General features: G+C 49.2%; 4 protein-coding genes across 9 annotated transcripts; all 4 read left to right on the top strand.

The window, feature by feature from the left end:
- The first annotated feature begins 10,447 nt into the window (after positions 1 to 10,447).
- On the top strand, positions 10,448 to 12,999 carry LOC125499714. 2 transcript variants are annotated; one of them, XM_048648861.1, is made up of 5 exons: positions 10,448 to 11,231; positions 11,350 to 11,466; positions 11,568 to 11,847; positions 11,907 to 12,135; positions 12,215 to 12,999. In XM_048648861.1, exons 1-4 carry the CDS (start codon positions 11,178 to 11,180, stop codon positions 12,110 to 12,112), a joined length of 657 nt encoding a protein of 218 aa, XP_048504818.1. In that variant the 5' UTR covers positions 10,448 to 11,177; the 3' UTR covers positions 12,113 to 12,135; positions 12,215 to 12,999. The 2 variants fall into 2 exon arrangements, with proteins under 2 accessions (XP_048504818.1, XP_048504820.1); XM_048648863.1 differs by having other exon boundaries at positions 11,568 to 11,823.
- Positions 12,899 to 17,536, top strand: LOC105683812 (venom carboxylesterase-6-like). Its single transcript, XM_012396716.3, has 8 exons — positions 12,899 to 13,352; positions 13,635 to 13,939; positions 14,356 to 14,555; positions 14,640 to 14,836; positions 16,223 to 16,388; positions 16,454 to 16,644; positions 16,725 to 17,011; positions 17,124 to 17,536. Exons 1-8 carry the CDS (start codon positions 13,149 to 13,151, stop codon positions 17,335 to 17,337), a joined length of 1,764 nt encoding a protein of 587 aa, XP_012252139.2. The 5' UTR covers positions 12,899 to 13,148; the 3' UTR covers positions 17,338 to 17,536.
- Positions 17,537 to 19,150: 1,614 nt separating this feature from the next.
- LOC105683809 (ras-associated and pleckstrin homology domains-containing protein 1) lies at positions 19,151 to 85,227 on the top strand. Of its 5 annotated transcripts, XM_012396710.3 has the most exons (10): positions 19,151 to 19,518; positions 40,436 to 40,634; positions 70,474 to 70,573; positions 78,423 to 78,593; positions 78,706 to 78,861; positions 78,946 to 79,179; positions 79,255 to 79,484; positions 79,563 to 80,150; positions 80,245 to 80,619; positions 80,708 to 85,227. In XM_012396710.3, the coding sequence occupies exons 2-10, from the start codon at positions 40,533 to 40,535 to the stop codon at positions 82,076 to 82,078; spliced, it is 3,327 nt and encodes a 1,108-aa protein (XP_012252133.2). In that variant the 5' UTR covers positions 19,151 to 19,518; positions 40,436 to 40,532; the 3' UTR covers positions 82,079 to 85,227. The 5 variants fall into 5 exon arrangements, with proteins under 5 accessions (XP_012252133.2, XP_048504855.1, XP_048504856.1 ...); XM_048648898.1 differs by lacking the exons at positions 19,151 to 19,518; positions 40,436 to 40,634 and adding an exon at positions 50,326 to 51,271; XM_048648899.1 differs by lacking the exons at positions 19,151 to 19,518; positions 40,436 to 40,634 and adding an exon at positions 54,577 to 55,299.
- Positions 85,228 to 104,484: 19,257 nt separating this feature from the next.
- Positions 104,485 to 113,393, top strand: LOC110116862. The gene is made up of 4 exons (XM_020851045.2): positions 104,485 to 105,173; positions 109,264 to 109,562; positions 111,035 to 111,375; positions 111,489 to 113,393. Exons 1-4 carry the CDS (start codon positions 105,171 to 105,173, stop codon positions 111,953 to 111,955), a joined length of 1,110 nt encoding a protein of 369 aa, XP_020706704.2. The 5' UTR covers positions 104,485 to 105,170; the 3' UTR covers positions 111,956 to 113,393.
- Positions 113,394 to 144,179: the final 30,786 nt, after the last annotated feature.

The following is a 144,179-nucleotide window of genomic DNA, read 5'->3' on the forward strand; positions in this document are numbered from 1 at the left end:
AATCGCGAATCTCTCAGACGAATTGCGATCCGCCATAGATGCGGCGAGCTTCCACATGTACGGTTGCTTGTACATATATACACACGTATACGAATAACACGATTGCGGCACGTATGGGTATGTACCCATATTGTGCATAGCGTTGGGAGGCAGGTATTCGAAGCCTGCTGCTCGCAAAAGGACAGCGTACAAATGGCGACGCAGCGTAAGGTTTGAACGGTAGGGATATACGTACGCAGCGCGCCCGAGCGCTGCACTTCGCCATCGCGGTTCCGATATAATTCGCGATAGCGACTACCTACTTCGATTTCGCGAACCACGCGATAAGCCTTTTCCGCGCAATATTTTCCACATGTCCGTTGGGTTCCCGCGGTGATAACGTCGCGGCGAACGATTCAAAGGAAATACCGAGCAGTGGTAGGCTCTCGCCGATCACCGATTTTTGCCGATCGAATTTTAAGCGATTCGCAGAGAATCGGTTTAGAATATTTTCCATAGTACATCGCGATTCTGTGTCCTTTTTCTAATGCTAAGGAATACGTTTACGAAAATCGCTGGAAATTACTGCCGTGCAGCGGACGCGTTGAGAGTCGGGGTCCCGACCGATCCAATTTTCCTGATGCCGCTCGCCAACTGGCGACTTCGATCATCGCTAGACAAATAGGTATTAGTTGTAAGGTATCATTCGGGACCGGGTTTGTGTATTCGTTCGGGTTACGCGCGTACGTCTGTAGATTATTGTTCCCGCATACCGATATCGCATAACACGTAATACAGTGTACGTACAGGTATATGCGCAACAACGTTAAACACACGTTGTATAACCGTTGGGTTATTTATCCGGAGTATAACGGATTATTGACTTACGGTATTTCGGATATTCCGCTCAAATCGATCGCCAGTCATTAGTCCTACGCCGTCATAAGGCGTATCGTATACCTACGCTCGTTCGGAGTATAACAATAAAACGGACAGAATTTATACAATTGTTTCGCGGCTGTAGGAATTATTAATTCTCCGTAAAACGAGGCGTTTCACTTGAATTCATCGATACACCGGTACAGGTATATCTACCAGTTTCCTTCGAGCTCCGCTTTAACGAAAGTCTAATAATAACACGGGTATAATTATATCGATAAAATTGCTCGTGTATTCGGTGCTCGCTAATCTTTCCGATTGCGCGAAAGTATACTGTATATTTATACGATGAAAAATTAAATGAAATTCATTTCCCGAGTGACGACAACGGCAAATATTAATTTTCACTCTCCGCATAAGAGGGAACCTTCGACTCTAGTCTCCAGTCAGCGCCAAAGCGCTACGGAGATACGAAACGAAGTCGACTGCGACGTTCGCCTTATCGCGACGCCTTTACCGTCTACGTAACCGCGGAATCGTCTACTTCGCCAATATAAAGCGCGCGAGTTAATTCCGCGTGAATCGAACGTCGTTCTTACGTACCATATCTAGGTACGGTACGGTAATACGCGTTTGCTCTAACACGAGCGCGATACAACGCGTTACGTGCATCGGTGGTACCGGATTCGTAGGGACGGTTTTGAATTTTTCCTAGAGCGTTGGTTGCCAGAGTGTGCGGACAAAGGGCGAGGGATGGCAACCCCCGGTACGCCTATATAGCCGCCTATTTTTGGAGAACGGTTGCACACACGTATTTCCCGGGGTGCACCCTACCGCTCGGGATCTCGTACGCTCTCCGTCTTTTTCCGTTTCGATTTCACGAGCACGGTCGGTTGCAGGCGTACCCTCCCCTGCGCGGCGCATACAACGCCTCGGTTGCATCGCTTGCCACGGTGTTCCTATAGCTGCTGCGTTGCAAACGAGCCTCGGGTGTTTATGATTGGTCGCTCCGCGGATGCAACTCGCGGTGGGGATGACCACCGGTCGCTGCAATTTCCCCGCCACGTAACGTGTATTCCGTCCATCCGTAGGATATACACGCACCTTCCCTATTAACGGTGTGTGTGTTACTTCTACCCGCATCTGTACGCGGGGATATCGTGGCGAGTGTCGCCTGCGTTGGGGGCGAGTCGCGTCCAAATTTCGTTATCGTACAGGAGGACTGCGTACGACGACGGGGGGGGGGGGGGGGGGGGGACTGCAGGGGTAACAACAACGCGTCTTTGAGGAATTACGCAGACCGTACGAGTCAATGGGACGGCGAGAGGTGTGGAAAGGGGAGGGGAACGATGCACGCTGCACTTCGTTCGGCGTATACTTGCATGTTTACCGCGCGCATCCGACATTTGTACGCCACGTGGTGGAGTTGGCGTTCAGTCGCTGACGATGTCGATGATCCTGGTGTTGGTAGTGTTATATGTATATGGATCTCGTGACGATGACTCTGGCTTCGGTCTCGTACGAATCTTACTTCGCTCATGTTTATATTCCGAAGCTATGCAGGGTATCATTTTTTTCATTTACGGACTCCTGTTCCTTTTTTTTTCTCTTTTTTTTTTCTTTCTTTCATTTTAGTTTTTTCTTCGTTATACGGAGACGATCTGCAGTTTTCCCGGAAAAAGGGTCAACCGTAATTCAATCACTCCAATGCAACGTCCACGCAGTGTTATGGAAACACCGATTCGATTCGTTCGAGTATACATATATTTTGTTGTATCTTGCGCGTATATCGCGGTGCAGCGACCGAATGTATTTCGTTATCGCTACGAGACAAAGTGTCGAATTCAATATCTCCACCGATTAGACTACCGGCTCCGAGTGAACGAGAAAAGTGAAAACTTCGAACTTTGCTGACGACGATGAACGAAAAAAATGAAAAGTCGAGTTACGAATTCTGACACGGCGTGCGGTGGATCCGAATTTTCGAAAAAAGAAACTTATCGGGCTGTACTCGGAGGTTTTCTACGGACACATCCAGCAGGGTGATGTAGGTATAGATTCTCCCGAAGTCGTCGAGGCCCCGTTCGAGTTTGGGTCCGTTACCACGAGAGCTGCCCGAGGAATGCGCGGCGGGGTCTCTGATATTTTTCAATGAAGGCCTCTTCACTAACATCCACTTACGCGTCGCCTCGTAAACACAGGTTTCCCCGAGGAGCCTCGAAGACCGCCATGCATCATTTATCATATTCAAGGCAGCGCTCCGCCGGCGTATATATATACCTATATATATCTGCCTCCAAGAATGAATTTTTACAAGCGTCCGTATATACGTACGTACACGTGTGCAACGGGTGTGGGTATACAAGTAAGTATATCCACGTACGCGAGCACTTCGTACACCGGGTGTACACCCCCGATTACCCGAAATATCATCGGCGAACGTGCATGTGTATCAACGCTATACGCAATACGATCGGCTTTGCGTTTGATATATCGTCGCGCACGATGCGATGGCGTAACAGCTAAAGAGCGTGCGTCTCTTTTCCACGTGTTTCGGGTATTCGTCGCATACATGTGCACGTATGTATCTGTACGTGAACAGCTATAACGAATCATCGACCGATCCATTTCGTCGCCCGTATTGTATCGCTTTTGAATAGCCGCCGATCATCCTCATTGTTTTCCCAGGAAAACTATATGTACAGATGCATACCTACAAGAGGTGCATAACGCTACGGGTGAAAAATTATGTCAATGGGACAATTTATATCGGATACTTGACAATGTCAGCTATAGCTGGTCTGCCGCAACGGTATCAAATTTTTGTTGTTGTCATGATTACATTACGATTAATTTGAATGGATTGAACGACGTCTTCTATACATAATTGGTTGTTTGGTAAATTGCGGCGTCACACATTGCGTAACGTACAGTGCCGGAGCACCTATGGGGCAGAACTATACTAATTGGTGGATACGGCGATTGGCGTACTAAAGATTCGAAGCATTGTTGTCAATGGGGTATTTTCCCTCGAATCTCATTTACCGTACACTATAGATGTACATCATTCAACCAGATTTCGATTTTCACAGCCCTTTCTCCGCAACCGCCCAAACGAAATATCCATTAACCGCACACAATAATTTTCTGTATAGTGAAAAGTACAATACAGTCAAATCTATCGGATTTCTGACATCGTATCTTTCAAGGGTTCACATCGCTTGGATCTCGGGACGTGAAAATTCGGAATTCGGAATGCCTAGGGGGAGAGCAGAGGGCCGCTGCTTCGAGGGTTTTGTTACTCGGGTTCCAAGACGAAGGAAACTCGAAACAGCATTTGGGATGGCCCGCTGCGGCGTGGGCGCGATATCTTCGAAGGGCGGGCGGGCTTTCCTTACGCCGGTGCCAGGTGCGCATCCGATGCCACGAAATGAAGACAAACTGCACACCGTGTAATTTCAAGGAGGCCATGCATCGCGGAAATACAATTATTCAGTCGAAGCGACGATTGACGCGTTGCAGCTCTGCTCCGACGCAAGTTCGATCATTTCTATCGATACTATCGGAGGCGTGTATCTGGTAATCGGGTGAACACCTTCGGATGAGCTTGTTTCGACGTTCGGAACCGGAGTCCGATCGAAAGCTCGGCGAAACGTCGTGGCGCGTGATTACTCCACCGAAAGACGGTGAGACCATGTAATTTCCAGTATGGTGGAAAATCCGATCCGCCATGTTGCGTCGCTCTCGTATACGTGCCAGCCGAAGGGACTCCGGAAAACTGTGGAATTACGGAGAAGGAATAGAGGACCTCCGAGGCGGTCCGCCTAGGAGGATGCCTGTGGTCTTGAGAGGAAACCTCGCAGCGGTCTCTCGCACACGGACGTACTTACACGAATTTCCATCCTCCCGTCTACCTACAGGCACGCACACCGACTCGTGTCCCGCACCTCTCTACACACGAAAGTACAGCGGCATGTTGCGACGGTGTATACGTTCTACGTGTATATACATACATATATATATATATATATATATATATATTTACTCACGTATACACGGGTATGGACTTTTATTGTGTATAGTCGAGAGAGCGTTCTTTTTGGCAGGGGTGAGTCACCCCTCGGAACCTCAACCGGAACACGCCCCCAGCAAAGATGGCTGCCAGACTAGCGACCAATTAGGCTCTGCGTCGAAGGGCGCGCGGGAAAACATAGGGCGAAACGATGGGCGAAGGACGACGGCCGATGCCATCCCTTCCCCTGCACCCGTGCCGGGTGAAAATTCGGAGTAGAGTTTTCCCCTCCGTTTCACAACTTCCTCACCGCTACACCCTTCCACCTCCTCACATCCCTCGTACTCAACCCTGGCCGAGGTCCGCCGAGGCCCTGGGCCACGAACGCTCCTAGATGCAGCGGAGGGGTGGATCTATTTATTTTTCACTCGTGGGTCAAATTTTTCATCCACTCGAAAAGAATGAGCCGACTACTTTCGAGCGTACGAGCGATGCAGTGGTAACATTTTGGTAGCCGTGTCTCTCCAAGCGTTTACGGTGTGTTTACGTAGCATTTGTAAATATCGAACGGCGACGAAGTACGCCGTAGCAACAGGTCACTTTGAACTTTCAACGGAAAACGAATTTTCTTTCAAAGTCAGAGGTCAACGTGAGCCGTTACATCCGTCCTCGAGTGGTCTGGAATAGCGAAGTTAGACACGGAACAGTCTTCGACCTCGATCGACCTTCCGCTTGTTCGAGACGAACGAATCGTAGGAAATTCGTTGTTCGAGATCCTCGTCTCGTTGGCATCCCTCCGGCTCATCCGGCGTTCTTCTTGAGAATTGATAACGACACTCGAGGGTTTGTACGTCCTATCTGCAGTCGACGAATTCCTGGTTTCGAGATATACGCTACCCTCGATCAATTCTACCCACGTATGTCCGCTTTTGGGTGCAGTGTACGCGCACTTGTGCGAATAAGGGGCGGGGGAAATTCGCTGCAGTTTCGAATTGGGACTCGAATATATATATGTATATCCGACCGATAATTCGCTTTCAGAATTCCCGGTGGTCCGGTGTTCGGGTGCTTTCTACGCCCATGGACTCCTAGAATCGAGTCGGCTGGCCAGCCGCGGTACGTCACAGGGTGACGGGATTTACGCGCGTCTCCGGTAGTCGGCTGTTGACCGTTTTTCCCCGGGGTTACCCCGTACGAGGCGACCGGCCTGTGCCCTGGACTCGACGATATCGAGGGCAGGGTACCGGGGTAAACACGGAGAAATTATCTCCCTCGTTCTTCTTTTTTTTTTTTGCTTCCATCCCCGTCACTCTTCGCCCATCCGATTTCTCTCTCTCCCTCGTTTTCTCCGCATCTGCATCTTCCCTTCTTTCTTCGTTACGCACACTTGAAATTTTTACTCATTGTCAGCCGGAAGTCCCCGCGGCGAGGCGTATGCTGCCAGCATCTCCGAATCGTGCTTAGCTTCATAAACGACCACGTTATACACGCCGCTATACGTCTCCGGTATGCCTCTGGCTGCAGGGTATTTCAACGCTTCATCCCTCGCTCTCCCTTCTTATACATCGATACACTTCGTTCACCGGATAGATAAAATTTACCACACGTGTATACGTTCGTCGAACATCGAGCGATGCGAGAATTCTTGATACTTTTTTTTACCAAGAACTAACGTCGCGAGCACATTGCTGTTTTGGTATACTCATTTTTGAATAAAGATCGAAATGGATCTCCACGCGCGACAACTCGTCTTGTACATGGATACGTCATCGTAGTTTCGATACCGCATAGGGCTGATGGCCCATTCGTGATATTCGGGAATAAAGTCTTGAGGTGCGCAACGTCCAACGATGACGATGACGTAGTATTCGAATGCACTCCGTTCGTGCGGAGAGTGCGAATAGGGCGTTGTAAACACATTGCGATATTCCACCGGATCGGAATATCTTATTTCATCCTTGTGCGACCTTCTCTCCGTTCGATGCATTTTTCATACTCCCGATATCCTCTGTATAGAATGAACCCCTCCATCGCGTCCACCTTGTGGGACGTTATACGTAATCGCTCGGGACCGTGTGAGAGCACTTCGAAGAGAGGACGGTCAACGGATTTTCTCATTCGGCAACTGCTTTTCAAGGGGTTCCTCCTAGAAATTATAATACGCACGATCTCGATTCTCTTCTACAATTCTAATTCTTATTTCTATTCTGATTCTAATTCTCAATGTCCTTTCTCTAGTTTTTCCCGGTCGCGATTCCCCTTTTCCGATCCGCCCTTTTCCGCCCCTAACTTCTCGCCCCGCCGCAAAGCTTTGGTACAGGGGTCGTTACCCCTTTTCATCCGATGAATCCGTACGCGGAAAATAGTGTGCGACTGCACACACGTACACGCCGACAATTTTTTGCAGCTAGAGATTCTCGAAGGAAATCTGCAGCGGGATTTTTCCATCGCAGCCGCGTATACCTCCCTTCGGCGTTCCACTTTTCGCCGTTCGCTTCGTTCGTCTTTGTCGGTCACTCGGACACGGTTACCACGTTCAAGACGATGTCGCAAAGTCGACGCGAGAGCGGAGATATCCTCGGAAACGGAAGTGAATATCCTACTTACTCAGTTCTGTGTTTGACTTTGTTTCTTGTTCGGGGAATAACTCCCTGATACATATATACCTAAGATTCTCGCTGGGCGTCGGTTACGCTCAGAATTATGCAATCTTTCTCGAATTATTCTAATGACGATATCGGCGTAGCAGGTTTCACGGTCACTTCGCGTTCTCGCCTTTAATCGACTAATGGCGCCGATTTAAAACGACGAGCTGAATTAAGATCGCGGGAGTCCCGTCGAATTTCGGTGGCGAGTTCGTCGTCTGACCTCGCCCTCCGACCTCCGCCAAGTCACCCCGGCCCCACCCTCGCCGCTCTCCTTCGCGTACTTCTCTTCCCTTTCCCCCCCCCCGTAGAGCGGCCCCGTTTCGGGGTTCTGTCGTTGGGGTGATATCGATCGGGCTGCATTTTCTCGCCGCGTGGTCAACGACCTCTGGAAAACGCTACCCTCCACCGACACCGAACGACCCTGAACGGAAACTCGGCCGTGATCTGCTACTGTAGTATACGTACTTTACTCTATACGGTAATTCCCGCACCCCGCTGAACACTCGCTGGCCTCACAGCACTTTGACGAGCGCAACTACCTACGCGCAGTATAGGTAGGTGTAGGTATAACCCGCAAGACGAATATATATGTATATCCGTGAACTTGGGAGTGGAAAATGTTACACCGAAGTGTATACGACTGTAGGCAATTGAATGTTTTGCAACCCCCGCACAGCTTGAAGGGCATTGAAGGTAGCGCATTTCAATGTATCTATTTATTCGTATTTATTTATTTTTAGTATAAACGTAGAAGGTTGCGGCCGACTAGCTAAGACGGTGGTGATTGTGGAGGAAAAGGAGCAGGGCATTAAAGGCTAACCAATTCGGGAATTTCCCCTCGAGTTCCCGCGCGCTTTTCTCGGAGAAGACGGTAAGGCGTTGCCTAGGGCGACCGATCTAGCTGCGGCTATACGAGGCATGACGCCGCTACTGCTGCCGCTGCCGCTGCTGCTTAAACGTGTCAGGAATTTTTCTCGAGCTTTCGAAACCTTTCGGAGGATGGTTGGACACCGACGGTGATTGCCGTCGAATATGGAAGACTCTTTTTTTTTTAAGGCGAGCACACGAATCTCGTTTTCAGATAATGCGGAAATATTGGTCACTAGTTGCAGCGTTTGGCGTGTGAAATCGATTCGATTTTCAGCTGTACTCCGGTAATTTTATGCAATTTACGAGAAATTCGTAACGAGGCGATGGAAAAAGATGGAAAGGGTAGAAAATTGAGCAAGATGGAAGCGATGCGAAATCGGTAAAATTGTTCATCGGCTGAATCAAGAATTCAATTGATCCGATCGAGCTGCTCGAGATTTTGTAAAATTAAAAATAACTAGGCTGCTTTTCTCATTTCAAGTTTCGATTGCTCGTAACGCGATACCATTTTTTACAATTGAGTTCAATTTTTGAATCTTATCGCGACAGAGATCCCTCTTTATCGGATGGTGAATCAGATCTAATTCGAGAGTCAAAAGCGACGACGACGGATAATTCCCGTGTATTTTTTTCGCGGATCGCAGTTCGCGTGGCGAACGGTCATCTTCCGTTATCGAGGAACGAAGAAATTGCGCATTTGCTTGAGCATGTGGCGCACGTTTTTGCTTCGTAGAAAAACACGAGTCATGCTGCCGAATGAAAATGGCGGCAAGATAGAGGCTGATTATCACGAGGTATGCCTCGTGGATACCCGGTGAAGCTGTAGACGGCGCCACCGGTTGGAATATTCGGCTTGGCTAGTTCAAATCTATTTTGGGAAAGCTCGAATAATATTTCGCCAACTGCTACCAAGTGAATTTCACGTGGCTTCGTGGCTTTTAAAAAAATTTCGCAAACGTCGAGGGATTCGTATATCTTCCTACAGGTCATCTTTACCACCCTTTTTTCCCCAAAAATTTATACACCAATCGGAGCGGCTGATCGTAACGATCGAAATTGCACCCCTTCGTTGGATCGCAATTGAATATCTTCGTTATGTAATTCTTGGCTATACGCCGTTTGATTTGTAGGGGAGACCGGGGCAAGTTGGAGGCTGGGGCAAGATGACGAATTGATTGTTTTTAGAATATTTTGACAGATAGCGCCGGGTAAGTTATCAAAAAGTGTTAAACACTCTTCTACGCAATAATATTTGCGATATAGCTAGCGTGGCAAGGTCATCCGGCTTTTTTACGGAGGCATTGTGGTTTCAGACGTGTGCGAAGTAATATCTGGAGCTCAAGAAAATAGTTGTACGCAACTACAGATAAGCAAGATCGGACTTGTGAATTAATACTTTATTTCTATACGCATATAGATCCTAGAGATCATAGAATCTCCGAATTTTCACCAATGTACTTTTTGTGGGGTTCTTTTTTTGCAAATAGTGGCAAATGGGGCAAGATGGTGGGGGCAAGTTGACGGATCGTCCTTATCGAGATCTTTGCATGTTGTTCAGTTAATTGATATTTAGGCTACATACGATTGTGCAGCTCATTGAATAATTCGATAAATAAATAAATGAATAAATTTATTCACGATTCAATGTTGGCATGTTCTAATGTCGAAGGAGCAGCTCAGTTCGTTTGCGACCAGTGTTAATTGTATATCTAAGCTAAACTACATAAACTATGCGTATTTGTATTTTCATATCTTTTATGGATTTGAATAAACTGAAGTATATTTTGACGAAAAAAGTATTTTTTTAGGCCCATTAAACCAAAATCTAATATTCGTCAACTTGCCCCGTGGTCGGGGCAAGATGACGAATTTGCAGAATTTCGGAAAAATGGAAATTACATAGTTTGTGAATGATCGAATTCAATGTCAATTTTTTTTTTAATAGCTAACATCTCATACTTTTGAAAAATACCAACAGATTTTGAAATTCGCTTACAATCGATTAAAAAACCGCACTTGAAGCTTAACGTCTCCAACTTGCCCCGGTCTCCCCTATTCCACTTTCTCTGGATTATAATGCTCCGCAATTCGGTGTTGCATCACTGATCGGAAAACGTGATCATTATTATTTTGGACTAATTCATCGCGTTCCCCCGCGCTCTGTGCGGTTGAAATTCATCAATAGAAAATCGCACGTCGTTCGATTGGCATCGTTGTTTCAAAAATTTCTCAGATACGGAGAACAACGATCGTTGCGTTCATTTATGATGCGCTTAAATTTCGAATTATAATCACGAATTGTACAGAAATTCTCATCGACGTGTACGACCCCCATTGCGAAATTCACGGCAAATCGAAAGTTTGCAAAATGGCGGCACACCGTGGTGCACATGCATCGGCCGGAGGGTGAATCGCCCCGTTTCCATCCCCGAAATGCTGCCCTTCTCCCCCGATACTGGCAGAGTGGGTTCCCCTGCCCGAACGCCGGGATGGAAGGAACCCCTCGACCCTCCAATGGCCGAATGCAGTTGCATCGTGAGAAAAACAGCCCGGAAAAGCGAAAGAAAATTCTCAGGGAGCGCTCGGGGCGCAGTCGTCTCATGGATTGCGGAGTGTCGAGTGGTATCTTGAGCGGGTAGAGTCGAGCACGATCTCCTCTCTCCCGATTCGTTTTTTAGAGCTCTCGAGAGATACCGTTACGCTGTGAATGGATCTCTGCTTGATCGGTCACACCGAGTTTTCGTCCTGGTTCTCTGGATCATCGTAACCGACGCGAAGCGCTGCGAGGTATGGAGGGATTTTCGAAAAAAAAGAAAAATTCCGCACCACCTACACCGATTCAGGTAGCTGTATCTTGTGGAGACACGTCATTCGTTGTGGTTCATTTTTGCCAGGCGGTACACATTTTTTGACAGTTTTGGCACCACTTTTGCGATACTGCCAATTTCTCTCGCCTGGCAGTTCGCGATCTTTCAGAATCTGCTGCTGCTTATCCCGCACCATGTCACTTTTGATGCTTCGATGTACCTCGAAAAATTCGGCAGTTCGAAAACCGATCACGAGAGACAAGATTTCCAGGTGAGTTACACACTCGTGATGTACACCACTCGATCGAGTCTGGTTTGAAAAATATTCATTTCTCTTCTTATCCATTTTCACGACCCGCCCGGGTGATCCAGCGAACCAACGACGGAACTCGCCAGTTACGCAGTAATTCAACAGATGAAATATTCGCAATCGGGATATCCGAACTTAAGGTGAAAGCCACGAGAAGGTCCGCCGCGTATCTAGCGCGAGATCGAAGGTCGAAAAAGACAAAAGACAGCAAGGTGGCGCGGTTTATTATTCATAATGTAGCGCCAGACACGGAGGATAACGTGACCGAATTCCTGTCGAAATATTTCCTCGAGGAAGAAGAGACGCGTCTCGCCATCGGTGAGCCTAGGATATTACGAATCGGTAACCATGTCTGATCCATGCGATTATCGACATCAATATACGAAGTCTACGTTTTTCAGGTACAGCGGACGATCCCCGAGTGGAAGTAGATGCGCGAAATTACTGGAAAGAAAAGATGATCGACCATAGACTGTTGGCGAACTCTGACCCCGAGCAAGCGAAACTCGTTATCACCGGTGTCAATATCCCAACCTTGGCTACAGAACCGAACGAAGCCTTGTCTCGCAGTCAGCTGGAACAGGTTCAAGGCTGCTGTCGAGGATAATAGAATGCCGCCAACCAATTAAGGTTGAGTTTATAGCTATATCGTCTTGCCGATCACCTATCGTTCTTGATATGGACTTTGAAAAGGCCGTTTGGTTTTCAGTTCGAATCGGAGCGTGATATTTCAGAAGAAACACGAAGTTGATGTGCCGAACAAATATGGGCTCATTTGGCCTAGTCGTTCATCCTTCGTATAACCGAATTCATGGCCCAGGAGATGAAATTCTCAAAGTCGGGTGGGTGGCGCGGATCAATTATACTTTTTTTTTTTCACATCGTCCGTTCGTGCCGCACGGATACCCGATGTGAATTTATCCATTAACGTTAGAACGTGCCTTTCACTCGTGGACGCTCCTTCTGAATTCGAGTGACGACACCGGGCGCTCGTACCGAATTCCACTCAGCCAGGCGATGTTCTCCACGGAGGCATCTCGGATCTCAGCTACCTATGCCCGGGGCTTCGAAAACTTTACAGTTCGCTAGGGAATATCTTCGATTTCCGGATCTCGAAGGGCGACTCGCCTTCAGCCAGAGGTCAGCGAGGAAATTCGTTCGGATCGAGCCTCTTCTCTTTCTCGTGATCGTGAATTTCACGGGCGTCGGTGATACACGGTGGCAACCGAATAGTCTGAGATTTGTCGAAGAGACTTACGCAATTCCATAATCCTTCCACCTATTAGCTCTCTCTCCCACTTGTCGTAGTCGGGTGTTCCACCACTCCCTGTACACTGTACAATCGAGAGGTGTCTGCCCAGTCGCTGCCTCGTGTTTATTCAATCGCGGCGTATCTCTCCGTAGACGAAACCGTCTTCTCTCCTCTAAAGTAAACGGAGGCGCATCATAGGATTACGATATTCTCACTCTCTACGAATACAGAACAATAGTTACGATAACACTCCGAACCCGATAAACGTTGCTTGTTTCACGCATTCGCGTGTCAGTCTTGAACAGGCGCGCGTGCAGGATAGCGTCACATAGTCGGGGCTATATCGTAGCAAAGAGACAAACCAAACAAGTCTCGCAAGCCCGTAGCTGAAATGAAAGTCACATACGCCGCGCTGTGCGTAGCGTGTTTCTACGTACTCTCGTTCGACTTGAACTCGGCTAATGGCGAACTGGTGGTGAACGTGAAAAACGGCACTCTCGAAGGCATCTTTCTGAAGACCAGGAAAGGTAGAGAGTACGCCGCCTTCAGGGGCATACCGTACGCGCTACCACCCGTTGGAGAACTCAGGTTTCAGGTGAGAAAGTTTCAAAGCATGAAATTAACCAGGCGGTGTAGTTAGGATACCGTAATTCATATCTAACGCCGAGCCGTGAGGTGATACATATTGACGCGGCGTTCAAGGCCAGAAGATCGTCATTGACAATGACACAGAAGAATCCACCTGAGTCGGTGATTCGTTGATCTCACCACGGCTTCGAGGTGTAAGCAATGGGGTTGTCGAATCAGCTATTCGACAACCCTGATCCTGTCGTCCGAATCATTGATCGTTTTTTCATTTCCTAATGATCATCGACAGCCGCCGAAGCCTTCCGCGAGTTGGACGGGCGTTCGATCGGCCAAGGAAGACGCCGGTATCTGCGTCCAACGGAACATCTACACTTATCAGGAGGAGATCGTAGGAGTCGAGGACTGTCTCTACCTCAATGTCTACACACCGAAGCTGCCCACCTCCCCTTCCGGTCTGGACAACCCTCATTCGGCCCTTCCCGTTCTCGTCTGGTTCCACGGGGGCGGTTGGGTCACGGGTGCCGGTCACTCCGACTTCTACAATGCGAAGTTCCTTCTCGATCACGACGTAATCCTGGTCACCTTGAACTTCAGGTGAGTCTCGATACTTTGAAAGGCAATCTGTTTTTTCATCATCGTCATCATCATCATCATCACAGAACTTAATTTATGCATTCCTTCGAGTGGTTCGCGATGTGTTTAGCTGAATAGACGCTTGACTTAATCCGGAGAATATCTATGTATATCAGGCGGATTCACTGTCAATCTCAAGGCTCGTATTACATTGCATAATTACACAATGATTGCGTAAGCGCGTCGGCAGCTCGAAAACAATTAGTCATTGTTACGGTGTTATCAAATCGTTTTTCGTTCAATCGGAGTAAATCTGTTCGCAATCGATGTTCCTTGATCTCGATGCCTCTTTTTTTTTAACTCTCCTCTCGTAGTTTTAGCACAGCTCGTAAAATTCAATTGCAAATTTCATGCGAACTGCACCGAATCATTTACAGATTGGGCCCGTTGGGCTTCTTGAGTACCGAGGATCTCGTCTCTCCCGGCAATCAGGGAATGAAGGATCAGTCTCAAGCACTGCGGTGGGTTCAGGAGAACATCTACGCGTTCGGCGGTGATCCCAACAGGGTGACGATATTCGGAGAGAGTGCTGGTGGCGCTAGCGTAAATTACCACATGATGAGCCCCCTTTCTCGCGGTACGTATAATAGCGAGCGCCTGTACGGCTACGACGCTTCGTCGGATGTTAATCGAACGGTTGATTTATTTGAATATTTTTAAGGCCTGTTTCAACGCGGCATATCGGAAAGCGGTACGGGCTTATGTCCTTGGGCTCTAACGAGACCTGGGCTGGGTATCAATCAGGCGCGGCGCCTCGGGCAACTGTTGGGCTGTGTCGAGGAAGACACGAGCAAACTACTCGAATGCCTCCGCACGAAAGATGCCGTCGACATCATAGGTACGGATCGCGACTTCCAGGTGAGCGTATGTTTCGTTACTTCACCTATGCATGGTTGCTGTACACCGGAGAGGGGATACGATTCGACGTGCCGCGGATTTATACACGCGCGAAACGAACGGACACGAGACTTCCAGATAACGTCAATTACAATACTACACTTGGTCGGTAACGCAACTCGTATTCTACGTGTAATCGAGGATGGATAGATACATCGCCTCGAACCGGTATGTCGTAATCCTCGTGGACGATTAAAATATTCCATGTTCTTTGGCGAAATGCAAGCATTCGGTGATTGCGAATTTCGATCAGTAATCTTGAAAATTACAATAACGATAAAGGTCATCGGTAATTATATTTCGAGCAACTGGAAAAAATTATCGATAGAGTCGTTCACCGCGTTCGGGAATGAACAGGTGTACGGTTCGTTAACTTTAATCGGTGTCTAGGATCGTAAAATTTAATAATCGATCAGGAATAATTGTAATTGACGTAGCGAGGGAACGTTCCACATACTTCGCAATTCCTCAGATGCTGAAAAAACTTGTCTCAATAATCACTGGGACCCATTTGGGTGGAAGCGAAGTTGGCAAATTTAGCACTTTGAAAATCCAACGCTATAGAATGTCGTCGACGGTATTCCCGGGATATCGCTAGAGAAAATCCTACGGGAGAGGGATAACGAGTTAGCGCGATGGAGATTATTCGCAATTGCCTTGCGGATTGTGAAAAGCCCACGCATTTTAAATAAACTCAACCGCATAATCAGCTGTACACCCAAGTATTCAGGGAGCGGGACCGCCGCCTGTATTAATCGTGATTGCTAAAACTGATTAGCAACTACTGAAGTGCAGTAATTGTTGACCTGTTTGCATCACGCTCTCTAAGGTTTATAAGTCGACGCGGTTGATACGTTAGAATTTAATCGCTTATCCGTAAGTCACATACCTCAGTATCGCGAAGCTCACCGAGTACAACGTGTTGGCCGCAATGTTTGTTTTTTTTTTTTTCATCGAACGAGGCGTCGATCACTCGGACCCGTACTACGTACGCCACCCGACTGGACATCGATACGCTGCTTTTTTTCCTCATGCCTAGAGAATTATTGCGCGATGTCGCGTGACAGCGATGCTGTTATTAAATATCGGATTATTTATAAACGCACGTTCTGATTAACTGCAACATTTATTCGTGCCGTAAGTTTTCCAGGCGACGTATCCGCGACACGATATATTTCCACAGACTGGTTAACGATATTCCTTAGACGTTGAGATCGGCCGTACATTACCAGGTCTGGTTATCTGCTATCCCTATAACTCAAGGCTTGTTCGATTCGACTTTCTCGACAATTTTCTGACGGTAATATCCGCAGCGTGATGCCATTCTTGTTCTCGCGTTATCCACAGAAATTCGGCTACTGTCCCATGATTCCGTTCCGACCAATCGTCGAACCGAATCATCCGGGGGCTTTTCTTACGGAAGATCCGGCGGAGGCTTTGAAGGCCGGTCGCATCGCTGACATCCCTTGGATGTCCGGTATCACCTCTCACGAGGGCACGCTCAAGGTCGCTGGTGAGTGGTGCAACGCTGCTGCTCGAGGGTTGAACGAACAAAAAATATTGGCTCTATTTCCGCAGGAATTTACGGATTGAACGACGGCGAGGACGTTAAACGGCTCGACGACGATTTTCAAAAGATCGCTCCCGTGACACTACTCTACGACAATTATTGCACGGAGGATCATCGGTCGGAGGTGACCAAGAGAATACGAGAATTTTATTTCGGTGACTCGCCGATCGACAATTCGACGAAGTGGAACCTCATCGACGTGAGTATTGGATTCGAATCGACGAGTTTCGTCCCTCGTCCGAATGACTATAATGGTATGACCTACACCCTTTCGCACAGCTCTACTCGGACGCTTGGTTCAACGTCGCCGCGGACAACGCGATCAGGGATTTCTTCGACTTCCAGTCATCGCCGGTATTCTACTATTACTTTGCTTACCAAGGTGAGGTTTCGTTCAGCACTATATTCGGTGATCCGAAGGGAGATTACGGAGTTTCGCACGCCGACGAACTACAGTATCTATTCCCGGTCGGCGAGCAGCTCTTCAAAGATAAAACTCTCGGCGACGAAAGCTTGAAGGTCGTCGACATCATGACAACCTTGTGGGCAAACTTTGCAAAGTCTGGGTAAGTCTCACGTCGACGTTACGATCGACGACAGATGTCCGAATCCCTCGAGAAAGAGAGAGAGAGAGAGAGAGCCGGGTAATGTTTGAGCTTCCATTGATCGAATTAACAGAAACCCAACACCCGAGATAACGGATGCCGTTCCGGTCAAGTGGCAGCCAGTTCGGACGCACAATTTGGAGTATCTACACATAGGGGGGTCCGAGAACCTGTTCATGGGTTATAATCTGCTACGGGATAGAATGCAGTTCTGGGCAAGTCTTCCGCTTCGGGGACTCTCTTTCGCGGAGGGAGGTGAAACGCCTCGTTCCAAAGATGAATTGTAAATATAATATCCGTGTTGCTATCGCGCAAACGGTGATCGATGGTTTAGACGGAGCCGGTGGCGTATAGCGAACTGATTATCGAAAGCTCTGACTAGAACCAGGTTGGAAATGTACATTATGCTTTTTAAATTGTGTTCTCGGACACTGCCGATGTGAATATTTTGGCGGGGTCGAATAAAAAAATTCCGTCGCAAAACGAGGCGATCGTTTCAACCGGACCGTTTCCTTCACCGATGTCGTCGACTCGCAACCTCCTGTACATCACAGTCAATGAAATTTCTATGTATCATTTTGCTGGCGAAGCCACCGCGATCTGATGCTATTTCGATCTTCGTGAAGTCGGGCGTGTCAGTTTGGATCCAGACATCGGAACGATATTGTGCGGTATTTTCGAAATTAAGGCTAACCGATTTTCGGAATGAGTATAAATTGAAAGTTTCCATTGCTATTGCGTGTAACGTGGGCACCTCGATCCCGACATAGCTGTACTAGAATTGAATAGAAATGGAAGACGATGACCTGCGTCAAGATGAAGCCATGATGGAAGCAAGGGCTAGAATGTTTGGGCCATTGATTTGGGAAACTAATCCAGACTTCGAGATTCGGAGTTTGAAGGATACGCGGTACGACGAAGCGATCAACCTGATCAAAGTTCAGTCGCTACGTATCGTCAGCTAATCGAAAACCTGATATAAATCCGACTCGTACCTAGGTTGGGAATATACGATTGAGATTCTGATACGTATCGTATTTCCGCAGCATCATTTCGTCAAAGAAGATCCTATGTGCGCTTCGATCGATTTCAGCGAGGACCGTAGCTCTTTGACGAGGTTTTTCGAAATCTTAGTTACCCGCATGAAGGATTCTATCAGCATCTGCGCTCTGAGCTCTCGTTCCGCTCGATTGGTGGGAGTCGCGGTCATGAGAGTGAACGCTCTGGTCGACAAGGCAGAGACCTACGATCGTGTTCAGGTAAAACACCTCCTGTCCATAATCTCGCACCGCCACCTCAGCAAATCCCCCGCTCGCGATACAACTTGCCGAATAATTTAGTTGCTGAAGGGCGAAGCGTTGCCCAAGATAATGGAATTGGAGAACGCGTTGGTCAAACGAGCGAAGATACACGACGCCCTTGACGCAGCGAATTACCTCAGAATCTACAATCTGACCGTCCACCCTTCGTACGAGTCGAAGGGGGTCAGATCCGCCCTTATCGAGGCCGCGATATCGGTGGGTAGATCATTGAAGTCGCCGTACGTTTTCGGAATATTTACATCGAGAGCGGATCAAGACGTGGCGCGGAGTTTGAATTTCGCAATTATCTCGGAGATCCAGTACAGTCGATGGATCGTCGACGACGAGGTCGTGTTCGCCGATCCAGGTATCGGTAACTATTCCGCGGCTCTGATGGGCATCTCCGTACCCGAAGATCAACCGTACGAGCGAATCAAGAATCCGAGGATCGAAAAACGTACGAAAAAACGCAAAAACCCCTGCCGTCGTTACGGGGAGTAAATCGACACCCGATATCCACTAAGTGCGGTTATTGATTTCGTTGTACAATCGCGAGACTCGCGCTAACGATACACGAGCTACCAAAGGTACCGAACCGCTGTTGAATACGATAGGTGAACGGTCGCTGGTAAATGACCGGTGAGGCTAGCTACGAACGGTACACGAGTGCGATGGCTGGTACCCACCCGGCTTGTGGATTATCTTTTCAGGAAGAACTTGCTTTGCCGGATTCTCGGTAGCGTTCTGTCGGTTGATACCACGCGCTCGATGAAAGCATGCGCGAGCTCTCGACGTCGAAGCTCGACGTTCGGGCTCAGTGCATGGCGGCCCGGAGCCCTACTTCGTGCTCCGAACTCGCCTCCTACACTCGAGCGTGGTTTCGCAGTGTATCCGACCGTCGGGGACCCTCTCACGTCAAAGTAGTAACAGTAGCGAGTGCGCGGTGGTGATAAGTACTCGTCGATGTTGTTGTTTTGTTTATTATTTTTTTTTTTCTCAACAAGATTTTTCATTTAATTTTTACGTTCGTTGGCTCGATCGGTACTCGCACCGGTGATTGAAATCGTGCGGACATAGTTGTTGTACAGTTCTGAGTGTGGATAGTGTACACCCTGAAAAAAGGAAACATCGCAGGAGTTGAGAGAAGAAGGCTGGAAAAGTGTTCTCGTGAGTAACGATATACTCCACTCGTAAATTATCGCAACTTCGCTTATCGAACAATCGTTACAACGACGTAACGGATAAAGCTCTCCGCCGGAGAGATAGATAGCGGATTTTGCGGGATGCAGCCGGGGTGCTGCACATCTAGGCGTTGCACCTCGACACTCGCGGTATATGTACATATACGTATATGTATACCTACCTAGGCGCGGGCACATCTCGGCTGCGCCAAGATGATGATACATCGATATTTATAGTGTTCTATGTTATTTTGTTGTCGCGATTTGTCACCGGGCATTCGACACTGACGATCGGCGTATCGTGTCCCCCCGAGTAAAACTGGATATTGCGAACGAACAATAATCAATACCGACACCTTTGAGCGATTTCGTATCGTGGGCTCGAGGGCGGAATGTTCTCAACCGACAGCACCTGTACGGATTGCCGAGATCTTTGATCTCCGAATCAGCTTTCGATTTCCGAGTTGGTACCGGTTTATTTATCTTTCGACTACCGCGTAACGGGGTGGGTATGTATACCTACCACCGTCGTCCTCCGTCGATCGAAGATCGGAGATAAATGGAAACGGGAAACGCGGAAGACACGCGCGTGCACATCTATCTCGTTGTTTTTTTGTTTTTTTTTTTTTCGTTATATCGCGTTGGGGTATCGGGTGTTGCACAATAATATTCTCGCACAATGCTGAGAGAAAAGCGACGAGAGTGAGTGACGGAGGAGGGGAAAACGGGTACGTCTCTTGTGCATTATCGATACCACGCCGCCGACCTCACAGTCGCCGAGCCAAAGTGCTGGCGCACCAAGACCGAGAGTCACTCGTTCACAAAGAAGGTAATATCGGCCGCTCGCTATTCTGATTACGGCCGCGTCAAGCGCTATACATATATCAATCACTCGGCGGCCGCGACCAAGTTCGATCTCAAGCGGCGAGATAAATGTGAGACAGATGATATTTTCAGATATCGTTGTACTTTTCCGCGACTCGTACGATTTCTGTTCTTTACAGAAATTCGAATTACCGGACACGCAATTGGTACGGCGCCGTCGTATCGCGTTATTCGTCTATCTTTATCGAATGTTTTTTTCTTTTTTTTTCTATCCGCTTTTTATCTCACCTGGGGGAAAGCAACGGTTATCGCAGTCGTTGGACGGACGATAATCGCATGAGCAGGATGTCGGTAGATTACGTCGTCGATTGCAATTACCTGTAGGAATGTCGGGGCGCGATGTTCGATCGATGAAAGAAAACATAGCGAAGTGGTTCAATCGGTTATGAAAACAATGATTGCCAATCTCTGTTCGGCGCCTAAATAGCTGCGGACTGCGATAATTCTTATAATTTAACGAATCGCGGACGCTCATTGTGAGAGTCAAGATGAGATAACGAGAAAAACGCGTTGCTTATCTCATTGCGTTTCGGTATCCGCTTTAAATTTAGAAACGAGAACTCGAATATACACGTTTGTACCGCGAGCGAAAAGTGAAACGAATAAAAATGAAAGGAACAAAAAAAAAAGAACAACACACGTGTTCCCGCCACGCCGATTGTCGAAAGTCCCTCCGGGGGCTCCGGGGCAATAAGAACAGGAGTACGCGAGACCCCGAGTCCCAAAAAATATCTGGTATTTCTATTAATAGCTCTTGGAGGCGGACGAGACCGAGACGCCCGAGAGAAGGAAACAGAGCAAAGTGTCGGGATACCGAGGAGGAGGCGCACCCCTTTTTCACGCTCCGGAGCCGGCGCGCTGCAGACGGAAAAAACATACCCAATAGAAGTAACGTACCGAAGTGGTTTCTCAGGAGAGAACTAACGGGGGGTGGGTCGACGGGCTGCAGCCCAACGCCCTGATAACTCGTCGCTACCCAACCGTTCCTGAATCTCATTACCCTCCCGTTCACGTCGTCCTGTGCCGACGACGATTCTGGTTACCCGTCCGTCTCCGCACCGAGTTTTCATATTTTACAGAATGTCCGTCCCAGAGATTCAGGTTCGTCGATCGAAAACATTCCGTCCACGTCAATTACTCGATCTTGACGGACGTCTGACGACGCTGTACATAAATTTCAAACTCGGATTATAAATCATTCGCAAGACGACGAGAGGGTGGAATCGGTCGAACGATAAAAATGATCAAATCTTCGTCGATCGGTGCTTACGATCGCAGGTCGCCAACCGACTCGATTTCACGTCTACGCAGTAGTCTACTCTGCGGTTCAAAGGGCCACTCGAGGCGGAACAGGGTCGTCCTCGGATCGACTCGACGTGTCCAAAGAGAAAAGGGCGAGAGACGCGTTTGCCTGAGGTCGCGGTTACACGCATTGCAAATGTTTACGGGTTATACGTGTACACCAGGTACCTCGGCGCAACCCGCTACTTAATTGCGCCCCATCAAACGCGCGATGCGTGTACCGTACCGTACGTGCGTGTTTGCATTCCGTGCATGCGACGCGCCACCCGTGTGTAGGTACGCGGGAGTCGAGGCACTTTAAGGGTTGCAGAAAAGAAGTGCCTTCCGTTATGACAGGGACACGTGCCTCGAGTTTAACAAGTGCGTGCGATGCGGCGCACCGTTCTACGAGGTGTACAATGCCTGCTAAAATTAAACACCCCGTCCACAAGTTTGTTACGATAAGCCGATTCTCACGATAGAATTCGTTCCGAACCCCGTCGCCCTTTCGAATCCGGAACTATTCGTTATACTCGTATAACGCGACGTATAGCCGCAATAAATGTGGCTTGTAAATTTTATTCATTTTTGTAGCTGACGTTTGGTAGTCGTGAATGGAAACGAGCGATCTGCACCCCGCAATTGTATCTGCGGTTATTGAACGGGATTCAGCGTCAATTTATTTTCATGAGAATCTGAAATTCACCGAGTAGGTGGAAAAATTTTAGCGACTACTGTACCGCAGGCGCATGCCTTCGTACGCGTACACAGAGTTCACACCTTGCTTCACTTTGCATGTCTTTATAGGGCGCGTGTATTACAACCATAAGTATCTGGCATACAATCGGAACCCTTCATTTTTATGCTCGCACGTACCCGCTACGCATCTGACTAGGCGTAAATTTCCGAATAAATGTTGTCTCCTAAACGAGATTCAACAGACGTAAGAAAACTCGGAGGATCTCAATTTACCGGCCCTACACGTTCTACGGAGATCTATATTTACCCTTGTTTCAGACATTCGTTTTCTCGTTGCCCATTCCGGGGAGCATCGCGGAAGTTCGGTACCCCTAACTTACTGCGAAGGCCTCACGGGCTATTATTAGAAAAACGAGCTTTTTACAATGTGTGTAATTTGACAGTTGCCCGTCCATCGATCGATTCCGATAATAACGACAAGGGAACGAAGTATTCGATGTCGTTTCGATCGGGGAAAGTAAAGGGATCCGCGATGTCCTCGGTCACCTATCGCGACGAGAACGTTTCGACGATATCGCGTTCGCCCGTAGCGTTGCAGCGGCAGCGGTTTCCGAATACGAACTTCCTCGGCGACCGGAAATTCACTCCCTTCTCGCCCAGCCCCGCTCTCGACGCCCACAACTCCACTCCTCGACACTCGGATTCTCCGACTCTCCGCTCCTCCGCTTCTCCGCCGTCGAAATGTAGACGTTGTATTATTACTGCACGGGAGAAAGGCGAAGCCCGAACGAACTTGAGAACCGCGCGGTGGCGCGGTGAAAATAAAAAAAAAGGAAAAAAAGAAAGAAAAAAAAACAAACAAACACGGCTGACCGTATACGTAGTATGCATGCACATCCACGCGGCCGCGTCGTTTATGTACATGCACAATATGAGCGATCACGAGGCGCGCAGCGGTGCTCAAAATTAAATATACCTCGTTTTATTTATTTTCTTATCTGTTTCACGTACCCGCAGCTCCGAGCACGTCCGTTACGGAGCGTGTATAAATCATTCGTTCGATCGATTGACCGTGTCGTATTAGATTCTCGAATTTCAATAACGGACGACTAATACCCGACGTATTATATTCCTACGGCGCGCACGGTGCACACACTCGATCGGAATTGTCAGCGTCGTTCGTACGGCGTATACCGTATCCGTGAAGGTGGAGCGTCGGAGGACCTCTCTCTAACCCCAGGGGGGGGGGGGTGGGGGGGCAGACGCGGAGCGATACCCGTTCTCCGGGTGCATCGGTTGTTCTCCTCGCTGCCGCATAGCTTTTGAAGGGAAAGGGGGCGCGGAGCTCCACCGAGATAATCCACGACGTGAATATAAAAGATTACTTTATGGAAATTGGTCCAAGTCCAACCACCGAGCGGTGTTTCACCATTTTCTATTCCGGTGCCCTGTACGCCGTAACGCGGCGCTACGCCGACCCCGCTCTCTCTCTCTCTCTCTCTCGCCTTCATCCTTTCAACTTCGACTCCGGTTCTTACATACCTAACTAGCTGCACGCCTACCCGCAACTCTGCATAAATTTTATCCGGTATACCGATGAAAAAAAATATTATATCACGCGTAGGTACTTGTAATACTACGGCGTCGTAAACCATCTACCGTGCTACGATAACATCTGTGGGATTCGTATTCGCGAGGCCGTCGGTATGCACCGGAAGTCACTCCGCGGTGTCATGAATTCGAGTATACCTGTGCGATTCGCTGCAATCCCGCTGCTCCGGAGTAAAATTTATCAGATCGCGACGCGCCGTTTGGTGCCCACACCGTGTGGGTTCAATTAGTCGAAATTTTTTCGCCGAGTTCAAAGGCGTACAAGGGTATTTCGGATAAGGTAGCCGCGGTTCCGACACCCGCGCCATATATCTTTCCCTCGTTCGTTGCGGTCGCTGTTTATCGTAACTTTCTTTGTTTTAATTAGATCGAGGATTTGCGCTGCAGCGGAACAGCGTCATACGCGTAGAGTATAAAAGTTTCCGCAGCCTTGGCACGGAGGACAAAGCCGAGCGATATATCGTATCTAACAAGTGCTCTGCGGTGTGTTTGCGAACGGACAACGGAATTACCGCGAACGAAGACCGGCTCGCGATCGCAACGCACTCCGGAGACGCATATCTTGCATAATTTTTTTGTCATCGCCGTTATCGTACGTATCGCGTTCGCGATTGTCCACCAGTGTGGATCGATATGACGTCATCCTCATGTGTCAGTGTCGCGTTTCCTCGAAGCGAATGCAAACATTCGGAGATGTAAAAGTGCACCGCCTGTCAAATTGTATATCGGCACGAAAAACGTTGGCTCTGTCGAGAGAAAAAAAAAGTGGAATCAAAAAAGGCCTATGTACCTATATCTCCGACTCACAATTGGACGCAGACACTTTCAACTCCGACTCTCGTAACGAGTGTCGGCTCTGCTCGCGTACGTACGTTTGCGTACAGTATACATATTTTCACAAGCGTGTATTCGCCTCGAGAGGGTGCATATGCCCTATATATAGCCATGCTCCGAAGCGAGCGCACGAACCCTGAACGGCTACGCAGCGCCGTATTTCTCTCGTTTACTTTTTCCGTATTTCTCTTTTCCGAGTCCCGTTTCAGTACGAATTACGTGCGCGTAAAATGCATTTCGTCGTGCTACGACTTACACCTGAGCGAAAGATACCTGTGAGTCGAACAGAAGCTCACGATATTCCACGTAGCGTTTCAGACCTCCGAAAGAATCCTCTGCTCCGTTTTGTTTTGTTTCATCGTTAAATTTGATACGACGAGTAAGCCCGCCGACTCACCTTATTACGATCCTACTCGATTTCACGAGAGAAAATTTTATTTATGGTCTGTACACGAGCTCAACGCGCCAGAGATACCTGCAGGTACCGAATCCACCATATATTGTCTCTCGGTGAGCCTCGTGGGAAGCCTGACGAAACCTTCGTTTATTTGGTATAGGTGTTATCAAAAGGGATGCCCGTGGTTGGAAAAGTGGCTGTTATACACCTTTTCGATTCGTTCGTTCGATCGTATCTTAGGGATTACGCGATTGACTCCGGGGGAGGTTGTTCCCGGGGCTTTTTCCGGGCTCTGGATGTCGAAGCGATCGTGGCGCGAGAGGGGGGGGGGGGGGGGCAAAACCATAATGGGAAATTCCGTCAGGTCGCGGAGGGTCTGCCATTACTCTATATACGCGTTTAAGTGTATATCCCGTTTCGCTGCGACATCCCCTCGATCGATATTACCAGCTGAATTAGGTGCTATCAATCGACGGGAGCCGCCGTATTTTTATCGTTATATATATATAATGGAATTATGCTAATGCGATAATCCGTCGCTAATTACATTCCGGCAGCTGAACTCGCGGTATACCGCCTGAATACGGAGCACGTCGGAGTAACGAAATGGAAAAGGAGCTGCTACCGACGCACGCTATATTATACCTACATCCTCAACGTATCCGGACATAAAATTCTGTAAAAAGATGTAATATACGTTCAACACGCGGAATAAAAGTGCAGGTATGTCATTCGGCGCGCTTGAGACACGCCGTAAAATCATTGTCAGATACGATATAGTATACGACTTTGAGATTTTCGTTCACTGAAAAGAACACGCGGGTACCTATAACAAACTTATCTATCGTTCGGTTTTACGTCGTAACGGTTTCAGTTCTCGGTAGCTCGTTTTCCAGTATTCTTACCACCCCCGTTTTTTTCCCTCCCCCCCCCCCTCTTCGTCTTTGGCCACGAGATAAGTTATCGATATACACCTACAGATGCGAACGCGACGAGCATGCTCACTTACGGACTCTATCGAACGCTTCTCATATATATATATTCACGTGTTTTCGTGTGCATGCGTATCCGTACACCCAGATGTATATTTTTTTTTTTCTTTTTCATTTTCAACCGGGGTAAACACGTGCACGAATACGAGAAGCGATACGGTGTAATACCTGAGCTTAGCTGAGGCATGTGTAGCATTTATATACATCGGGTGTAGATATATATACGCGTGTAACGTACATACAAAAGGTATAAAATCAAACACTCCGCGGAGTGAATCGCAACCGAGTTTCACGTTACAGTCGAGACGCAGATGCAGCGATAAGAAATCCGCTGAAAAACACGTACAAAAGAATATTTACTGCATGTACGTATGAGATTAGAAAAAAAAAAAAAAAAAAAAAAAAACAAGGTACACGACGTGTCATCTACTTCGCGTATCGCAACTTGTGCTACGTGTACCCCGTATAACCGCGGTATGCACGCGCCGTGTGTCTCGAATCGCTCAAAATTACGTGCATGCCGAAGTGTAGAAAAATAACGAGGGTTGCGCCACGTAAGTCGAATGTTTCGTAACATTTCGAGCGTCGTACGGGCGTTGAAATCGATGAAAATCCACGAAACGGAGTGTATGAATGATTTTTATTCGTTGCTCTATTTATCGCACGTATCGTTTGATCGGATTCGCTGAAATTGGCGCACGGCTCGTGTCGTCGGTAAATTTGGTCGTACCAATTTTTTTTGTTCAGAGCGAACCGACTCCGTGATCACCGTTAAATTCACGCGGTAGTACGTGTATCAACGAGCTAACCAATTTACGGCGGCCCACACCGAGTTTCAATTCGTCAGTCGGGAAGCTTCCAGTTGCCGGGATATGCCGAATCGTATAGCTATCGCGCCACACACGTTCGAGTAACGACGCGAATTACGTTAAATGTTATTCAATTGGAGATCGCTGTGAACGGCGGTACGGACGGACGGTAATAAGTCCGCTGTCATCGGTGACGAAAACTCGTTATTCGAGAGGAAGAAGAAGAATAAGAATAAGAAGAAGAAGAAGAAAGAAGAAGATTGGCTCAAACTGAAGCAATTGATTATTATCGGTCGTGTATCGAGATCGATAGAAAAAAAGAGACACGTGCTTCAGATTCGGAATCAAAATTCCCACTAGATTCTCCAGGGATTGAACGTCGGTCGTAGTTCATTGCCAATTCTCTAGACGAGTAGCGAGCGAGTGGTCGATGACGAAAATTCCGGGTCGTTAGAACTACGTTATTTTATTCGAGTCGACTACCTAGCCGATCAATTGACCCGAATTATTCGTCTCGTCGTCGAACAGATGTTTTATCTTCTTCGTTCTCAATTGACCGTATAGGAACGGCAATCGGTCGCACGGGCTTATTCAGATCTGTAACACGAGACAGATTCGGAAGACCTTCGAGTTTACCGGGCGACGATCGGGTGGGTGAAAGTCCTTCGCATCCGACGCGACACGCTCGTCCCGTTCGTCCGTGAATACGAAATCGCGACTAATGACTCGGCGGATGATTAAAAAAGTAAAAGTATAACCGAAAGACGTTCAAAAAAAAACTTAAAAAATTTGTAAGTCGTCTAGCTGGAGGGCAGATCGACCCGCGCTGGTGTCTATCTATTATCGTGCCGTACACAGCGGAGCTTGATTCGTGGCGCTCGAGTCGGTCGCAGCTGCAACGGCACGCAATACGAGGGGGCAACCCCGTTTGGGAGCGCAAACTAAAAGCTGGGAGAAAAGTTGGAATCACGCAGCCCCCGAAGTGAGTGGACGAAAAACGATCAAACTTCGCGACTTCGAGTATCGCTTAAACTCCTTCCTTTCGTCGACTTCGCATTTTATAATTTCGGCCCCAGAAAGACAGCTTTTGCAGACTTCGGGTCTCTTTCGTGTTTTTTTTAAGAAAGGGATTACCGGTTCGAAAATTTCGCAACGAGGGCGGAATTCGACTCGCCGAGAGATATACGGAAGGCCGAGATCCGCGCTTAATTACAAAAATTAACCCTCGAGTGGTTTAATACCTCGGAGAGCCAGTTAACGCTGATGATATATATACCTCGTATATATCGCGTACGAGCGAGAGTACCTACTCGGGAATCTGAAGAGGGAAGCGCGTGAAGTGAACGTGTATTTGGGCCGGAGGACGAAGAAAACCAATACTCGCTCCGTTTCTCTGATTTTTTTTTTTTTTTTTACTTTTTTTTTATTTTTTTTTCTCCTTTTCGAGAATTTCATGTTTCATATTTCAAGGAGGCAACCGGTAGACGAGCGAGACTTTAACCATCAGCCCTCTGTTAGCGGTGCAAGCGATGGGAAGCTAATTACCGCGCGCACCTTTCACGCTCGCGGTATTTCACCTCGAAAGCTAATAAGCCGTGACGGGCTCGTCGACGACGTAGTTTACGGGGATGGTTCGTTCGATCCCGAGCCACCCGGGCCATCGAGCGCGATGAATGAGTCAAATTTCCTTCCGTGTGTAACCCGAGTTCGGTTAATTACTACGAACTAACGAACAACTTGTCCAAGTCCACTTTGATCTACCTGTACGAAATTCTCTCCCTAATCCGTTGCAACAATTGACTTTAGATGAAAAAAAAAAAAGAAAAAGAAATTTTTCTTTCCCCCTTCGGAAATTACGGCACATTATATCCGTGGTCGGTTTTTAGTTGGAGAGGGTCGTTTCTCGGTTTATCGTCAGCTCGATCACGGAGTCCCTTGGGATTACAGGTGTGAGCCGTGGGAGGGTTATTTATTATCGCGACGATCGTGTAGCGGGGGGGTTGGAAATGTGGGAGATCGACAACGAGGGTCGCGCGACCCGGTCGAGCGATTCGAAGGAACGTGCTAGCGGGGACAACGCGAGACGTACGTAGTCGTGGACGAAATTGGGTCAACGATATTTCGACCACTCGGCGAACGGTGGAAAATAATTACAACGAAAGATCCCGCGGGAGCCGAGACGCAGTCCGCGCGGTGACTCGGTGACGTACAGCGCGTAACCTCGAACGAGCGAATCAAACGAGTCGTAAAGAGAGATAGCGGAGTTTTTATGATTACTGCAGTTCCTCTTATCTCCATTGCGCTTATCTCGCGTCCGACCGCGGGCGTTGGAATGTCGTCGGATTCACCGATCGTGCGAATTACGCAACATTTTTTTTACGCCGCCACGGGTAAGGTATAGGTCGCCTACGCCGCACGTCGAGACGATCACATCACCGAGATTGAAGAATTCGTTTCGGGATAATAAACGACTCGGACGACGACCGACGACTAGTCGTTTCGAGTCTTTTCATTCAAATTGAAGTGTCGCAACACCCGAAAGACTCGGCTGATTTATCGATAATGTACCAAAGTCTCGCCGTATAATATAATACGCTCGTCGATCGGATGGATAAGAGTTCATCGGACTTCGTCATGGCTGGTTAATTGCATTCTTCGCTCTTTCGTCTGGATTAATATATTTATACTAATTGCTAATTATCTCCGTAGTTTAATTACACCTCTCGGTCGACGGGGTTGATGAAAAGTAAAAAAAGAAAACTCTGAACTATCGCGCGTATTGTATGCGACGACTGCTTCGTATACACGTATATACGTATTATAAAACGCCGATGTACAGCTGACGGGAGATCGCCGAGATCGAGACACCTCCTTAGATGGTCGGATCGCTATTGACGATACGTTGTTTAACAAAGTGGTCGGTCACTCCTTCACTCCTCACAGAGGCGTGCAGGCGAGTTTTATGTCCATTTTTTAACGTCGCACCGCCGCCTCGAAACAACGTCGTTCTACCTTCTCATATATGTATACTCACAAGAGGCTGCGGAAGAAGGACAACGGGTAATAATTTTTATTATACATACCCACCGGAATATTATCTCCGATACGTACACGTCGTATAAACCTACGGCTATATCCGCGTCCGTCGGGCGTACGGCGAACGCGGTTTTGTAACCCGACCGGTCGATTCGTCTCTCACGGGATGTGCAGCCCTCGAGGATCGAGCGTCGACGATTTTTTTCTGTCTCACCTGATTTTCGTGGCCCGAAAATTGCTTTCCGGTCAACGGGGGACCCCGTCGAGCTTTCGAACTCGCGGCAGCGTATCGCCGATTCGTCGCCCACTCGCGATATTAAGCCGAGTTGCGTCGGGTGCGCGCGAACGTACGTATAGGTAGGTGAGTCGCGCTTTATTCGGTGAAACGGAGTAGTGGAAACGCACGGGTTACACACCACGAGGCCCTAATGCCCCGGCGCGAGAGGAAACGAACGTAGCCCTCGAGCACGTGGTTCGCGAGTCCATATATGGCTCGGAATGCGTTGAATTACGATCGAGTGAAAAAAGCCCATTCGTCCGCGTCCGTTTGCCCTTCGCTTCGCGGCTTTGGCGCCCGCGTCAAAGAGTACAAGCCCCCCTCCCCCCCCCGACGACGAAACCGCTCGCCTTTCTTCGATGTAACGTTCGATTTTTATCGCTATAGCTAGACAAACATATCGCTCTTTATATCCCTGGATATAAAATACCACCGATAACCAGACGGAGGATTTTTTCCTTTTTTTCTTTTTTCTTTTTTTTCTCATTCTCTTTCTCCTACCGGTTTACCAACTGCCCTCCTGGATCTCAACTGTGACGTGGGCGAAGACCACCGCGTTACATACGCCATTTGTCCCGAAAGAATTCGTTTCTTACCATTTTATAAACGAGTTTCGAAGTTTCGAACCGCTTCGTCGATGACCCTTTCATTCTCGCTGTAAACGAATACCCACTGAGATCTTACGGGTAAATCTACCGATGCGGAGACAATTCTACCCGCCTTAACGGAGAGTAGAAAGTACAAGTCGTACGCGCACGCCCTTCCATCGCACCGTCGGACCTCGAAAAGCTAGTTCGAATCGTGGAGTTCCAGCGATACTCCGGATGACGACGCTTCTGGTATACATATGCGGGTCTTCGCGCCCCCACGGCGTAATCGATTAATCGTACGTTGGGTTCCGTGAGTAGCGTACGACAATGCGATAGTTGAAGTCATCGAGGGGGGCGGGGGGAGGCCCCCCTATCCCCTATGCCTCGATAATTGCCGTTGATTCGAATTATCAATTCGAAGACGGAAAAGTGACGGATGCTCCGTACTAATTGTAAACGAAAATTATACAACCGACGCTTCGTTGTACACCCGCATAATAAGCGGACGAAACTCGTCTTTCACCCGGATCGAGGATATCGTCGGCTCCACTGTTTCCGTAGAATCGTGAAATTTTTAGAAAATTATTCACGGAAATCGAAGGAAGACCCCGTCATCCGAGTGATCCGTTTTCCGCCCTTGTGAAACATTCGTTTTTTGTTTAAACGAAGGAGACGGCGGCGAGGGGGGAGGGGGGAAAGAAACGTCGAGTAGAAGGTAGAACCGGCTCCGTACCACTCGGTACGTATGCGCGACTGTTTAATGAGTTTACGCGAAACACGTTGCGTGCTACGCAGGCCGCAAACTCTGCCCGCGATGTATAAGGTGCAGGTATGCGTTACAGCGAGTTGACGTGTTGTAATATAGCCGGTCGCATGGGGTAGGGTTGGGCAAAATACTGCCCTGCGTAGGACTATCCGCGTTGAATAATCAGCGAAAACCGGCTCGCAGCTCCCGTCGAGTTATACGTACGTATACGTATACGTACGTATCGCCACGGGAAAATATTGAATCGACGATTCTCCTCACGGTTTTCTGTCCCAGAGTCGCATTATCCTAACGCCGTACGGATATATGTATATGAATACGGTAAAGGGGCGTTCACGTTACAGGGCTTTTGGAAATCTCGGATATCATTCAATTACGATATTAATTAATAAATCGGAGCGTAATTTGTTACCAGCCTCGTGTTTACCTCGATACACCCTAAAAGCTCTATACGTATGTACAGCGCAAGGGTGTAACTTACGATTCGGTACTCGCATGCGACTATAGGAGGAGGAAACTTACAGTTTTCCAAGTCAACTTCTGCATGAATTCGATAATACTTCATCGCTTCATCGTAGATATAAGCTGAGAATTACAAGTTGCTCACGTCACCTAGCTTGTGTAATATCGGAATACCGTTTCCCATATCGACTCGTCTCATCGTCAAGGTTGAACTTCTAACGTCTCACGAATATTTTAATCGTCGATGATTTTCTATTCTCCGTTACCGCGTCGACCGATCGCGGTAATCCTTCGTCAGGATGTACAATTTTTTCGACGAGAAGGACGAATCGAGAGACGAGAGTCGAATGATTCGGCGCTGCGATGCGATCGCTGAGCGTTTCGTCGTCCGCTCGACTCGCCGTATTAGCGATAAAACTTCGTTCGTCGAATGAAATAAATAAAACTGGGAGGAAAAACTATTCGGAGAAAGACGCGCGTAGACCGCGGTGTGCGAAGAAGGGAGATATTGTGACGAAATTAAACGACGCGTCACGACACCCGTGACGTAGTAAAACCTAGCAGCAGATCGCATCGAAGGGCGGAGAGATGTTGCTTCATAGATCACGTCGCGTCCGTAGAAACACACTGAGCGGCATTCAAAGGCGCTAGTGTACAACTCTGATCGTTGATATACGCTTTAATAATAATAAGAAAAAAAAAGAAAGAAAAAAAGAAAAATAAATAAAACAACTTTGGATCGCGAGTGAGTTACGTTGGGAATGAAACATCGCCGTCGCCTCGTCGCGACGGCGATTGCTTCTCGTAAAACCAACGGCTAAGCGACCTGCGGAACCATCCGATATACATTTGTCTTCCGTTCGTCTGTATTAAAGTATATCCAGTGGGTGGTCAACGCCGAATTCGGAGTTGCGTAAGTCTCCGAAAATAGAAGATTGAGTTCTATATCGTAAGATACGGTCATCATGAAATTTTCCTACACCGGAAATAGCGAATATTCGCTCATCGGATCATCGTGCAAAACGGATAGACGCGGAAGAGCCTCGTCACGGTGCAAAGGTTGTACAACTACCGAGTAATGGAAAACGGCGTTCGCAAAGCCGCAATAGCGTCGACAACGATGACCGAAACGATATTTATTTTACGATTCCCGCGTTCGGTTCGGGGGTACTGAACCGGCAACGAGTCAGCCCCGCCAATTAACAATCGACGATTAACATCATCGATCGATCGCCATAACGAAGCGCGTTACGTTTCGTCAGCGGACGCGTGTGCGTTGAAATCAAAATATGTATATACAATAAATCGAAACGGAAATCGACATCTGCCCGCTCGGCAACGTGTCCGGTGGGTTCAGGTGTGCCCGAACCTTTCGAGCTCGATAAACGCGAAGGAGACGGAAAGTCGGTGGTGTACACGTCCCACGCTTGTACCAACTCGGCCGATTCGCGGGGACTTTATCGTACGTATGGTTATAAGATCCGTACGTGCGCCGTGCACATGCACGCCTCGCGGATCGGCATATTTATTTATGCGTATATCGGGCTCGGTGAGCCACGCGACTGGTCGCGAGGTATATTTATATGAGAGTGGGTTCGATATATCCACGGTTGTATATATAATACGGTCGGTATATAGGTATACATACATACGTATAGAACGTACGCCGTTACATGTTACCGCGACGAGGAGAGTTTCGTGTGGGACGGGACGCGGGCCGCGATCCCGGGTCGGTGACTCCGGCCGAGCTTATGAATGAAAATATGGTTTGCCTCTTCGAAACTTGGCGCACCAGAAGCCGCGGTTTTATTTTATGCCCCGTGCGAGCCCGCCGCCGTCGCCGCCGGAGCGAAGATAGAGTCGAGCGGGAGCGGCGAGCAAAGATTTCGTATCGACAATGGCGCCCACGTTTATCGCTGTTATATTATACGCGCGACACGCGTTCACACAACTTTCCGCCAGCACGGATTTACCACGGATATAGATACGCGCGTACATGTGATTATGGTCTTTCCGCGATGCGTGTGTATATACATACACGGCTCGAGCATAGGGTTGTAAAATAATCAGGCAAATTGTTTGCGCCGACTGCTTCGCAATAACGAGAATTGAGACGGAGACGCGAAGTTAATCAAAACGAGCTCCTCATCAATCAAAGTCCCCACCAGGAATCCGATCGGTTCGATGCAACCGGGAGCGGTGAAAAATGAACAACGCGCGATGCGCGCTACCGCGGTAAGGCGGCGGACGACCGGAGCAGCGTTCGTCAAGGCTCTCGTTTAACAGACGCAAAAGATTCGGGACTGGAAAAAATCGAGTCGCGGAGCTTCGGAGGACTTTGGCATCGAGTTTATCGTCCGCGGTCACAATGAAAGAGAAGCGCGGATCGAACGTGTATTTCGGTTGATCGACGCGTCGCCTCTACTTCCCTCGCTTCGTTCCAATTACAATATCAAATTTCTCGTTAATAATAAATTCCATCGACGTTATCGCCGCGGACGGCTCCTCTGATCCGCAATTATATCTATACGTTCGATTGAATTACAACTCTCACTTGGCAGAGCGAATCGGCCCCACCGACTCGCGCGATCAATCGATGGCTGGCTATTTATTTCCACTGATTAATTATTCGCTCCGATGGAAAATGGAATTCGAATGAGAAAAGTCGATTCCCTCTCGACTCCGTACGTCTCCTTTGCTCGAACGAACGTCGGGCCGTACACGAGACGGCGGCCCGCGTATAACGGGACGTGAATCAGGTTCGACGCCGGCGTCAGCTATTTATCTTAACTTGCCGCGATCGCGGAGGGTTGCCAGCGGATTTCAGATCGTCGAGGGAAAGTTTCGCATGACTCAGAATCCACGAGGAGTCACTGCCCTTACCCCCCCCACCCCGCGTCTGAGAACTTTTGGGAAACCTTAGCTCACAGCTCCTCGTGCGTCGGCAAGGTTAACGTTGCATAAGGAAGACGCACCGTATCGCAGCTATTCCATAGCTCCGTAGATCTCGTCGCCGCGTCTTCGCCCCGCGCCATCGACGTCTCCTATATGTATCGGCGGTTGGGTATACGTATGTATGTACGTATACATAGATATCGCGTCGTTACGACTCTCGTAGACCGCGAGGAGATCCTCTCTACCGGGAGATGAGTACTCTCGGGGCGCCGAATCAGACGACCCTCTGTACGACGATAGCCAGGAGTTTGATCGGGGTCAACGACCACGTTGCGAAACATTTCTCTTTTACTATTCATTACGTTCGTTAACGATTTCCACGAATTTTTTCTTCATCTCCCGTCTAATTACAAACCCTCCGGAGATGCTCGAGGCCCTCTTTCACGAAATTCGAACGATCCGAACCCCGACTCCGAACGTGTATGAAACGAACGACTGCGGTGCTGGGACTATCGGCGTCGTCACCACCGTGGCAGTTGAATCGGGAAAATAGTCGACTCGCGGGACACCTGTATAGCGGGTAACAGGATACGGCTGCACGGCCGTTCCCTCCTCCCCTACAAAAAGGTTTCGCAGTTTCTCGGCTGTGTAACGGAGTAAGTAGCCGGGTTGTCGAGTGTACCCGGGTACAGGTGAGCCGTCCCCGGCTCCCTCTTCATTCCTCCGTTCGCTATGCGCGACACGGATATGATCCAAGCTCGACGAAATCCTCCGCCTGCATCTTTTCAATGATTGGCAACCTTTCTTTGTGGCGTGGAAAATTTTATCGTCATTGCGGCAAGGTGTACGCGGTTGGTAGGGTTCGCAGCGGAACCGCGAGGTGCGTGTAACCCGATGTACATTCGTAATGTGCGGATGCGCGGTATTCCGTTAGTTGCATTATTCAACGGTACGTAGCTACCTACGTGAAAGGAAGGGGGCGAGTAGGGGATGATCGGAACCGCCAGGTAAATCGGACCACCGTATATAGGAAGTACACGCATCGCTCGCCGCGGTACGTGTAAGTATACTTTCCCGTGGAACGGTCCAACGTACCCACGATGGTCCAACAACTATCCCTGGTTCACCCCGTGCGTATCGATCGCTCGCGGCTGCCGTTCCTCGCTTATCTTTCCCTTTATTCCGACTGCCGCGACGCAAAGCTATACGAGGTTAGCTGCTACGCGACGTCGCCGCGACTAAGAAACGACACCCGTGCTACTCGAGGGTGAATCTCGCCTCCACCTGTTCGCCGTAAGAATGCACGGCAGGCAAAAATATCGGAGCGATACGCGATTCGGTCGCGATATTCGCGCTGGAATTATATTCCCCGTTATTCGTGTTGTTGTTGTTTTTGTTGTTGTTGTCGTCTTCGCTGTGAAACGAAATCCGAACGTCTCAGCGTGGTGTTGGAGAGCGTTGTTTGGGAGGGGGATGTCAAAGGGCACGCGGTACGCTCTTGACTCGAGATCAGAATTCTAGATCGGCAGGGCCGATGCTAGAGAATCCGTTCTACGGACCAACGACCTATGCAGATTCGTATTAGAATACACATCGGATCGTTACCGATAACGTGCATGAGAAAACGGTCCTCTGTTCGATCTTCGGAGCCAAGGTGTTGTCTATTTTTGATCCGGCGAAATAGAGTACGGGTATATTCGATTCAACCTTTTCTCCGTTTTGATCTGATCGTTTTCTACGTCGCCTCGGTTTTCGTAAAATCATTCGGCATCGGGTGGAAAAAAAATCGCAGTTCAGCTTCCACCGTTCGAATGAAATTAAAAATTCCTTTCCTCTCATTTCAATTCACGATCTTTCCGCTCCCCCTTAACTCTCCATGGTACCGGCCCCTTGCCGCTTTTTGTACCGCCTCGCCGTTGAATCGCGACGAGGGAAAACGTAAAGCTTTTGATCCGTTGCTCATATTTTTTCTCCATGTTATCCAGAGGCGTTGACGCTAACGACGGGCATCGTTCGTTGGCACATTTCACGTACAAAAGTCTTAGATTCCCTCGGGCTCAGATTTACCGCTCATCTATTCGAATGATCGTGCAATTCGGACAACTACAGAGACTCGAACCGCCGATTTCGCATCCGCAAAGGAAAGGTTGTTTTTCACTTTTCGTCCGATCGAAAAACAATTAAGCAGTCGCGGTGCGGTGCGGTGCGGAAATGTTTTGCCGATTCAATTTGAAATGAGAAATTCAATCAACTTCCGATGAGTCAGCCGATCCTTGTACACAGAAAAACGAAGAGCGCTAGATTTCGAAGCGAGTTAATTCTATTATCCGGTCGTCGACCGAACTCGCCGCCGAGATTTATACTCCGGGGTGCTATACGAATGGGATTCTTTTACCTGTTATCAATTTTCCCTTTTGTTCCGGCAACGGAAGGAAAGGAAGGAATTAAAGAAAGAGACCTTCCAAGATTTATTGGAAACACTTGGTTAGCGGATATTTATAATTAATGATCGGCACGCAAACTTCGTACATATATATATCCATAGGAGGCGGTGGGGCGTAGCGCGGGATGAGACGATAATCGATCCCCGGGGGTTGTTTCTAGCAACAATAAGTTTCGCCAGCGCGGTAATGCCCGCGGTATCCCGAGCGGCGGCAACACCGAATAATAGCGAATGGGGGGGTGGTCGATCGTCGCGTGCGTTCGCCGAGTGTCGCGTGTGTCGCGTGTGCGAGGAGACGACGAATATATATGGATACGTCGAGCCAGCGCGCGGTTCCCTTTCCCCGTCGGTGCGTTGCACGCGTACGGTGCGGCGGCGATCCTCCAGGAAAGAAGAGGAACGAATCGTCGCCGGTCGAGGCTCCGACGATTCGATTTATCGATCTTACGAATAACCATAAACTCAACGGCTTACATTATTTCGCTTCCACTCTAACGCGTTCGTCGTTATATCCTCCGTGTATAGTGTAAGTCAATTTAAGCGTAGGTATATGTATACATATATACGACGCTGGGCGACCCTACCTACTTTGCTCCACTTCACTCCACTCCACTCCGCTCTACCGAAGATAATTCAACCGTAGGATAATGGGCCTTGGAGAATTAAGGTCTGATCTCAACTTGTTTCGAGGTCATTGCAGCGCCCATTCATGGCTTATCGCAACGAACGCGGATATCTGACTCTGTATACGACGTGGAAATGCAATTCCCTAGCCTTGTATCTCCGACATCTGTATCTGCAATTGTACCGTTCAATTCCACTCGATTCTATCGAATTTGACACGGCGTGCGACGTAGCATATTTTTCTTCTGCCCTGTACGAAATTGTAACCAAGGAGCGTTCGTTCGAGAATCAAGATTATTTCGTAACTCCGTTCGCGTCCTCGCGTCATCTCCACGTTAGAGAAAGTCGAGTAGGTAACTCGAGTCTCGGGTCGGCCGAAAACATATTCCGACATTCGACGTTACGCGCTTATGAGTCGAAATGTTTTCAGAGTTGTTGTAAGTGCCATTTTTCGGTATCCGCCTCGCCCGTGTCTCGCTGCTTCGAAACGGAATATTCGAAACGTCGTCGCGTTCACCGCTCGGCGATCGCGACAAATTTTGATAACCTAGCCCAACCTCGAGCTGTCCTCCCATCGCCCGCAAAGATCGTCATGCAAATGGAGTGACGTCAGCCGAACGAACGAACGAATGACTCGGATCAACCGGCGAGCAAGGACCACCGAGAGGAGAGCGAGCGAGGGACGAGGGAGTGGACGCGGAAAACGGGTTATACGATCTACGAAAAAAAACAAAAAACAAAAAAAAAAAATAAACCTCACCAGATGAACGAATAAAGAGAAAAAAAAAATAAAACCGTATGTAAATAAAAATGTACGCACTGACACAGTCTGAAAAATTAGTCATCGCCTTACGTGGCCCCCGCAACGCGACTAGCGGTCAACCCGACGCACGGCATGCGGTATCCACACCGACACGCTACTCGCGATGCTTTTCAGCGATTCGTTGCCGCGGTTGTATCTAAATCCCTTCGCGGACGAGAGGTGATCGGTTATACGGAAAATGAGCTTCGGCGAGAAACGCCGTGTTCGGTGTCGATTAATGGCTCATCACTTCTCACAGTCGTATCTCGCTACTTCCGGCGTTCGTGTTTCCGAACATTCAATGGAACGTTATTCAGTTGGCGCGATCGGCTTGTAACCCGCCCCCGGAGTCGTGGACCATTAAATACAACGCCGTCGACCATTATAAGCATTTACGCTTCACCCATTACCTCGTAACCGACCGTGTTGCACCGGCGATATATACAACACACGTCACACATACGTATATAAGTGTGCAATTCGCTTTTGTTTTCTCATCGACAAAGGAACACTTTTCCCTTTCACGCCGTTGTAATACACGGCGGCGGCAACGATCGTCATTGATTCGCAGGTGCAACGACGCGGTGCGATCCGATATACCCACGTATCCCGATCCAGCTATTTACGCGAGCGCCTCCGATACATTTCAGTATACGTACGTACGTACGTACGTACGTAGGTATATACGTATGAACCTATAAACGCATTTCCTGTTTCCTGCCGCGGCGCAATTATACTCTTACGATATTACTACGGTATACCTACGTGTATAATTGATAATATCCCGACGCCGTCCATCGGACAATAAAGGTCGAGCCCACCTAACGTCCTACGTCGGGCGTCGAGTCCTCGACGCTCGTTATAATGATCGGTTGCATCGCGTACCGTTGACCGCTCGAATAGAGCTACCTCCGTGTTCGCACCGGCTTCGCGATCCGCACGATCCCCACGATAGTTTTAACTTCGAATCTGCACGATGTACGCCGCCTCATCTTCCATACCCGACCCGTACGAGTAATTATCCGCTTCATTGAATTCCGACTACGGAGAGTCCCCCGGCTTATATACCGCAGGTTCATCGCCGTCGACGTGTGTCCCACCCCCCCACCCCCTGGATCTTTTCGTCCCTAGAAATTCCTCGAAGACGTGGTTTCTCGACCGATTTTCGCCAATTCCGTCTCTTTTTTAGATCGCGGATCCACGTGTCGCTGGGAAAAGTTGCGGGTGGCGAAGAATAAACGATTATTATATATGCGACGACGAGGAACGTGGCGATGAATAAATATTAACGTACGCGTACCTGGTTATATCACACGATAATGTAACCTCGGGTAAGGAAGTTGTCGCACGTCCGTGAATTCTTAATCATTTTTTACGTTCGGTATAATCGACGCGCGCGATTCGCGTTGCTGCCGCTATATATACATTTACTACATCACGCTCATAGTACATAGGAATAAATGATCGGTTGTAACCGAAGCTGGGGTTTCATTGTTGCAGGGCAACGGTACTCCGGCTGTCCGTCGAAGCTCGGGGCGATTGACGACGGTTGGTGGTTGGTTGGTTGGTTCAGGTGGACTGAAACGCGATAAATAAAATGGAACGATACGAGGAAGAAGGCGGTGAGGACAGCGACAACGAAACAGACCCGGAACAACTGCTCAACGAATGGCTAGGAGAACTGGATAATCTGACTGTGGTGAGTTACAAATTATGTTTTTATAAAAAAGTCGCCGCTCCCGCGGAAGACCGCGCTTCAATCGCACTCGGTCGAATCGTGCGGGAAGATCGGAGCCTCGTACAGATCGATCGGAATCCAGATGATATAGAAGAAGCCGAAGCGCGGTAGCTGCAGTCCCGCCGATGGAGCGCTCGCAGATGTCCACGATTTCGAGCCACCGCGCGTTGTTACACGCCGTTCAATTGGTGTCAATTGACTCGCGGTCCGAATGTATTTCGCTATCCGTCGTCGTCGACGGAGGCTTGATTTATTAATCGAGCCGTACGATGTCAACAGGCTTCTATTACCGTTCGTGCGCACGACGATAGGAATTCGTCTATCTTCCACATTCATTTTGTCGACTCTTCGTTGCGTTTATACGCAAAGCGATTCTCGGATCGCTCCGGCGAGAAAGGGATGGATGTCAGCGTTTCAAGGACCACGAGCTAACGGTAATTCGCATTCGCGCGGAAGGTTCAAAGTCTCGGGGATATATTCGGAGTCTACGTTTCGTCGACGTTTCTCGGCCGCTTCATCGCGCGTTCGAGGATCGACAACAAGAACAACTCTACGCCGCGAACGGTGTTCAATTGATTGAGTAACGAGTCCACCGCGAGGTACGAGGACAAGGTCTCGGTATTCTCGTATACCTCGTGTCCGCGAGTACCGAGCGGGTACCCGATCGGAATTCGGCGTTCGATAAAAAACGAACGTTTCTCATCCCGCGATGCGGGCGTTTCAAGTTTTCAGGGCGGAAGTGCGGGCAACGCCTGCACTTGCACTTGCTGCACCGGAGGTCGGTCAAGGCGTAGAGTCGTAGAGTGCGGATCGATAACCCTCTAGTCAGAAATGGGAAACGCGTGCTATTACTGTACGTAACGGTCGTCGTCTCGGTCGTCGTCGCGTTCCTCGTCATCGTCGTTTCGTTGACCCCGCCTCGAACACCGTCTCCGAGGAGCGCGGCGGCGTATCTTCCTCTCCTTTCCATTCCGTTCCTATCTCGATCCTTGCGAGAATACCTCGGCGAATCGTGGAATTATTTCTGGTATTTTGAAGCACCGGGTTCAAATTCTGCACCTTCGGACGACGCGTCTCGATACCAATACCGGGACATCGTCATCCGTCTCATTCCGTGCGGTTGTTGCGAGCGCTCCTCGAAACCGCGGGACATCTGGCGGTGGAACTCGGTGCGACCGACGTAGCCTTCGGTCGTACCTCCGGATCGTACGTCGGTACGTAGGCCACCACGAGGTACAGGCCGCTGTTTTATTACAGGGATCCTTTCCGAGGAGCTTCACCTCCGAACTCCTCTTCGCTGCGGGGGCTTCCCGCCCTTGCATTTTGAAATACGGGTCTGGAATATTTTCATGTACGACAGAATCCAGTCGAGGCGTACCCGTTTTTTGAAAATTTCCAAACGCCTCACTACCGTTACGCGATATCACGTTTCTAATAAGCGTATAATGAACCGCTAAGGATTTCCGGCTTGGATTAGTATGCTGGCTCCGCTACATCCGCACCCGAAGACCCGGAGGCCTTCGCGGCATCCTAATCGCGATGGCCGAACGATAAACTAGGAAATCTCGATGTTGTTTCATTTGGTTATTCTTCTTTTGTCCGTCACCATCCAAACGTCACGATGTAATTTTTCGAATCTTTTTAGAGGACCGTCGACTTAATTAGGCTGACTAAAATTGATCGAGATATCTCAACTCTTCTTTGTTGAAATTGGTGTTCAAAAATGTATGGACATCTGATCACGTTAATTGGTCGCAATACATCTACGGTCGCACGCTACGAAACCTTCCAGTGGATTCAATTAGGCACGGTATACCGACACCGAAATACGAAGCTCTCGGGGCGCGATGCCTACACTGGGGGGAATCAGACCTGATTCTTTGTGGGACGAAAATTGGGACGCGAAATTAAATTTTCTACGGATGTATCGCTTCGCGGCAGCAGAATTTGCAGCCAAACACAAACCGTCTGTATCAAGTCTGTCCTAGATTCTTCATAAATCGTTATTTTGTGTTCGTATATATTTTGTGAAACTATAGAATGAACCAGGTACAGTGTACACATGTATATGTATATCTTTTGGGACTCTGCAGACGCACCCATGGACAGCTGCGTCTTGACGGTGCGGAGCCACTCGCCGCCCTCGTCTTTATGGCATCTTCGTCCCGTTTGTCGTTGCCCTTGTAAACCGATAGGCACTTCCGCATAATAATCTTCAAACCTTCGCATTTTGTTCCCTTATTTTCTCAATTTGCCGTTATTTGATTTGCAGATTTTAATTGTCGTCCGCTCGAAATAAATTATGAGCGGAATATAATAATAATTCCCTTTATCGTACCGAAAGGGGGATCGAACATGACAGACTCGCTTGTCATCGATTCCGTTACGCCGCCATATCTTTGAAGCGAACCGACCCGATCAAATTTCCACTTAGGATATCAGGAGATCGAGGTGAACAGCGAACCATGATCTTAGATGAAAAACAAGCAAAACCCGACGAGAAGTAGCTCGATCACGATTTCGAACTTTCTTACAGCTAAAGTCAGTGAGCATTTTGGATGGAGAAAACAATCCGCAGGGCCGGGAACGACCTAAAGTCGACTCCGGGACTCCATACGTTTCACCCTATCGATCGAAGCGAGAGTCCCGGGTGTCCGATACGCCCGATTTTCTCCGTCGGGGCGAAGTCCCGAGGATATTTCATCTCCGGGTGGTGCCACGGGCAATTCGCCCCTGTAAGCCAGGACTATTCAAAGACGCCACGCGCATCGCTTGCCATCTGTTGCACCCCCGTGACCCCAAGAGGAAGCTGCTCTCCCATTTCGTCCCAACCTACCTCAACTGCACCAAAGAAACATAGTATAATATCCGTAGCCCGAAGGCTCCGAGGCGTGTGCCGAGACGGGGGTTTTTTAAACGACTTTCCGAACTCTTTACGTAGTCATTACGTTATCGGGCGTACGACGAACGTCTGGTAATTAGAAAAGGTTTTAGAAATACTTAATTTTTAACCCAAAAATTAGAAGAAGTCAAAGGAGTACCCCTTTGTATTTTTTTCGATTCTTGGGCCAAAAATTAACATTTTCTTTTGTTACAGGGGTTCACAGTCTAATCGCATGTAGTTTGATCTCAGAAACACGAAGCAGTCGATTGAATTAAGCTAAAATTAGAACCAATCGGGATATCTCGATTCAGGTATTCATTCTGAAAATAAAAGTTGGCCATAGCCTAATCATTTTATCACAAAGATATAATTTGGATATTAGTAATTAGAATTATATATTGATATTAACAATTTATTTGAACATTAACGAGCTCAGAAATTACTCAAGAAATTGTCCGTCTTTCTACCATAATGTATAACAACGCGATGTAGGGAAAATTTTTTTTTTTTTTTTTCTGTACACCCGGTGCCTCTAATTCTGAACTAGAGGCTTATGCTTTAGTATAGCAGATTGAGGCAGAATTGATCTCCCTGGGTGTACCATTTCCATATGAACTGAACCATTTCAATATGTACTGAATTTACACATATTTACTTCCCTCAGACGGTTTGCGGTTACATAAAATTCGCAGACATACCGGAGAGGAATGCCGCCGATCAGGTGGATCAAAGGGGAATTTCAATTACGAGGTGTGAACAAGATCTTTTATCAGGCGATGACAGCTCGTCTGACACCTGCTCACAATAGGAGCGAGTAAATATCAGGAAAGAAATTTCACACCTCGTAGTCTATTTAAAAGCTATAAATTATGTTTAAATTGCGGCACGTGCCGGCTGTCGGAAAGCCCGACGCACGTGTAAAAATTGGGTGTCGCGAGAAGCGACCTGTGTTCGCCTTGCGACGATTGAGCCGGAGCTCTTTACCGACTGATCTACCGACTGCATTTGGGTGAATCTTTTTAGAAAGGGATTCCGTTGCGAGAAACCTTAACGGGGCGTGAGCACGGCGCAAAGAGACGAGACGCGGCGGTACGCCGGGGCGCGGTACACCGCGCCGCGGTAGAAATACGAACGAGATCGAGAGCGCTCGAGCTCGGAACGAATGATCGGAATTTAAAAATGAAATTGACATTTTCATAGCGAGTTTTTGTTGGAATGCATCTAACATGGAAAGTCCCACACACAAATTCTATCTAAAGTGAAAAAATGTAATTAACTGTTACAATTTCGTGGATGAGAGCTCGTAGAATTGAGCGCCGACTTCGATTCTGGTCTTGAAAATTTCGTCTATTCTAGCACATTTTTTAGACACAATCATAGTCCGAATCAAAGTTGCAGTTCTTTTGAAAATTTATTCTTTTTATTATTTATCGATGTAACGTCGAATTCGTTGACGCCTAAAATGCAATGATTTCTTCTCTGGCAAGTTTGTCTCAAACTGAACATTTTATGTCAAAATACATTGAAAAAATCTTCTTCAATCGATTTCGAGAAAACTTAATTTTTGACCAAAGAATTAATTTTTTTTCTCACATGTTATTCTTACGTATTTGAATCTCAGTAATTTGAATTCGGGAGTTAAATTGATCTACCTACAGAATTGAACGAGTTATTGCCAATATATCGATCCAAAACGTGGAAAATCGAAGATATCTTGATGGGAAAAATTCCTAGCTCAATTTGGCCAACAGATTCGTGTTCCTGAGACCCCTTTGGATTTTTTTCAAATTTGAGCAAAAATTTTTATTCATTAATACTGATCGTATGGCACTTTTCTGACGTATTTTGACCTCAGAAATCCAAATCTGGAAGAAAAATTGATCTATCGCGGAAATTGACCGAGTTATCGCCAATTTTTCGTTTTTTCAGGTCGAAAATGAAAAATTGATTTTTAAGTCTATCTCAATGTAGTTTGAGCTCAGGAATCCGAATCGGGAAGAAAAATTGATCTATCTGCAAAAATGACCGAGTTATCCTCATTTTTTCGCGATTTTTGGCATAAATTTGAGGATATCTCGAAGGGAAAAAATCGTAGCTCAATTTGGACAACGGATTCGTGTTCCTGGGGTCAAAATACATAAGAAAAGTACCATACGATCAATTTGAAAAAATAAAAATTTTTAGTCGAAATTTGAGATTTTGCCAAGGGGTACCCCTTACGATTTTTTCAAATTTTGATCAAAAATTTTTATTTTTTCAAATTGATCGTGTGGCACTTTTCTTATGTATTTCGACCTCAGAAACACAAATCCGTTGTCCAAATTGAGCTACGATTTTTTCCCTTCGAGTTATCGCCATTTTTATGCTGAAAAATGCGACAAAATAGAGATAACTCGGTCATTTTTGGAGATAGATCAATTTTTCTTTCGGATTCGGATTCCTGAGCTCGAATTACAATAGAATAGCCCAAAAAATCAATTTTTTATTTTTGATCCCGAAAAGCTGAAAATTGGCGATCACTCGGTCAATTTCGGAGATAGATCAATTTACCTTCCAGAATCGGATTTCTGAGGTCAAAATACATCAGGAAAGTGTCATACGATCAATTCGCGAGAAAAAAAAAAATTTGGCCCAAAAATCCCCAAAGGGATTTGAACCCGTGCAAATTTATCGATTTTTGGGTCGAAAATCAACATTCTTTTTTCTTGGGTTTCCCATGCTATTCTCATGTATTTCGGTCTCAGAAATTCGAATCTGAGAGCCAAATCAATCTATCTCTAAAATTAACCGAGTTATCACCTTTTTTTCGCATTTTTTGGTACAAATTTGAGGATATCTCGAAGAGAAAAAATCTTAGCTCAATTTGGACAACAGATTCGTGTTCCTGAGGTCAAAATACATAAGAAAAGTGCCATACTTATTCTCTCAGATTCAAATTCCTGGGTACGAACTACATTAAAATAGACGATAAAATGAATTTTTTAGTCTTGATCCCGAAAGGCTGAAAATTGGCGATCACTCGGTCAATTTCGGAGATAGATCAATTTACCTTTCAGAATCGGATTCCTGAGGTCAAAATACATCAGAAAAGTGCCATACGATCAATTTTAATGAATAAAAAATTTTGGCTTAAATTTGAAAAAATCCAAAGGGGTCTCGGGAACACGAATCCGTTGGCCAAATTGAACTAGGAATTTTTCCCATCGAGATATCTCAATTTTTCTGTTCCGAAAAGTGAAAAAATTGCGATAACTCGATCAATTTGATAGATAGACTAATTTAACTTGTGAATTCGGATTCCTGAGATCAAAAATTATTTAGTATTCGATAAAAAGTACAGTTAGCTTCTGCCCGCACGTAAACTAAGGTATAATGGGGGGCCCATAAATTGTGGCACGAGCAGAGCCATCGACTAGATTATTCAGAGCATCGATCCACCGATTAAATCTCATTGAATCATCCGATTTTTTTCGTTAATCTCTACGATCACGCTTCGGGTCTTCGGAGTCGGAAATTTCCCACTCTATACAAAATAATTCTTTTGGCGCGAAATCTTTGTCCGACGGATCCTCCGATGCGTCCGAGGGCTGCAGAGTTCGGGATATCGTGATCCGGCTGCAGCTGCTCCTCGAAGGTTCGCCGCACGTGTTTCTTCGAGGCAGGTGGTTGCCGTCCCGGTGAAGAGATCCAGGGGGTGACGAGGGAATGGGGGAGTAAAGGGGGCGGGGGGGAGGGAGGGAGAAGAAGGCATCGCGCGGGCAGTGATTTTAAGAACACTCCTCAAAAGAGGCTGCTGCTCCCGGATAACCGAAGACGGAAGATACCGAGTCCTAAAAGAAAGAGAGGGTAAGACGCGCAATTTACGTTGCCGCGCGTCGTTCGATTGCCTAGGGATCTGCAGCGGAGGACGAGGGCAGGTGGTCGAAATCTACTCACAGTCGTACTAAACGAGGGACTGCCGCAGTTTATGACCGATTGATAAACTGTGTCCCAACATCGACGCACCTCCTCAAATTACGCCGATGCGGATCACCGTGTTTTTTTTTTTTTCTATTTTCCGGTTTTCTCTTCAACCTCCTCACCTAGTATATTCCGTTCGATCGTGACCCGCGTTATTACGTGTAAATCTGAAATTTCACTTCGACGGATTGGCTCGTATCAATACCACGCTTGAAACGTCGAAGATGATTGATGTTCGTGGCGTAAAGTATCCGGTGCGAAACTCGTACCTATTGGGGTATCATCGAACGTTTATATGCCGCGTACGAAGGTGAAGACCACGCGATCGGGTTGGCAGGTGGCAACTGAGCAACCGATTTATTGATCCCCCTCGCCGGCGCACGGGCCGATCTTATCGCATCTCGGAAACCGTTTCAAGATATTTAGCCTTCGGGTGTCGGCCGACGGCGAGAGAGGCGTAGAAAAGATATCGCGCGAACGACGACGGTGTACGATACATCGCAATTTATTCAGCTGCGCGAGATAATTTCGCCGAGATTACGATGATTAATTTTTTTTTCCCTCCAACTTTTTTTTTCGCCGATATATCCCCTTGTTAGTCGAATATCGTTTTATGTTCATTGTGCGGTATTATTTTCGTGCGATGGGCTAACGCGGCAGCTCGAGTCATATAAATGCGAGTCTTCCCGAAAATCGTTTTCGGAAAAAAAGAGAGGGAGGATCGGAGAGGTTTTTCTTCCTTTTGTAAATAGATGCAGCTTCGGCAACAGCAACAGTTGGCGAAGAGAAAACATCTGCCGGTCGCGACGCATGCGTGCAACGGTGCGGACGTCTATATTACACATCTTACCTGCCGGGATACGCAGAGATTCTCAACGCAATTTTCCCTCCAATTTTTCGAATGGGCTACCCGGTAGATAAAATGTGTGGAGCGCGCGGCCGATTGGGAGTTTTGAGCGATTAGCTACGTCGAGTAATTACGGCGAGGCGCTCGTCGGTCTTCGAGATGATCCGGGCTTCAACTAGAGAAAAATGTAAATCATACGCAAAAGCTATAGAACCACTACAGCGAAGAGAGTCGGTATTTCGACAGTTGTACACATTAATTACAATGAGAAAAAAAGTAGCCGGAACCTATAACCCTGAGGGCAAAGGTTTTGTATATTTATCAAACTCCTCCTTTCATAACTACTCGAGCGCAGTGTTTGTCCGTAGCGACTATACCAAGCCGTTCGAACTAATTTCGTTTCGTTGTGCAACGAAAATTGATGCAACTCGTAACCGAAAACCGAGTCTTATCTATTCGGACCGCGGACGGAATTTGATAGTAAAATGAAAGTCAATGTGGGAATTCGTAACTCGCCACATCCACGTTCGAATCGTCGGTTTCGAGTCGCCCTCGCCACTGTGAGTCACTCGATATTGTTACATTTGTTTTATTGACGTAGGGCAGTGCGCGCACGGGGGTGGCACCCCCACTCGTGCGACCTGCACTACACCGTTCACGTATGACGCAATTCTGATGCAAATTTAACCCTTTCGTCGTCGGAGGTGGTCAACCTGGCATTTGTGGAAATAAACCGATCGCATGACGATCGTGCTCCCGGAGAAACCGTAAGTCGTACGAAGCGCTGGGAATCGTTTACAAACGGTTCACCTTGGGTTATCTCGACCGCAAGCCGCAAGTCGAGTTTATAGTCCTTGTTCGTTACGTGACCCAGTTCTGAGTCCTTTAAAGTCTCGGATCCTCGTACGTCGTCGTTAGCCAAGATTTCTGTTAGCGCGTCGCGCGTATATAACGCGTAACGTTGTCGCCACCGTACGTACGTACGTACATGCGGAGACGTTTGCCACAACGTGGACACACAGATGGAAAGTTGAATGAACCCAATTAGATCGGCGGTCTGCCTCGCGTCCTCTGGCGTATCGCTGTCACATCCGAACCGGTGTTACGTTGAATCTCCTCCGCTACACGAGTATATACTTCGAAAGGGTCCTTGTCCGATTCTCCGATCTCCTTTGAAAATCAACTACCAAAATCGGAACGGTGACGAAGAAGTGACGAGTACGCACTCGGACGCCGCGCAATTAATTACACCAACCATTACGGGTTTTACCCTTCCGACGAGGACGGCGGCTAGCGGACGGACTTTGACTCGGCTTCGATCGGCTCTATGCCCGATCCTACGATGGAGCGATAAATGGTAAATAAGGAAAATAAGGAAAAAAGCGTGAAAGCGTCGGAGAGTCGTCCGATGTGGTAATAACATATATTCGTTCGAGCGGCATAGCGTACCTTGAGAGACACTGCATCGCAGCGATCGGGCGAGTATCTTTCTTTGGCGCCACGCGACCAGGTCGTTCGCATGATGCCGGGAGCTGTTGAAATCGACTACGGTGGTGGGGCTCGGAAACCTCTCTATATCCAGCTCTCTTGTGCCCTCAGTCGACTCCCGACTCTCACCGAGTGAGTTCAACACGAGATTCTATTAATTAGTCTTATATCCGTTGTTTGTTTGTTTGTTCATTATCCGCGGTGTAACAGAGCCGTACGGAATACTCGATACGGACATTTTTCGCAGCCTACAGAGTGATCGGTGCGCAGGATGTAGATCGGTGACTTTGCACGGTGTTCGGTGTCGAGCTGGTAACTCGATCGTCGCGTTGTGATTTCCTCGATGACACTCTTCGACAAATATGCCAACCTCGTGTTCGCGCGACGTCGATCAAACGTCCTGAAGATTTACCCGAATCCGAGTTACCTGGGGGATCCCACCAACACGTTGCAACGTAGAGGAATGACCGTCCAGGATTATCACCGGAAGCGCTGACGGCCTAGTTTTTCAAGCGGGAAGATATAAAATATTTCGCCCTTCGAGAGGAGCTGAGCGTTTCGTCTTTTATTCGTCGTTCGTCGCTCTTTCATCTTTCCGTCGATTGCATTCCCGCCGACGCGTACAGAGGGAACGCGAGGAGTGCTCAAGAACGTTGGAATATTCGACGGATCATCGAAGCTTCGTTATTATTCGATCCGATAATGAGTTCGATTAGTTTGATCGGGTGATCGAACCTCCGTCGGTTGCTCAATCGTACCTCTGGAGTTCGATCGTGCATGGGGATCGATCGAGTTTTAACCATTGATTAATAATAAAGGGTCCGACGCCCTATTTGAGTAAGATATAGCCGGGACTCCGGGGCCGCGGGATAAAAAGTTAAGATATTCACCGAGTCGAGTGAGGCGGCGAGAAGGCGGAACAAAATACAACGAAAGAAGGTAGCAGCGGGAGAAAAAGGTGAAAGACAACGCACAAAGGAATCTCTGCCCGGCGCCACGGCCAAACGAGATAAAAGCATCGTGAAATAAGAAGACCGCGCGCTCGCTCGCTCGCTCTCGAGAAACACCTCCCATCTACAACGTTCTCTGGGAACGAGCTTACACGTATATATATATCTCTCCTACGTATATACCCAACGATCAGCCTTCGTTCTTCTCACCGTCTTCGTTGAAACGATCCGATCCGATCGGGGGGAAAAAAAAAAAAAAAATTCGCCACCTCGTTCCACCGGCTCTAATTTCGGGACGATGTTGTGCGGTACTTTTAACAAAAAGAAACGCAAGTACACCGGCGAAGAGTATCGGCTGGTCGTCAGGTCCACGGCCCTCCCGAGAGTGACGCCGGTCAAAGAGATCGCGGGAAATGGCGTTCGCAGGAACAAAAACAGGAATCTCGTCGTCAAGGACCTCCTGAATTCGGTAAGCCAACACATTCCTCAAATTATCGAGGGGTCGGTCGATCGATCGGCGCAATCGTCATCCGCCTCGACGTAACAATTGGAGCAAAGTACGCACGAGAGGTTGACGTTGCAACGGTGCGTCGAAAAAACGATGACCGACCGGTCGAAATAACGCGGTTCAAATATTCATTATTCTTTCGCGTCAGAATCCGATGGGCCGGTACGGTTGCGAGGCGAAGGAACCGTCGCGGCTTGGCATGCAGACGCGACTGTACCGCGGCGCCGCTGCAGCGCGGGCACCGGTGGTTTAGCGTCAAGGCTGTGTGTCGTATCTTCACCTTATAAGGCGTCGCTCGGGATGACCACCGTCTATTAGAAGCCCTTTGTTGGGTCGTTCATCTCTTTCTACCGCGAAACGGCGACCCTTCGTTTGATTCTCTTGTGTGTGCTCGCGTCCGTTTTTCCTTCTTCTTTTTTCTGTTCCGTTCACATGGTCCTTGTACGATCTCTTCTCGCGCCGCTAGGGATCCTCGAAGGTATCCGTACGCCGATGTTTACAGTTATACCGACCGACCGACTGATCGACCACAGTGGGCAAAAAATAGGCACGAAAATGTTCCGGATGATCGGTGAAACCGTATTCGCCGTATTCGCCGCCAGTTCCCGATATTCTCGAGTTCGCAAATTATCGCCGTTTCGCTCTCGAAACGTAACGTCCGTAACTACGGTGCGACGCGAACGGCTTTCATTGCTTTGATAAAAATGCCCCAGATATCTGGGATTACGTACAAAGTGGCTGAAAAGAGGGCTTTTATCTCCGCCAATTCGCGTGTTCGCGAGTGCTACGGGTATACGTATATAGATGATGTCGATATGCACGCTGCCACAATGCGTATACCTATACATATGTATATATCTATACGAATATCCCGGCGAGCATGTGGGCCCGCGCCGCACGCTCTCCGATCCCCCGTGGGGCTCCTCTTTGTTCGCTCAACTTTTGCTTTGAATGATCCCTTCGCCGCGATATTAGCGCGGACAGTCGCCGGATTTCGTTTCTTCTCCCCCACGCAACCTGCAGAAATATCCAGACGAACTTGGCGCGCGGTGGAATTCCGCGTCCTTCTGCCGCTTCTGGTCTCGCGAGGATGCGGAGAATAACGTCGGAGCTGCTTTCTTCGCTTACGCGACCAAGACGGCGAGAAATATAATCGCTCCGAAGGTTTTGAAAAAGCCTACCGGACCAGTCGGCATTCCGACCATCAACAATTCGTTTCAATCAAATGATCGGCGCCGCTTTGTCCGCTCGGTGTTCTCCTAATTACGGCTAAGTGAACTTAATCGCAACTATGCTCCTCTCCTACGGTTTCTCGGTGCTGCTTGGATATACAGTGGTGTATAGTCATAACGAAAAGACTAAACTAAGGATTAACTAATCTAGCGTACGATCTGAACCGCGGTCATACGAAACGGACTTTTACCGTATATTACGTTGTCCGGGTACACAGCTGTGATGGAACTATATGTATACGGAGAAAGTAATAATCGAAACGGTCGACCGGGGGGTCCCGAGGGTTTACGTTGCGGTCGCGGCGATTAGATTCCTATCTCTCCAGACCCAGTGAACTTGGTTGACCCACACCGCTAAAGGCTACAACCGCAATTTTAAAGGGCCTTTCGAAAAGCGGCACCGCGGTTCCTTTCGATTCCTCGAATCGCGAAAATTTTCGTCGACAGTCAGCACCGCTTCGTCGAACGAATTTTTTTTTTTATTTCCGAGGCCGCACTTCATGCGGGCGAAGGGAACTCGGAATCGGAAGGACAAAGAATACCCATTTCGCCCGGACGAATTGGGTTCGAAACTTAACCCGTAATTATCCCGCCTTTTACTACACGAAATCCGTTGGGTCGCAGCGCAGCTTTTTTGCCCACCCCGTTCGAACCTTTCCAACTTTTAGAGCCGTAGGCATTCGCAGGCAACTGGCGTTCCGGTCTGGGAAACACCGCGCGAATATATCACCGCGTTATAAATTATAATTCCTAGTAGCTACGAGTCCGCGTTATCCGATCGATCTAACGAAATATGAAATCGCGCTTTGCGGCGTGGTGAGAATATTTCCGAATTCCTAAGAGGCTGCAAACGTCGAATCCTCGACTCGCCGATATCCAGAGCGATGTTTCCGTACAAGTTAGCGAACGCGTACCCTCTACACACGCGTATGTATAATATTAATCCACGTCTACGCGATGCACACGGTGCGTCGAATTAACGATGACGAAGAGGACGGACGCTGCATCCCGAGGGTGTAGGGTACAGCGGCGGGGGTGATGGAAAGCGAGCGAGGGGTGCTTTGATCGAGTCGCAACATTTTGTGCGTGCCGGTAAAATCAATTATATACCACGTACTCGCGTGGCGTGGCGTGGCGTGGCGATATACGAATGTGTTTCGTTCGCGAACACTTGTACGCAGCTTCTCTATACTCCAGATATATTGACAATTCGTTCGTGTGCGTATCGCACACGGAGAGCGAGTGGATGTAATACACATTCGAAGGGTACGAGGTAGGTACGAGGTTTCCCCCCCCTGGCGTCCTTCGCCCTTCGCCCTTCGCTACGTAGCGGGCTCCACGTTGCACCCGCGTTCGACTCTGCGTCGTTGCCAGGGGCAACCCCAGCGTTTTACCGGCACCACCGACGACCAGCCCGGTCCGCGCCTCCGCACCTCCGTCCCTCGCCTTGCGCTTCCCTTCCGTGGGCTTCCCCTCCTTCGCTCCGCTTCCCCTCCTTCCTTTCACACCCCTCTTCCCTTCTTCGTCCCTTCTTGTACTCCCACTCGCGGCGGGACATTTTACCGCTATCTCGTTCCCTCGAACGTTCGACGTCGATTCCTTGTCGATCGTTGAAGAAAAATCCGTTCGCCTAACTCCGCCACCGTAACGTAGGGATGAGTTTTGAAAATTTCGTGAATTTTTTTTTCCCTCGCCAACTTCCTACGTTCGTCCACGATCGTCCGTTACCTCGTTAGACTCGTACTTGCGGATGTTCGGGCACCGGAACGCCACGGTACCCGGTGCGAGGATCGTCCCTGAGTGCGGAGCGAGAAAGAGGAGGAGGAGATACGCGACCGGCGAGCGAGAGGGACCGGGAAGAGGATGGAGCAGACGAGGAAGAGAAAGAGAAAGGAGACGACGAGGGATAGAGAGAGAGAGAGAGGAAAGTCCACCCCCGCCAATCTCCTCGGGGTAGGGACTCTCGGGAGCTCGGGAGGCCGGCATTGTGCCAGACGAACGCGCGCACATACGGTTCAGAGTCCTCGCGCCGCGCCACGAGATACCGACTCTCGGTGATCGTTCGTCGTGTGCACACACACTCCTTGTTCATCGCGAGTATACAGTGTTAACGAGCGTCTGAATAATCGTGCATTCCGGCAATCGGTTTCTTCGTACGATTCCAAAGTCGGATTCGTTACACGGACCATCCGCGATCCCCTCGATTGTTCGAATTAAGTTTCGCGCTCGAATTTCCCCCGACGATACGGATAATCGAGCGAATTTCGCTAAAAATCCGGCGATTCGACGTTATATCTCTTACGGATATACGCGCGCTCACAGAGCTATTTCGAGTGAATTCGAGTGAACTGCGAGTGAAGAATCTGTACAACCCTCGGGTCTGACGAGAGGCTGTTTTTTTTTTTTTTTTTTTTGCTGGGAAACGACCTCATGTCGAGAGAGCTGAGAGTCCAAATGAATCGTGGAAACAATCGTGGAATACCGACCCGAGTAACTTGGGGATAAAAAAACTTTAACGAGGATAGAAAAAAAAAAGCGGAAAGGGGGGGAGACCGAAAGCGAACAGATTCATCACTCGAACACCGAAGCCAGATCCAATTGAAAAAAAACATGGACTGGCTCAGGAGACAAGATAACAACAGCAAGGAGGTGGAGATAAATTCGTTAGAAATTAGCAAGGAGTCGATGATCGTTTCGCCGGATGAAAACACCGAGGACTGTTACTTCGAGGAGGACGCATCGGTCGACGAAGGAATGGTACGTGACTCATCTCGACTCGTAGTTACCTTCGGCGATAACGTTTCGGTCGGGATCGCATGGCGACTAGGTCTGCCCAACCGGACGTCGTTCCTACGTTAGTCCTCGTCGCGTACACCGCGTTAATTTATAACATCGAAAGGAAACAACAAACGGTCGACTCAATTTGAGGGTAATCGTCGATCGGAACGCTACTTAGGCAGGGCTACCTCCGTGGTCTCGCGCCATTCGGTACGGGGCTTCGCATCGGGGTACCGACGCAAAATAAGAATAGGGAACACGTGTTCGTCCCATCGTGCGCTACTCATACCATACGGTGCACACCTATAGGGGCGAACCTTTCTCTTACTCCGTTGTAACCTCCGAAACCCTCCGCTCCTTCGCCCCTCGCCCTCGCTACCTTAGCTCCCCGTAGTCACGCGCTCGCAGGGGACTTTGTGTCACGGGTTACCTGAGATGCGTTTTCGAGGCGATCGTTGCGGGCAAAGCTGAAGGGCCTCCGCTAATGGGTAATGGCCGTTTCCCGATGGCTAATGGCCACCGCGACGCGTTCGCGTCGTTTATTAAATTCGGGGCACCGAGTAGGTGGGGGGGGGGGGGGGGGGGGGGGTTCGTTTGTAACCCGACGGGGTTCAATCGGCGGTCCGGATCGAGATCGGATCGGTAAAAAGTTTTCGCCGCGGAAGGGACGCGGTGGAAATCGGTGGGATCGTTGAGCCGAGAATTTCCTTGAAGATTCCGTCGCCCGTTCGGGTGCAAGATTTATGGGTAGGTGAGCTTTGTCTCCGCGGACCGTTCGGGGACCCCCGGTGTCTTCCTCGGTCGAGGTACGGGGCCCTACGGGAGGAAGGTGGCTGCATCGGAGGCGCGTGCAACGAACGAGGCAAAGAGAAAACTTGACAACGTTGCCGGTAACACTGGGTACGCCATCGTGGCCCTCCGGCGGATGAATCACCACCCGCCGACTCTACGCCGTAGTCGGAGTACGATGGGAGTCGCAGGAATTCCTACTCGCTCAGGGTCATTTCCCCGAATCCCCCCCCCCCCCCCCCCCCCGGTATATCTGGATTTTCAATGGTTTTCGGAAACACGTGGATCGATCGCGGGACCGATTAGAGAGACGAGATTCGGTGATCGGGAGACGGAGTAACGTTGCTCGCGTTACACGTGACCCACATACAAGCGGCTCCCTCATATTCCTGGAGTTCGGGAAATTCGACTAGGTGGAAGTAGCGATATCTCGGGGGGTAAGGAGGAAGGGCCGCGAGAGACGGAAAAGTATAATTTCAATCACGGGGTCCGCAGGGCGTACGTCTGCAGACGAAGGGGACGCTTACCGAGCCAGTCAGCCAGTCACCCGGCACAACCGGGTCTCGGTCTCCTCACCCCCTGCGGGGGATGAAGCATGACTCACCGGCCGAAAGCTGAAAGCCCCTCGTTTTCGTCCCCCGCTCTCTTCGCCACCCCTCATCGTCGCTCCGCTTCCTCGCCCGCCGACTCATTTCGTTCCGAGATCTGGCTGGCCAGAAAAATTATCATAATTCTTCGTCGCGACGTGAACGTCCGCCCGTCGGGGTACTCCGCACACGTAGGTGGATAGAAGGATACGGATGACCGAGGAAGGGATATTGTACCTACGAGGACCCTCCTTAATCCTCGTCCTTAATCAGATCGCATTTTGAAAAGCTTTCCTTCCACACGCGTCGCAAGGGTGATCAAACTTACCGTTCATTTCCGATGAAATTATGGCGTTGTCGTTTCTCTTTCGTCCAACGATCGCGACTCGTTACATAACGCGATCGTTTTTTTTTCTCACAACGAAATTACTCAACCGGCGTTGGTGGATTACACCGGGGAGTAACGCGAGGTGGTGGCCTGTGCGAGTTGCGCGAGTATAAGAGCGCGGGTGGCGGACAAATTACTCTCATTATTTTTACGTACATATATTTTTTACCATTTCTTTTTTTCACCATCGCTGTGTTCGGCGGTGAGTAGAATCACATCTGGTGAGTCGTAGGTTTGCGCCACCGGTTCGCAGCCTACCACCGGCGAATAACGAGAGTAAAGGGAACGATGGAAAAATGAGATTGCCACGCGCGGTTTTCGGGGAGCCCGCGGATCCTCAGTAATCGTTATAACTTATAACTTTGGAAAAGATCAACGTGGGACGCGTACAAGGGTGAGCAGGGCGCGCGGGGCAGACCTACGGGCGTCTTTCTTTCCATCGGTATACACGAATATGTGCCGAGGCGCGCACGTACGAAGGCATAGGAGCGGATGGATGTCTTCCGCGGGCGAACCGTGAAATGCCTTCTAAATAACAAACGAGCGTTGCGGCGAACGGCGAGAGGTGGAGAGGACGAGATATTGCCGCCTATTTTTCTAAAAACTCGGTATTATACATCCGTCCGTATCGTTTCTCTATATACGTTCATCTCGCACCTCGGCTTGCCGCTTTCGTTCGCCTGCACGGTGTGGAGATCGTACGAATCGCCCGTTACGCGGTTTAAGGGAGGAGCGAGAACTACGCCGCGGGATAGTGAACGATAAACAACGAGAAGTGGAACGTTCGTTGTTGCACGGATGCATCAGCGGCGAAAAAAGCGCATCTCGAAGTAACCGCGAGCTTTAAATATATAACGGTGTATGTAATTCTCCCAGCTCTCTCTTTTTTTTTTTTTTCTCGTCGAACCCCCGCTATTTTCCAGTAGTGTAATTGCCGCTCGTCTTCTAAAACAATTCGGCAACCGAAACGAAAGAAAACGAATGCCCGTCCTCGCGCCACCGCGGCGGGATCGGTAGAAAATAAATCACGAATTTATCGGTTTCCCTCGTTCTCTCTCGACGCCTGCCCGCGGTCACGATGTAAACGCGTTCTACAGCCTTTTATCGGCATCGTTTTATATATGTGTATATATATGTATATATATATATATACAGCGAGTAGGGCCCTGGAGTTGGAAGGGCCCGACTACATCGGCGGCACGCCGTAGCTCGGTGTATTTTTAGAACGACGTCTGGAAGGTTCGATATCGTTGCCGTCACGACGCGACGCCTCCTCCTCGCCTTGTAATTCACCGTCCCGATTCCCGATGGCCTCATGTCCCTCGTATTTGTATTTTCATAGTGTGTCCCTACGGACGCGTGTACCGACCTCCATACCGAGGCGACGTCCGCGGTGCGTGGGTACGAACATCTCGTAGACGCGGCGAAAGAGAGAGGAACGGGAAGATGAATACGAATAGAAAAGAGGACCACGAAGCTAGGCGGTTGTGCCGCTCGTTCCTTTAAGGCCCCTCGAGTTACACGGGGCCTCACGGGCCCTCGACTCTCCTGATTAGGGCGCCGTGTGCCTCGGAATGCTATTAATCAAGAGAGTCCGACCCGAGACTCGCCGTGGGTGTAACTCGGAAAATGGGCGACCGACACGAACCACGAAAGCTTAAACGCCGTTGTACGCGGTAGCGGGCGGAAATCTCGCCGGTAAATTGGGGCGAGATCGCCGTCCATTAATTATTTTTCTCCCTCTTTCGTCTATTCGTCTTCTCGCAGCTACTCCGCGCTTTTCCACCTCGGTCGACTCATCGTCCAGCTGGAATCACCTCGATACGATTCGCCTGTTCGATTCGACGCTCGAAGGGGTACGATTAGCGGGGCAACGGATCGCGCGGATCCAGCAGACCCGCGTATGTTTCAAATTACCGCGGGGGTAATTGAACCGCTCGTTTCGGAATGCCGCAGTGACGTCGCACCTTTTTTTTGCAACGACGTTTTGCGGTTAAACAATTACCATTCCCCGCTGCAGCGCGCTAATGATATCTGCTTGATTATACGTAGTGCGGAGATAATTCTCAGCGACGTCGGGTCGCGGACGCGCTGCTTTTTCATACTCGGATGAAAAAAATACTGGAAATAGTTTGTGAGAAAAAAAAAGCACGCTTCGCGAATCACGGCTTTCGCTGCATCGAACTTTGCTGTAACCGACCCCCCCCCCCCCCCCCCCCCCTCTCTACGAGCTGCTCTTTTTTCTTCGCGTTCAGCTCATCCTAACGCAATATGTAATTCAGTCGCAATTTCGCTCTCCCTCCCGCTGTACGCACCCCTGAAACTACGGAGTCCTCCTTTTTTTTTCTCCAGGCGTTAATCCGCCACAACTGCCCTCTCAAAGCGAGGGAGAGAATAAAAGTTCTGCACGCTCGTTGATGGACACCCGCGCACCCCACTTGTATCTCCGCTCTGAATACGCCCCTCTCTTTCGTACAAGGCACACTTTGCGATCCTCCGTAAGCCTTCCGATTCTCACGTCAGTCGCTCGTATCGTCAACTTTTTCATCAGCGAGCTTTCTTCGAATATCGCGGTTTTGACTCGCTGGATTTTTTTTCTTTTCTTCTCAAATCCTTCGCATTCAAATTTGGCTCATAAAGTGTATTCGAAAGTTTTATCCCAGTTCGTATGGATCGGTCCAATTTACGAGGGGTTCATCTCACGCGACAATTATAATCGAAAGCTGTCCTTTTTTGGTATATTTAATTTTTTTTTTGCTTTCTTTTGATCGGAGTGACGAGGGTACGCGATGGGGTCCCGATAGCGTTCGATTCCACCCGGTTAATTAAAATTCCCGAGGTCCTCTAACGACACGTGGCACGTAGCAGTGTCTCCGAGGTTATAAAGGAGATTCGTAACCTCGTCGTCGACCAAATTTCGAATCTCCGAAGGTCCCCGGGGTCACGGTCGTATCCACCCTCTGCACTATTTTCTCTATCGTCGATAACCCCCCCTACCCCGCGCGCGGATCTCCGCGTCATCGCCATAGTTTTGCGCGATACTCATTTCCTGTGTTTACAAACTACACGAATTATTGTACACACGCGATGTGAGTCAGCGCAGTTTTTCGGGCATTTGTGTCGCCGTGGCTGGCCGGCTTATAATTAGATGAAGCCCGAGGAAAAAAAACGGGAAGAAAATAAATTAAAATTTAATCGTTACGATCAGGTTCTGGCGACTGCACCGGGGCGTCTCTTCTCCGCTTTCGAACTCTAGCTGCAAACCATCTGAAAAATGGATCGTAGAGCAATGATTCGGAGTAACGTTTATCTCATTTACACCGATCTAGTCGCTCCGCTTGGGCATAAAGTGACGATTGAAGCGCGTAGATGGACGCGAATCGTTGATATCGTTATTCGTTTCGACGAATACGAGTGACGCGTGGTGCCCGGCTACCGTTCGGTGTAACGTAAACTTGCGGTCCACAGCTATTGCAGTCTTTGAAAAATCAACGGAAGAGAAAGTACAGCGTGCCGGGGCGAAGGAGAGACCGCTGTATTCGGTCGAAAGGTTATCGGGCGCTCCGTAAAAGCTTCCTAGGACGGCCCTTATTCCGGACTTTATCGCGTTCGCTTTTGGAACTTCTGCACTCTCCGCTATTTATACTCGACGTAAAAAGACGTTGGGGTGATTATTTTTAGTACGAGCGGGTATCAACCGGCAACGTGCAGCCCTCGGTGACACATCTTACGCCAAAGTCTTACACGTTGTTGGTATAATTTTATTCGACGCACCGCGCTCTCCGTTGGCACGCGATTACAAAAATAATAAGACTCTGGGTCGACGAAAGTTGGTGCTTTTTTTGGTTTTCTTTTCTTTTCTTTTTTTTCCATTTTTCTCTTGGTTTTCTTTTATCTTCTAATTCTGCAGCGCGAAGCTCGCCGCACGGTCGAATATAGCGCAAGCCGTCCGACGCGGTGATCGAAATAAAGCATCGCGGCGTCACCCGCAGATGTCTCACAGCTGTTCTTTGGATTCGGTAAATTTTATTCCTCTCCGCCATCCGCTTATCCGCACTGCCGCCATTTTCATCGTCTTCGCTAATCCTCGCCTCGCGATACTCATTTGTCCGCTTCAGTTTTATACGTATAGCAGGCAACTAGGTCCCACAAGAGAGCAGATGTCGCGCGACAGTTCATATCCCCACTGGCCGCATCTGCTCGCCCAAATGATTATTTATTGCATAACTGACCACGAAGGGGACTCGCCCTTTGATCCAACTGTATCCGCACCGATCGATATGCTCTTTATCAATTTGTGATCAGTTGTCACGGCTCAATGTCGACCGATTCCGTATGCAGGAAGTGGAATGTGAAAATCGATAAATGGAAAAGGGGATGAAACATAGTGAAACATAATTTTTTTATTCACGGATGCTCAATGCGGAGAGAAACGTTTGATCGATCTTGTATCGAGCCGCACTAACAATTCGCGAGGTGTAGAAGAAGTCGGGAGTAAAAAAGTTACGGTCTACGACGACGTCAAGGTGGAAGAAGGGTCAAAAAACAGCTGTCCCGAGGCATTTATTCCGCCTGCGGTGGGTAGAGAGACTCGCGGCCGATGAGATCGAGCGGCTGAGTCTCTTCCCCGACGAGTGTGCGAATTATGCGTATCCACGTGGCTTGCCGTAACGCATAATAAACCGGTGGAAGACTTTTCAAAGTTCATTCTCCGACGCCAAAGGAGTCGAGCACGGTCAATTGAGTTATACCCAGAAGTGGAAAAACGCGGAGGTATTTTCAGTCGCGGGGTACACCGTCGTGTTTCACGGAATTTCAACGAAGAAGTTTCAATTTCTTCCAAATAACAATTTTATTTTTCTTCGCAGCATTCGTACCGAGGAACACCGAGGACTGTCAATCTCTGCTTCGTCAGAGTTTTGATCTCGTTTTTCGGGAGTTTGTCAATTTCTTTAAGGACGTTGATATTTCCGTGGCTCCGCAGGGCTCGCGCCGGCGACACCTATTTCACGCTTTTTTATTTCCACCATCATTATTTCCACTATAGCCGTGTTTATTTACGGGTGTTATTTCGGTTTGAGGGGGTAAAAAAAAGCAGGTAGATCTCGGAGGTCTACCGCGGCACGAGGGTCTAATCGGAGAGCCGGGTCGTCGTCTGAGGTGGCCACCCGCACTTTCGTTAACAAGGCTTTGTTGGTCGACTATGCATCGGGTGGCCATTTGGCTCCGGACGGCTATCACTGACGACTCACTCGGCGTTATTTCGTCAATCTTTTTATTACACGGCGACCCTCTCGGCCCGAGGAGGTTGTCCTCCCCATTGTGGGGATAAGTTTCACTCGAAAATCCTTGGAAACGTTCAGGAGAGAGATATTCTCGAAGCCGCGCTCGTGATAATGGACCTTTTTTATAACGTCTCGGAATCGGGCCGGGGTTTTCGTTCTATGGAATTTCGGATGACCCGCTCTTTTGTCGAAATATCGTTGGACCGGCGTTACCGAGCAAAGGATTCGGTAACTCCGCCGCTACAATGGGGTCAGTGCCTCGCGCGTGTCCTCGGATGCGATGAATCACCGTACGAATTAATCGGAGAAAAATACTCGGCGATAACGGTCGGATTTCTCCGAGATTCGTTATCGGCATCTCCCCGTGCACAAAAGCAGTTCTCATTCCTCTAATGCCGGGACGTTATCGGAACGCCGGAGTTTCATTTAACCCCAATATCGGCCGTGACTCCGAACCGTGTGATGTACGCTTGCAGGAATTTAACTTCCGTTTCACCCCTCGCATATTTTTATACAAGTTGAGAAATTCACCTCTGTTTCAAAAGAGAGAAGTAGCGAGGCGAAAGGGGGGGAAGGAAAGAAGAAGGAAAAATAAAAGTGAGGCGCCTCTCCGCGTTCGGTGGCTCGAGTCTGAATGGTACAAGACTCTGCACTTGAATCACGCTGCCAAAAATATCTCTTCGGTGCCGACAGTATTATGCACCGTGGGGACGAGTTTCGGAGGTGGAACTCCGTGTAAATATAGAGGCGACGTGATCAGCGTCGTCTTTTTTTTTTTTTTTTCAATCCAAAGGAGAAAACGTGGGATATACGCACAACGACGGTCGAAGTTCGCGGCGACGTATTTTCGCCCCCTTCGCCGTTCATTGATATCGGGTTCGGCGTTCGATTGAACGGAAAACTTTCCCCGAATCATCGCGTTCGGAGAATCCGAGTTCTTTTTCCATCCGCTTCCTCCCACTCGAGATCAGAGATGATAGGTGAAACCCTCGCACACCGGCCGACGCGTATTCGCTCAAAAATAGAAACCTGTCTCGCGCAGCTCCGCGCTACCCCGTAGCAAAGAAAATACGTCAAACTTGACGCGACGACTCGCACTCTCCGTTCTACGCGTCGAACATCGCTCGTTTACTAATCCTCGGTATCGACTACCGTACGTTCGACGCCGATATCTTCTCTCTATGAATTATTCATCACTTTTCCAACGGCGTTCTCCGAATCTTTCCAACGGACAATTCCGGTTGATTACGGTAGTTTGCGATTAAGCCGTCAAAAATCTCAACGCCTCCTGCATCGCTCGGATCCTTTTCGATGTACCGACAAGGCAGCGCACGCGACCAGAACATAAAAGAATCGAAGCTCGCCCGGAAGAGTGAAATGAAAAGGGTTAGAGAGCAACGATGTTGGAGAGTCTACACGGACACCTGCGCTTCACCGTGACTACAATTATATGATTGAGATGTAGAAGGGAACGAAGGGTGAAAAGGTTGGGCGGTATGAGCGATGAAGGGAGAATTGTACTCGTACGTGCCCGGTTGAACCAACAACCGGAAGCAGGCTGCAGCTGTACTCCCGGCTTATTAATATTTTAGCGTGGCTGCGGTCGAAAATTAGAAACAACGCAGGTACCGGACTCATCCGAAAACGAATGAAATTCTCAGAAGTCGAAAGAAATCGGAAAAACGGTCGAAGTTACTCTGCTGGGTGTCGAGGGTTTTTTTTTTTATTCTATATGTGGTGAAAGAATCTAAACAAACGCTTTAATTTATCGGGATATACCGATATCCGTTGTTTGTTTCATTCGTAGCTGCGAAGGTCCACTTATCCGAAGGATATAATACCCATAGCTACACGTAGGCTGTGAAAAACGGTCTATTCTTTTTTTCACCGCTCTATAATTATTATCGGTGCGCCGATACTTAGCTCTTCTATTCGGTCATTTCGTTGTTAACCAGAGTTTTACCGAACGACCGTTATTAGCCCCCCTTTTCCTCTCAATCATCATCTCAGCGGTCGGAGAGAAACCGGCCTCGCACAAGTGTAAACGACGCGATGAAGAATTTTTTTTTTTTTTTTTTTCAAATCTCGCGTAAATCGCGTTCAATTAATTATAATACACGCTCATCGTCTTCCAGACCGAAAGATAAAGTATGCGAAATTTCGGCAAATATTTCGCTCGATTAATTTTCCGTCCAAATTATTGGACACCTTTGAGATATGGGATATTTTACTCGAATAGTTTGGACCTCGGTTTGCACGAAAGGAGTGCAGGAGTGGACTACAATTGACGGGCAACGGGTAGTGGAAACGACAAATCGCTTCAAGAAGTATCTTCGTGCTTTCGGCAACTCGCGAGCTTTTTTGTAACGATCCTCTCTATTTATAGCTCGACCGTTCCTGAAAATTCAATATCTCGGGGTGGAGTGCATTTGATCGCGGGCAAAAGTGGTCGGTCTCATTTGTGTATCGTTGGAGATTCGATTTATCCGTTCCGACCGTGGTATAACCCGATGTACGCGAGAAAGTTTTATCGATACCGTAGCCCTCGTGAAAAAGACAGCCGATGGCTCACTGCCAGACGCAACGCTGATTTCGTACATCGAATTTCTAATCAGCGGATGGAAAAATGAAATTAAACCGTAAACACCACACAAGTAATTGGCTGTCCGCCAGTCAAAACGGTCGTCATCCTTCCTTTCGATCTCCACCTAAAGAAGAGAGGTGCGCCCCGCCAAATTCGAGTCTCCGATCGTTAGTCACTTCCTGCGAGGTAGCGGCTGATTCGCGGACACTTCGAGTCGTGTACTCGCGTGTTTTAAAATTAACGAACCGGTCGAAGTTTTTCGATAGAAAATATCGAGACGCTCCGAGTTTTCCGGAAGGGGGTGGGCGGAGCGCGAAGACCTTCGAGAAATTCACGGAACCACTCGATTCTCCGTCCTCTCGAAAAACTGGAGTAGAGCTCCTCTCCCCGAAGAAATTGGAAAACTTTTTTCAACAGATCCATCCATCCGGTTATTACTTCGGATTGTCGGAATTTCACGATTTCGGGTCAAAACGGATCACATCGTCGAATTCCGGCGCATTCTCTCTGATCCGACGGCTCCGCGGCGCCGGCGATAAATCCTCCGCAGAGGCTTTCGCGGCGTATAGAGGTCACGAAATTCACAATTTGCCGTCGATCATATCTCGTACAACGTGATTCAGGCAGGCAGGCGGGCGTTCCAGCCAATTTGTTGGGGAAGCACTCGAGGTATCCGAGGACTTTTGGGAGGAATAATATCCGACGATCGGATCGTGCGAGGACAAGCGAGTCTCGAGCATCGAACCGCACCTCGCGTACACGCTCAGTTTGTACCTCGTGCGAAAAGTCGAGAGGGTGTACGGCGATAAATACGCGAGGTACGTACCCACGCCGAAGGTGGACGCCCCCTGCCGCACCACGATTTCGATCTTATCGGGGCGTCCGGTGGTTTGAACGCGAGAAACGCGCGTTCCGGATCATAGAGCGTGATCCTGGCGTTGCGAGATGTGGATAGGAAACCCTACCACGCATCGGATGCGTGTTCGCGGATCGGCGAAGAGACGAATATAATTGGATTCGACGAATTCCAGTTCGCGCACGAATTCCTCGGCATCTGCGGGCCCTACAACTCGCGAAGGTCCGGATGACGGAGTGGCGACCTTGAGTTTATGCGGCGCCAAGGGTTCCTCTCTGCCCGGGACGCGAAGTTCGATCGTGTCCCCGTTCTCTCGGTGGCATTTCAGGGGGGGGGGGGGTCCCTCTGTCCCACCGACACCGACGTGCGTAGAACTTCGGACCTCGTTTCGCCCAGCGAATACGCAGGCCTCGGATAAACACGCCGCGAAAGGTTACGCAGGTACGTAGCCTACAGTGGCACGGGCGATAAATGAGATTCGCGTAGACGGGTGACGTGGCTGCTAGATAACCCGGCTAGCTACGTACCTCGTTCGCAACCGCGAAAAACAATTTGCATCTAAATGAACTTCACCTGAACGGGATGGAAAATCGGCTGATATCCATATTCGTCGTAGAATCGTAATTTGGGTATCGTGGGAGGTGGGCGAATTACTCCTAGTTGGAAAAATACGAATCGGATCCGCAGGTGAGATTACGATCCACCGGGTTCGCTGGCGCTGTCTATATACCCAACGAATTAGGGATAAATCTTTGAAACTGCGCGGAGGTCTGGTCGAGGGTCGAAATTAGCGTTTCGAGGCCCAATGAACGGTGAAAAAGTGGGCACTTATTTCTCTCAATAGCGGTGCAACTTGTTGACACAGCCAGAGCTCCCTTCGCGAGTAATCTCAGGCTGGAGACACTCGAAAGCGGGGGTTGGTTGCGCCCCGCAGGAATCGTCGCGTGAAGCCGGTGACGCAATAAAATGCAAAATACTACGTGCGTATTCCATATCCGCGGAATAGGACGAAGGGAGTCCTCAGCTCCGCGGGGAAGTGCCATTGACTCCCGGAACCGGTGCAGAGAACGTCGTGCACGTAATCCACTTTCTTTCGATACCCCCCCACCCCCCCCCCACCGAGAATCTCGGTGGGTACAGCCGCAGTCTCCTCGGTTTCCGGAATCCATGCACAACCTCGGTCGGGTTGACCCGGTTGACCGGGGGCATTCTTCGCTTGCCGCACGGCGGATCGCGATATAGAATCCGCCGGTGTACGGACGGCGGTGGTTCACCGTGTCGCGCGAGGACGAGAGTTCCCGTTCGCTCGCCAGTCCTCCGGCAGTAGAGAGAGGAATCGATAGCGGCACATGCGCCCTGTTCGTCGCTCCTCGGAGCCGGCGAGGTTGTAGGTTGTACCTCGTAGTGTGCGTAGGCGTGCGGCAGTGCGTCCGTATCCCCTCGTGTGTGGGTGTGCTGCTTGCTCCACGCTGCATCCTCGAGGCTCACCTAAGCTCCAGTGTCGCCTGCTTCTCCGACGGGCTAGCTGGTCGCACCTAAACGGGGAGTACGAAACGTACTTCCTCTACGCTCCGATCCGATCCGATAATAAGTTTCAATCGGTATGCGAGGGAGAGCCGACGGTCAGTCGGAAGCTCGAGTTTAATTTCCTCTGGATATCACGAGTGCGGTCGCCGGACAGCGGGGATACCGCGTCCCGGCTCACCGAGACTTCGAAAGATCACTTCGTACGGATGGAGATTTGAGTCCGAAGATTGGTTTGCTACGGCGGTCGGGGCGACGACCGATGTGATCGAGTGTGTCGCATTATAGAGCAGCGATTCGACGAGTGTCCGAGGTGCGAATCGCGGCACTCGGTAAAATGAGATCGGAACAGGATCGAGTCGTAAATTGTTGGTTGCGGAGCGTCGGACGCTATTAATTACCGATATCGAGGTGAAATCGTCGAGGAAAACTGGAAAATGATACGCGAACCGTCGCGAGGCGTACGCCGACGATCGACTGCAGTTACACGCAGTTGAGACGCCGATCGAAAAGTTGCTCACCTAAAGTTGAACGCGTGTTTTTTTTTTTATTTCTAAGCGATAAAAAGGAGTCGTCCGATTTTTCAATTTCTATCGAACGTCGATTGTTATACCCAATCGTTGGAACCTTCGTCAATTAAATTTCGAAGTACAATCCGTCCGGATGAACGGATAGCGGAAGAAAATAATCAAAATCTATTCTAGAGCTGATCGTTAAATAATTATTATCGTTGACGCATCATTTAGCGTTTTTTTCGCTCGAGAAACTACACCGCGAGGTATACTGATCTAAGATCTCCGCGAAGGGAGGACGTCGCATTATGAGATAGAAGGGGAACTTGAAAAACATCGTTGACTTTCGGTGACTTCCGGAGTCGTTGTAGACCACCAAATGGATAAGTTATTCCGATGGAAGAGCCACAAGACCCACGAAAACGTGAGTACATATAGTACGTTCGCGCTAGTGGGTGGATTGTACATAGGGTAAATTCACATTCAATTATGCAAAGCGTGTTTAGCGCTTAGCAATTTATAAATTCGACCCCATCGCGGCGCGTTATACGTAAGAGCCGAGTGGCTCAAAGATTGTATAAGTTAAGCTCGGCGGTGGCAGATTGCCGCTGGCTCGGCAAAAATCTGTGAAAAATTCAAATATGGAAATTTCCTTCGTCCGTTTGCACTTTGTGTAAAATTTTATTTCCGCACACCCATTCCGATTACGAGCGGATAATCAATTAGATCCCAACGTTTCGTTCCCCTTTGCTATGCGGGTATCGCCATATTTTTTCGCATCGAGGAGTTAATTTGATTTTATCGAGGGACCGATACCTACTCCGTACCGAGGTAGATATAAACGTCCCGCAAGACAGCAACGGCGGAGATCCATCCGAATAAATGAAAAATCGAAGCTTTTTTCCGTTTCGCTACGGAGGCACGACGAGGAGCCAACTCCGCGGATGCCGCGGTAGCGGTAAGCGAGCGAAGGCGAAGCCTATGGAGCCGGGGCATTCCCCGATCGATTTCTAGGAGCGCTGAGTGAATCCATCTCTTATTCAAAGTCACGAGTGAAAGGGCGGTGTATCGTCCGTCGTTTGTATTTTTTGGGGGCTCGCGACGAGCTTTCCGTGTCGGCAGTACGAGTCGTAGAACGGCGGTACCGTATATCTCCGGAGCGTAATTCACAGAATCATCGCAGAGTTTTAGCGGAGCAACAAAAGGGGGTGAATGGGTCCCCCGCGCCTCCGAGGACGAACGAACGAACCCGGCACAAAGGACAATCTGCTCCATTGTCTAGGTCCGAATTGACCGAACGCATCGCGGCCGATATCTCTCTCTCTCTCTCGGCAGCTTCGGTCGCCTGTGTAAATTGAGATAAGTATTATACGGCCGGCCGAACCGTGAAAGCTGACGTCGAGCTCCGCCGCTGGCAAGAGGAACTCCGGCATCCTAAATCTTGGATTTGAGCTGCGGTTGCAATTGAAATGTTTAAAACACATTCGCTCAACGCGGACGTTGCAACGCCGCGGACGAATACTTGCGATCTACCTGCTGTGTGCCTCGGATGCGGTTGTGTCCGTGGACGGTGGAGAGTGGAGAGAGAGAGAGAACGGGAGAGCTGAAGGAAAGTGGCGGCGAGAGGCAAAGGATAAAGTTGAACGATGAACGGTGAACACCGAACACTGCTCGATTAACTGCTTGGGTTCGCGCTCCGGCGCGTCCGCCTGCGATTGAACGCGTCGCATGTCTGAGGGCGTCCGAGCACGTCTATGGTCGCGTTACGTTATACGTACTTACGGTCAGCTTCGACGATCACGTTATGCACGGCTAACTGAGTTCGGAAACGCGGAAGCTCATCTCCGGAGAATACCGCGGAATATCCTGGTCTCCCCGGACTTTTTGCCCTTTCCCTACCCCCCCCTACCCCCCACACCCATTGTATACGCTTTTTCTTTGTCGCCATTTTCTGCTTCGTTTTCTTCCGCAGGGCTTATTTTTTTTTTTTTTTCACACACCCGATCGGCCGTTATGCAGGACCTCGGAGAATTCCCGACGATTCGAATTCGCTCCACCTCGACGTCTCGTGTTCCATTATTCTCCTCTTCGATGTATGTAAAAATTCACAAGACAGCGAGACTGCGGTATATCTGAGGGAAAGAAGGAAGAAAGAAAAAAAAAACAACTTGCCCGACACATGCCACAGGTTGTCGTATTCGGGTTCGAAAAAACTCGTGGATTTCGTCGGGCCATTCATTTATGGGGATACGTCGAGCGCTATACGCGTATAATTCGATCGGTATTGACTCGGTTCATTCGATTGCAAGAATATATCGCCGAACTAACTCACCTCCTCCGGACGAATTCGCGGCAGCCGGCGACGCCGCTATGGGAAAATCGTCCCCACAGCCGTGCGGCGGCAATAATCCACCCTCGTACTCCCTCAGAAATTGAGTGTGCGGCATTCCGAAATCTTTCGGTACAAATTGACTACTCGAGGGGCTCCTCGCGCGTTAAGATCTGCGGGGTTCGGAGCGCACTTGAGACCACGCGAATGAATCTCGCTGTATTGATGATAAATTTTTCTTGACAATAAAAATCGTGGAAAATTGAAGAATTTTATTTTATTCTCTTGTCATTTTTCAGGGTCTGGAAAACGTCAGCTCGGCAACGCTGAGACCGTTCAACTCGGACATCAACACCCCGAGGATCGACAGCTACAGATTTTCTATGGCCAATCTGGAGGGTGAGTCGATTGTGGTATTCCAAATCGTCATTCGCTGCGTCTGTTATGGAGAGAGTAACCGTCGAGTGTCGTGGAACTTTGAATGGCGCCATTTTCCGAACTTATCGCTATCTCATTCCGCGGTCTCCCGCGATGCGGGGGGAAACAGATATGACAATAATAAAAAGGGGGTAAAAAAATCGACCCCAGTGATGGGAAGTTTCCCTTAACGCGCACATTCGCGGCATCCTATATGCGTGGACATTCGAGACTACCTACCGTCGAAATTGTCTCGACTCCTCATCGTTAAAAAAGTGATGGGAGATACAATAACACGGCATACCCGTACATACGTAGATTTGGCTGCATGTGTGTATACATATGTATAACGTACGTACATATAGGGCGACTTTTGTTACCGAGCTTTTATCGACTTTTCAAAAAAAAAACCTTTCGCATACATAAGCCGATTGCGAGTTCTTCCCTTTACCTCACTCCATTTTCTTTTGTGTATCGAAAAGCTCGGAGCCCTTTTTTCGTTCGGACGCAAGTTCCAGCGGCGTCCGGGAACGAAACGTACCGGCGATTGTATTTGACCCGCGGCTTCCGCTTTGACCATCCCTCCTTTATTTTGAGTTCCTACTTCGGCCCACGTCCCTCGGCCCTCGAGTCCTCGGCAATCAATACCCCCGCAGTTTACCCGCCTCGACGTTTATTCCGCCTACGTTAATACCGAACAATTTTGAGCCTCCGCCAGGTACCGTCTCGTATTTATATTCACGTGCCGTGCGCGCATCCCTCCTCACCGATTCCTTCGTAACTCCCTCAATTCGTTACGTCGTTCTACTCCGCGTCGTCGCACGGAGGATTTGAATGTATATGAAAACTGATCGTCGTTATTCCCGCAAGAGGTTTCAACCTTTCGTTACAATTGAAAGTAATTTTGTTCGTGAATTACCACCGCGCGATATCCGTTCATCCGTATCGACGACGAGATAAAGAATAAGTGGAATAATAAATTGATCGTTGTTTACGACGTGATGTAAAAGTAATACGCTGCGAAACTTTTGGAAAAACTTCTCCTTCCGTATGAATTTTTCAACGATTTGGTCCGTTAATCATGAGCTTCTGTCGCGGAATTATCGCGGTTCACGCGGTATACGCGGTGTAACGGTAACAAAGGAACTTTACCAAGGAGACAATAAAATCGAGCTGCCGGCTGTAGCTGATCCGCTTTCTAATTCGCTCTTTAAATCACGTCGTCGAGATATCCCCATACGCGACCGTTGTACTCTGGGGCGTGTATTTCATCGAAGATCACGATCTCTTCGAAGGTAACTCCTTCGCGATCCCGAATCGATCGTCGTCGTCCGGATCTTCGCCCAGGTGAAAATCTAAATGAATTTTTCATCTCGGGGATAAATGTACCGTGAACGATGATTATTTTCGCCAAGTGCCCTTGCGCTCGTTATTTCTTGCCGGCCGAATTACCCCCGCACAACTTATAACGAGTTGACGAATACTTTCGGAGGCCGCATCGCGACGAGGAACGATGCGTTTATCGCGGGGCAGTCGCCGGGCTCTTTCCTCGGTCGCGTTACATAGGGTCTTTGTTCGTTAAATTCCGGGGAAGGAAAATGAAGCTTCCCCTGTTAACGTTTCGCGGCAAACGGAGGCTCCTCTCACTTTCTGAAACCCGGCAAAGAGCGACCTAATTATTCTTCGGAATACACATCTCATTTGACGCGGTGGGCAAACCCGACGTTGGCACGGGGTATCCCGCCTGTCTTCGTTTCCCAACCCCCGTAGCCACGGTTCGCGGACGACGAGAGAGAATTTTCATCCCCATTTTTCATACGGCTGCAGCTTCGCCGACGACCCAGTTTCGCGGGAGAGTCGCCTCGGCTTTCACCCTCGGGGCGTCGCTATAGACGACTTACGAAATATCTCGAGAATTGCAAAACCTTCTTCTTCTACTCGCTCCCTTCGCTCTCAAACAATGGATATAACAAAAGTCGCTGTACGGTGGTAGGCGAACGCGCAATGGCTCGTGTACCCGCTGGCGTTATACTCGGATGATAATTGTTAACTAACTTCCTCTTGGTCCGGGGGCTTATCATTACCCGCCTACTGTCACAGATTCGACCACGCCGACTTTGCGACCTTTCGTTATTATATCCCCCGTCGAGAGCCGGGGCCTACAACGGGGGCTCGTGCAGCGCTGGGTCGTTCGCGCGACGTTAGGTAACGAAACATAGATGGCGAAAGTGACGTGACGCTACTGGGACGGTGACGTTCGCCGGTGAATGCTTCGTCGTAATTACGTTGCACACCGTTACAAACGGTTGCTCTCCACTCTACGGTTTCTTAATCGTTCGTTGATGGGTACGCTTTCACGCCGGATTTATACGTTGCCAAAATAATCGTCGATTCATTCGATGCCCGCTCCGACGAGCCAGAGAACGTTCCTTCATTTTTTAAACTCGAGAGTCAACTCGCAATCAAAGGTCACGCGGTCTCGGAACGAGCGTTCACTCCAGAAACGATTTTGACGACGACAATCAAAAGAACTTTGCAGTCGCAGCATCCTGACCTTTACCGAATGAATTGTACGTCGTGATCGTAAACGAGAACCTTCTGCGATAGAACTATAGATAAAGAGACCCTCACCCCTGCGGAAGGATCTGGACTCGATGCTTTGTGTATCGGAGGATGATTCCGACGGGGTGTCCAAAGATATGCGGAATAATTTTTTTCTCTCGATGCGCATCGGTCGATTCGTATATTTTCTCTATTCCCGGGGTGACGAAGAAGAATGGAGCTTCGTCGATATGGGCGAGGAGGTCGAGGCAGACGCGGGCATAAAGCGTACACTTATCACGGAGTATATTATAACAACATATGCGTAAGGGTCAGCGCGTGATCCAGGGCGGGGCTCGTTAGTTAATTGAACGAATCGACCACGTTGTAACGCACGGTACGTGTATCGCTGCTTCACGGAATTCGGTAGTCGTCCTATAGCCGCGTGAAATTAAATATACACGTACACGCTCAGAGCGTAGGCAGTCCGTTGCGATTTTCCCGCTTTCAAGGTGAACGGCGACAATTGCTTCTGCAATGTTCTTACCGACTACTCGTCGAAACGGCGATTTTTTTATTCGCTATTGTCTTCGGCAAAAAAATATCATTTCGTAGCCTCCGGTGGGCTACTCAAGCGACGTAAGCTCGCCTACGAAACCGATATACATACATATATATCTTACGGCGAGTCATCGACATCCGCAAAGGTTCCCTACAAGTGAAACGGAGGTACGACGGGGTTTAGCTCGTGCTGATCCAAAAATTCGATTTTTCCTCTCGAATGACGCAAGAAATTTTTTTTTTTTCATCAGGAATCTCCGATTCACAACGGGTGCGTAAGGGTAACTAATTATTTCTCACGCCCGTAGAACAGTGTAGACGTCCACCGATCGGACGGCGAACGTCAATAAGAATATATATATATATATATATGAACCGACCGTGTGTCGAAACGACGACTGGTGTTAGCGCTTAATTGATCGCGCTGCCGTATGCCTCTGCTTCGATATATGTATACGCGGCGATGCGAGCGGGCGCGAGGTGATCGTCCTCGTGGGAAGATACGAATCACCTGCGAATAAACTTCGGAGACACACAGAGAGAGAGAGAACCGACTCCGCTCCGATCTTGCTCTTGCTTCGTATCGTCGTACGTTACGTCGAAGCGTAATCTTGACGGCGATCGAAACCGTCGAGCTTTCGATCGAACACGGCGCACTTCCAATGGGTTACAAGTCCCGCGGACGGATCGAGCTTACGACAATGCCGCGAGATGACCGGTGCGATCGCGTCACGCACACGTTTATACTGCACGGTGCGCCTCTGCACAGAATGCACGCGCGCGTTCCTCCTCGCCCGTTCGGCGACGCATGTCGCCCGAGCAGAACGAGAACGAGAACGAGAATGAAAGGAAAGGACAAGTGGAGAGGAGGAAGAGAAAATAGAAGAGGAAAACGCGTAATGCGAGGTGGTGTTGGTCGCGTGGTGGCGCATGACGATGTGTTAAACCGGGCAAAGCAAAGTCATACGCGGGGCCAGCGCGGCCCGACGCACGCTTGTGAGGCGTAACGTAACGTGGGTATACGTGCCTCGGTACCACCAACACATCCTCCTCAAGACCCCGGCCGCGGAGCGAAGCAGGGGAACGAACGGCCGGGCGACTCGCCGCTAGTTACTCGCTATCGCACGTGCACGTCGCACCGCCAGGTTGTGTAGATGGTACACGGCCTGCGTTACATTCGGTTACCTGGGGAAAAAACCAAATTTCGCTTGGTTCGCGTAGCGAGTAACGCGCGTTAGCTTTGTAATTTTTTCGCGTAGCGTGACGTACCCTCCCCGCCTCCCGCCTCTTCATATTTTCATTACCTTCCCTGCTCCTCTTCCCTCCTCGTCGACGACATGCGACGCCGCGTTTCGCGCTACGCAAGCAAAATATTTGTGGCCTCTGCAGTTTCATCCCTTCGTCTCGGTGCCGTTGGTTGGCTCGCGTCGTAGCCGTGTCGCTGCGAGTAGCCGTATACCTAGGCGGTGGTGGTGGTGGTGGTTATACGTCGCGAGTGAAAACGCCTGCGAAAGTGAAAGAACGTTAAATTAGCCGGAGGTAAAATCGCGACGGCGACGCTGTGCTACGGAATTTCATATACGTAATTAATAAATTCACCGATACGAAGAGGGAAACTGATCGGGGGAACCGTCGCGTACCCGTTCGATCAGCTCGCCTTTTTATTTCCTCCTCGGAATTACCTAATCTCGATTCGGTCGAAAGTTCTTTCTCGGTGAATTCCGTGATTCCGGAGAGCGAAAAACTGACGTGAAAAAGAGCATGTGCGCGCTCACCGTAACGCGTGGATATCCTCTTTCCTGATATCCTCCGCACGCTTTCCTTTTCATCGTCGATCGAACTTATGAGCGATACTCCGTATATCGGATGATCGGTGATTAAAAAAAAAAAAAAAAAAAAAAAAAAAATGCCAGGGGAACGATTAGTGCACAGGTGCAGTGCTTCGATGTCCGCGTCAACGTTGGAGTTTTCGGGCGGTCCGCAGGAGAGAAAAAGTCACCGTTCTTCGTTTCGCTGCGCTTTTTTTCATCGCGAATATTAATCAATCGCTCCATTAATTATAACCCCGCCTGCGAGTATCTCGCGTCTCCAGCGCTCCGTGGAGAAGGGAGGGCCGGTGAATTTGAAAAGCGAATTACTTCTATTAAAAATGCTCGTTTATCCTGGAAGCAACGAGAGCATTCTGGGATATTTCACCATCAAAGGTAATTTTCCCTCACGGACAAAGCCATCTCGCTTTACTCTCCACATTTTTACCTTTTCCCTCTCTAATTCCCCTCTTTTTCAGTCTCTGCTTTACTTTGCTCTCGCCTCTCCTCTCCGCGAGTCCGTTCGCTGCACTCCTCGCCTCCGTGTTAACCCAAACGCTGAACGTCGGCGCGGCGCGTACAGGGTCTCGGTTTCCCTATACGTATGTACGTATCCAGCGTATGAACTCACTTTACTCTATTCCCCATTTTCTTTTCTTCGCCTGGATCTTTGACAGGCCCCTTTTGTTTGAGGCATCTTTTCAAAGGTCTTAGTTACATGTGACCGGAATACGCATTCCCATTCAACGTCCCGTTGTCCCCAAGTGCCCGACTCGCACCCTGCCGCATACCGTACATGTGTGCGGTGTACGCTCTTGGCGTACAAATTCATTCGTTGATCGGGCGCGTGATCAGGATTTTTCCCCGAAAGATGAAATATCGGACTAGTGAACCCTGTAACGCGCGTCGACGAATCGAGCATGAGATCACGATTATACTCGACGGAGAGAAAAGGTGCTTTCGAAGTCCGGAGCGCCTCATTATCGCGTTATCTGTTAAATAAGGTGATATCACTGTCGGTGGACGTACCTAGAAATATATACGTCGCTGCTTTTCATTGTAGGGGTACGATAACCGACGATGAATAAAATACACACGAAGACGAAGAGACGGCGAGTCAAAAATCCCACGCGCCCTGAATTGTAGCGTGTGCTACCGTGTGACGCGCGTGCGCCACACGTTATACATATGTATACACGATGGAATGTTACGCCTTCACGTCCACTTGAATCACTTGAATCGCCCGAATTACGCTCAACGAGTCGTACTCGACCGGTTTGAAAATGAGAATGAAGGAGAAAAAAATAAAAAAAAATAAAAAACTGTAACAAGATTGAATCGAAAATTAAAACCTCTGCAGGTTTTTTTTTTTTTTTTTCTCTTACCACGCCGCACAAGAGCCCGAGCACTGTGGGGGTCCCTCGTATCCAGTTTTCTCCACGCGATGTTATGTGTCGCGAATGCATATCGCGTCGGCATTTTAATGTTATCGAATTACATTATAAGCGCGAAACAATACGAGTTCATAGCGTGGTCGGTTAGAGCGTTGAATGTATCTGCATATATGCACCGCGTACTCGTGGAATCTTTACTATTACCTACGGTATGGGTATTCGTAGCTTTTGATCGGTGTCCTCAATAACGAACGTGCGGTTATTGCCCACCTCGCGTTTTCTATGTGGATCGTAAAAAGTGCAGGCTACGCTGAAGAGTTTCATAAAATGCGAAGCACTCTTACGTCGTCGTTTCGTCGAGGAGTCGCCGAACCTGATATACATTAATGCGGTATAATTACCCTAATTAGCGTTCCGAGTAGATATGAACGAAGAAACGAACTGAACGAACAATAAGGGCGAGGGAGTCTATGATCTACGTATACAATATAATGGGGAGGACGATTTATTTACGCAAGGGACATCTCGTAGCTGCCCCGCGCTGCGGTTTAACTGTACACACCGACCCTTCATTCCCGAAAACGAACGAATGTAAAAATTCTCGTGATCGCGAAGGGTTTTACGGACACGCGATGTCTGCTATGCAGAGAACGCAGGTGAAATAGAATTAGCGGTGACCGTTGCACGGAACATGAAATGCGCGATTAGTTGATGAGTTTAAATGGAAGTTGTAACTAGAAATAAAAACAAAACTTCCACGCATTAACTCGCTGGAGTAATTACTCACGTTGATAAGACACCGGAGTCAACGGCGCAGGCCTATAAACTTCGTATAGTATACTCGTTGCCTGTACGGAGTTCGCGTATATCGAGCGTATACCCACTGTGTTTTCGATCAAGACCCGGGATAAGGCGAAGGATTGCAAATAAATCCCATTTCATCGTTACACTCTTCTGCTGCAGTCAATGCGTTGGAAGAGGATATCCGCGACGGCCTTGAAACTCTGGGGTATACCGCAGTCGTACGGAATTCCAGGTTTTTACATTCGAGAGGTGTACGTATAGGTATACGTTGTACCTCTCGCGGGGCAAAAAGTGACATCCGCCCTCGGTGTGCCGAGTGTACATTTCTAGCCACGCAATCCTCGGAGATGCCGTGCTCGCGAGATAGGCGCGGTAAAGGGTGTAACGAAGAGAGAAAGAAGAAATATCCTTAAGTTGCGGCCGGCAATTAGTGTAAAACTGGTTTTCTTGATAAATTAGCTGCAGCCGTGGGTTGCGCCATTTCGCACCGAGCTGCAAGTATAGAATAAGCCGCACGTAATCGGCAGCGGCGCAAGTCGGACGTTTATCGGTTCCCGTTCCACCGCGGCGCGCTTGCAAAAGAACTGTTCGAATTATATACCAGGGAATAATACGTATACGCGCGCGCGGGAACTTAGGGCGAAGATAATAGTTGAGACGGCGCGTAGAATTTCTCGTCCGGCTTAGCCGGCCACCACCTGATTCCACGCTGTGCATTTCCAGACTCGCAAGATGTCGACTTGGACGCTATACTCGGCGAACTCTGCGCACTCGAGAGGAGATGCGACGGCGATATCGCGGCGACGCCGGCACCCGATTCCCAGAGACAGGGGAGACCGAACAGCGCCAGAATCAACACCGCAGAGAATACGGACATCGGGAAAAATGACGGAGGTAAAAAAAAAAAAAAAATCACCCTCTCGCGCGTTCGTCCTAGAGATCCGTCGATATCCGAGTCCGCCGGAGTCGAATACTGGAGAGCCCGATTTTTTTTTCTCACCCACAGGAATGCGGACCGACAGTCCTGACAACGACAGCGCTTTTTCCGACACCGTCTCCATGCTATCGAGCGAGAGTTCCGCCAGCAGCAGCGGATCTGGACACAAACCACCTCAGAACACGATGCACACGGTTCCCCAGCAGCAGCCGCATCACCTCATGGGTAAGTTTGTTGCAACACCGTAGATCTTACGGCGTGTCCAACCGGATCGCGTGGCTAATAGAAGTCTTCTCGGTCATCGCGTAGACGCTGCGGGGCGAGCCAAAGCGGAAAAAATTCGTTTGGCGCTCGAGAAAATTCGCGAGGCCAGCGTGCAAAAACTTTTCATCAAAGCCTTCACTCTGGACGGTAGCGGAAAAAGTCTCCTCGTCGACGAAGGGATGAGCGTTGCACACGTCTGCAGACTCCTAGCTGACAAAAACCACGTCCCGATGGATCCGAAGTGGGCGGTGGTCGAACACCTCCCCGATCTGTTCATGGGTACGATTTTTTGGGACTCCATCCACTCGCCAGAATTCAACAAAGCGCTAATTACTTAACTTTTCTTATCCGCAGAAAGAGTTTACGAGGACCACGAACTTTTGGTGGAGAATCTTCTCCTGTGGACGAGAGACTCCAAGAACAAATTGCTCTTCATGGAACGTCCCGACAAAACTCATCTCTTCCTCACACCGGAAAAATTCCTGCTCGGTCCGTCCGACAGAAGTAGCGCCGAGTACGACGACCATTCGCGTAACATACTACTCGAAGAATTTTTTTCCAGCAGCAACGTCGGGGTACCTGAGGTAAGGGGGTATTCCGCACCCGTTCCGCATCGCCGGGATTTCCGCCGATCACTACTGAGACTGATCCAATGATTGCAGGTCGAAGGTCCGCTTTACCTGAAATCCGACAGTAAGAAAGGGTGGAAGCGGTACCATTTCATTCTGCGAGCGTCGGGTCTTTACTACTGGCCGAAGGAGAAGGCAAGAAACGCGAGGGACTTGGTATGCCTGGCAACGTTCGACGTCAACCAAGTTTACTACGGGGTGGGATGGAAAAAGAAGTACAAGGCGCCCACCGACTTCTGTTTCGCGGTTAAACACCCTCGTCTTCAGCAGCCAAAATCGACCAAGTACATAAAGTTTTTGTGCGCCGAAGACAGCGCCGCTCTCGAACGATGGATGATCGGAATTCGGATAGCGAAGTACGGAAGACAACTTATGGAAAATTACAGAACCCTCGTAGACGAATTGGCGCAAGAAGATCTCGATCTTTTGGCTCATGCGCGTTCATGCTCCGTTAGCTCAATCGCTACGCCTCCCAATCAGACTCAGTACAATACCACCAACGATAACGCCAGACAATTCACGGAGAATTCCAGGCACGTCGTTAACGAGGGCAGACTCAGCAGGGCTAGTAGCTCGAGTTCGTCGGGCTGCATGTCCGACGGAGCTCCCAGCAGTTGCGAGGTAAATTGACAACGTTTTCATCGGATGTCCCGTTCACTGTGGGATTCCACTTCGCTAGGTTTTTTCTGGTGTCTGATCGCGTTTTCTGATTCAGGTGGCGTTCGAGTGCGGCGAATTTCCTACGGGTACGATAAAGCGAAAGCCATCGATGAACCCGAAGCTACCGTTGACCTCCATAACGCGGCAGCTCAAAGAAGTCGGCGAGACCGTCCGCGACGAACCCGACAGTTGTCCGAGTCCGACGAGTTCGGGATCGGGAACTCTGACCAGGAGGCACAGCCGGCGGAGAAGTGGAACCGACTCGGATGGCTCGGGAACTCTGAAAAGGCATCATAGGTCGGGAAACGCCACCCCCGTCAGTCCCGTGCCACCCGGTACTCCGGTCAGGGAGAGAAATAGCCCCATAATTTACTCCAGGACGGAAAATATCGAGCCCAAAACTCCGACTAGTCCAATCCAGCAGTGTATGGTAAGTCTGATGTGAATTGCGAGCAGAATTTTCCGATTCACGATGAATTGGCTGATCGGTTCGCTAATTCGCCGCGATTCTTTTACAGATGGATTCAATAACGTCGCTTCCTCCGCCCCCGTCGCCACCGAGGGGCACCGACGACGCGGAATTCGACGGTGAACCGCTTCCTCCGCCACCCCCGGAAATGTTCCGTTCGAACCTCTCCCTGGACAGTCTCCCTCCTCCTCCCGCTCCCGGTGAAATTCCGACCTGCCACAGTCCCGACTTGACCGGCTCCTCGCTGAGCCTCGCGTCGCTCCCTCCGCCGCCGAGTCCTCTCGTCGGGGAAACTGGTACGATAAGACGCGCCAGGCCCAAGCAATCGACCCCAACAAATTCGCTTTCCCCCGACGTTACGCCCACGCGCTCGCCCAGACCCGGAATTCAGATTTACGCGTCGCAAAACAACGGGCAAATTTATCCCGGTAGCCCCACGCTCCACGGCTCCAACGGCACCGGCAGCTCGAACGGATCGAACTGCTCGACTCCGACGAATTCCTACACGACGACGATGGCACCGACATCGCCTACCACTCCGAGTACGCCCACGTACGGGAATCCGGGGTCTCCTTGCTTCGCCGCGGTTCCTCCCCCCTTCGTTCCACCCCCGGCTTACGGGACGCAGCATAATTCCATTCCATCTAGGCAAAACTCTAAAAACGAATCCATCTACGGAGGGTCCCTTCAAATGAGTGGTAGCCAACCGATCAGGCCGAATCCGAACATGGACACCGTACGCAGGAGCGCTCTCAAGCAGGGGAGCGGCCATTACGCAGCCCCGCCGTACCTCGCCGAGCTTAAAGCCGCGTCGAGTCCTCAGCCGCAGAGGAGGGTCACGATCCAAGAACCTCCGACGTCTCCCAAGGCGAAAACTGGTACCGGGAAGAAGATATCCTTCAATTTACCCCCGCAGCAGGAACCCGGGAGTCCGGCGCTCCCTCAGAGGAAACCGATGCCCCCGAGGAGGTCGGACAGCACGAAATTAACGTCACCGAAGAAACTCGCGGCATCCGACCAAGCGCCGCCCGGGGACTTCCTCAAAGACCTCCAGAGGGTGATGAGGAAAAAGTGGCAGGTGGCGCAGAAGTGCAAACTCGACACAACCACAACGCCCCACGAAGTTCTCGGATTTCGGGATCCTCCGCCCGCCATTGCCGACTACAGGGAGACAAACGTATCGAATTGGGTCCAGGAACACTACGGGGCTGACAATCTTTACGAAAATGTCTACGCGACGGACCCGAACGCCCCGGTAGAGTACGCGAACAGTCCCACGAGGCACGCGGGTGGCGTCAGGTTCGCGGACGAAGTCAATACGAACAATATCGCGAACGCGATCGCTGGCAAGAGGCGCCCACCCCCACCTCCTCCCAAGAGGGCCGACACCACTCACCTCACGACGAGGGCCATGCACTGACAATAGCCAACGATCGAATCTCGCTTAGAAGAAGAAACGCCGGGGGAAGATCGTGTCCGTCAATGGTGGAGATGCTGTCTCTGCACCTCGTGGAAACATTGATCCGATTTCGCCGGTTCACCGGTGCTCGTTTCAGGGCTCGTGATAATTATCACTGCCATGTGCCACTTGTAGGAGTACACGAGTCTTGATTCGAGCGACGATCGAAGCCCCCTGGAAACATTGGACTTGCCGTAGAAAATTTGTAAATGGCAAAGCGCGCAATCTTCTTCCTGTAAGCGAGAGAACAGATCGACGGGAAGGACGAGGTGATTACAGGATTTCGGTACTCTCGACGCAGAGATACCTTTGTATACTTCATCTAACACGTAGAACATCAAGTTTTTTTTTTTTTTTTTTTCTAATCAAGGTGCTTTACAAACGTTATATAGTTACACTCTTATACACTGTGACTCTTCATACAAAATTATTCGTATAAGAAAAAAAAAACAGACAAACAAACACAAAATAGAAGAAAACGAAAAAAAGAAACTCATACGTTGATAATTTGACGCAACATCGCACAACCGTTCTGTGGAGCTACAAAGTGTTCCGGAATTTCATTCATTAGTCGTTCGTATCGGTGTAGAAGAAAAATGCAAAAAATTCTGGGTATTCCAGCGTTGACTATCAACCGGTGCCAAAACAGGTAGTGAGGAATGCCTCTAGTCTCTGGGAGCGCGATATTTCCGTTGGATTAATTTTTATTACAGAGAGTAATAATTTCGGTTGATTACATTATTTTCCGGACCACATTCTACCATCGAGGAGACGCACGATTGCATCATGCGCGATATTTACCGCCGTTTACGACACCCTAGAGTCCGAATGATTAACGGATTATGGATATGATAGGCTAGATGAATATAGGTGGACTTCGATGTGTCGTTTATAAGTTTGTACGCGTCGCGTCCGTACGTTGGGTAGTTTTCGCGTCGCATTTGCTGAACTCCGTTAACGAGTATACCTACTACGCGTTTAATATACCATAATATACGATTACTATCGGACAGTTTTTACAACCAAGATCTCGTTTATGCCATTTTTTGATAACGATATACATAAATATCTAGTTAGAGAAAATACCGAATAACCAATATGCATCGTGAATAAATTCGGAATACGTAAGTTAGTAAAGCGGATAAAAAAAAAAATATATATATATATAATTATATAAAATAACGTAAAGATAAAGGATAAACCCAACCGTACCTACCTACCTACTCGTAAAACTCGTATACCTACCTACAACTACATATTGTATGTGTAGTATGTCCACAAATTTTTTTATACGCGTATCGTATATTCCCCTATGCTGGATATACGTGTATTCGTATAATTATTTGTGCGTATGTGCCGTGCGCCTGTTTAATTAACAGAGGAGGAATTCGAGGGAATAATTTACGTACACACACATACCTATATATAGTTGTAATAGTAAATGTGCTGCTCTGCTGATTGTTCGAATGTCATAGGTAAATGACCGTATTGCAACTGTAAAACTATCCATATTATATTCAGTATCGATCAAGGACTATAATTGCATGTAATTCAGAGACGCTCGGTGATTTGATATTAAATTTGATGTACGTGCAATTGTACGTGCCCTTCGAATTTCGCAAATGATGAAAAAAAAATGGAATTTCTACTGTACGAAAGGAAAAAATCTTTCAACGGTGAGATGGTTCTTTTCGAAAATGTTAGAGCGTACACGTTCTATTTACGGCCAAAGTACTTTTCGCGCCTTGCATGATAAAAATTATGTCGGGGATGCATCAGGAGGAAAATTAACGAATTCCGAATTCCGAATTTCAGTTTTACGTTTCAAGTTATCTCGTACACTACAAAAAAGGTACATAATATTAATAAATAATGACGAAGAACCGACGATTTGCTGATAATAATTAACAGATACCGTGCACTCGCGTAAAGGTGGAAACGACCTGCGTGTCGTAGGTTTTGATTAATTTACCCGCATACATAATAAATACATAATTAACGCGTAATTAGGAAAATGCGAAAAAAAAAATAACGATATTTAACATGAAAATAAACTCTATTTATTAGCCAACGACCACAGTAATGAGATTTTTTTATGTGTCGATCGATGAGATAACTCGACACGATTATTATACGTATGATGTAATGTATAGACCGCCGAATTGTGAGCTCACTTTCATTACCTTTGTACGAATATAAATTTCGACGCAGTCCATTTATTCATTCACTTATCGTCATCCTCGTGGTTGCTTCGCTACCTTTCATTCGATGCCGGTCTGACGATATCTTTTTGAAAATTTTTTCAAATCTCATAAGGTAAGGTAATCGGGGTCGATTGAAATTTTCTTTTCGTAAACTTTTTTAGGCGAAAATTCCTCTAGGTAAAATTTCAGCTTCACGAAGCGTGGCGTCTCGCAACCTGTCCAAGGAATGAATCCGCTTCCGCGATCTAGACAAATAATGTTCCCTAAGATTTGAATAAATTACTAAAGAGAAATATCGAATTATTGAAATTGATAGCGAATGAAAATTTTAAATGAATTGCTCGTTGGCGAGCACATAGTGCAATTGGCAGACATTGTTTGAATTCTGAATTATATTATTGTAAACGAAATTTTTTATTACATATATCGTATCTTTTTAAATTATAATTAAGTTGTACGTATGTTTTTGTAAATATTGTAACGAATGGTACTACGAGAAAAATTTTTATTGAAAATATTATAATTGATTAATATAAACACACTATTTATGAATGAGAGAAAAAATAACAAAAAAAAAAAAAATAACAAAAAAATCGTACACATCAAAAATATCGTTTGTCACAATTTAAAAAATTGTTTTCACAAGACGTTTGACCATTACATACCATCCATTACGAGCTACACCTCATTTGTGCTTTCGAATTACCTTGTAATGCTTTTTCGAGCCTAAAGGCAAACGGTAATAATTTCGCCACATTTTTATTTTTATAATTGTGACAATACTTTTATTTTGATATTCAGCGCCCATTATTATATGAGTACGAATACAGAAAAAATGCGCGGCAGTTAAAATATTGTAGGTATTATATTCATGTTTTTATGTAAATAAATTTTTCGTATATTTCAGACAAATCTTTACCTACTCATCCTAGAAAAAAACAAAAAAAAAAAACAGTCGGTTCGAAAAAGGTCAAACTCTTTCGATCGAAGATCAAAAACTCCCAGACATCTTCCCAGATTCCTCGATCAATAAAAATCTCGTACCGGCTCTGCGAGTGGTAAACGTTCGAGGAATGGTTGGTTACTCTCTGGGCGCTGCACGTGCCGCTGTCGGCTACTGAGCTTTTTAACAACGCCTTTGGCGATCGGTAAGCGGTAACTTTATCGCTACGAAAATTCCCAACACCAGGTATACGATGGCACCGACAGATGCGGGTCGCACGATATTTTTGTATCATTCCAGGATACTCGACGACAAATTTGGCGGTTGATTCCAGTCGTGGGAAACGACACCGTTTTTTTTTTTTTTTTTTAGTTTCGACATCGCTGCAACGAGTATAGGTGAGGGAAAACTTCCGTCGACGAAGTTTGTAAAATACGTAAAACGGTCGGGAATATTCTTAGAAATTTTCGACACCCGCGTGCGTAATTGCAGGGAACAATACATAATCATCCTCTCCCAATCTGCAACCATCTGGAATAATGAAATTTCCCTCTCCCCCCCGAGCAAAAGTCCAAGTGGCTCCTGAAACTTTGAATATGCCTAAAAGCGAAGGCATTTACCTCATGCACCATTTACCTCTCTCATTCCCGTTAGTGCGGCAGCAATCGAAAGCTTTTCGGGCTCCCAGCTATTACACCGTTTTGACGACAAGAAGAATCTCCTCAATTATACATAAGCCTTTATCCATTCATGCGGAATTGTGGTTCGCTATTTTCGCTCTCGTATTTAACCGCATATTTAGTAGCGCGGCGGGCGCCCTTCCGATCGGAAAAGCTTCGCTCCTGCGCGTGGATCGCCCACGGAGCACTAAAGTACACGGCGCAGACGAATATGTTCCTAGAAAGTAGATTCGCATATGAGACGAGAGCGAATATATGCCCCCGGCATTTGGTCATAAACCGCCTTAATAAAATGCGTTCGCTTCTAATACCACCCCCCAACCTGTAACCCTATTTCGCCCTCCGTCGACACCCTTCTCGGGGGCGGGGGGGGGGGGGGGGCCCGGTTCATCCCCGTATGCGAGCTGCCTGCCGCACATAAAGTTTTACTAGATTGAATTTTCTAGCAGCAGTCAAAAGCGGGGCGTATGGGCGAACCTGCGTGAGTCGAGATGTATACCAGGGCGACGTCGATCCGCGGATACTGACACCGAGGCGCGTCGGGAGATAAAAATTCGGGGGGTGAAACTCCCCAAGTTTTATGAATACACGCTCGCGTCTATGCGCTCCTCGCCGCAGACCGAAACTTTCGCGATCCTAGATCGCAATGTTTCGAGACCCGCGGCTCGTTTTCATTTCACGTCGACGTCCCTCCGCCCACTGGTTGAATTTCCTATTTCTACAATTTTCTAAAACTTTCTGCTTCCGTTGCTTCGATAATTTTAACAGCGAATTTACGCCGGAAGGTGTTCGAGGTCCGCGAAATGTTTACTACCCGTTTAATCGGTCGCGCGTGACCACTTTTATGACCGTTTGATCGCGATCTCGTGCGAAGTGATAGAAACTTGGGGGTGTACAGCTGTCAGCTGTCCACGTGCACATCCTAAATTCAGAAACTTAATGGGGAATAAAAGTTTAGAATAGCGTCGCCCGAATTTCGTTGAATCATTCGCGGCAGACGCACCTAGCGTTTTATTCCGACATCGTGACATCGCGCGATAGATTCCCGGTCAGTCGGGGTAATATCGTAGTTTACAAGACGCGTGTACGCGAGCGTAACGTAACGAGAGTAAATAAATATTCGTCCGCGAGCAGGGTAGAGCCGCGCGCGGTGCGTTACAAAGGATAAATTAAATCCTGCCGCGGGTACGGAAAGTGAAGAGCAAATTTGTCGGACTGTACATGGGTAAGGTAGACCGGAACTCGGTTCCCTCGACAAAATTTTGCGGCGCCTTGGAAAGACCGTTCGCAAAGACAAAAGGCGAAAGAGAACTGCACGTGCAGGAGGTGGTTTCGTAGGCACAAAGAACGGAGTCGGAGCAAGAGAGCGCGGACTTTGCCCACCCTCTCGCCCCGCGTGTAAAGAGGGAAGGAAAAGCAAAAGGGAGAAAGGAAAAGAGTGGAGGGAAAAGGAAAATGAAGAGAGAGGCTTTGCGCGCGGGGGGAGGGGGAGGGGCAGGGGGAGGGAGAGGGAGAGAGCGAGAGAGTAAAGAGGGCAATTTGGAATTTGGACGTCGACCACCGACGCTCGGTCGATCGCGTCGAGTTTAGCACCGGCGGACCAACGGGAACTCTAGCTCCAAGGGAATCGAAACTGCTTTGACCCCCTCTCGCTCACCCTCGCCACTCCTCCCCCACCCCACCCCACCCCCGCCCCGCGTAGCTACGGAGTCTTACGGCGAACTGGTTAGTACAGTCCGACGGAGCGGCGGAGAGCGGAGAGGGAGGAGGAGGCAAGGAGAGGAGAGAGAGAGAGAGAGAGAGAGAGGACGCCGGCGAAATTGGTACGCGAGTAGGCGGTGGCAGGTCGGGGTGCGAGAAGGTGGTACAGGGGGGAAAACGGGCCCTTAGTTTTACAGTTTCGTTTTACGACTCGCGGGTGTCGTGTGCTCGCCATAGTAGGGTTTACGCTCCTCCCGCGCCTCGCGGTGCCTCCACCTCGGTCCGCCACTATTCCTTACTCTATGCTCCTCTTCGCCCCCCCCCCCCCCCCCCCCTCTCTGTAACATCCCGCCCCCATCACCTTGCCCTCTATCATTTCTCCCTGTTGCCGAGGTTCGCCGCCTATACCTATCCGCTGTACATGTACCTTATATTCGTGCTGTAGATAGCTCTCGCTTTTCCGGAAACTGAAAGTACGGGAGCATCTCGCCCGCACTACGTCGGCCTAGGTACTCAAATCGAACGTCAGGTTTTACCTTCAGTCTTATCGAAGATCGACCCGTGTACCGTACAATTTTTTTTTCGTAAATTCGCCGTAATATTCAGCTAGCCGGATTTATAATTTTCATTAGAGGAGCAGCGAGTTCGGTACAGGCATTTTAATCAGGCGTATACAGTCCCGTCGACGAGATCGAAGATACGCGATGGCCTCGAAAGTCGATGACTTATAGGACGGCCGTCGGATCATTTCAACGCGAGAATCGGATCTCCCAACTCTACGAATTTTACGACGTATAAAGCTCGCGAATATTCAGCGGCGTTCAAACAAAGAATAATTCACAATGATCTCAGGGTCTCGCGGCGTTCGCCGATTTCGCGAAAATAATAATTACTCTTAAAGGTCAGTCGCCGTCGACCGACCGTGAAGCGAACTCTGTATTCCTCGTTCGCGCGGTTCTTCGCGTCGTTCCTTATATTCTACTGTTTACCGTCCGCTTGGTCTCCTTTCCAGGAACACGTGCGTAAATCACAATTTTATTACGGATAATTTTACGAGGCGAACGCTCCGCGACCGGTGCGTCTGATGGCGACTACCTTAAACCGAGTTAAACCGTCTCAAACTGGGCGAAATCGTCCCAGAAACCGAGTCGAACTACGCGCTGGGCTGGCTTTACCGTACGCGACGCGAGAGCGGAGCTTCCAGCTTGCAATCGAAGGCCTCGCCGCGAATTTACGGGCATTCGCGCCAAGCGGAGTCTCGTTAGCGAGTTAGCAGCTGACGCGAACCCGGAGACCCTCGGGGCTTCGATATGTTGTACTCGAAACAATCGAGATAACGGGAAAATGAGGCGGAGGCCGCTGAGACTCTTACGAATCTCTTATTCCCTTATTTCGATGAGATCGATGTCATTCTCCCGAACGTTTGTCGCACATTTTCACGTCATAACAGCCCTTCCATTTTCAACCGCCAACGGGAAACACCCGACGGGGTCGCGGATACTCTGGTGTTATTTCCGAAGACCGCGAGAATGACCGCGTTTCATTTTGTCGGTGAATTCCGAGCACGTTTCCGGTATCTTTGCTCTTGCATTAGAAGAACCGTCGCCTCGTCCTTCCCGCTTATATTTTGGTTCTCCTGCAATTTGATTTCTATCCATTCGCGCTCTTCTATTTTCACTCATTCGTTCTTCCTTTTTTTTTTTTTTTTTTTTGTTTTCTCTCTCTCTCTCTGCAATTCGGAGGTCGTGTCACGATCATAAATTTTCTCTTCGGACCTCCACGGAATTACGTGTACGCAGCGTCATATCGTCGGCTGATATTCAACATCGAAATGAGAATATACCAATAACCTATGCAGTAACGAAAAAATTTGGAATCCTCAAGGCTAGATGGAGGCGCAAAAATGTTGGCAAAAGATATACCGAATCAACACTTTCATTTCGTTGCTTATTTTATAATTCAACGCAATCGACCTGTGAGAAGTTTTGAAATTTGAAATGTTTTTTTTTTACTAGACCGGAAAGCGGGGTGAGAAAGTGATCCATCGGGAAACAGCGGTAGTATAAATGTAAAGGAGAGTGTAGAAGCGAGACAGTTTGTTGCCCTCCGTTGGCTCCGTCGGGTACGGAAGAGTCGAGGGTAGGAATTGAGGAAACTGCGTTCGATTTAACGAGACCCACCGCAAACGTGAGATAATAACAATCTAAAGACCGTCGCGATGAGAGCGACCGCATCGTCTGCGGTTTTCGCAGGAAGAAGCTGACGTTAGAAAAAAGGATCTGACGTGGCTCGACGGCGACTATTAATTACCATCGGTCTAGTTTTCTCCCCGTCGGCGTATAGATGGAATCCACCTATACACGCTTCACGGGCAACTTAGTAAGCTGATGGGGGCGAACCCTTACCCCTCATACAGTTACACCGGCCGTACACATTTATATATAACCCCCCACAATTTATAAAAACCGTCATTTCCGCGAAGTTCTCGCCACCTTCGGATTTCCATCGCTTTGTTAAACAGCCGCAACCGTGCCACTTCTGTATACCTATACGTATACCTGGAATAAGATTATTTCACGCAGCGGGAGACCCCGTACCCGCGAATATCGTGTCTGCAGCTCGGAGATGCGTTGTAAAACAAACACTTTCCCTCTCATATACACGGGCGCCTATCTCCTCGCTTCTCTCCGTATAATCTCCTCTCTCTCTTGACTCGTGTCGGTGATTTTTAATCTCACGCCGCTTGTATATACACGACGGGTATAGGTGGCCGTCGGGGCGTCCGCGGCAAACGGGCATTCCTCGCCACCGCAAAAATGTCGGTCAGTGTGCGAGATTGTCCGTCCTATCCCACCACCCTCTGTTCTAAGCAGGAGAGTCCCGCGTTGTTCGCGGTCAATATTTCGACGCGTTGCGTCCCCGATAATTCTCAATTTCCTCTCGCATCCAATTTCCTTTTTTTCTCTCTCCGTACCGGGGCGCGGGATTCTCTTGCAGTTGGACGCGCGTCGCCTTCTTCAAGGACGTTGTAAACCGGACGTTTGGCGAAACGATAACACGGGGATGAAAAAAACCTCCCCCTATTTCCGCCGGCGGTCTCACGAATTGTTTTGTTATTGGCCCTTGCGGTGTACGACCTCGCGTTATACGGTGGCTAGGAAATCGGCGGGATCTTTGGTTTTTTAATTTGAAGAAAAACGAGAGAAAAAAAAAGAAGAAATTCAGAACCACGATTGCCGAAGAACGAAAAATTCTTTCGAAGGTTTAGCTGGAAGGTATTGCGGCATCGTGTCGCAACTGCACGTATGCGTATAGGTATATGGAGAGATATGCGTGCTCGGACGCACCAGTAATAAAGTCTCCCGATCGGTGAGTTACAACGACCGAGCGGTCGTTGAAATTTCGTCGAATCTTTCCGCAGCTCGAGTATAGTTCTCACGGAGTGTCGGCGACTTTGTTGTCAAAAAAACAAGATGCTAATTCAATTCACTCGATTTATTTGTGATATATTCAACGATTCCCAGGACCGCGGATTCGTAACGCGTCGCCTTGCGTAACGCGTAAAATATTAAAATAATGAAAAAAAAAAAAACAAACCTTTCGCACATAGTTTAAATAAAGTCGGTTTTGACATCGGCAATAATATACGAAATTATATATCACTTCCCAGAAACCAACGAACGAGCTACAAAATGCCTAATTAATTGACCACCCATACACCACACGCGTATCCGTATACTCGGGCGTCTTGATTTTTTAGCATAATGTTTTACACGTGCCGCCCGCGAGACCACCCACCGATGTCCAGCGCGGGGGTCCCGCGGGACGTCCATTTATTATTATATTACATTTATATATATATATATATAAGAACCGATATCACTCGAAGCGTGTGCAAATATTTGACGTAGACGGAAACGCTGGATATATACATTACGGGGGATAAAGAGGGGGGGGGGGGGGAGGGTAGCCCTCGACGATATCTTTGGGATGGCGCGAAAGCGTGGGCAAAATGCGCGGTTAAGAGCGTCTTAAAGCAGATGTATGGGATTAAGATAATAGTCTCGGTATACGGAAAGCGGCGGCGGTCGTAAATTGTATTACTCTGTATAGATACAGGTATAGATATGGATATAAATATACCATAGAGAGGGAGAGAGAGAGGGAGAAGCGTGCGGGCGTGGGTATAAAGAGGAGGCAGGAAGCCGCGAGTAGAGTCTATAGCACGGGGTAGCAAAAACGACTGATATGATGTGGGTCAAAGTCTCGAAGACTGGGGCACCGAGTCGCTCGGGTTCGACGCGGTCTTCCCGAGACGGAGGCAGAGGCAGGATCGAGCGGCTCGTCAGAGGGATGGGAATCCTTGCACCGCGTGGAATGGGGCCAAACATTTTTCAATGCGGACAATAAGGCGGGTGTCGGAAAATTTTTCTTCGGGAAACTCATCCTCGCATCCAACGCTAGCCGAGATAAACAAATTTTCTCGGGGTATACGGTTCAAACAAAGTTTGCGGAAAAGCTGCCCCGTATACACATACACACGTTGAATTTTCTCCTCTCCTTATTCGCGAAAATAATTTTAAGCAGCGTCTCTTTAAAAATTCGCGAAGAGCATTTTCAATTCTGACATTCGTGGGGAACCAGGGGGGACGATTTGGCAGGCGAAAAGTTCTCGTCGTCACTTTCGCGGTCGCGGTGTGTATATATTCGCGAGTATCCGCGGTTGAAAGGAGAGCGCGCGAGGTGACGGGGATAGAAGCGACGAGCTAGGCGAAAGATCGCTTTATATGATGACTGATGGACCGTGGGGTAGGTTCTTGGCTTTCTTTCATTTTTCTTCCGTACCGCCCGCCTCGTCCTACTCGGCTTCGCGAACTTTTCCCCCCCCGGCGTATCCCGACGTCGGACGTTCACCCCGTCACTTTGAGGGAACCCCGACCGCCGTAATAAGATAACGATAAGGACGAGAGCGAGCCTCCTTATCGCCGCGGATCTTAATCTCGCGTCCCAACGACGCTGAGCTCGACGCCGCGCCGGCTCGAGGTCCATGGACCACACGTCCGTCCCTCTCGGTTGCGCTTTCTTCGCAGCCGCCTCTCCCCACTCTTTCTTTTACCCCCCCACCCCCCACCCCCCGTCACTCGTCTCTCCTTCGCTCTCTCGCGGTCCGTGGACACTGGCCCGGAAAATTGGGATGTAGATCTAATTACGCCGGTGGAAATGGAAAATGTTCCGGCATCGCGACGCTCCGCCAGCTCGACTCTAGGCACGTGAATTTCCTTTGACGTCACGATACGCGGCGTTACTGGCCCCCCTAAACCGCCCCCCCCCTTCAACCCCCTCAACCCCCCCTGAGCAGCAGCACGGGTGATCGTTATCGTTGGCTTCATTTTAATTTTCTCACTCAATGAGTCACGCCTCGCTCACCTGCCCCGCGATATTTTCTCATTGATAAAAGATGTTGCTCGCCTGGAAATTTTCATTGGTCGATAGTCCGGCTACACTGAGACTTTTTGTCCTAATGAAGGGTATACCCATACCATAGCAGCGTTCGATAGTAGGTGAGACGGCGGAAAAAGAGGTAATTAGTAAATTTTCTATAAAATTATGTCAACAACAAGCACGGTGAGAGTCAATATTAACGAGCCGGTCATTTGCAAAAGATAGTAGAAGCAATAATAGCAATAAATAATTTTACCCATCAACGTGCACCGTATGCATTTTTAGGACATACTCCCGGACTTCGATCCCCGCTATCGAACGCCACCGTGCCGTCGTTTATTAGGACAAAAAGTATCTCGTCGTAAGAGAGAAAGAGAGAGAGAGAAAGAGAGGGTGGTTCGGTGGCGCGGGTGGTGAGCGCGTTGCAAGAATGAACGGGAACAACTTGGCGGTGCTCGCGAGCTAGTGAGCTCGGGGCTATGGGGCAGCTTCGCAGGCCGGACCTCGCGCAGCGTATACGTATACGTATACGTATACGTATATATATACGTATACGGTGCGGCCTCTTGGCCCCCGGTAACACGTAGGGGTTGTTCGCCAAAGGTGGAGGAGGCGAAGGTGGAGCTCGGGGGAGAAGTGAAAGTGGTGGTCGAGGGGAGAAGGCGTACGGGGAGGCGGAAACGTGGGGGGAAAGTCGGCGGTAGAAAGGCTAGATCAATACCGGGATCTCCGCTAGCTGGACCAGGCTGGACATTCGCGGCGTGCCTGAGCCCGAGGTGTGGCGAGGCAATCTCTACGAAATTTACATGCGCGCGCGCGTCCCGCCGATCCCCAACGACGTTTTAATTATATTATTCTGAAGGGGGTCCGTAAGGTGGCCGTGTGGAAATGAATTTAGGTGTAATATGCGTCACGTCCGGGACGATACGGTAACGTTTGCTGCACACGGCTATCTCTTTAACGGACCTGCATAAAGGTATATTATATATATATATATATATATATATTATGCACGCACGTATGTCATCGTATGCAGGGAGTGCAACCTGTGTGTGTGGAATGAGAGGGACGCGGGACGAGGATCCTCGCCGGACCTGGATCAAAGTATAATTCGGAGGGAATTCCTGAAGCGAGGCTCGGGTTAGAAAATTAGAAATACGTTTTTAGACGTTTTGGCCGCGCCCAATTCCAAAGTTAGCAACTCAATTAGACTAGCGGCTTGACAAAAACAAAAAGAAGCGTCTTCGAACGGTCAAACTTTTCGGATTACCCGATGATCGATTTCGGACCCGCTGACTCGGTAGCGTCGTTGCAACGACCCTTTCGAACGAGCGAACCGGATCGGGAATTCCAGTCTTGTGGAGGCGGTTGTAGATATTTCTATAATTGTCAGAAGATACGTGTTCGACGGATGAAAATCAGAGGTGACCAAATTCCGCGTTGCAGCGACGACGAAGCTAATGGCCTCTCGTGAGATCCGAGGGAAGTCGCGGGGAAGGGTGCGTCGAGAACAAGAGGGTGAAATCGTAATCTCACCCCTGTGGAAAACCTACTTCATCAGCGGGACTCTCGTTATTTGCTGACCGCGCAAAACTATAATATACCGGCGCAGAATTCGTGAAAATCGAGACGACAGGAGTCCGCCGTTTTCGCTCTCGCAATATCTATCTATTACCGGGTTCCTATATTTTGAGAAATTTACCGATTACGCTCTAACTAAATCGATTAACTCATCTGGCGTCATTTTTCGCTACGGAGGGCCAGAAATTTCAGTCGCACTCATCTTTTTGGTATTTTAAGACATGCGTTTGTTGTTACATCGACTCAACGAACGCGAGGAGCATTCGAAGCGGGCATTTTTTTTTTTTGTCACGATAATGTGAAAGGTGTACAGAGGAGGTGTATCGGGTGCTTCTTCGTAGCGCGATGAGAACCGCTGACCTCTGGCCACCGGGTACTGGTCAATTTCCCCTTAGACTCGGACCTCCGTCCGCTCCTCGCCGTGCCTTGCGCCAAGGGTCCACGACGACGAGCGCCTCCGCGAATACGCTTCTATGTCCCCCCGTGAACGAAAATACAGAGGAATGTATACCTATGTGGGTTGGTGCGTGTGCGATGTGTACGTAGGTAATATACATACACACTCGTAGACGGGAGTCCGTGCAGGCCCACGAATACCGTGGCACACATGCGCGCGTGTTGGGAAAACTGGACTCTCGACTCCGGACTGCAGGACGCCCCATTTGCATGCCTTTCCTTTTTTCATTCTCTCGCCCTACCTCTTCTCGCACCCCCCATGGCCTTTCTCATTCCTGCGCGTTCTCGCTCTCCAATTCCTCCTCCTCCTCCTCCTCCTCCACCTCCTTCACCTTCTCCTCCTCCTCCTCCTCCTCCTCCTCGCCACCTCATCTTTCTCTCTCTCCTCCTTTTCCCTCCCGCGAGGCCCTTGGCGCCGTGCCGCTCCGAGGAACGGTAGACTACATCCGGAGCCGTAGGTATTCCAAGTTCCCTTTAAAGTTTGCGTTTTTAAATCCGCAACCTCCGAAGCTGGACTATTTTTCATTGGGGCGAGTTGTACGGGTACGTTGAAAAGTGCACCTCTGACACGCCGCTTGGCTTTGATGTGACGAGAGTTTTGAAACGTAAGACAAATGGAAAATATCTGTGAGTTAGAGAGTAGAGGGGAAAAATAAAAACAGAAGTTCCGGAACTCGATATTAGCGCAGATATATACGTTAGCACACCGGCTACGAGACAGCCTTAATATCGCACGGGGTCAAAGACGAGGTCAGAGACGGGGGTTGCGCACACTTCCCGACGAGTTTCTTAAAGGAGATCTCCTCCTTCCTGTTCCGCGCCTCCACCCGAGAGTTCTTCTTTCGTTTTTCTTTGAGCTCTAATAGGGTCGCCTTATTGTCTTCTTCTTTTCTTGTTTTCTGACGTTGGCCCGGTTCCGGAATTTCGGCGTCTCTGTGCTCCGGGGGGGTGACGAGGGAGGATTTATCGAGAGGCATTTCTCTCTATCAGTTTTTTCCTGTGTTCTTTTTTCGCTTTATTTTTACTTTATTTTATATCTCTCGTCTTCTTTTTTACTCTCCCTCACATATATATATACAGTATATAAGTATATCCTGTGTATTTTTTTTCATTCCGTACACGACTTCTGCTTGTCCAGCATCGTTGTCGGTCACCGTCGCATTGTCCACATCAAAGTACAGATATTTCGGACCCTCGCTCTTCGTCGCTGAAATTAATCAACCCCGACGGCAACGGTAAAGACGAAACAAAAAACAACTCTTTCTCATCCTTCCTCGTTTTTTTAGGCGCCTATAATATCAGAGTCGAACGTGCGGTCGTATTTTTCGAAATTTTAATCACCCGCTCGGTGAGATGCGACGATCGATCTCGCTGCAATCCACGTACCCTGTATACGTATACCTTGGCGTAGGGAGATTTGCCGCCTTGATCATGGACGGCCGTATACGGAGAGGTGAGGAAAAGTGCGTGCCCGCTCAAGTTCTCGAGCTGAGGCAAATATTTGAACGACCTAGCGAGAATCTTCACCCCCAACCAAAGTGTAACGAATACAGTATTCTTTCGCACGGGCTTCCGTGCATATTTGCATCCGAATGATTTCGATCGAGTCTGGAAAAAAAACACGCAATCAGCTTTCCTTTACTACCCCCGAACTCTAACTTTCACTCTTCCTCTCCACCTCTCCTCTCTACCGTCCTTTTTTCTCTTCCCTTTTTTCCTCCTCGTTCTCATCCTTCTTCTCCGTACGGCCATTGCACGACGGGGATGTCGGACGCGAGCACATGGAAACGCGTGGCTGCCGCTGAGTTTAAAGCAGCGGCGCGAGAGAGAGTAAGAGAGAAAAGGAGAGAGAGAGAGAGGGAGAGAGTGATGGTATGGCATCGCATGGTCGCGGTATTACTAATCAATATCCAAGCATGTAAGGCTCGCTCTTCCTCTCCTTCTCGCTCTCGCTCTCTTCGTCCGGCACCCTCGCATCCCTTTCACTAGCCAACCCCCTTAGTGGCCTGCTGCCTGAGCTCCCCGTCGTTCGCGCAGTACCTACGCACCGTACCCACGCATGTATAAGGTGTATGTGTTCTCCAACACGTGTCGCGAAGGCCGTCGTCCTTTTCCTCCTCTTCGTCGTAGTGGTCGTCGTCGTCGTCGTAGTCGTCGTCGTCGTCGTCGTCGTAGGGCGACGAAGGGCATCGCGGAGGAAAACTCTTATCCGTAGAGCGTATAGAGATGGAACCTCTGCAGCACTTGATTCTTCGACAAACATGTTTGCCAAAGAAAATCAAAAACTTTAATCCGCCGGTGGTTTACCCGCGTGAGCGGCTGTCCCTCCGTCAGTCAAGGACCGGGCGAGGGGATTAACCGAACGAGGGGTAACTCCGCTGCTCGAGTGCTTTTTTATTAGAAAATAAAGCGAGACGAAAATTTTTACTCCAAGAAACTAGGTATCCCGCTTATGCAAATCAATGTGTCCGCAATGTTTTATGACGCATCTTCGGAAAATGTGACTCGGAAAAATAATTCGCCAAAGAGTTGTATCGCGCCCGGCGAAAAGCAGCGACGATGGTAAAAGAACAAACAGATGTTTCCACGGAGTCGTAATTTTACAATACCGACGGATATTAGCGTACGAGGGATGCGGCGTACTTGAAGAGAGACGTCAAAAATCGAAGGTCGAAGAGTTGCGAGGTGAGGTGAGGTTGGGACACTGTTTGGATACGTGTCCGTAGTACCTGGAGGAGATGCGGGTAAAAGATATCTATGCTTATACATACGGATACATACCGTGTACATAAGCTATGGGTATAAGTTACACGTACCCACACTCCGGTGCGTACGTACGTACATACGTACCGTACATACGCGTGCACTCCAGCTACGCGTTACACGGATGCCCGGGGTTGGCTACCACTGTCCACTTTCTCTCTCGACGGAGAGGAGAACCCTTTTGGCGTCTCATACCCTCCTTCCTTCTCCCCGGCCCCCTCCACCTTAGCTCTCCGCGGAGCGACGCTCACCCTCACCCTCCGCGGCTTTCGCTCTTGGTCTCTCCTCCCCGCCACCTCAACCCCGTCTTCCGTCCCGCTCTTCCCTCTTCCACCCCATCTCTTCGCTCTTTCACCCTTCGTCCTTCGTCCTTCTCCACCTCAACCTCCGGCGATCCACCAGCCTTCCAGCCTTCCTTCCATCCCCCCCCCCCACACCCTTCGCCCCCTTCGCCCCCCTTCGCCCCCCCCCCCTGCCCTCCCACGCGCGCACCAAGTAAGAGTGGACCTTGGGTCCAGCGCTGCTGCATCGACCTGTCTTTCCCCCGGCATCTTCGCCCCCCTCGCCTACAACACCCTTCATCGCCGCACCCTAATCCTCATCTCCGAATACGTCTACTCTCACACGTCGTATCGATTGGCGAACGGACCACCAGAGTGCGCTACTAGGTTCCGAGTTGACCGGAACACGGTAGAGAGTGCCAAGGGCTACCGAATAATGTCTATGATCGCGGGGGATGCCGCGCGATTTTGAGGTCCTTCACCGATCACCCCTGCTTTCCCTTATTCCTCGACGTAGAATATCTTTGTCTCGCTCGGACACCTCCTCCGATCGAGTTTGGGAAGACGTACCCTAGATTTAACGTCCGAATCCCAACTCTGATGGAAGATGATCGAAAGAGTCGTTATTTTTCGGGTGGTCTAGTGAGGGGTGGATTTGACGGGTGATCGGAATTTGGTAGGAATGCGCTTAATTTTTTCAAAATCCATTCGTCTGATTTTCTCATCGTCTTCTGAAAATCTCGATATTATTGCAGTTTCATTCATTCATTTTCGTTCATTTGACGGAGGAGGACACAGGTGCCGAGTGACATACGAACGAGGTGGAACCGGTCCCTTTCCGAATAAACTTTAACGCGCGCGTATACTGTATGTAAATTAGTAGGTACAGCACCCTAAGCACATCGGTTGTGTATCATACACGAGAATTTACAGCGAATGTGTGGCGTTAATACGTTATATGCAAAAGTGTTATATCCGCAACGATGCGGATCCTGCTTTTGGTATTGTTCGGTGTACACAATGCGAAACGACCTCGTCGTCGCGTACGGAAGAGGATTAAAAAAAATTTCAAAACACGCCGAGAATCAGCTCGGCGAAAGTGGAGCCCTATAAAAAAGCAATTAGCGGGGAACATGTATAATCGGGAAGGGATTGCGACTGCTCGTCATAAACGCGGAGCGAAACGTCGGTGATCCTGTACTCTTCCTCCGACGCGGTCTCCTCCTCCTCGTCCACCTCCTCCACCACGAGACCCCGTGCCTCGTTTCCTCCTTCGCCGGCCGTCTAACGGCTTCCCAATTTAACACGCAATAAAGTTTATCCGACGGTACCGTCGCCCGCGGGGATTTTCAGAATTAGCGGCCCATTGACGGGAAACAAAAACGTTATGACAAATTAGGCCGTCCGCCCTCACCGGCAACCCTCGCGAACTGCGCCCCCGTTGACGTTGCCACCCTCGACGGGGAGGGCTCACCCTCGTCAGCGGAAAAAAGTGCGGAACCTACCCCAACCATAAATATGTTTAGCGGTCGTTAGCCCCCCCACCCCACCCTCCCCCCGCCGCCCATTCCTTTTTTTTCTCGCCCTCTCTCACTCGTTCGCTCTTCTCTTTTCCGTACCTCCCGCCCCCGTTCGACCCGTCACAAGCGAAAGCAACCCAACCAACAACTCTTCGATCTTGTTTTATATCCCGCAATCACCTCGGATATTTCCTTCTTCCTTTCCCGCTTCTTTTCTTATTTCGCGAGATTGTGTCATCCTTTTCTTTCAATTTTTACCGTGTAAATTCATTTATTTATTTTTTGTGTCACACCAGCGTTGTATGAGAGCGCTTGACGTGTGCCACAATCAATTTCATTCGTCGTTTACACTCTTTGGTTCGCTAATTTGGTGATAATTCAACCAATTTTATAGATAGATCAATTTAAGTTGTAAATTCGGATTCCTGAGGTCAAAATACATGAGAATAGCATAGAAAACCCGAATTAAAAAAATGTTGATTTTTGACCCCAAAATTGAAAAAACTCCAAGGGGTACCCCTTTGGATTTTTTCAAATTTTGGGCCAAAAATGAAGTATTTTTAAAATCGATTGTAGGGCACTTTTCTTACGTATTTTGACCTCAGGAACACGAATCCGCTGTCCAAATTGAGCTAGGAATTTTTCCGATTGAGATATCTCAATTTTTCTGCTCCAAAAAGCACAAAAATGGCGATAACTCGATCAATTTCACAGATAGATCAATTTAACTTGTGAATTCGGATTCCTGAGACCAAAATACACAAGAATAGCATATAAAATGAAATATTTTTTTTTGACCCAAAATCGACAAAATTCCAAGGGGTACCCCTTTGGATTTTTTCGATTTTTGGGCCAAAAATAAAGTATTTTTAAAATTGATTGTAGGGCACTTTTCTGACCTTATTTGACCTGAGGAACACGAATCCATTGAGCAAATTGAGCTACGAATTTTTCCCATCGAGATATCCTTGATTTTCCACGTTTTCAATTAGCGATAACTCGGTCAATTCTATAGATGGATTAATTTAGTTTTTGTCAACTTCTCAGAATGAGATCCATCTCTGATCTTTCGCATTTGTGAATAATTTTTCACTTTTAGAAACGTTGTACGTTCTGCTGTGGTCTTCGGAAGGCTCTGGCTCCGGGTCAAATACAGCCACCCCTCTTTCTCTCGTTTTCTTTCCTCGCCTGTTTTTTGCACCCCGTTGTTCCAATTTTTATTCACCAGTTACCTATTATCTCAGCGTCTTTATTTTGGCATTCCTTCCGTCCTTCCCCTCCTTCTCGAATAAGGTAACGGAATTTCCCTCTCGTGATAATCGTCGAACGCTCCGAGTCCCCCGTTCCCCCCGCAACCCAAGAATTACTCACCACGGTGTGTGAGTCGATTCCGGATTCCCGATTCCCGTCTGTCCCAGTGCCCTACCTATAACATCCATCCTCCCTTCTCGGCACTTTCTCACCCCTGTATTCATTAGACAAGTATATTATGTTGTCCCGGTTGTAGATGATCTTCCGAGGACAGGATTAGCTGTAGTTTCATCCTTGATATACGTGTCAAGCGTTCGCGCCACGTCTGATACTTAATCAAGATTTGATCAACGGGGGCGCGCTTCTACACGCACCTATTAATTATTGAGTTCTACCCTTTTTCCTTTTACGTTTCGGTGATTCGCGTTATTTCTCCGGCCGATTTCTAAAATCATCAAAGGCGCGAGGGCCAGCGAAAAGTTCGAATCGCATCGAATCGTACGTTCGCAGCCGTAGCTAACTAGAAGCAATTAGGAGTACCGGCTTCGTCGCGGTCCCCCAATCGAAGTCGTTGATTTAATTCGCGATTTTGAAATTCAACGAATCAATCGAATTCAGATCGTCGATTGGCATTTGGCTCACGATTCGGCGTCGCGCGTGGTGTCGGAGAAAGGGATTCGCTTGATAATTCCCCTTTTGTAACCGAGCGAGCTTACACCCTTTACGCTAGTTAACTTTTCTGTTTTTTCACCGTCCCTCGAGGAAAAGATCAAAGCTACGGCTCCTCCTCTCCGGACTTTTTTGTTCCACCACTCGATGATCCGCGACGGGCATCGCGTTCTCCTTTTTTCCCGAAGCTTGTTTCTCACCGGATAAAAGTGGGTCTCAAAGACTCGGGAGTCAATCCTCAAGGATTCCCCATAATTCGCGAATTATCCTCCCCGCAACTGACCGTCGGAAATCCAGTAAGGGTTAGACAGACGATAGCTCGGTAGCCGGCAAAGTTTGACCGCTTCCCAAGTGCGATTAGACAACGAGGGCGTCAGCTCCTGACGTCCGAGTCCTCGGGCGTAACCGGCCGGTCCTGTCCGACACCTGTCCGACTGTTGTTGTTGCGCGTTTGAAAATTCCGCCGGATCGATTCGACCGGTTCCAACGTCGAAATTTTACGGAGTGGGCGGTTACGCGTTCCATTTATAGATTATTCGGAGCAGAGGTGTACGTCGTCTCGATTCTGAGATGAGCAATTTACTCGCACCTAATTTCGCAGTCCTTGGGAATTTCAAAGTGTCAAAGCCTTGAGCGGAATCGGTGAACGGCAGCTGACATGGTCGAGTTACCGTACGTAGCGACCGAACGCACGATGGCTTTGAGAATAAACCCCCTCCCCCCCTTTTCGGAGATGCCCGGGCTGTTTGTTCTCTCTTCCTTCCGCTTCCCAGGCTCCTTCCTCCCTCTTCTCTTCTCCTCTCCGTCCGAGGACACACGTACGTGTGCGCCGACACGAAAAGGGGCCAAAGAACGGAGGCGTGTGCGTTATTGGAGAACCCAGCGAGACACGGGGGTGGCTCTCCGCGATAACAAGACTCGGGCGATCACGTGACTCCAATACGTAGTAGGTGGCCCCTGGGTGGCGAACCTGCGTGGGATGGAAAAAGGGGGGAACGAGGAAGAGAGAATGAGGGGTGGCTGGAGAAGTCGGTGTATCGATACCACTACCGGACGGAACACACTTTTCAATTGGGGAGAAATAGTTGGACGTCGCGCGTTCGGATATACGAGAAACTCGCCCCCCCTCCGCCACCCGCCCCACGGGGTCGGTATAAGCGGCTCAAAGAACGACGTCAAATACCTCGCGACGACTCCGTCGACTCAGTCAGTGGGTTACCCTCGACGTTTCTAACAAAAATTTCTCTCACTCCTCCCCCACCCCGCCGCGGCACGCTCGTCCGCAACGGTATTCCACTTTCATCGGTCAATTAGCCACCCGCATTTTTCTCTTTCGTCCGAAGAGTCGCTGCGTCCGCGTAGTGATGGATTTTCGTCCTTCTCGCGTTCTACGAACGCCGGGAATCGATATAGGGGGTGAAATCGATCGATCGACTACGATTTTCAAAAACGTATTCGCTTTCCCCGGGGGGGTGGCGATGAGGAATTTACCTAGTTTCCTCTGTTGCCTCGACGCTTCGCGTGGAAGTTGATACAAGGACGCCGTTCGTACCAGGCTCTGGTTTGGCCACAGAATTGTCAGTAAAGCGAGTAACCTCTTTGAATGGGAGAAGCCAGCGACGACGTAGAGAGACACAATGGCAGTCAATAATAATTATATTACGTTAATGTATTTTCCCGACGTAGTTGAGCCGGTCCTTCCAACTTTTCAGAAGGTAGATCAGTTCCAGAAAAAACAAAAAAAAAAACATCCACATTGTCTCGACGGGCATAAATATTTTCGATCAACGTTTCGCGCGATGGGAGAAAATTATTTAGAGACGTAATTCGAGTTTTTCCAAAGGTTTTATTTTATTTTATTTTATTTTCATTTCATTCATTTACGTCCAACCTTTTCCGGCGTACAGTCGCGAAACATAGCCGACGTGGCGGGGGATGTTTTGAGAAGCTCGTAAGAAGTTGGCGGTAGGTATTATACGTTAGGCACGGGGGGGCAGGTAGCAAAGCGATATAATAGTTCTGCCGGATGATGCGGGAACAATGTTCGGAAGCAGGTAGGTTGAGAGTAGAACAGTTATCCAGTTGTTCCGCGAGGAATTATACGGAAGTACGTTTCATTTCCTGAGAATAGTTACCGAGGCGAGTACGGCGTTCAACTTGTTAGTTGGGACTCATGCGTGGCATTTTGCGGTGGGCTTCCTGACACCAGTCGTCAACCCCCGCGAAACCCTTTTCCCGCATATTCCTACAGGGGCGAGAGAAACTCAGCGAGGAGACGACGGGGTAGGAAGAGGCCGGGGGACCTCCCTCCCCTCGAAGGAAGTCCCTCCTCTGGTCGTACGAGACAAGCAAAACTCGCGTAACAAATGATACCGTTTGCAGTCGTCACGGGGGGGAGGGGGGAGGGGGGGGTGGAGAGAGGACGCGGGCTCGCGTTCCCAGCCACGACGTCGTCCCCACCGCGGCAAAGTTTTGCCGCGAAATGATGAGGTCAGGGGTGAGAGCGGCGGCCCAAACTCTTTGGGTCAACGTGACTACGGGCCTCGCGTAGCGTGACGCGCGTGCTAATTTTTTTCCCCCCCGACGATAAGGATACGGCGCACATCGTCCCGTTGCAAAAATCTGACTTCACATCGTCGCGATGGTAAGGAACATGCGCGCGTAATCAAAGTTATAGAGGCGCGCGCCTGGATCGTCGAGTTGAGTCGGGATACCGAGTGGGACGCGGTATCGATATCGTAAATCAGGGTTGGAAAGTTTCGGTGACAATACGAGGCACGCAGGGCCGACGAGTAAGTTTCCTTTATAAACGAACTAATTGTTGCTCCGCGGTAAACAGATATTATGGAAAAGTTTATGCAAAGTTTTTGGATAGCGAACGGGGAGCGAAACTACCGCGTCTAATGACGAGAGACACGAGACGTGAGTAGTACGTTTCTATTACCAAGATCCATATTTGTCAACGCGCCTCTTTCTGATACGTCCTTCGTCACTTGTGAAAAAAAAAAAAAAAATATTACTCGCAATCAGTTTAATGGAGTTGTCGACTGTAACGGCGAGTAGATGAATATCGTGGTATGAATAAAAAGTGTCCAAAGAAGTCGGTCTGGATACAACGAACGTTCGGGTGTCGCGGATGTCGCGACGAATACACTCGCGAAGGTTTTTTTCGGGGGTCAGCGGCGAAATCCAGGTGGGTCTTGTATCCTCCGTACGTAAAGTTCTCCCGTGAGTTGGAAATTTGCGATGTAAGGTGGGTGGTTAGGTAGTCGCGAGGTGCCAGAGAGCTGCCGAAGCGAGCATGCGATAATATTACTCGTGGCGAGGGCTGAGTATTGCCGAGGGGTTGAACTGCACGCCAGTCCGTGGTGAGACGTGACTCGCGGTAGTACGCCTGCCTATAATACATTTTTTGGTTCCTCTGGCCTCCCGTCTGCGTTGTTTGTCTACGCGGAGCCGCCACGTTGAACGATTATATTTATTCTGGTCTGCCGGTGCCGCGACTCCGCCGCTTATCGAATGTGTTCGACAAAATTGAATTTACCCACACCGTCGTTGCCGAATGGTAAGAAGATTCGCTATTCACCGGACAGTATCGAGTCGCGACTAATCGCGCCGCGCCGCACACTTCCAGGACCGACGCTGAAAGAAAAAAATTAAAAAAAAATAAGAAAGAAAAGACACATAAATCAAATCGGATTCGCGAATGACGAAACGTACGAACCGCGGAGACCGTTGCCCTCGCGGTTGAGCGAAACGAACGTGACCGCGTAAAGTTCGTAAGCTGGGTCCTCGATCGTTTCGATTTATGAATTGTCGCAGTTCTTGAAGGTGATCGTGGTTACACCGCGACAGTAATTACGGGTAATTCCATCGAAGAGAGAGAGAGAGAGAGAAAGAGAGATCGATGAGTTGATAAAACTGTCCTCCAGATTTGGCGGTAATTCTGCACCACCGATTATCGGGATACCATTTATCGGTCTTTTCTCGATTCTGCATCTTTTTTTTCTACGCTCCCAAAGTCCTGAAGTACAGACTCGGACTTACGAGCGTATACACCCGTACGTATCTATAACGTGAATCGTTATTTTATCGAGGCGACGGAAGAGAATCCTCAACCTTTTCGTCGGAAAGGAACAAAGAGCGGGCAAATCGATTCGCCTTCTCGTTACGTAAGTGCAGGTCTAGCTAGCGTGTGTAGTATTGGTAAGATACCACATGACACAACGCGGTTCGTCTGACTCGTGAGTTACACCGTAGCCACGATTTCCAAAGCCATACGTGAGAAATCGAATCGTGGATCGTTTTCGTATTTTCTTCCCCGAAATCGGCGGTATATAAATGCCGAATAAATTTATTCCACGTCTCGGGTTCTCGTAGGAATTCCGCCGAAATTTTAACCAACGAAATTGGGAGATTAAAAAAACTAAATAGGCACCAGACGTGGAGAAAAAAAGAAAAAAAAATCGCAAATGCCGTATTATGTCCGAGGACCGGATATCGAAAATACGTTGAAGGTGGGCGCGCGGTGCAGCCTTGATATTTAACCGTATAGTTGATTGGCAGGCAATTACAATTCGCTTGTAGTTTCACGATTTCTCGTGAAACTAAAATTATACACACCTCGCGAGTCTACGGCTTTGACGTTTCCGTGCTATGTAACAGAGGTTTGCCAATTCGTTCGGACTTCGATTGCGGAATTATTTTGACACGCCGAAAAGCGGCGGCGACGCGACGCAACGATCACCGGCTTGCAGGCGTTTCCAAATTCTTGTCTCTAGCCCGCGACGTACGTAACGCTGCGGACTTTTGCCGCGGAGTAAAAGTAGGCTATAAAACTGGAGAGGTGCGTCGCCGCTATCGATTCCGCCTGTTTCCTTTCGGAAATTAAGCAAGTTTTTTTTTTTCTTTTTTTCTCAGCTTTTCTTTCCCTTCGCTTCTTTCTTCGACTTTTTCAACTTCTTCGCCCGGCACCGCATACGCGGCTATACGTACAAGTTATAAAACAGATAACACGACTGAGTATACGAAAGAGACATGCGAAGTTATTCGAGTTCGTATAAATAGTACGTCACGATATAACGTGACGCCGCGGAATCGCGCGCGAAAATCGCGTCCACTTTCGATCGGAGCAGACAATTTGAAACACCCGAACAACGCGTCGTTTCGTTGTATATGACCCATTTCGATCGTAATCGAAGGTCGATTCGAATCGGTTTTCGAACAAGGAATTACGCGGGAGAAGTTTTCCCCGCGGACTCCGATGCGATCCATTTATTTATCGTCGAAAGTCGGACCGCGAGAACACCGGTTTTTAATAACTCGGGCTATTCGTTACACCTCTACGAGCGGCTGTACGACAAGCTTTCGTCAGGCTACTTAATTCACGAACGATATAATTATATCGACGGCAACTACTATTTTCCCAGTCGTCTGAAATTAATTCGGCAAAAAAATCGATAAATATCAAAAGTGTGAAACCCGGTGCGGATACACATACATACATACGTGTGTACCTAAAATATATACCCACCCATATGCCCATTGATGGTCAAAAACGCCGCCCACAACTGCCTCTTCTCTCCTCTCCCTCCGAATTCCACGTAACCTCATTAATCCCTGGGGCAGCTCATCACCGCACCACGCGGTGGGATCTGAACGAACGAGACACGCTAATAGGCGTGTATAATTTTACCGAAGATTTAATAACGCCCAGCGGTCCTTGTATACTTCGCGAATGTCTCGCCGATCTCCATTTCAATTGTTCCAGGGGGTTTCCTCGAAATGTAACCGAGGTTTCTTTTTAACTCCGATATCGGGACTCTCTGGGGGTTTATGGAAACAAGGAAATTCCAATTGAAACATGCGAGGAATGATAATGTAATATATTTTCGCTCTATCCGCTCGTGTGAGAGAGAATCGCGCGTGAGAGCGCGGTGCAGTTCGGTCACGCATAGAACCGACGAAAAAAAAAAAAAAAAAAAGAACAGAACAGAAGAGAACAAAATAAAATAACCAAAAAGACAAAGAAGAGCTGCGGGAGAACGAAGAGAAGGAGGAGGAGGAGGAGGAAATATAAATAAATAAATAAAAAGCAAGAAAGCAAAATGGAGAAAAGAAATGAGTTGTAGAACGAGAGCCAAACTCGTTAAGCGGTTCGCGTATTTTATTTTTTTCCATTTTTTTTTCGTTCGCGGTTAATGTAAACATATTCTTCGAAGAGCCGACTGTATGGGCATACAGGGGATATGCGTATAGGTATACGAGATCTCGCTCACGGTCCTAAACTATACCGAGCGGTCTACTTTGACGAAGAATCGAGGCGTACGAACACACTGGAATCATATCGTGCTCGAATATTTTAATAAACACGTCGGGGACTCGTGAGGGGCGAATTTTTCACCGCGAATATCCCGAATCCGGGTCCTCTATTTCCCTCAAATTCCTGTACGTTTGTACAGTCCTCATCGGGCAACAAGCGCGTTTGATTGATCGAGACACTGATTAATGAACGCGCACCGCATAAAAGTCTTTTCAGCCTCACCTCGTCCCCTTCGGGCTCTTCGAGAAATTTGGATAATCGAGGGTACCTATTCGCGATTCCGAACAAATATTAAACCAGATTACCACCATCCGAAAGACACGGTTACCCCTATTTTTTTCTTCCGACGTTACGACGTTCGTTAGCTCCATCGATGCATCCGGCCACGGTAGTTGGCGGCTCGGTAGGGTTGAAATTTCATTGGGAACGTCGCGTCGAAGGTGGCGGGTAACGGCGTCTCGGTCGCCAACTCGCATAAAATCTCGTTATCTCGGATCAGCCGTGGCTACATTACGCGTTTATTCTTCGAGCGCGGACCAGCGCCCCGGTGGTCCTCGTGAAACTGGGTGACTCACGATCAGACGGAGCTGCTCGTATTCCTCGCGGTGGTTGCAGGCATCGGCCAATGCCGGAGGTTCGACTCTCGGCTGAATTGCCCGCGGCAACTAGCTGACAGGTACACGAGAGACTTGACTAATCTATCCCACACCTCCGCGGTGGCCCGACGGGAATATTAAAATTCAGAATGCCTCGCTAAACAATGATTAAAACCCTCCCGCTCCCACGGGACCTTGCGGGGAATTAAGTCGAACCTGGTGGCTGCAGGCTGCCTGCGATGTCGAGGAATTATTACGCTGCTCCTCCGAAGGGAAACTCGGGTGATACGCGATCGCTTATTCGTCCGGTGGAAATTGATTGGCGCGAAGAGGTGAAACTTCCCTCTCTCTCTCTCTCTCTCTCTCTCGCTCTATCTTTATCTCTCGTTATTATCGGAAAAATTATCATCGCGCAAAAGCGGTGGGGGGGAAAAAGGGGCGAAGGGGCGGGATCGTGCATGCCTCGAAAGTTTGTGTTTTCCATGCATAACGCGCCCGTGTGTCAGTCCAGTTGCACGCTACCTGCGGCGCAATGCGGCATAACACATTAATCAAACTTGAAGAACAAACTAAAAACTTCACTCCTGCTCCTCCCAATTATCCGTCAATGACGCACTATCCACCCGCATTACACGGACACCTGCGCTTCGCCAGCCAACCCCCCGTGCATCGAGTGCGAAACAACTGCTCTGAATATTCCAACAGCGTCCTCCTTCTTCTTTTCCTTAAATTTTCAGCGCCTCCGACCCCCGAAGGTCATCGGGGTCAGCGGAGTTGACTGCAACGTATCGATAAATTTATCGGCGTACGCTCGCGCATTTTGGGGTTTCGGTCATCCGAGGTTCGCCACTGTGGCTTCGTACAGAAGACGACAACTCCTTGCGGAGGAAGTCCCGGGACTCTACATCCGAAGGCTGACCCTCGAGGATCCGAAGGGCGCGAAAGACCGTTCCCAGTCATCGTCGGCCCGTCACGTCTGCTATCCGAGGCGCAGACCCTCCCCCCCGTTGATTGGCCCAGGACGGAAAACGTCAAGGTAACGCGGGACGAATTTTAACTTCGCCTCTCGCTACTGGAACCGAAAATTCCTACGCTCCGTTTGATTTTTTCGAACTCACCCCCCCATACCCCCCCTACCCCCCGCGCGACCTCCTTCCACTCCTCCGAGGTGGGGGAGTTTTCTCCTTTTATTTCGGTTCTGGCCGCCAGTTAATTGCGACAAATAATCCCCCCCCCCCCCCCATCCCGTCACCCCCCTGCGTCGATGCGACGCGGCTTTGATCTGTTTAAGCCTCGTTGAGTCCCTGCCGGCACTCGCTCTCTACTCTGTCTCGAAATTTCTTTAACGCTCCCGCGATTATTGGCCACAGACTTATTTGTTCGACGCTAAATTATGCAGTCCGAATTTCTAGAATAATATCGAGTTTCGTTACGACGCTCTCGACGCGACGTACACACGTGTAGATATGTGTATGTACGGTGGTAAACCTATATGTATATCCTACGCGCCCATTCGGCAATCGAAGCTGTTCCAGACCTATAATTAAATGTACTAAAATTTAATGGTTTCGTAACTAGTTTAAACGGATCGGACCGCGTTGCAAGATTCGCCTTTAGTAGGACGCGCGGCACATATGCAGAACCGCGCGCGTCTGTAGGTCGGGCGAATCGCGAGCGTATCGGAGAATCGAAAATATTGAGTCGGAGTGATCGGAATTGAAGCGAAATCCTTTATAGTGTTATGAATAATACGCAACGTCGATAGGTATACATACATAGGTATGTACGTATATATTTTCGTAAACCGGAACGCCCGCGTGCGATATCTCGATTTTATCCGCGTGCGTATAGGTACGACGTGCGGTATGTAACGCGTTCGTTTATTTAACGCACACACAATAACGGAGGAACTCGACTGAGGACGGCGGTCTCGCGGTATTCGAATTTAATCTTTAATGCCAATCTCCTCTAGGCAGCCACGGCTATTGTATTTCAAAGCTGACCCCTACAGCGAATGTACAAGGTTACCAAGTTTATTGCAATTTTCGAACTCGCCTCGCCTCGCCTCGCCTCGCCTCGTCGTCGTTGTTTCGTGCGCGATACAGATACGGTTTCTTACGCCGCGCGCGCTCTACCATCGATCTAAATAGCGGAGGACCGGGAATTTAAGTCCTCCGTTGATTTACAGATTCTCTTTTTTCCATTAATTTTTTGCCCTCCTTATTTCTCGTTTCGCTTTACCCGCCGGCGTTTTCATATCTTTCTGCTCAGTTTGTCAACCTCGTTGGTTACGTTCTCTATTCGCGTTTTTTTCTTCTTCTTCTTCTTCCTCCTCCTCCTCCTCTTCTTCTTCTATCGCGACGCCGATGTTCGACGAGGCGAGGAGCAGCCTCCGTGTAAATTCTAGTCGGTAGTCGACGGACCCCGCGTACCGTACAGTACGCGTCGGGGGCCTAGCGATTGTCGTTCCGATTATGATTGTAATTTCGATTTTTTATCCCGTAATAGCTATCGCGGCGTGACGCAGTGGTTCGACCAGATGAAAACTGAGGTGCCCCCCTTCCTCACGATCACCTCTCTACAGCTTCCCGATTCACCGATCCCCCTGATCGACTCGCAGGCGATAGCCCGTTGCCGATCGCGAAGAGATTCCACGCCCGCTGGAGCGTCCGACGCGAACGACGACAATGACGCAATCATGGACGAACTACTCGGTAAGGTCGCAGCCGTCAGAGGTCACGCCGAAGGTCAAAGATCCAAGAGGAACAAAGACCCACGCGCGTCGTCGGCAACCTGCAACAGCCGAGAGTTCACGGATCTAGAAGAGTGCACGCGAAGGATAATAGAAGGTTTCCCTCCCCTTTCATTTCTCGCAACGGATTCTTATTTAATTTTTTCTCTTTTTTCCCTCGACATCGTCCAGCTCGATCATTTAACGACCCCGTGTAATAATTGATTCCAGGACCCGGCTGTCCCGTTAGAAAAAAGTCACCGAGATCTCGGAAAGCCACCGACGAAAGTGAAACGCGCGATTGCATCTGTTCGGAAGTATCGGAGAACCTGCGGATCAATATTAGAAAAAAGACGGAGGTCCGTCGTTCGTCCCGCAGCCCGAGTCCGGAGGTTACGCACGTCATAAGGATCGCCATGAAGTACCACGGGCAACAGGATTGCCCGGAGCAGCGGGAGGTGACGGGTGTAGCGGGCCCCCGAGCGGAAAAAGAAGAGATCGACAACAAGAGGAACGTGCTAGCGGGGGGACGCCCAGGGGGATGCTGTCCCGGTGTGAGCGTCGCTCTGGATTTCACGTTGAACTGTTCGAGTCTCCAGCTGACGTCGCGCGACGTTTGCGTCAAGACGGACAAAAAGAGGGGATCGTTGACGCGTCTCGGTGACGATACGCGATCGATCGAAGACGCCGAGCAATGAATTCCCGCGGGACGGATCGGCTTTTGCCCGAAAATTCGATAAAGGTTCGCGAAAAAAAAGGAAACGAGCGATGGGGAAACGAGAACGAGAACAAGAAGAACGAGGAGAAGCAGAAGAAGAAGAGGTCGCGCCGTGCAGCAGCTGAGATTATTATCCCACGCAGCGTCGCGTAGCGCCCGCGCGCGTCCCGCTGCAGCGCACACCGTGTGACGTTTAAACAGGTTTTATTTATGACACGACGTCGCTCCTCGCGGTAGACTCTGCGTATGTATTTATGCCGTATGTAGTGTATTTATGCTACGTATATGTATATGTATATGTATATCGTGCGGTATAGTGCGACGTCGAATTTCCCACGTTCCCCACCCCGCCCCCAGGCTAGACAGTCCTTCGCGATTAGGTGTATACCCTCCGAGATCTACCTGTATACATACACATGAGCTCGTAATCTCGCTGAAAAAAGGGCTGAATCTTCGAACTCCCGGCTCACAAGCCACGGGTCAAGGATATCGCCGAAGCTCAGTCGCTCACCTGCGTCGAGCTTATATCCCATGGAAAATACAAGTCTTATCATTTTGGATTGCATTGCAAAAAAAAAATATGTGTATTATTCCATTCGGATGACGTTCGCGAGATTTATTAATTTCGTTTTTCAGCTCAATCGTTAAGCGTTAGTCGATATAAACTGTGGTCAGCGGCTCATATCTGCATACGGAGATAAAACAGGTGCAACGGTCCCCTGAACCTGGTCCGCGGTGCAGCGTTATAGTTATAGTATATTATTGCCGCAGCAAATTTCGCACCGTCATCGTCAAATAAATACGTTAATCGTACGAGGAGAGTAAGAAAAAACAAAACAAAAAAAAAAAAGGTAGGAGAATAAAAGGAAGAGAGAAAAAAGAAGTCCGGGCGAGGACGCGAGAAGTTTTGGGTCTCATGTGCCGGCGCGGGATTCGCGAGAAGCTGTTGCTGCAGCGGCATCTCGCGCTGCGGCTGTGGGGGCGAGCGAAGAGCGAAAGAAGGAGGAACACGGCGGGGGGCTACGGGGAACGGGGGGAACGGCCATGAACCATTTTCGCCCTTAGAGCAGCGGCGACGACGCGCCGCGAGCGAACGAGCACCGTACAACACAGACAAAATAAAACTGAAGCGAAAAGCGGCGGAGAGCGAGGAGAGTGCAACGGGCAGCCGAACTTCCAGCGCTGCACAACGTAGAAACGTAGAACGGAGAGGAACGGGGAAGAACGGAGAACGGGGGAAGGCGAACGTATCGCGAGAAACGGACGAAACGGGGGACCGCGAAAGCCCGGATCGGTAACCGGAGGCAATGGACCAAGCGGGAGCAACGGCGTATCTCTCGCGTGCTCTCCGCGCCCGATACCTGTCCTCCGATTCATGTGTGTACACCGCACCCGCCTCGTGTACGTGTTACGCCTACTCCTATCTACGTACTTCGTATCTACTGAGGTTTGTTGAAGACCTTAATTAAACGAGGACCGGTACCGATCTACGTTACGATGCGTACGCGACGCAGCGTGAGAAGAAAGAGAAAAAAGAACTGGTTCGTCGTACAGGACCCCGTGATTCGCACCGATTCTCTCGCGCAGGAATAGAAGATGCCCCGTGCTTTTGTAAGGCCCGTGGACACACGTGTGTGTATAGAGACTAATGAAAAGGCAGCGCGTTTTCGATTGGGAATGCGTCGCTGGATTATAATATTCGATTCCAAGATTCGGTCCGCTTGATTAAATAAATCCTGTTTCACGTTCAACTCTTTCGGCTCGATAATTTTCTTTTCTTCTTAATTTATTACACGTAGCCAGATCTACGAGTTTGTTTTCTTTTTTTTTTTTTTTTCTCTTCGTTTATCCACCTACGCCACCTACGCCACCTCTCTGGCCCTTCGCTCGACCACTTTCGTCCTTTGATGCGGGCTGAGAAGAAACATAGTTCCTGAAACTTTATCTGCCTCGGCCCTCGGTGTTAATGAAAACGGGGTCCGAGCGCGTGTTGTCGTGTAACGCGTGTTTGGCGCAAAAGTTTTGAGGAAAAAAAAATCGGGAGCAATCAGGCGGCTATTGTGCTCCAATTTGACAGAAACCGGTCTAGCGACGGAGACCGGGACTGCTCTGCTTGGCTAGAAACGTTGCTCGTATAATAACGACTCGAATTACATCGGTCCCGCTCCCCCTTTCCTCGCCGTTTTTCTCTCCTATCGCGCGTTATTCGGTTAACGGCGACGTGGAGAGAGAGAGAGTCTGCGGGGCCCCGATGACGTCAACTGCTGCCGTACACACACGGAGACCGCACATGCGAGTATCGCAATATTTTTTTTCCAGGAATAATTTGATTGTATGCCAAACTCGCGAGGAATTTCACTCGCATCCTCCGCCCTCTCGCGTGTCGCTGCTACGGATGGAGAAACCGTACCGTCTCGTTGACCACAGCGGTGTATCGATCTCTCTCGCGCGATCGACGGGGTCGGTAGATCGCTCGCTATACCCGATGCCCACCTTTTTTTTTCTTCGTAATTGCGTTTTTGAGTGCGACGAAATTTTGGCAAATATCCCGCGGGAGTCGGGGCGAGGTGAGCGGGGAGTGGGGAGCGGGAGCCGCGTATTAGGGGATGAGAGCGAAAACAGAGTCGTCGGAGAGAAGTTATCGCGACGGGAACAAACGACGGGTTAGACGGCCAATAAAGCAATCGTTAATCTTTGTCAGTAGGCGGCGAGAGTTCTGCCGAGCCTCGAGCGATTCAACGAAACGCCGATTCGAAGATTCGACGACTCGACGAGTCAACGGCTCGTTGCCCGGAGTTGTCGCTCATCTCCCTGTAAGCGCGCTTACTAATAAAACGGAGCCCCGCTGCCGCATAGGAAATTATTCGCCCGCCTCTCGCCCTTCGCTTTTTATCCCCTTTGCTCGCCCCTCTATTTTCCTGTATTTGTACTGTTTGTTTTCGTTTGTTCGGTTTTTTTTTATTTTTATTTTTGTTTTCGTTTTGTTTCTTTTTTCGAAAGAGTAATCCCTCTCGGGATCATCAAGTTAATGAGAATATAATCTGAGATGTGCGTGGGCCCACTCGTTCGCGTGGATAATCTTCGCCATTCTTCCCCTCGTTTCTCTACGTTTCTCTCATTTTTCCTGTTTCTTTTCCCAGTTTCGTTTCGAAACCAAGCTCCATCCACGGCCGATACTCTGGGAAGAAAGTATCCGCGCCGATCGGGGGATAAAAAAAAAAAATAGGAATCCGTACGAGCTTTCGTCGATCGGAAAAATACAGTCGGGAGTCGAAATAATTTTCGACGAGTTACTCCCAGGGTACGTCCGCATTATGCGTCGTCGCTACCGGAATAAGAGTGACGCAACGTTGGGAAATATGTAATTGCTTAAAATTAAATAAATTCCAAATAATCGACTAAATTGCCTTCCAAGGCGCTATACGACGAATTGCACCAATTGACATACGATTTAAAGACTCGGAGACGCAATGATTAACTTTACAATGGGAGGCCTCACAGGAAGGCTTCCATCACCGTTGATTTAGCTTCATTAGTATTCTTATTAATAATTTTACTAATTGCCGTTTGGGGAGTTAATTGTCTTCGTCTGGGAACGGAGCGGACGTCTCGCGACAACCTTTCTCCTCTCGAAACTCCTTAGACCAAATCCAGGACGAGGTTGCAGCCCTCGATAAAAAAATACTCGGAGGGCACGAAGTTTGCCCGCTGGCTAGCCGGCGAAATCAATCGCTGGCTAAATTCACGAACTGAAATAAAGATCGCGTCGGAAAAGCCACTCGACGGGAGAGGAAACACGACCGAAATATTTCCGTCACCGCGATTTTCGCTCGGCTGATATTTTTTTTCATTTTTTCTTGTTTTTTCCACAGCTCCGCGCGGTTGAGCACCGCTGTTTAACAACGTCTGATTTACGTTGCAACGCGCTATAGCGTGAACGAACGCGAAATGCACAATCAAGCACGCTATGCCCCCAAAGCTTTCATTATCCACGGCTTCTTTCGGCACGGAGAGTCCGAGGAGGGAGGGTAAGAGGGGAGCCTTTTCGTGCCCGACCGGAGGAACGAAGGTGCTCGTCGATTGGCCGGTACACGAACAATCCGAGGAATGCAGTTTGCAAGGCTATGGGCAGCATCGACTAACCCGAGCGAAGAGGAGCAAAGGTGCCGGGCGATCGCTTCTTGATAACATTCGCCTCCCAACGAGCAAGTTTTCACCCGCGCGCCCACTAAATTGATCGTATTTTTACTCGTTTTTTTATTATTTCCCCTTATCCGCGAGTTCTCGCGAGTTTTCTAAATTGGAAGAATCGCGACCTTGACTCCTGTTAACCCCGAAGGATGCGCTCGTTCTCTCGGGTTGTGTTCGCCCCACTCCCGCGTATTTTCGCGCTACGCGGTGTTAAAATTTTGCGGGACCGCGCCGCGCGCCGCGAATACAATATTATTCGAGAACGCGAAGATGCACCCGGGGTGATCGCGGGCGATCTTCGTTACCGGTGTCGTTGTTGCGCGCAACACCGCGAGTATAATCTGACCCAGATCCCCGGGTATAAGCGAGTAAGCGAGGTCCGACACGGAGTCGGAAGGGTCGGGGACAGACGGGGAGTAACGGGGGTGAGGAGGAGGAGGAGCAGCGCAGCGCAGCGAGGTCTTGGGAAGCACACAAACAAAATATATAACAGCGCCGGTTACAAGGAAGGTTGCCCCGACGAGGCAAGAGGATGAGGATGAGGTTTCGCGGAGGATACGGGAGGATACGCCGGCGGAGGACGCGGCAAGGAGGACGGTAGGAGGAGGTTGTACCCTCTTGAAGCATGAATGAATTACGGAGGGTGAGAGAGGGCCGTGTTCATTCATTCGCTTCTTAGCGGCCTAGAAACCCACAAAAAGTGTATCTCTACAACCGACGGCTACCGCCGACCGCACAGAGGCACGCACCGCGATCCTCGTCCTCCCTCCTCCTTACTTCTCGACGTCGACGATCGCCGACTTTGACTCCGAGTATTTCCATCGGCGCTCGTACGACCGCGGAAATTCCTCATCTCCTCTGCGTACTTTCCTCCTACCGATCTTTGGACGCGAACTTGCGAATTAAAAAGTCCCGACGGCAAATTCTCGTCTCCCTTCCGCGACGCGTCAACGTCGCGACTCACAGATTTATGGGTTGCACAAGTCGCGAGGCGTCGTCTCGGCTCCGCTCCTGGAAATAAACGATGATAAAGAATCGGCGCGAGATGAGAGGCGAGGCGGAGCGCGGTAGAACCGTTGACCCAGGTCAGTTTATCGGTGGTCACGACCCACTTTGGATTAACTTGGGATCTTTTTCGGAACCCCTCGACAGCTCGCGTAGTCTTCGATTCGATTAGGTGTGGATTTGTTACGGGGAGGATGAAAAAATGAATTGGTATTAAACGGATTCTCTTGTATTAGGGCTTTCCTTCGGGGGGGGGGGGGGGGGGGAGGGGGAGGCTGCCTCGGTCGGGGACCGCCGGTATAGCTGACGGGATCTTGTAAGGACGTTACCGGAACCTGTTACGTCATAATCCACTTATCCTTTTTCGTCGATCGATCGACGACGCGGTGCCACTCTTTCCTACGAACTCCGACGTCCCACACCCCCTTTTCGAAAACTTACCCCGTCGGCTCCGGTCGTCGACGCAGCCCAGAGTTTATCAATCGGTGAAAACAAACCGGTAACTCCTTAGCGGCCGATCCCCTCTCCCCAATATTTTATCCTCTCATTGCTACGCCCCGACTCCGCGGCCGGCCTCGGGACCATAAAAAACAAGTCTCGTTATACCGTGTTATTATAGATCGGAATTGGTATATCCAGCAGTAGTTACCCATGATTGGTAAGTATTTTCCCCCTTTCCTCTTTTTCCTTTTCTCTCGTCCTCCACCCTCCCGCCCTCCCGTTTCTAGTCTTTTTCATTGTTTTTCACTGCTTTGCGCTTACGTTGTACGTACGGCGTAGGTTGTACACGCCTAATAGGCTATCGACGATGTGTACGTGGTAATCGAGGCGACGACCTGCTTTCTGCCCGAGCGCGTTGTAAAACTAATAATATAGAAAAATAGATGGGCCCAGGAGGAGTTGGGGAGGAAATATAAAAAGCGATGAAACGGGGTGAGGTGGAGGGGGGGAGGGGGGGGGGGAGGGAGGAAAAGTGAACCGAATGGAAAACAGGAATCGATGAGGGTTTATGGGTCAAAGACCAATACAACGCTCCGTGTCGTCGGTCGGTTTAGTAGACGATCATCCCCGGATCCCGGTAATGACAAAAATATGATCCTTCCTTCCTTCCTCTTTTTTTTTTTTTTTCGCGTCGCGGCGACGCGGGATACGGAGCAAGTTTCTGGGATCAAAAAGTACACCGCTCCGTTTCGCTTCCTCCTTCCTTTCGCTCTCCTCCTCCTTTTCCTTCCCTCAACTCTCTCGGGAACCTTTGCCGGCCCGGATGACGGATAGTGTCGAGGATTCGCAGCGCGAAATATTACGGAGATGACCCAAGAAATGGACCGCGGGGGGGTGGGAAGGACGGGCTAGCGAAGGAAGAGAAAGAGAATCCGGAGGGTAAACATCGTCCCGAGTGCCGAGAATTGCGCCTGGGACTTCGCAACCCAAACAACGCCACGTGCTCCGGGTCAGCACGACCCACGCTTTCGCCGGCAAGGTCAGAGGAACCGGTCAATCGTCCGAAATCCCACGGCAAAAATTCAACCCTCTCGATCGAGCGAGCGTACGCCTATATTCTATCGGTACCGCGCGATCGCGCCGAGTAAGTTACAAGTTTCTCGCGCGAAACGATCGCGTCCTCGAGTCAAGGTCTCTTCTACGCAGCGGAGAGAATCTTGTAACGGCTGAAAAAAAGATCCAGATGCAAACGTCGCTTTTTGTGCGTCTGCGGATACGTCCGCGCGCAGCCGAATGTGCGAATCGGATCTTTTTTTCCTATTCATCCGATCGCGAGAACGCGGAATGAACCGACCGCTGTTCGAGATTTGGCGAATCGGCAGATGCCCGGAATATTGTAGCGAATGAGCGTGAAAAAAAAAAAACGTGCGTAATGGTCGGGCTTCGTTTTTACGCCGGTGGTACGATAACCCTTGAACCTATTGGCCGTTTCAAAACTGGTCGTCTCGGAGTATCGTTACCTATACAGACGGAGGTTTGCCGGTATTTAGAAATCCCTGTAATTACCGGCTAGCTGTTTCATTCTTTCGGTGATTTTCAGCCGAATTGCATCAGAACCGGCGTAATACCGCCGTTGCATAGACCTCACTTCTACAAATGATGTCTTCGTGATGTAAACAAGATAATAGGTTTCCTTTTTTCTATTCACGACGTACAGGATAATGACGATGATCTCGGCATTACGGTTCGGTATGGAGCGGCTCTCAACCTCCGACTCCGATCCCACGAGATTCGGCGTTGCCTCCGACCTTTTGAAATCACGCCTCATCCTTCGCCGGACCCTCGTACCCGTTGTTCCCGCGTTGCATCCGAACGCGAATCGCTCGTCCGTTCGCGATCCAAGTGAATCCGGCCAAGCGATGAATTCATCTCCCCCCGTCGCCTGCACCGCGGCCCCGAATTCTCGCCCTTATCGTCATTCGAGAGAGAGAGAGAGAGCATAGCAGCAATCGTAACGCGCTTCGTCTCGGAGGGCGAAAAATGCGAACCTCTGCCCTAGACTGAAGAATGATCGGCCAGGCGCCGACCGCCATCATTCTCTTTCCCCTGTCCCCCCTCCGCGGCCCCTCTTCACGTTTTCTCCCGTCCCCTCCGTTCCCTCGCTTCTTTTCTCCGGTACTCTCGTGGACTCGTTAGATTCACCCCCAGATTAGGCTTCGCGCTATTATAGCTCCGGCGGCGACCTGTGGTAGCGCGGCGGATTCCCTCCACTTACGTCCATAGCCTGTACACGTATACGGTAGAGAGGCGAACGTGTGTCCGGAATAACTCGGAGAACAACTCGGCCGCGTTGGAATCGGAGGGAAATTCATTTATTCCGGCGAGTCCCGCGGATCGCGGTAGCAAATTTTCGTCGACGATTCCCGATTAGCGCGCTCGTACGACTCGTTTCGCGTATTGGTTCGCAAAAAACCTTCCATATACAGCGTCCGAAAAATGTCGAGAGGCACGAGGAACTTTGCATGCGACATTACCGTTGAAATTGAAATGAACTATCCGACGAAACTAAGTTGGAAAAGTTACGGGGATCTTCGGAAACGTTGGAAGACGTATCGCGCGGGGGGTAGTAACACTTGTTTGATTCAATTCCGGGATAGTGGGAAAACCGCCGGCTCCCACCTTCGGTGTAAGTTTTGCCCCGTTGGAACGTCCGCGTATACCCCGACGGACGGACGTATCCCCCCCGCCCCCCGATTCTTTACAAACGCACGCTAATTCCGGAACGAGGAGCCGAAGTATTCGCGTTTCCTGCTCCGCGTCCTCCGACTCGGTGTCCGGGTGACGGGCGGACACACGGGGACCTGTTGCAATGAAATTCCTTTCCGCTCTCGGGTGGCTCCTATATACGTATTATATACCTGTTCGGTGGATCGGGGATCCGTTTCGAGGCATAATCAAGGTATGGCTACCTGGACGGGGGGCTGGGGATACCCCGGCGTCTCTCGGAGTAACCGAGTAAAAGGTGTCGTTTGGACGGGGGCGTAGAGGAGCGAGGATCACCTCGCTACGGGTCCGCCTGCCACGCGACCGATGAAACCCGCGCGCACAGCGCCAAAGAGAAGAGCCGGGCGCGACTCGCTCGCCTCTTCTCGATTGTGTCCCAAAAAAAGAGGAAAAAAAAAAAAAAAAGGTGAAAAAGAAAAACGGAGCAGGTCTACTTTAATTCCCTCTATTATTGAAATACAAGCAGCGTTGATGGCGCGTGCCACCGTCCCCCGGCAGCGCACCCGTACGAGTGCAGTTCCTCCGTCGATATCGGCGATTAAGAATTGGATCGGGAGAAACGGTACGGAAAAAAGGGAAAGGGGGGTCGTAGGGGAACGCCGTGAGAAATGAGCGAGGACGTTGATGCGAATTTCGACGAAAGCGAAGAGCAAAAGTTTTCGAAGAGGAGAAATAATTTCGGGCCGAGAGTGAGAGCGCAAAGCAGATTTTCGCGTCGCGATGAGAATCGAAAATTTTAACTCTTGACGCGCTGAGAAATATCACTCGCAAACAGCTCGTATGGAAACTCTGCACACGGATCAGAGTCGATAGCCGCGTTGTAATCGTTGCGAGTTCACAGAGTCCAAGCAAACATTTTCTCGGTACGGGTAACGCGAGAGTCGCCTGCAATGGTCAAATTTCAATCGTTATCGGCTGACTTCTCCGCGCCTCCCGATCTATTTTTAAAAGTCAGGAATTTTATTAGATCTACGCTTCCAGGCTCGTCGCTAATTTTTATCGAAGCAACGACGAGTGACTTGGAATTTCCCTCGCCTCGAATTCGCAAATACCGCACGTTCGATACTCGCGTATACCTATACATATACACGTGCTATAATTATGCACGCATCGATTCGCTGCAGTTGCTTTGATCTGTTCATTAGTTGAGTTGGGCCAAATATTTATGTTGGTAAGAACACGCTGTTCGCTGTTTGCTCTCCAGTCGACGTATAGCTGCGGTGGTGCTATACATACCTCATTCGCTACACCTAAGGTCAGGCGGTGGCGGCGATAACGGGAGAGCGTTATCAACGCTGCAAATATTGTCAGGTCGCGCGCCCCAAACTCAAGATTAGAACGTAGGATTGGAAAATGTTTTCTCCGCATGCATCCGTTTGGCCGGACGTCGTCGTCGTGTTCCCGTATCGGAAACGGCGTTATCGGTGACGCGACGCCTCGGCGCGGACGTGGATTAATGGCATTAGGCGAAGAAAAATTAAACCCGCCGAAACGCGACGATATAAAAGTCGAACGATTCGCCGGTGAAAATTAACGACGAATTCCACATCGTCGCGTCTGATGACGAGTACGAGGGTAGGTTACGTTGCGTCTATCGGCGTCGGCCTAATTTACGGACACGATAAATTCATAACGCTGCAGCGTAGGAAGTACGCATTAATCGACGAACAGCGTTTAAATATTCAAGTGTAAAACGCGCGTTGCAGGTTTAATCACCGATAAACACCGGGTAATGGCATGATAATATTAGCGCTATGACCGCTCGAACGAGGTATCGTAATTCCTGAGACATTAGCGCCTTGTAAACGTGAATGTCAGAGCACCCACCTACCGTGTTTCCGTCTCGTTAACCGCAGCGAGACTCTTCGTTCAACTTCACACGCGAGTAAAACGAGCGCTATCTACGTATATTATATACATACATACACGTGTATGTATACACCGCGACGTGTACGAAGGGGAGTGCAAACTGCCGAGAGGGGGCAACAAGTTGTCGTAATTACGCGGTTCGAGCAACCTTTTATGGATCGATGACGAATATATTTCATCCAAAAATTCGAACGCTCGAAATTCCCAACGCCGACTTATCGGGCTCTTCCCTTCGATCGTTTCGCCTCGTCCCCGCCGGTGGTTGGAAAAATCTAATTTTCATTTCCACCTAGGGGACTGTACAATCATCGGAGGACATTACCTGTTCGCCTTTCGCACGTAAAGCCGAGTTCGTTATAAATCGAAAAAATAACGCGGAGTCGTGTGACGTCGCCGTGGACCGACTGCCGCGTATATCGGGTCGGTTAACGCGAACATTTGAATACCCAACTGGATGGGAGGACGAGCATCGCCGCCAGCCGACGAGGAGTAAAAATGCATACGGGGTGTTTCGATTCGAAAGTGGTGTCCCGCGTTTCGTGAACGCCGTGTGCATTCGTTGCGTCCTTTTCCTCGGCGAGGGATCCGAGGGAGACGGAGGATGTGAGAAAAACATGGGAGGAGGTGGGGGAGGGGTGGTGGCTTCGCTAGAGAGACTGCACAAGGGTTGAACGCGTAACGGGATTCTCTACCTGGCCTTGGCCTCACTCCTACGACTCCTGAAGGAAAACTATAAAGGTATACTCCGTGTCTATAGTACGCGCGCGCTATAGAATTCTCAGTTTGGCGGCCGCATCCTCCGACGGGGCCTCCCTCCCATTCCATAAGGATCGAGATACGGACTGGAAGACTCGCCGGTGCGATGGTATTGGTCGTCGTACTACGTCGTACCCGGAGACCCATGAGAAAATCGAACAGATGCAGATTTGTACATTGTTTTGCTTTCGTATATTATATTTAAACGAGTTAACGGCGAACGGCTATCCGCGATTTGTTCACCCCTTGACTTCCGGTTTGTAGATACGTCAGTATATATATATACGCGAGTGGGTGATTTTCCTTTCTAAAATCGGTGCGAAGGACGAGCGGTGAAAACCTGAATCGAAAGTGGGGGAAAAAAAGTCGGAGCGGCGAAATAATATCGGAATGAGTCGAGCGACGTTTAACGACCGGAAATTGCAGTCATTCTTTATCGCTTTTATTCCGGTAGATACCGATTCTCGATGGTTCGATCGCTCGACGAAGGAATTAGGAACAGACGAAGGAATACCGAATATACGTTCACAGGCTTCGTCATTACAGACGGTGACTCAGAGCCAAACCAGTTTGATGTTCCTCTTATTTTATACCACTGAGTATAACCGGCGTGGCGGAGAAAAAGAATTTTCGATGCTCTTATAGTTTGCGAATAATTATTGTCGACCGTCGTCTATATACATACATATATGTATACGTATGTATATACGCAGAGGCGTCAAACGAGTCGAATAAGGGACGTTCGACGATATCTCTCCGAATTCGAATCGGAGTTGATTGGTGCGATTCTTCCGAGATTCACGGTGTTTGCTTTCCAAGTTTAGAAAATTCGACAGGGATGAATACCAGTTCCCAGAAAATGCTGCAGCGTGTAACGCGGGAAATAGGGGGAGGGGCGAGGGGAGAGGGGCGAGGGAAGGCGGAGGCATTATCCGTGAAACTAGCAAATCTCCGGGGGTGAGTTTCGAGTTTTTACAATTTTCGGAATCCTATGGCAAACCGAGGTGAATGGAGGAATTATGTTCTCGGGGGTGGGAAACTTCCACAAATCTCATGCGCATTCCGCCGCGGGTACAACACTCGTGTGTATGTATACAATATATATATATATATATGTATATCTGTGCAACGTCGTGATGGATGTACTTTTCTCGTTTCGTTACCGCGCGTTTGAATCTCCGCAGAAATTCGCCGAATCGAGGAGAAAATAATGATCGTCGATGACACCGCGAAGAGCTAAATGACTCAACGATCGAGGAAAAATTTGCGGCACGCACGGGAGGTCTTTTCGAATGTTTGCGCGGGGCTCGAGCCAATAAATTCCGATCGGAACCCGACTGGCGGACCGATTCCCATGGAGCGAAACTCAAGGTGCCCATACAAAGTCTGAAACTAAAAAGTCAAGGTATAACCATATTTCGTTGTACGGCCGAGGCGAGTATGATATTTTTCATTGAATCTCGAGGTTGGGGAAAAGGTGGTTAGGTATCGGAGGCGCGAGTCGATATTCTCGATCGTCGCGGACATGAGGTACGCGCGCTCGAGTTCCGTGAACTTCGAAATTCCGGAGAGGCGGAATCATCGTCGTCGTCGTCTTCTTTCGCGAGCGCACGGAAGCCCCGCGGGCCACACCGGCTCTCTATCGTACATTTCTTCTTCATCGCCTTCTTTCCTCGTTCTCCGAGGTAAAAGTTGACGGCAGCTCCTGTCCACTGCGTACTCGTAGGACCGTACACTTCGCGCGCAATAATGGCTCCGAACTGTGCGGCCTTTGTTCCTCCGCTTCCCCGTTCTTGCGGGCTCTTGGCTCCTCTCGGATATATAGGTACAACTACTCGCAGCTCGGCGGCGGCGGCGGCGTACGGTGGATATCGTCTAGCGTGCGTGCGAGCGGTGGCGTTTAAAATAAGTCGATGCAAAGATCGAGATGCAATTTGATCCTCTCGGTTCGTAGGTCGGTAAAGTTGGTAGTCGTTGAGTTTCTGACGTGAATGAGGTGACAGGCATTGTCCCACGTGTCCTCCCGTTGTAGGACCCGTACGTACGCTTCTTTGATCATATAATATAGCCGAGCGTGTGCGGTGCCTTTAATATAATTCTTCCCTTTCTATTTCAATACGCCTCTCCTTCTCATCTCTCTCCCGCTCCTCGTCCTCTCCGAGTCCTCCCCCCCCCCCCCACCCCCCGCTCGAGGTTCCAACGGGGCGAACGAATTACGCTTTTTAAAAAAAAACGCCGGGAGGGAAAATTCGTCGGGAGAGAGACGGCGACACCGGGAGCCATTTTACCACCTATTGGGATCGAGCGGGCGCCCCGACGATCCCGCGGTGACAAATTCTTCCGTGGGTTCGCGGCTCGCCGCTAATAAGGCGAGAAATTATTCGCGTCGTTCGGAGGAGGCGGGAGGCGAGTATCAGTTAGCGTGGAAATTCGAGGGCGATTCGGTGGAGAGTCGAGAGGTGTTTCCACCTGCGAGGGCGGGTACAGGTATGAATTTGGTGTAAAGTTGGCAAGCCAACTCGGCGTATCCCCGGGTCAAAGGCTTTGTCAAGAACGTTGGGTTAATCACACCTAAGCTACCGACGAAATTAATTAACGCTAGATGAGTAAGCCTGTAATTAAATCGCCTTCAAATCACCGGCGGTATAATGAATATTCTAGCACTAATCAAGCCGAGCGCATTCCTTACGCAATTAAATTCAATCTGACCCCCCCCCCCCCCCCCCCCCCGTCTCCTGGCCGTGTTTTCTTATATATCGTATACCAAACGCCGGTGCGACTGACTCGCGCACACCTACGTCGTTTCACGCCACCGACACCACGCGAACGTAATGTACGGACATTTAATATGCATTATAGAATCATCAACTCGGAATGTAAACACCGAAATAGATCATTACGCTCATCCATTAACTCCTAGCTGCTCTCCGTATCAATCTTCGGCAGCGGTGTACGTACACCGACGTGCCCCACGACGCAGCTGTGCTTCCTTATACGAAAAAATTACATCGATTATTTTTCAACGAGTGCAGAGCGACGGACGTTGTACCGTGTTTTCCCCGCACTTGACCGTTTCGCTCCGTTGCCAGCTCCCATCCCGCCTATTGTCGAATTTCTTTATTCTTCTCGCTTTTCCCTCGTTGGTTCGCCGGATGGATTTTTGCAGAATTCTGGCGCCGCGACGCGGGTGGTGCAGATCCGCATCCTCGAGATCTTCCGAGTTCCAGCTTGTAACGCTGATTCTCGGGTGCGGCTTTTGTCGATGCCCCCGCGGCAGTAGCCCCATTCAGCCATTGTTGAAACGACGCAACGCGTTGCAACGACGACGCAACAACGGGGATGAACCGTTCGCTTCTGGTCCGTCGCAAATCGACGCGAATATTTGCGGCGAGTGTTTCACGTTGCCGGATGAGATGCGAAAAAGCAAGCCTCCTCGTCGCACGCGAAATATCATCACCCTCGAACGACGATTTTGATATTTCGGAAACTGAAAATTCGAAAAATCTGTAAGCCCGTTGCTCGCGAGACGAGAGAACGACAGAACAGAAATCTGGTGGAAATAGATTCTTGCTTATTCATTTTGTTTTTTTTCATTAATTTTTTTTTTTTTGTTTTTTTTTGCAAGCCTGCAGCAGCAATCAGTCATCGAGGTTGGGTTCTATTAACGTTCTGAATTCCTACATCACAATAAAATATTTGCTTTTCAGCCAGGCTGTTTGTATAGGTGCAGGGGCTCAAGGTCCTCTGTCTTTTTTCCTTCCATCTGCCGCTCTCCTCGTTTCACTCGTTGCTTCTCTCCACTGTCATCTCTTTCCATTCTCTTTCTGGTGCCGCGGATCTTTCATCTCCAGTCGGTGCGCTACTAGCATTTCTGAAAATATCGGGTCAAAACAACACGTGGTTGTTGTACGCCTGGCGTTATTCTTGCCCGAAAGTCGCGCGTTTCGGGCTTCATGTGTTCGGCCGAGTTCTTTGGGACTGCACACGTGGTACGCACAGCTACCGACAACTTTTACGGAACTCTTTTATGCCGGGAGCATGAAACGAATTGTTCGGTGGAATTATATGGACGTTGTTTATTTTCATACCATATATTTCTCCCTTTTTTTTTTGTTTTTTTTGTTTTTTTTTTTATTTTTTTTTTATCCATAAACGCGGGGCCACCGTAATATAATAATAAGAATAAGAAGTAGCTTACTTAGAATCTACTCGCTCGATCGTATATACATGGATATAATAATAATTAAAATTTTCTTGTACGTACCGCGGGTATGACTTTTTCTCCTTTTTCTTTCTCTCTATCTTCGTTGGTGAAAAAACGGCAAAAACATTTATAGTTTCGAGAATGCAAGAATATTACCCTTTAATGATACGCCGTGTCCGTCAAATTGAAGTTTGCGAAATATAGAATTCCGCCAATCGTACGGATAAAATATATGCAGGCGTCGGGTCAATAATTATACCTGCAACTCGCCGATCCAGTTTCCGAGTGAAAAAAAAAAGTCACTGAATTACGCCGAGTTCGAGTGTCGAGTCGAGACATTCCCTTTCAGTCTCGATTTTTCTGCTCCAGAAATGTCTGGCGGCGAGCGGTGCGCTTATCGAATTCGTTGGTCATTGTTTATTTATTTATTTATTTTTTTTCATTTTATTTTTCGAAGGTAGTTACGAAAATTGTCGAGGCCTTGAAAATTCGGAACATCGGCGCTGTGAACGAGACCCGAGGGGTGGACGTTTTTCTATGAGAAAAGCGATCGACGCCGGCAGCCCGCAGAAATTACACGTTCGTGTTCGGCGAAGGGGTTGAAATAGCAACAGTGTCGCACCCTCGGAACCCTACGGCGCACCGATCGAAGCTCACCCACTGTGAGAGGGTGCTCCCGGCGAAATACCACCACGTGCAGGGCCTAAATGCACCAGCTATAATTTGCGGTTACCGCGCGTCGTGCCCGTTGCAGCAGCGGCGGGTACGAAGGGGGTGTAAAGTAACGTGCAACAACGCCAACTCGGAAATTCTCGTAAATTACATTAAAGGGAACGTGTAATTTTGATTTTATTTCATTTCCTAGCTTTCTTATTTTCCCCATTGTACGCCTCGGCGACGGAGCTGTAATTTTTTTTCACCCCTTGCCCCGCACATTTTTACACGTAACCGCGCCAGACGTATATTCGTATGTATATATACACGTAGGTACAGAGGTGTGTAATTATATTTGTACGTGGCGGCGTGCACGTGTGTGCGAAATGCGAATGTTCGCCCGTATTCCGAGGTACGCGCACAACAGGTTACAAAGAGTTTTTTCGTTATAGGTGACGCGCGTTGCAACTGACGCGAAGGCGTCGCAAATCCAAATATACCCGAGTACCCGAATATTCGGGCGTCTGGTTTCGGGGGGGAGGGGGGGGGGGGGGGGGGGGCTGAAGAAAAATACGAAAAAGACGGAGAATGAAAGAAAAAAATCATGGAAACCGGATACACTTTGCCACCGGAAGTAAATATTATTCCCTCCGTTTCTACCGCAAAGTCTGAACATCGTCTCTCCCAGGCCTCGACAATGCCGCAATTGTCACGCCGTTCGCCGCGACAACGGCGACGAGTTTACTCCGAAATTCTCATAGGAAGCAAATAGAGAAAGTGCCCTTGCAACTGATGCAGTTTTTTTTTTTTTTTTTCATTTTCCTCCAAACGATGCGGTCGCACGAATGACACAATTCAGCGATTTATTGGTATTCCAATTTATCCGACAAACGGATGCGAACGCATATTCGTCGGACGAATACATGAGAGACAAGAAACTTGCGGTGTAAAAGACTGATAATCACGCTTCGTTTGACGTTGATTCGAAATGCTTGGGATTATCCGAGCGCTCGCGAAGGAATTTTTTCTCCCGACACCTGCGAGAGTAAAATCAACGTACAGTTTATGCGACGGGTCCGAGCAAGGGATGAGCGTCTCCCCGACCCTGCAGCTCCGCTGTGGATATGGTGAAATGTAAAATAAATTTTGAAGAAAAATATATAAGTGTATATAGACGAGTGACCGAGGGCTAAGAGTAAAATAAACGTGGCGAGTTGTGGGGGTTTTGAAAAATTTTTCCAAGGACTCTCGGCCGGTCCAAGGGCTGGCGGGCGGGCGAAGGGAAAAGCGTCGGAGGGCAGCGGGGGAAAGGAACCCCCCGAGCCCTAGCGGAGCTCCCCGAACGTCCCCGAGGCACCCTGACTACTACCCTGACCGTCCTGACCACCTTCAACTCCTCCCCCAAGCCACGTCAGCTTCGAGGCGAGTCGATTCCAGAAATTCTCGAGGGGAGTGAACCGTGGCGCCCTGCGTTTCGTTGCGTTGTCTTGTGCGTTACGTTACGTTACGTTACGTTGCCGTTACGTTGCGCTGGCCGAGTTCAACTTGTTTTCGACTAGTAGGAGAATTCCGGGAAGCGAAGATTTATTTTTCTGAAAAGACTCTAATGGCGAGCTCAACTAGCGGGTCGCGTCTTCCTAAACTAGCTGAGTTACTGCCTTGTAAGCACGACTACCTCCCTGCCCCTCCGCGCCCTTCGTCCTCTCGCCCATTCTTTCACCCTCTCCCCGCGCCATTCGCCGCTTTGTCGCATCCTGCCCCTCGATACTCTCGAACTGCGGAGACGCGGCAAGAGAAATCGGACGCATATCGTCGTACAACAACCGCGCGGAGTCATCGACTTTTTCTACGAATAAAACCATCCCTCTCGCGAAATGAAAATATTCGACCGCCGATTTCCATCGATTTCGTCGTATCGATCTCCACGATTTTTCGCATCGCGAAATCCAAATTTTTCAAACTGTTAACGGAGATCAGAAGAAAACAAGGACTTCGGCGAGATAATTATTTTCAGACAGGATTCACATCGGTGGTAAGAGTCCAGGATGAGAATTCCGATGTCGTTTCCGTGAGGCTTCAAAACACACTTTTTATATTACAGCGGTAGAAGCGTATGTGTGAATATACCTGCAGCTCGGATCTACGTTCGGTATTATACACATATACCTGCGCGAGGTTGTGTTGCATCTAGGTAGGTATCCATCCGTATACATAGTTATACATATCGCGTTATGCGAGACGGAAGGCAACGTTTTCGGAAAAGTTTCTACAGAGGGTGGGCTAGAACAGATTCCGAGGGGTGAAACCTGTTGCCAAACCTCCCCTACGCCCGTCCTCCCTCCCCTCCCCTCCCCTCCCTCTCTCCCCGCCGTCCCAACCTCCCCCGAGAGTTGAAAAGAAACTTTTATCTTCCTTTTAGTTTGAGAAATAAAATCATCCCCAAGGAATGTAAATTGAGCAAGGGAGATAATTACTCCTCCGACGCACCACGGACACATGCGCACACCTAGAGACGGTGATTACGCCCGAGTATACATATAGGTATGTACCTATATATATATATATATATACACACCTCTATACCAACTTACTCACACCCGGCAATACATTCGGCGGTATATACGGTATCTTCCGAACGGTGTTTCTTTACGACTAATTCTTATCTACGCAGTTAATCTCCACCCGCTTATCTCCGTGCGCCACGTACGCACGAACACGTTGAATAATATCAGAAGCGCCCGAATCTTACGAAAAAAAATTCACGAAACGTTTCTTATACACTCGAAAGTGAACGGGTTCTCGCCGTACGATATACGTATACCTGTAATTCATTCATTCGCTGACGTATGTCCGTTGTCCGTGACGCGATATAAATATTCACGTCACGTGGGCGTGTGCGATCGTACGCACCTCTGAAAGAGACTTCAAGCGAGGCGTCGACGAGCTGCAGGTGCGTTACAAGCTAGCTTCGTTAATTTTTCGAACGTATATAGACCGCGTGCGCGCTTAGGTGATACCCCGGGTGCAGCTCGCGAGTACCGAGAGGATGCACCGTATGGAATCGCGGGAGCCGAGAGCGATGACGAATGCCGGGGTAATTAATCAATCGGAGAGATTACGCGTTATTTTCTAATTAGACGGACGCGCCCGGGTGTATCGCGGGTGGTTAGACGTCGCGAGTACACTCGTATTACCCCCCCCCTGTATTATATACTTACGCTTGTTCTACAGCGTTTACGAGATACATCCGCTCTCCTCGGTATAAATTGAATAAAATTACCATTTTCATCTTTGGCAAGCAATTAAGGTTTCCCGGTGATTTATTCGGGGGCATAAATAATTTCGAGATGCACTAATTATTGCCGGGGCACACGGGCGAAGACGCTACTTCGGAGCCCTTCTGTGTATCGCTAGTCGGTGTAAACGTGTGGAACCTATTCCCTACGAATGTGAGACCCGCACATCTTCCGCTGCCGGCTTCAGTCGTCCTACCGATCGAGATGAAAGACTCCCGCGCTCCGAGGCTACGAGGATACGAACGGTCGAGTGGCCAAACTTCCCGTGAAGCGATAAATTCTAAAAACAATAGGAAACGCCAGCTTCGGACAATGGAAGAAATATGGAAAGGCAGATCGCGGTGAAACCGCGCTGCCAGGCGGAAGCGTTATTCTACCTTATTAAAAACCCACGACAATTTTTTGCCCCCTCTCGCTTCGTGTTGTACGAACGTCGACGGCGTAGGGAAGCCGTAATAAGAATTCTCTTCCATAGCTGCAGCCTCGAAATTAGGTAATCGGCACCGGTGAGCTACCGTATCGAAATTTGGCAAACTTGCAAAGAATTTCGTACTCGATCCAGCGAGGCCCCGATACAATAATTTGGATTCCTCAGGTGTCGCTTGCGCGCAACCCCATCGGGCGACGGAAATCCGCCAACGCGTCTCTACGATTTATTCGATACACTCGCGAATGACCCGTCCCTATTCTTCCAGGGACGACTGGAAACAACGTGGAGAAAACCTGAAACCAGTTGGTCAGAGAAATTCTGAGCATCATCGGCAGCGGTGCAGCGGCTGAGCTCGAGATTCGAGGGGGAGACTTAATTACGTGGCATTTTTCGTGCAGTCTTCTTCTTCTTCTTCTTCGAGATGCAGTCGGCCCTCTCCACCGAGAGAGCGAGACGGAGAGAGAGAGAGGGAGGGGGGGGGGGAGGAGGGAGGGAGGACGAGATAGAAAAGCCAACGCCGACAGGATCATCTCGGGGCTCTTCTTCTGGTTCCTTCGAGAGGAAGGCGTGCCCGTCGCCCGCATTACCGATAGACGCCGCGCATACGGGGGGAAAGGTGAATTTTCTCGGCCCCCCCACCGGTTTCTCCCTCTCCCTCTCTCCTCCTCACCAATCTTCAGTTTTACCAAATTATTTGAGAAAACTAGCGTCGTGCGGTGCCGCGTCAGCGCGCGAGGAGGGGGGGGGAACTCGACGAGGCTTCGACGACGACTAGCGAGAGGAGTTGAGTTTCGTCGAGTCGACTCGAAGAGATGACGAGTCGGACAGGTAGGTAGATGAAACTTGTGCTCCAGTGAGCTCGCCGCTTCGGTTACCTCGCTCCTCCCGAAGGGAAAACTCTGCGACTCCCCGGGGAGAGGAGAAGACGCGGGAGGAACGAGCCGTTGGCTCCGCTCTGAGGGAACCAAAAAGACCGACGGTATCGGAGTTGACGGTTCGACGGAGCATATTGTCTACCGGACAAGAGTCGCCTAGACAAGCAGCTCCGGCGACGGATGAATAGGTAGATAAAACCACCGATAAACCGACGCTCTATTAACGTTATCGTTACATTCGAGGGAGAAAAAATTTTTTTTCCAACATCGAACACGGAGAAGCGTTGAATGGTAGCGTACGATTCGACGAAAATTTGATTCATCGCAGCGGAGCGAAACGCGGATTTTCGGTACGGATAGAAATTTCCACGTAGGTAAATCGAGTCGGCAAAAAATAAGACGGCTGATAATTTTCCCCAATAATTTGCCGAGGTCAAACAACGGCGATCGCTCGCATCTCCGAGCTTCCTATACCTCGCCCATTCCTCATATCTTTCCGACCCCCGCGCGGCGCCATCCGAATGAAATGGGAAGGCGAGTGACATCGACATCTCCGGGGCAACGGATAGACAGACGTCCCTCGGTTGTGCGCCTCTAAAACCCTATGTACCTGTATATCTATACACACACGGTATCGCCTCATAGGGTGGGGCTCTCAAGACCGGACACCACAAACATTTTCCTTCCTCTTTTCCTCTCGAACTGTATCGGAACGAAAGAATACACGGACACGAGTGCTCGCGCATAATGTCAAAGACGGCGAAAAATTTTCAGGGTAAAGAAATTATTTTTCCGCGTCTCTTCGAACGGTGGCGAAAAATCTTCAGGTGGTAGGTATTGAACGCTTTCACTCCGCGTTTACGCCGTACGTATGCATACCACCGAGGTACACGTTCACCTCCACGTCGGGATCTCCGTTCGTCGCGTCTCTACGTGTGGGTAGGGTATAATGCGTGTAAACGGGTACACACGTGGGCAGGAGGTCACACGTACGCGCGTGGATGATTTTCGGCGAAGGCGCGAGTGTTAGAGAGGTGCGGGCGTATTCGCGCCAGGCGTCAGGATCCCATCAGACCTCGGCGTTGCCGGAGGGTCAACGATGCCAAAGAGTGGCCGAGCCCTTCAAATTGATATCTCAAAACTAGGGTCAACTGTTATTCTACCGCCGGACAAATTGAATGCCGATATTTTCACAACACCGGAGCCATCTTTTTTTCTTTAAAAAAAGAGAAAACGCGAGAACATTTCCAAGGCTCCTCGCGCCGTCGACGGACATCGAGAGTCCGAGCCCCTGTGCTTCGAGCGGGGAGTCGAGCGATACGAATCGGAGGATTGAAATTTCGCGATCTTTAGGGGTGAGTTTCGCTTTCGTTGATCTCCGATTCGCCTGTGACCTTGAGACGATCGTCAGCGGGGTCGGAGTATCCGATTCGTTTTCGATTCGGGTTTGCCCGTTGCAACATCCGACGCGAAAGTGATCCTCGAGAGCTTGCATACTTTATAACTGTTTCGTTTAACGCCGCCGGGGAATCGTTGTCGCGCTATTTCTGCGGTCTGAGGCAACGCGGTCGAGGGTCCCGCGCTACGCGGTAACTTTCCGCGAGGCTTTCCTCGATTTTCGAATAACTTTCGCTCGAGGGCAATCCGCTAATTGCGTCTCCTCCTCACTGTGCTTAATATTCCATGGGCTTTCTACTCACTGTGTCAGTGTAACGGCGAGTGGTTTGACTCGGCTGACAGCTCGAGAGTGTACTATCCGATGGATTATAAAAATTTCATACGATAAAGTATTCACGAAAGAGCGGACGCGGGCGGGCGGGCGGGAGGGAGACCGGGGTTCCCTATCTATTTTCAATACACGAGAATTCGATACCGAACGCCGAGATGTCCCTTTAATAATGTAACGTCGGTAATGATCCTGGCACCGTGGCTTCGCCTGCGAAATCTACCCCCCACCCCCCACCACCCTTGCCCCCCCTTATACGCGCAACCTCCTCGCCGCCGCTCCGTCCGACGATAAAATCCCAATCGGGATCTAAGACTGTTTCAATTTTGGCAGATGTCATCCACCGGATCGAAATTATAAAAGCTTACCGTCCTCGCTTTTTCGCTATACCGGTCGTTTCAAAGGTTGCCGAAATCATTTTAATAATTCAGCTTCAATAACGATCGTAGGCATAGTTTGCGAGTTTGTACGACGTGTAAAGTGCCGGGAGATAGGGTACAATAGGTCCGGCGGCTCGGCGGACGAAATGATTATAGCCACCGGTGGTTCCGTAGAGGCCGAACGAGTGGACATTTCCACCGTGGGATGCTTTTGTAATTCGGGAATAAAAAAAACTTCCTTTTTTTTCAATTTCGTCATCGAGATGGACGGGAGTTTGTCGAAACTCGGGGATCGAAGGCTGGGCGAAAGGTGTGTTCGTCGCGTTGAAAAAATAGCGAAGAAGATCACACCGGTGGAGAGAGACGAAATGCGTGTGTGTACGGGGACTCCCGTCTTAAGTCCCCACGGTTACGACACCCGAATTCTGTGCAGTATTGACGTATTTTGAATACATGGAATAGAGAGAGAGAGAGTAAAAGAGAGAGAGAGAGAGAGAGAGGACGCGGCGTAGAGGTAGAAAGGGGGCAGGGAGGAAGAGGGACGCGGATAGCTCTGGCGAGGACCATCGGCAAAGTCCACGCGCTCCGTTCGTCCTTCTCGTTGTGTGGGTGTGCCCTACCGTCTTCGTCTCGCGCCACGGTCCACCTCGCTTCCTCGCACCCTCGCGCCCAGTCCGCCGCCGCCCGGACACCCTCTCCTCTGCACCCGTCTCTCTCTTCTCCCTATGTACGTCTATACATACGTATATATATATATATGTATATATAAGAACGTGGTACACGGATATCGCCCTATCCAGCCTCCACCTCTTCGCTCCCCCGGTCCCCCGGTCTCTCTCGCTCTCTTCCTAGCACCCTCGCACCAGCGTCCACCCCACCGACTACCCAAGCCATCCAAGCCGCGCTAGATATCTCCATACGCCACTTACCGGGTCCAGGGTGTTCTCCGCTTTTACACTCGCCCTCGCATCCCGCTGCCTACCGCGCGCTCATTATACTCGCCTACCGATTTTGAAAATCGACGGAATCGTCGGACCGCGACGCGAGTTTCGCGTCGACTTCGGCAATGACTTTTTCAATACCATTCCGAAACTTTGGTAGCCGATTTCTCCCGGTCGTTCGAACGATCCCGTCCAACGCTTTATGCGAAACACTCTCGGGTCCGTTCGGAAATGCGTTTTCCAGCGAACTTGAGCATCACTGGACCTAGTTTTCGCGCGGCGAGGACCGTATACGAGCCCACGCCGAGAGTGATGTAGAAGGAGAGGTTTGCGCGGCGTTAGTGTTGGTAGCGAGTTACTACGTCGGAGGTGGTGGCCACCCACCCTCGCTGGTCCGCAGAATGTTGTCGCTGGAGGCAGCGGTCGAGGGGGTGGATCGAGGGGGTGGACTCTAAAGTCCACCGAAGGGAAGCGCCAGGCAGCCGGCGAGAGCGAGGGAGAATTTACGCCTGGCAGCGAATTCCTCTAGCGGGGCTCATATCGCGAACACGCACACATCGCGTGCGCCCTACAAAATTTCTCATCCACCGGCTAACCGAGTACAGCTCCTTTCACGGTAACCCCGCGGACACGGGACCAGGCTTCCTACCGGGTACAATGAAATTATTCCTTTCTGGATATGATCGATACCAAGTGATCCGAGTTTGGCCTTCTTACGTTTCCGTGATTTTTTTTTTTTCTTTCATCTTCCTGAATTATTGCCATCAACTTCCGTTAAAACTGGTGGTATACCAGACGTCACGCGAACTGAGGCGACGCACAAACCCGTCGTCGCGATACCGCGTATCGTGTGTATCGGACTGATCGTGGAACGCGAGCACCGAAAATTTCGTACACATCAGAATCGTCGGGGGAAGAAAAATTCTCGCGAGATACCGAGACTTCCGCAAACCGAATGGTTCGCGTAACTCTCCGGCGTCGAGAGTTTTGGGAAATTTCGCTCTCTCACGCGCGCGTCGCTGTCGCCGAATTTTCCGTCAAAGTTTGTCGTCGTACTCGTGTTCGCTCGGTGCGAAAATTTTTGCTTTTTCTTCCCTATCTTTGTCCCGCCACGGTATCAAGGCGACGTAACGCGGAGAATTCACAGATCTTTCCGAGGACCGGGACGATCCGCGTATAACTCGCGCGCGGTTCCTCCGCCACGGGTGTTCATCCGCGGTGGCACGAACGTCGGGGAAAAACGATAGCGACGGCGACGGAGGCGAAGAGCGAGGCGTAACGTACGTACGTACGTGCGTGACCTCGGGTGGTGGGCCACAGCGCATCACAGGAACGCCAACACCAGCCGGGCAATCACGCGCAAAGACAAACAGAGGCTGCGGACCGCTGATTGCCGAAGGAGGAGAAAAACTAGAGAGACGAAGCGGAAGAAGTAAAATAAAAAGTGGAACGAGTCCCACCGTCGTCGGCGTCGTCGGTTTCGCGGCGGTGGATGCCATCCCGCTATATATATAGATATATACATAGAGAAAGAGAGAGAGCGAGATGGGAGTTTGTCGAACGTCGGAGAACCGTCAGGAGAACCGGAGATGCTGACGGACGCGGAATACCAAATCGAAGACGTGCCCTCGTCGTCAAAACGGCCAGCTTATTCGATAAGGTCAGCGAAACGAGTCCCTCCTATCCGTTCCGCCCTTCGCGAAAGTCATACCGTGTCCCATACGTGGAGAAGTCGAATTTATATCTGCGGGGGTGTAAACGGCTGATTGCCATTATTGGCTCGCTGTTTTTTTTCGCCAATATCAACTCCCTGACGATTTATAGTCCGTTTCGGGGTGTACGAGTGTTTGGAAATTCGAGCGGAGATGCGTCGGTCGCTCGCGTATACCACCTCCTCCTGCGATACGGTTGCAGATTTCCAGAGAGCGAAACCGTAACGTTAAATGTCAAGAGAGCAAAAATCGAGGTACAAGACGGGGATCTGTTTCGCTTGTCCAGGGCCTCGCCTCCTGAATATTCTAAGCTCTAAAAGCTTCCCGCTCACCGCCCCCCTCCCCCCGCCCCCTCCGCTCGCCCCGTTCGCCCTCGCGTTAGGTACGGAGGGTCCATCAGGTCCATAACAAGCTCTCTCTATCCTAGGCTGCCTCGCTCTCCGCCTCGCCGCAGCCCCCAGCGAAAGCAAAGCGGAGCGAGGCGGAGAGCGAGAGTGAGAGTAAAAGCGAGAGCGAGAGCCGGAGCGAAAGTGAGAGTGAGAGTGGGAAGACGTTCGCGCGGCGAGGGAGAGAAAGAGAGAGAGAGAGAGAGAGAGAGAGAGAGACCCAACCCCCGCGAAGCCTCCTCTCACCACCCCCGGCTATCCGCCCAGCCATCTCCGAGCGTAGCTCGCTCTACGCCTACGTTAGGTAAATTCGGTGTAACGTCGAGGGTGTTGGGGGCCGACGGGGACCAAAGGGGAGAAGAGATGCTTGGGGAGAAACCCACCCCGGGGGTGGACCTCCCGGTGATCGATAGCCACACACACGCGTCCATCTCTCCTTCCTTCCTTCCTTCCTTCCCTCCTCATCCGAACCCCCGACCCACGACCGACGTCTCGACCTCCAGAAATCGAACTGGTCTACTACGGTTTTGGCAAAGGTACCCGTCAACCTACGCTGAAAATTTCCTCACCCGATTCCCCGGGGAATCGTTATTCTTCGTAGGAATATTCGATTAAATTGACGCGTTTCGTTTCTAGCTGCGGCGTAAAAAAATTATTTCCCAACGAAAATTTGACCGCCGTTTAGTCGCGATTCTCTACCTGCGGTGAATATTTTGGCATTTCGTGGCATGAGCCGTACGCCCCGCATTTTCCAGGTATGCCGAGCCTGTACCCGGGGGTACCCAATAGTTGTTCAGGTGCCCCCGGCGGATTAGCGGATAATCCGTTGCGTACATTTACGCTGATGCGTACAAGACTTCCTCGAACGTTGTAGGTAAAGTTCGGTCGTATCGCTCGGTTTTCCAAAAATTATCGGACTTACTACGATTCATGTCCCGCGTGGTCCTCGCAGAATCTACACCGCCACACCCTTGCACGTAATGGTGACGCTGTAGTCCGAAATATTTTCAGAGAACGCGGCGAAATTATCGGTGGTAATGTATACCAGAAACCGCATCGGGACGCACTCCGTCTCCGTTCTGTACACGTTCTGTCCACGCGTAACTAATTACGAAGCATATTTTGAGGCGAAGGGGGGGTGAAGTATCGCCGTACGACGTGCCATGTGAGCTTCGAGAAAAAGGAAAAAAAAAAAATTGGTCGCATACGTATAGATATTATACTACACTGCTGACGTTTCGGTGTCATACGGCTACACGTGTCGTCAACATGTTTTTACAGCTCGTAACCGAGCGCTCCACCGAGCGAGATATTCTCTTGCATTTTTTGTTTTTTTTATTTTTTCTTTTCTTTTGTCGCACTTGACCAAAAACGGACGTTCGCCGAACGGGGAATAATAATTTTTCGCCCGAAGAACCAGCAAATCAGAATTCGCTCCCCGATATAAAAGTGAGGAGAGTGAAGATGAGTTTATTGACCCTGAGGTAACTGCTTCCGAAGGGCCTCGTGCGAGAATTGTAAAAAAATTTGCCAAGCAAGAAATTACGAGCAAATGAAGTTCGCCGAAAAACTTTGAATTCTTTTATTTCCACAAATAAATATAGGTGACAAGAGATAGCGGATACGAAATGAAATTGAGGAACGGAGAAGGCGAAAAAAAGGACGCCCCTTCCCAAAGCTGAGAATGGTGAATATCCGTGGATCTGCGAAGAGCGGAAGATGTTTCCGTAAGGTAACGCGAACTCAGAGTTCCAAGGTGGAGTTCGGTTGCGGATGACGTTGTCGGTCGACTACCAGTCGTAGTACGTACTACGCTTATATGCGAACGAAGGAGAGTGGCACAAACAAATCCCGTTTCGGTTACTCCGTCTCCCAAGGGTCGGAGCCCCGCTCCGCTTCAGCGCCATCTTTCCCTGCACAGGACCTTCTCTCACTTTTGGTATGTGCCGTTGAAGATCATGAATAATTTGGTCTACTTTGCCCTGGCACCGAGATGATCGCGGAGCGTGTTGGCCGAGGGATGAGGAGCGGAGGCAGAGATCAGACTCCTCGCCATCCGCGCGGTGCGTGCGAACGATCTCCTTTTGTTGCGTGCCCCGTCGCTGCGGAGAGTATCCTCCGCCGAGTATAATTCACTCGGGGCGAGGGGGCGACGGGGCGACGGGGCGGCATTTTGTTTTTTTTATCTCAACATCCGATTTCCATCTTATGACAAACTGCACCGACTTTTCCTCGCCTTTCGTTCATCCGAGTTACACAATGGCCGGCGAACGCGAGAGGATCACCTCGAAACCTCGACCGGATGTGCGGACTCCGTGACGCATGTTCCACGATATATTTCTCGCTCTTGGCGTCTTTTCCCTTTTGAAAAATTTTTCTCCGGCCGTCCAAAAATCGCGTTGCTCGCGTTTTTTTTTTTTTTTTTTTTTTTTTTTTCGTCGCGCGATTCGTAACGACGCGTTGAACTCGAAATCGACAATCCCACCGTCTGGTGCAGAGGCGATTTCGAGTCTCGCGTTCCCTAATCGCGAAGGGCATTAGCTAACTTGAACGAAGGCAGGAGGGAGGGGAGCCGCAGGAACGGTCCGCAGCGAAGCCGGACCTGTATTTAACTTTCGAAAATGACCGAGGTTCGGCAGTAATTGAGAAAATAAAATGAAAAAAAAAAAAAAATCGAAATTTAACTTGAATATATCCATCAAAAAATAAACGACCCGAAAGCCATCAACTCGCCGCTCGACCGGTAGGTACCTACGTGCAATTTTCGACTGGCCGCGGTCGCGCAGTTTCTTCATTTTTCGGAGTTCCGAGATGAGCGGGCGGCGCCGCCTGCTTACTCGGGAAAGCATCCAGTGCACAGCGAGTTAAGCAGAGGACTTCCACTCGGACGTCTCCGATACATGGGAAGTGCTTACTTTTTCCACTTTTCCCATCCCTCGCCCCCACCCTCTCCTCGTCATCCGTACGTTCGGCCGCTAGAAGTCGGCGGCGATACTCCCGAACACTCCCCGGTTCGAGTCCAACCACCCGCTGGGTGCGCCGTTGTCGAAGGGACAATGGTGTCCAACGGCTCAACGACAATCGCTCGGAAATCCTGACGGTTTTACTGTCGCTGGAAATCCATGCAAAATATACGGCTGCTGTGAATGGGCCCTTTCGACCTGCCCCCTTCCCCCCTCGCTTCCCTTCGACGTCGTTTGCGCGCAGAGATTACCACGAAACTCCCATACCAACGCGCGCACTGTTGCTTATTTTCTCGAATAATACGTACCGGCAATGAATTTTCCAAAAATTTTACAACGCCGTTCCGATAAACGGTAAAGAATTAAGGGAAAAAGTATCGGTAGAACATATTCGATATGCGGAGGATATAATGCACTTGACCTGGTAGATGAAATTTATTCGGTGTCTTTTTCTGTGGTATGAACGTAAAAAATTGCGTACCATATATAATAACGTTTCGGCGAATAATGATTTTTATCCGGAGGGTTTCCTTGATCGTGAAATTATCGATGCGAGTATAACACGAGAATTGCAATCTTCCATTTTGGCGAAATCTTTTTCGTTTTTTTTTTTTTTTCGTTTCTTTGTGTTCAACCTCATAGAAAAGTTATGCAACGTTGCACGAACCGAACGTGCAGCACTGCGAGTATAATAATCTATACGCGTATACCCACGTGAAAAAGAGAGAATAGAAAGAAAGAAAGAAAGGAAAAAAAAAACAAAACTTTAAATAGCTTTGCCGTGCATTTGAGCCACAGTTTAAGCTGGTGTAAGATTCGAAGCATAGGGGAATCAATCACCGGTACCTATCTTAAGATCTCTGAGGCTTAGCGGCTCGGATTCATTAGGACGATATTCATTAACGTCGAAAACTAAGTGTTCCGTCAGAAGAAGCCCATCGCACTTGGCATTCCCCCTCAACGGGGCCGTACTCCCCGGTGGTGCAGTGCTCGGTGCAATTTTGTTCTCGGTCTCCGTGCCCAACCCTCCTTTTCCTAAGCTCTGATTATCTGCAGCGTTCTACGCACCGACGTATAGTTCAGCCCCGGTCATAAATATACCCAAGAAAGTGGATAGTCTTTCTATTGTCTTCGCCCATCGGGTGGTCGCCGCTAGATCGTCACGGTTTTCAAGCGAACGACTGCAGGAAGTTCTTTGGCTGAGGTACCGATAGGGGTGAACGTCGGGGAAGTTCCGCACCCTACTTCCCCTACGATAAGCGATACGAAGATATTAACGATAACCGCCGAATTGTTCGTTATCATTAGAAATCCGAATTCACGAGTGAAATTGATCTATCTATAAAATTGATCGAATTAGTGCCAATTTTTCGATCCGAAAAGCGAAAAATCAAGGATATCTCGATGGGAAAATTTTGTAGCTCAATTTACTCAACCGATTCGTGTTCCTGGGGTCAAAATACGTTAGAAAAGTATTTTGCAATCGATTTTGAAAATACTTAATTTTTCGCCCAAAAATCGAAAAAATCCAAAGGGGTACCCCTTGAAATTTTGTCGATTTTGAGGTCAAAAATCAATATTTTTATTTCATGTGTTTTCTATGCTATTCTTATGTATAATGACCTCCGGAATCCGAATTCACAAGTTAAATTGATCTATCTATAAATTTGGTTGAGTTATCGCCAATTTTTCACTTTTTGCAGCAGAAAGATTGAGATATTTCAATCAAGAAAATTTGTAGATTGACAAAACAAAACTTTTAACATCTGAGTGAAATATAATCATATAAAACAGGAAAAAGATTACGTGAAAAAGACGCTCAGGTGGGTAGACGAAATTTCGCCAAAAATATTCTCTCGGTGTAATAGTGCATGTAACTCAATGATGTCCAATCGTCGAGATAATTGGTGTTTTTTTTACTCTTTGGCTCTTTGCAACAAATCGCATTATGCTTCTCCGAGAACTATGGAGAGTAAGCCGCCATTTCCATTGTACTACCGCGATTCTTTCGATTTTCATTTCTCATGCTTTCGGCTACAATATTATTTTAGGATTTGCCGAGTTTATTTTGCAAGTCTTCCCACCAGTGGAACTCTAATTGGTGCGGGACGGTCTAATATCAAGTGACCCAACTCGTTTCGGTGGAATTTGAGAATCACTGCGGGAAAAAAGAGTTTATTTTAATTTTTTAACTTTCTGCTTCTTTTCCTTTTATCGTGCACCGACCGGGGAACACAATGTCCATTCCTCCCCTACTGCGGAGTCTTCTCCAAGGGAATATATCCAGGAAAATGTGGGCGACCCTGCGCGGATATCCGTTGCCGAAAAACAGAGGGGAGCCTGTACGCCCTGGCAAAAATCGGAAGCCAGAAATGACGTCACTCGCAGAACCCTTTGAATAGACGATTCGAGACTGGGATGTATACTTCACTTATACGAAGAAGCTATGCGTAGACGCCAGTGGCAAAGACGGCAGACCGAAGGACAGCGTATAATGGATATATATCTGAAGAACCGAGGAATAGGATCTCTTGCTGCGGGTACGTGTGGAGGGAAAGCCTTAGGTGGATCGGACGGCTGAAATACCGAAGAAGAAGAAGAATCAGAATCAGAAGCAGAAGAAGAAGAAGAAGAAAACGGAAAAGTGGAGGAAAGACTCGAGACTCGAGGACCTCTTCGGCACACTCGCGTTTGCCTGACGGTACGCAGCGTGCCCCATAATCCTCTGCGAGGATTCGCGATCAGACAAAACACACAGCCAAGCCTTCAGGCACGCTCTCTGAATAGAGCCCCTGTGATGTTTCTAATGTGAAGCTTATAGATTCACTTCGGGTTCGCATATGTATATATAGCCGAATGTCAGCTCGCCCATCGTCCGTATACGCTCGTGTATATGAGTTACCGGATATTTTTAACCGGCCGGAAACGCTGCGGTTTCAACCCTCGCGTACCAACGCTACCAGCTACAGGGATTAAAAAAGAGAAAAAAAGAAAATCAATCGATTCATACGAGATTTGAATTTATTTTGCATTCGGTTCAAGTTTCCCGTGAATTTTCTTCCCTCTCCCCGTCCTTTCCCCCCAGCTTTCCCACCCTTCGATCTCTGGCAACGCCGTACGATAGGTGACAAGGGGTGCAATAAAATCAACAAAATCCGACGTACGTTTCTCATGAATATGCATCTGCGACATCGGTGTGATTCGAGAAAGGATTATACGTCGATTCGGAGGGGGAAAATAGTCGTAACGAATTTTTTTCCATCTGGGAAAGTATTCGAGATTGATTTATCTATCGGTGCTGAATTTAACGCGTTACGGTATTTCGATCGCTTTTTTTCTTCTTCTTTTTTCTCTCGTAAGGGTGGATCATTTCACCCCTGTACTTCAAGAGTATCCGAGAAAATGAAGGGAAAAAAAAAAAAAAAACGAAACCTGGAACTCCAAATTTTGTAAAGGCTGCGGGGCGTAGAACAGTTGCGGGGCATTTTTTCATAGCGCCATTATTTTGGGAAGTTGCACAGCATAAATCGATTAAAATAAGCCGCGCAGTGGATGGGTATGTATCTGCCTGCTTCTAGATATAAACATAAA

Source organism: Athalia rosae, chromosome 1, assembly GCF_917208135.1.
Source record: "Athalia rosae chromosome 1, iyAthRosa1.1, whole genome shotgun sequence".
NCBI classification, from domain to species: Eukaryota; Metazoa; Arthropoda; class Insecta; order Hymenoptera; family Athaliidae; genus Athalia; species Athalia rosae.

Excerpts from the sequence above, each read along its gene's own strand:
- LOC105683812 (XM_012396716.3), top strand. The coding sequence starts at position 13,149 with ATGAAAGTCACATACGCCGCGCTGTGCGTAGCGTGTTTCTACGTACTC. Across the intron at positions 14,556-14,639 it reads GATGAGCCCCCTTTCTCGCG|GCCTGTTTCAACGCGGCATA; the intron begins GTACGTATAATA and ends AATATTTTTAAG. Across the intron at positions 17,012-17,123 it reads GCAAACTTTGCAAAGTCTGG|AAACCCAACACCCGAGATAA; the intron begins GTAAGTCTCACG and ends TCGAATTAACAG.
- LOC110116862 (XM_020851045.2), top strand. Across the intron at positions 109,563-111,034 it reads CCAGGACGGAAAACGTCAAG|CTATCGCGGCGTGACGCAGT; the intron begins GTAACGCGGGAC and ends ATCCCGTAATAG. Across the intron at positions 111,376-111,488 it reads CACGCGAAGGATAATAGAAG|GACCCGGCTGTCCCGTTAGA; the intron begins GTTTCCCTCCCC and ends AATTGATTCCAG.
- LOC125499714 (XM_048648861.1), top strand. The coding sequence starts at position 11,178 with ATGGAGGGATTTTCGAAAAAAAAGAAAAATTCCGCACCACCTACACCG. Across the intron at positions 11,232-11,349 it reads CACCACCTACACCGATTCAG|TTCGCGATCTTTCAGAATCT; the intron begins GTAGCTGTATCT and ends CTCGCCTGGCAG. Across the intron at positions 11,467-11,567 it reads ACGAGAGACAAGATTTCCAG|CGAACCAACGACGGAACTCG; the intron begins GTGAGTTACACA and ends CGGGTGATCCAG.
- LOC105683809 (XM_048648898.1), top strand. The coding sequence starts at position 51,101 with ATGTTGTGCGGTACTTTTAACAAAAAGAAACGCAAGTACACCGGCGAA. Across the intron at positions 79,485-79,562 it reads GCAACGTCGGGGTACCTGAG|GTCGAAGGTCCGCTTTACCT; the intron begins GTAAGGGGGTAT and ends CAATGATTGCAG. Across the intron at positions 80,151-80,244 it reads GAGCTCCCAGCAGTTGCGAG|GTGGCGTTCGAGTGCGGCGA; the intron begins GTAAATTGACAA and ends TTTCTGATTCAG.